The following is a 129,475-nucleotide window of genomic DNA, read 5'->3' on the forward strand; positions in this document are numbered from 1 at the left end:
GACAACCCAACATTCTGACAAAGTTTCCTTCTTTACAAAGAACACTGTGTTTCTCTGCAAAGTGCTAGGAACATACTAGACCGTCTTAGGTCCCAGGTTGTGTTAATTTTTCATGTTAATTAAATATATGTATCCGCTGTGAAGGAACACACATTTCGTTAAAAGGTTTTAAGCTCCTGTATAACTTATTATTAGCAGCTTTTAAAAAAATTTTTTTTAAAAAATGGATGCTGGCTTAGAAAAATAAAAGTACATTTGCAACTTTTTCTTTATTTTAATGGGGAAACAATGAACCATATTTATAATATCTTTCTTACAGCTACTGAAATAATTTTGTGGTTAGGAAGATGAATCTCTAAGCACGCGGGGCCTATCAAGAAAGGCTGAGCATGAGGCTTGAGGGGTCTGCGTGGGTCCCTTTTAAGATTTGTTGTAAATAACCTCTATACCCTTGTGGAGATGTTGACTGACTGTTAAACTATGTATTTATAACTTTTGCTCTGTTAACCCATTCACATGCCGTTGAGATAGTGCATGTATTTCTCTGTGGCTGGGAAACTGATAAGGAATGGCAATTAAAGGGACTCTAAAATCAGCCAGATTACTTAATTTTAATGAAAATGTTTGAGTGGAGTGGCCCTGTCCCTTTTCTTTCTTTCTTTCTTTCTTTCTTTTTTCTAAGAAACTGAAAAGCTTGCATGCAGGATTTAAGCCACCTCGTAGTAGCTGTCTTCCTGACACCCACTAGAAGCGCTTTTGCTGCACTGACAGAGTAAAACTTGGTCACATGATGCAGAAGTTCATTGTAAAGCATTACAAACAATGCTTCCCTATGGGGATGCTTTGATGCACATCAAGTCCTCAATACTACTCTATGAGGACGATTGGATTGGACCATTGCATGCCTCCCAACTGTCCAGAATTCAGCATGTCCGATTTTAGGGACACCAGCTGTCCCCAACATTTAAACCATAAATGCGTGATGATTGTCACTAGGACCCTGTAGGGTTTACTGAGCCTGCTCCCTGCTGCTTGGTACTCAGTGGGCCGGCCAAAATGATTGACAAGCACCCTGGCGTGCATTCATGCCAAGCTGACGTGTCATTAACTTGGGTGGACCCACTTCTTTTCCAGGTAAGTATGCCACTTTAGGGGTGGAGCTGGTGATCACATCACTGGCACACCCTCTTTACCTATCTCCCATTGGAGTCTTGATTCGCAGGACGCTGGAATTGGGTGTATGCCATTGTTGCATTTACCTGCTGCCTGCAGTCTGACCCCTCTTTGCAGATACTGCTAAAGCAGAAGTTTCCTTTCCTCATTAACATATCAATTTTGTCTTTGGACTTAATTCGTTGTCAGAGGCGGCTCTCAGATAATACTAAAGCAGGAAAGTTATGCTTTAGGAATATCTGTATAGAGAGGCCAGACCATGGGAGTGGTATCAGCTCAATTGAAAATAACCATTAGAGTGGGCTGTACTGGTTATGGCACTTTTTAAACTCTCAATTTTAAAATTAGCATATTGGCCCATTTAGAAGGGACCGCTGCTACAGTAACCAGTTTGTTGAATACATAATCCAACCATTGGGGACTCACAGAAATAGTACAAGAACCCAAATATGGACCCCCAACTCAGGAGTTAAGAAACTCTGCACAAGACAGTAGCAGGCATGATATCTAATTAAAATAATATTGCTTATAGATATGGCAGACAATCTGATTTCTCAGTTTTATGGGCTAAAGTTATAAACACATCAGTGTACATAATTATTATATGTTGTGGCTTCCCTAATGCTCCTTAAACCTGCTATTATGTTGCGAGCATGACTACCCTTACATCAAGTGCCAAATAAGTTGCGAGAGCATTTATGCTTTGAACTTTGTTTTAGTAACTTTAAGTGATAGTTCTAAACTGTGCCATGTGAACAACCTAAATTTTTGTGAAACTAACAATATAAGGGAAACTTGCCTCCAACACATTTTCGGCCTGTTTAGTTTTACATAAATAGCTTAGTTAATACAGAAAAAGCTCTATTTTATGCATTAAGTGCTGTAATCAATCAAGAAATAAAGCTTTGCTCATACACGCTCAAACAATAATTACTTAATGCCCATCTACAGAAAGCCTGTGTATTTGTAACAGACACAAAAATATCCAGAAAATACAAAAATTAGATCATCAAAAAATATAATTTAGAATGAGGCAAAGTCTGTTTAAACCCAAGAAACCGTAATAAAGAAAAAACAAAATTGTGATAAAAATACACTGCAGACACGTACATAAAGCCTCCTGCAATGAACATGCATTGTTACATAGATGATTGACAAAATATTGTTAGAATTATAAGGTCTTCCTCAGTTGCCGTTAGACTACGACTCATTCACAGTCACTCTGTGGTTGGATAGAGATGATGGGAGATGTGCTTTCAACTGGAGGGTGTCATCTTAAGAGGTTCTACCTTGTGTTACAGATGACCAAATGAAAGACAACCTCAGCACCATATTACTGCTACTATCTTCAATTATTTAAAGAATACCAACACTTGGTAAAATAAAAAAGAGAGAGATTTAAGGATAGAGGTTTCCATGTCTTCCAAGCTAGAGATGTTATGTGAAGAGTCCCTTTGCCTTTCTTTTCTTGGCTTTAGACACTTGAACAATCGATTTTTGAGACATCAGGGTCACCTGAGGGGTAAAAAGACAAACATTTACTTTTAGATGCAAACATACTGCACACTGACATTATAGGGACTCCCCAGGCAACTTAACCCCTTAAGGACACATGACATGTGTGACATGTCATGATTGCCTTTTATTCCAGAAGTTTGGTCCTTAAGGGGTTGAAGAGACACTCCACTGGCCAAATAGAAAAACCAAAACACAGCTCACTATTTAGAAGCTATATCCCCAATGAAAATGTGCATGCATTTAATTATGCATTTTTTTTCAAATATCATGTAAAAACTGTAGACTTCTTATCTGCAGCCTTTGCAAGCCCTCCCCTTCTTCCCAAGCCCAGACTTTCTGTGGCTGTCCAATCCCAGACTTGCCCATGCAGCTCAATAAGAAGTCTTTGCAAGGCAGGTGCTCTGGAGTCTGGTTGAGGGCCCTGGGGGTGTAACAAGGTTCTATTGAAATCTGTAATTTTTGTAAAATAAAAAAAGAGGACAACTTCTTCATACATAAAGCACTTAAGCAAGCTAAAGTTAGTGTAAGTTATGATGAATACATGGTGTGACTAATACACAATAAGAGAGCCCCTAATTTCAGTGCAGTGCTATGACATACATGTTCTGTTCTGCCCAATATTAGAGGGAGCTACTCGGCTGGGTAGTGCCTGCTACTGGCAGCTTCTGCTATTAGTTCACCCTCTGTCTTTATTTACGAGTTTTTGTTCCGAACAGAGTTAAGAGATATAAAGAACAGTGCAATTATAGAAGAGATCAGGATACAAGTGCTCTGTTTGCTAGGATTCAACAATAGGCAACTTAATCTTGGCCCATAGCAAATTAGGAGACTTCGATCTATTGTTCTAAGTTGACAGCGAACATTAGTGGGGTTGCGTAGATTGTGTCAATTGGTTGCCTGTTAGTCATCTGGACCGGTTATGTCTCTCATTCTCATCGATCTACCTTGAGTCGATTGATACTGGTGTCTGGTGAGCTTCCATGTTTCCAGCAAAGACAGGAGGAGTCATAATAGTAGCATGTGTAAGAAGATTGGAGGCAGTAGAGTATGTAAGAGGGAGGAGGGTAGAGGGGTAAAAAACAAAAGAGAGAACAAGAGAGGAAAATAAGAAGAAAAAAAGGAATGGGGGGAGGGTGGGCGTGAAGTGGTGTGGAGACGGGGGAGGAAGGGGAGGTGGCCGTCCCGGTATCTCCTGACCCACCACGGATGGAGGGAGTGTGCCTCACACAATGTCTCAGTTTTCTTCAAGACCACCAAATATGGAGATCAGAGCCCACATCTTCCTCAAATCTCCACCAGATCTCAGAGACCTCGGGAAGCACACAGTGTATTCTCTCTGGCGTTCTGTACCACCCAATTAATAATTTGTAGTTGAGTTCTTGTTGTTTGTAGCACATGGAGCTCTGGTGTGTCAATATGTAGATTTTCGTCCACTGAGGGTCGGAGAGCGTGACCCCGGTGGCTCTTTCCCAGCTCGCTGTATGTTTTGCGGGTTCGGATTGGTTGGAATGACTGGAGCAGCGTGTACAGAACCGAGATTCCCTTATATAGGTGTACCCGTGCTCTGCATAATTCTTCAAGTCTTCTATTCCTGTGGAATAGGTGTCGTCCATACTGGAAAGTGTAGTAAGATTTAACTTGGAAGTAGTGAAATCTAGTTCACCCTCTTTTAATAATGACATGCCAAAAATAGGCTTGGGGAGACAGAAACAGTTTAGTTTCATGTCCCAGGATCCTCTCCCAACAAACCAGGAGAGGTGCTGAATAAATTATAGCAGCTGCTGATCGGGAGTGTAACTATCAATCATGAGCAGTCTGATACCTGTATGTCTCAGGGCTGTGCTAAGAGTAAAACAACCTAACTTTAAAACAGTCATGCAATGTAAAAGATATGTAATCCTGAAACCTATTTTAAGGAAAATAATTCCATCTTCCATTATTACAAACATTCATAAATAACCTTCGGTCTTATGGTTTTAATGCAAGGTCTCCAGAACCCCTCAATGGCATTATTTTCTATAAATTCTGCACTGTTAAGCATCTGTGCCATGTTGTCACATAAAAATATTTTACATTGTGGCATAAATATGCTAAAGAAAATCATGTAGACGTTCACAAAACAGTGTTTATTAACAACCTACACCACGAAATCTTGCAATAAGCAATGCTTTTCCTCACTGTTTTTGGCTGGTCTGCAGCTGGTTTTACCTGTGTGTCTCTCATCTCTTCTCTCCTGAGCGCGGTGACCTGACGAGCCCAACAGAGTGAGCTAGTAGGTCATGGGACAGTAGCGGGCAACAGATCAAAGGACCGTTTGGGTCGGTGTGTTCCTGACGTGTTTTGCTGATGATCAGTAGTGCACAAAGCAGCAACAGCATGCATTAATACATTCAAACACTCACCCTCTTTTCCACATATGTGCAATATGTGTTCATAGGAAAAAACTTACCACATGTCATACTTATCACATTGCTACAGTATTAAAGTGATGTCATTAGCACTGGTGCAAAACTAAAGTATTTCTGACTAAGAGTATCAGTGCTCCAAAGACTTGTCTTCTCCTGCATTTATCATTTAAATGGCTGCACGTGGAATTACCCAACGATACTTCAATCATACAGATAAATGATATATTTTTGTGCTTTTAGCATCACTTACCAGCAGCTCTTTGTTCCAGCGCCACCATTTCTCGTAGGTCCGTTGGTGTTAAAGTACTGAAAAACCTGCACTCTGTTGCCTCCCCCAACCAGCTATGATTGGTCCTGCTTGGGGACACTTCATCAACCAGGTCCATTCTCTGTGCTAAACTCCAATAAGAAGCTGGCTTTATTGCCAGTACTTCAGCATCAGTGCAGCCCATACTCTCTCACCAATTGTGAGTGATACCTGCTGGAGGTGTATGGGTGTGATTGCACTCCGTACAAAGGGCTTAATGATGAAGATTTGATTTACAGGTGGGGAGAGACCCAATATTAAGTGTCATTAAATAGGAAATTATATGTTTGCTAACATTTCTGTTAAGACAATGTAGAGATAATATGTAATGCTCTTTAATTTAAGACCAATTTGTGTGTACCATAACAAGTACACTTTAAGGCATACAATGCTTCAAGTTTTATACTATCAAAAAATATTACTTTTAACATTGTGTTTACAGTTGCATGCTGTCAGGGAAAAGACCTGAATAATATACTGCAAGGTTTCCAGATTAGAGAATATTGAGCGCTCGATTAGACACTAAAGTAAAAACTAAAATAATGTTCAATCTATTTTAAAGGTATTCTGAGCTTAACAAATGGCACATCAGTAGCTTATGTAACAAAAAACAGAGCCGGCGTCACATCGACAAAATGTTGCATTCAATAGCAACAGTTCAAATGCTTTACCAAATAAAAATATTTTTATTCACAAATTTGTAGAAGTTCTGTATATACCACCTCCAAATAAACACATTTTGTGCTATGCTGCACGTACTCCATCGTGCAAACTAAATTATACATCATACTATTTTTTGGTTTACATTTATTCCAGCCTATATGTCATGTGACACAAACTATGGACAGTAACAGGTTTTGCATCCAAAGGCATAACTCTTCATTGTCTTTTGAGTTGTTTTTCACAACAACTGATTACAGATTAATTCAAGAACAACACAATTTCTCAAGTGAAAGATGATTTTAAACCAACTGTAACATATTTAATAAGATACTAACACTGCTCAAGGACAAAGAAAACTGCTACCAGCACAGGCCGGTGTAGAGTTTAAAGCATTAGGCAGAATTAATTTTGCAGAGGAAGTTGGTTAAACAGAATGTAACCTGTAAGGTTTTTCTCCAATAACCAAAAAAAGCATTGCTGTGTAATTCTATATATAGATCAGATAAACACACTCACAAATCTGTTCTAAAATTGATCATATTTTAGTGATAATATTGCATGCTGTAGCTGTACAGTGTCCAGATAATAATGAACTCCAAGCACCAATACAGCATACATGGATACTAATGCATTGCCAAGTAAAGCTGCTATTGGATGGTCCAAGTGACTCTCTTGAGTAGCTCGGAGTTTCCATAGATCCTAAAACATAAATAAATCAACCCATTCTTCCCTTACATGTATTACATGGCCTAACTATGTGTACCTGTGACAATTTTGGGCTGTCTCCACTTCCTATGTCTTTTTGTGTTGCTGTGGATGCTTTCTCAGACACTCCATTGCTACCTTCCACAGCCGACTCTTGAGCAGAAGAAAGACCAGCAGTGTGACTTAGATCTGAAAAACACAAAAAAGTCAGAAGACTAATCTTTTCAAACAAGGACTAAAAAGTCATCACATCTTACACCGCACTGCTGAGGTGTATCTACAGAACATGGAAAATCACTAACTATAACAGGATTGGCAAGCTCGAGTGGTCAACCTTGATTCTCAGAGTAAAACTTTGCATACTGCTTAGTGATACATCATGTGAATTTTTAGTGTAACCCTGAGGATCCTGATATTACACAGAGATAGAAAGAGTCCAGCAAAGAAAGGAGATAGAAAAGGCATTCTGAATTATGCTTGGATCTCAGAAAACCATATACTCTGCTGCTGGACTGTTTGTGATCAAGGGGTTGGAGCATATTGTGATGTGAAAAGGTTTGGCTCACTATTTGGTTAGTGTTTAAATAGCAACTGCTGATTTAGATAGTTTGATGTAATTTATGCTAACTTAGCAGCACAAATGAAATATGGGTGATACCTAATTATACATATTGTACTAGAATGTAATTACTTAAACCACCACTGTGACATGTTAAACGAGCTAAACTGGCTATTGGCTATTGCTGGAATCCTGACGCACTCTTCATCTTTCCAGCCTTGTGCATAAGAGCATTTCTGGGAAGCTCCCTACCTGTGTAGAATGCTCTCCTTAGCTGTTCCCACCTCCTATAACCTCCGATCCAGTACCAGCACTTTATTTAGCATACCACAATACAAAAATAAAGTTTCCTACCAATTCACCACAATCTCACCTCCATCCACAGGACATGGAGGTCCTTCCACTGAAGTCACAGCAGTATACAGTTGCTCCAGTTGGACACTGAATCCTAATGTCTTCCTTGGGCAGCTTTGCTTCTGAACCTAGGAGGAATAAAACAAACAAACAAACAGATTGGCATTAATGGTCCTGAGTGACAAGTCTTCTTTATTTTTGTTTTTAGGGACTAGCGGTAGCCTCTTTAAATATTTAATGGAACACTCTAGGCACCAGAACCACTACAGTCTACAGGGTTATTTACCAAAGTGAGAATTCAAAGTGAATTTGAAATTTAACGCCATAGTAGTCAAAATAAAAGCACATTTTGTTTAGAAAACTTTCCCAGTTTGGCTACTTTGACCTTAAATTTTAAATTTAGTTTGAATTTTCACTTCAGCGAATAACCCTAATGATACTGTCCCTGCAGGTTCAGCAGTGTAAACACTGCCTAACACCACCCGTAGTGGCTGTAATTTGGACAGCAACTAGAAAATCTTCCTAGTTGCGGTTCTGCAAAGACTGCAGGACTGAAGTTTGGTGCCTTCGCTTGGCATGGAGATGCATAGTTTCCCAAAAGAGACGCATTGAGTCAGTACATCTCTATGAGAAGATTCTGATTGGCACAGCACGATGATTGCCATGTATGAGCGTTGGCCCCCCAAAGGTTCCCTACATTGGCTGAGATCATCAGTATTGCTGATAACAGCCAGTTCAGGAGTGCCCATTCGCCAAGGGATACAAAGGTAAGTAAATTATTTTATTACTAGGAGCCTTATTTCAAATAAAATAGATCACTAACGGGAGGAATAAATGTTTATATTCCAATCTTTATCGTGTTCCTTTAATATAAGTTTCAAAGAAAACAGAACACCCCATATAAAAAGTTAACACAATTTATGGATGATTCTCAGTGTATATTACATAATGTTATTCCTAGAAATGGTTACGGTATATTTTAAGATTACAGAGGCTGTCAAAGCCCTTCATCATTAGTAACCCATGATTTGCTGGCATCTCTCTGACTGAGAAAATGTCACTGTCCTGAACAATAGGTTTATCGGATGCTGGTGCAAGTATATTACTTCTTTACTATGTAACTCAGAACTGGAGCCGATACATTGTAACCTTCACAGTATCAACAGAGATTCCTGAGGATATGACATCACTTAGGCTTCTAAATGAGGCGCAATAGACACAGCAAATGTGTGGATTAGAGTAATTTAAAGGGAAACTCTTACGCACCAAACCCATTTCATATTAATTAAGTGATTCAGCACATGGGTCCTGTCCCTCTTGGTTGGCAATGTAAAATACTAACATTTTGCCTAAACCATGCCTGCCAGACTAACAGCCACTAATATCTTCAATTTTCAAAGGGCTTCATGTTCATCATCTTCACACCCAGCATGATGCTGACAAACATTGTGAATGTTTAAAGAGGAGCAGGTGGGAGAAAAAACAACTATTTTTTAATAGTTCCCCCCAATCTTTACATTTGCTAGCAAAACTGCCTTTGACCGATTCCTTTTAAAATAACACCAGATCAGAAATTAGACTATGCAATATTCAAAGTGTACTAAAAATAAAGAGAATAAAATAGTTTCTTGTCTGAATCCCTTAAGCAAAACATCAATAATTTTTTGTACTCTCCCATTGTACATACTGTTTAAGTAAAAGAGACCCTTTAAGATGTTTAGGACCTGTTTGAGAGAAAGAGAACGTGCATTCCACTAACTCTGTGCTACAAACAACAATTCAAGGCTACGCCGGAGACGTAACAGCTGATAACCATGAAAAGTACTCTGTATGTTTCAATTAAGTAATTTATTCAAATATTCTGTAGTCCAGACCAGAATGCACTGTACAGGGACAGAGAACATGACACAGTTTTTTTTTTTAGTTTTTTTTTTTTATAAGCAAATTAATTGCTTGCAAATGTATATATCTGCAGATATCATAAGAATTAAAATACACAGTTACAGATAAGACATGTGCATAGTACTTCAATGCCCCAATCTGTACCTTAGCTGGAACTAAAACTTATATCTGCAGTTAAAGTATTTTAATTAAGATTTGTCAAATGTTCCCCCCTCTCACCCAGGGCTCAAACGTTCCATTCGTCACTTGGAAAGTTAAAAGATTGTCCTGGTAACTAAGTGTTAACCTCTGGTAAGTATGCTATGGTTGCAGTAAGTTTTAAGGCATGTCTAGTAACAAAGGACTTCAAGTCCTGTCTCACCCATATGCAGATTGTGAAAGGTTAAGAATTAGCAGGCGCTTGAACTTCTGCTTTGGGGGTTCCCACAAAGTTTTATGCGGATACCATATTATGCAGCTATCACACAGACATCATACTCAGGATGTCTATAAGAGCCACTCAGTAGCAGCTACCAAACTCGCAGGGCCACCTAAGTGCAGATGTCAGTGGAAGCCAGTGCTAAAGATGGCACATAATAATCCTGAGATCTGAAGCCTGTGCTATCTAGCTAGCTGTTAGAGAACATGAGGGAAAACTGTGGAGGTCAGAACACAGCTATCTTGCTTCATCAACACTTAGACATCAGTGACATCAGTAGGCTCTCCACTCTCCCCTCTCCCCAGACAGCATGTAAGCAACAGAAAAGGGAGTAATGTTAAAAAGACACTATTGGTACCAGTACCACTACAGCTTAATGTGGTTCTGGTGTCTAAAGTTAATCCCTGCAGGCTTTTCAATTAAAACATTTCCTTTTTAAAGAAATGACAGTATTTAGATTGATGCCTAGTAACACCTCTAGGTGCAGTCACTTAGACGGACACTAGAGGTGCTTCCTATCTCAGTGCTGCACAGTGTGCAGCTGTCCAGAAAGGCAGCATCAGGCATGTCCCAATGCAGTCTGTATATTCACCCCACCTCTGAAAAGGCATTGTTTACATTGAAAAGCCTGCATATTTGGGCATTGAGTACTTGGCATCAGTTAATATATATTAAGATATATAGCTTCCAGTACAAGATGCTCTGTTGTGCAGACAGTTAAATTATGCAGGAAGTTGCAGCTTATGCCATCAAAACAGGTGAATAATAATCTAAATCTAAACCCTACTCAAAGATCCATGATGTATTTGATCACTATATTTACCACATTAAATTCACCATCTCCTTATGATACGTTTGCTGGGCCACATGAGACGAATATTTTGGGCACTGTACTTCCCCTTACTTCCAGTTTGTCTCTACAACATTAAAATTCATCTCCGCTCTGTTCTATTTTAGCTACTGCAGGTGATACAATAACTACGCTTAAAGCTGGGACTAATCTGCAAACTCATCTTTCTTCTTATAGAAACAATAAAGCACTTTAAAAGTTGGGGAACTGTCATATTTCTTCTATAAATGACTAACACATAACTCTGGATTAAGTACAGGGAAACAGAACAAATGGAGGAAAACAACTCCATTGGTATCTGCTTCTCCATTGCTCATCTCTCACAAAGTAGTACAGATATCTCTACCTGTGTTCACTGTTTGTCACAGAAACTAAAGTTGATGCAATGTCACATAATATCTTGAGTCCATTGTTACTACTCATGTAGAGCCGTGCATGGGAAGAGACATGGGGAAGACACATATCTGTATGATGTCTGAATGCACATATCTGTATGATGTTCGGTACTAGACACTAGGGGGGGCTTATTGAAGCATTCTGAAAAGTCCATTATTTTTTGTATTTATTAAATTGTTCTAAAAATATTTAGTGTTCACTTTTTATACCTTATTAACTCATATTTTTTTTTTTTAAAAGAAGTCCCCAGCGATGAGGGGTGGACTTGTACAGTAAAGGGTTGTGTCAGTCTGTCGGACCAGACAGTGCTGTGGAAGTACTCAGAGCATAGGCTAAATACCCTCAGGGGGTGATGTGGAAGTGCTCAGAGCATAGGCTAAATACTCCCAGGCGATGCTTTGGAAGTGCTCAGAGCATAGGCTAAATACCCTCAGGGGGTGATGTGGAAGTGCTCAGAGCATAGGCTAAATACCCTCAGGCGGTGCTGTGGAAGTGCTCACAGCATAGGCTAAATACCCTCAGGCGGTGCTGTGGAAGTGCTCAGAGCATAGGCTAAATACTCTCAGGGGGTGATGTGGAAGTGCTCAGAGCATAGGCTAAATACCCTCAGGGGGTGATGTGGAAGTGCTCAGAGCATAGGCTAAATACCCTCAGCGGTGCTGTGGAAGTGCTCACAGCATAGGCTAAATACCCTCAGGCGGTGCTGTGGAAGTGCTCAGAGCATAGGCTAAATACCCTCAGGGGGTGATGTGGAAGTGCTCAGAGCATAGGCTAAATACCCTCAGCGGTGCTGTGGAAGTGCTCACAGCATAGGCTAAATACCCTCAGGCGGTGCTGTGGAAGTGCTCAGAGCATAGGCTAAATACCCTCAGGCGGTGCTGTGGAAGTGCTCAGAGCATAGGCTAAATACTCTCAGGCGATGCTGTGGAAGTGCTCAGAGCATAGGCTAAATACCCTCAGGGGGTGATGTGGAAGTGCTCAGAGCATAGGTTAAATACCCTCAGGCAGTGCTGTGGAAGTGCTCAAAGCATAGGCTAAATACTCTCAGGCGGTGCTGTGGAAGTGCTCAGAGCATAGGCTAAATACTCTGAGGTGGTGCTGTGGAAGTGCTCAGAGCATAGGCTAAATACCCTCAGGCGGTGCTGTGGAAGTGCTCAGAGCATAGGCTTAATACCCTCAGGCGGTGCTGTGGAAGTGCTCAGAGCATAGGCTAAATACTCTGAGGTGGTGCTGTGGAAGTGCTCAGAGCATAGGCTAAATACCCTCAGGCGGTGCTGTGGAAGTGCTCAGAGCATAGGTTAAATACCCTCAGGCAGTGCTGTGGAAGTGCTCAGAGCATAGGCTTAATACCCTCAGGCGGTCCTGTGGAAGTGCTCAGAGCGTAGGCTAAATACCCTGAGTTTACTCAGCACAAGCACATCTGATGATGCTCTCACAGTGTGCTTATGGGGGACATTTCTTGGGGTCCTTCATCCCTGGATAGAGTAACATGAGCCTGAATTTGAAACAGTTGGGTCGCATGCTGATCTACATTTTCCAAACCACTCTCTACAATGCTCTGTTCACCTGTCTTATGCATTTTTTTTATGACATCTTTATATGGAGCAGTATGTAAAGCTTACTGATATTAATAAATACTAAATCCAATTCCTGGCCTTTTATAAACTTTTTTCCCAGTCAAACCTCCCTCCCCCCTCCCCCCCCCCAAAAAAAACTAAAATTTGTTAAGCATGCTTTTTAAAGAATAAATAAATCCTTGCTTCCAAAAGTTTTGCATTTTAGTGTACTTGGATATTAATTCCCCTCCGCTGCAATACCTTCTTTAAAGTTGCCTGAAGTTCTATTTTTCAGAACGGAAAAAAGTGAAACAGGCTTGACATAAATGTACTGATTTCATAAAAAAAGGACCACATATGGGCAACATAATGACCGTCTCATTGAAATTGTTGTTGCCTGAAGGTCCTGGATGCCATTTCTCCTTAAGGGGCAGGTTGCACTGGGTATGGTGCTTGGAGTATTGCTTTAATATATTTCAAAGAAGAACTGTAATTTTTCAGAATTTGTATTATTATGTTTTATATAATTTACTGCCCAAAACTCCTTATCTTACAATTTTGGCTCTTTCTATATAGTTTTATAAATCTCCATTCATCCTTTGGAATAAATGCGTTTGCTTACTATAATCAATCTTTTTTTTTTTTTATTAACAATATTTGCATCTTCTTCATAACATGCTATTGTTTTACTCTTTTATTGTCTGTTGTTCCATATTTAACACAATTTCCACTTACAGTTAAGTTTGCGCTCCATTACTCACCGACCAAGCTGCTAAAGAATCACTCAATTATTTACCCATCAAAGGTCTCGTCTAACTTCTACCAGTTTTGCCATGCTTGCATTTAGTGTCTTTCAGTATAATAAATTACAGTGATTCATAATGACTGATTTTTGCAGTGAGGCCTAGATGGTGCTGGTGCTATATCAGCAAGCTGCTGTACATACTTGAAAACGTGCAAAAAGATTTAAATATGTCAACCTTGAAAATATAAATCCTTTAAAAGCCCCTCAAAGAATATATCAAACACAAATTCATATATTAAAGTAACTCGTTTGTAAAACAGTAAATGTGAAAATCTTAAAGGAAATTTTAAAAAAATAATTATTATTATTGAACACCTGATCTTGCGTGTAGCATAGCCTCTGTGCGCATTATATTGTTGTGAATTTATGGAACTCTTTCCTGATCTGCTGGCTTACCCTTTATTCAATGGACAGTCGATTTGAGGTACCATTTATTTGAAGCAGTGAGATTCCTCTCACAGCCGTATTACACCTGTGCATTATATCCCATTGTCCCTTCAGGGAAAAATCAAAACACTTGTTTATGGATCGGGTCAGCTTACATCCTCAGCCATTGTGTCCTCAAACAGGTGTGGGCCTACATGCCCCTCAAACTAACTGCATATTTCCAGGGGTTCAGGTGCCAATTGAAACCATGTTTTTGTCATAGTGCTCATACTGCTCTCGACATAATATGGAAACAGCACTAAAATACTCCTTGTACCAAAACGCTACAATAGGCTACAGTGGTTATGGTGCTTAGAGTGTCCCTTAAATGTACTGCTAACCTTACATTCCTTTCTCTTTTAATAATATGCGTAATATGTGTAACAATCCTGATTGTATTACTTTTGATAAACACAACGTACTTCATACATCGTACTGTTTACTTTATATGTTTTTGTGTGTTGATTTGTATTGCTTTTTGGGGGGTAATTTTCTTGTTATTTTTCTTTGTTTGTATTATCACAGTAGTATCCACAAGTAAGATTCCTTATTGCTTGAGAGACCCTTGCAATTCAAGTTTCTTTGATGAGAAAACAAATCTGCAGTTACTTCTAAGGCTCCTTCTGAAGGATTACATATTAATTCCTAAGAATACAATCTACTCAGACAAGGAAGAATGCAGGGTGTGAAGCACTAGAGTGGACTTTAGTCTGGCCTTGCTGTTTCTAGGTTAGCCAGCCTATAAAATATTGTGTGCTAGCTATCGCTAGGAAGACTGACTTCCTTCTAAATATTGGCTGCATGTTGTTGTGCAAACTATCAATATGGGAGGGGTAAATTGCTGTTTCGAAAGCACAAACATGTCAATGTATTGATTAACTCGTACAAGATGTTTGTGAGTGGAATGAGTCCTTTCTGAATAGCGAGGCAATAGTTGCATAGGGTATGACTTCCTGAGGCTAGCACGGGTAACATGGTCCTTATCTGATGGATAAACAAACCTTTGAGATAATAAATGACACATGGGGTTTGGATTAAGAAAATCGAAGTAAGGGGTTACCATTGCGCTCCAATGACAGAATAAGTACTGGAGAGAGCTAAAGCCAGATTCCGACAAGTAAAAGTTTTCCTGCTTCCTCCAGTGAAGGGACAAACCATGAATTGAGTTAGGTTTGTACAACTAGTTTATTACTAAGTCACATCCCCAATCTACTTCCCAATTATGTGGCTATCCATGTGGTCATGATTGTTAGAGTCTACAAAATAGGGCAAGTAACATATGAAATACAAACTGCATATATCCCATGTGTCCATGTGTATGAGGGACAATTGTAACAATGTTTCAGTGCGTGATGAAGTCACCCAATAGGTCCTGGAATAGCCGTGTGCCTGGCCAAATCTCCAGCTGCATCCCCTAAAATGAAAGATTCCCTTCTCCTCAGCCATTTAAAACAGGGGTAAGCAGAGCAAACAATCTGCATCTGTAATAATTCTATATTTTATGTACAGGCAAATGTGTAATAGCAACACGGCTATGTGGGTGCCTGTAAATTGGCCGCTAGGAGCACATGTACTCACCTTTTATACTAGCCACTAGGTGCTTATGCAGGTCCCTCTACTCATGGCACAAGGAGCCAGATGGCAAACATGAGAATAACATTTATCTATACATCTCAATATTGAGAAGTATTAAAGCAGGCCAGCAAGGGGATGGCACAGAACTGTGTGTCTTTAGTGCAGGGCTCATCACTCCCTGTAAAGGGGATGGCACAGAACTGTGTGTCTTTAGTGCAGGGCTCATCACTCCCTGTAAAGGGGATGTCAGCATGGTCACAAAATATACAAATATACAGTGTAGTGCACTTACACTGTACTTATTGGAAACTTTTCTCTGGTATCCCCAAAAGCAGAACCAACCAGAAAAGCATAAAACTGAAAAAAAGGATAGACCGACGTGGCGGACCATGTCAGCATGCTATAGACAAGTTTATGTTCCAACTCACAAAAGACGGACTTTACACCATTCAGGAGTTATCTTGCCTTTATCACCCTTGTTCGGCTCCCGAATGTGGCCTTGTTTCCCATTTTATATGTACCGAACACCGACCACCCCCTCGTTAACGTCAAAGGAACTAATTAATTCAAGTGCTTTCCCTGGGTGGCTGCCATTCGAATAACCTAACCCACATGCTCTGAATGGCGGCCATTTTGTCTCCCTAACGCAGGCAGTGCTACCTGGTCGTCGAGCGCCTGAAACTCGTTTCAGATACGCTAACTCGCAAACCAGGGGCAAATGGTACCACTCCCAGACAAATTAGGAAAGCGCTCTTCGGGAGAAAGGCACTACCGATTAGGGGGGGGGGGGGGGCATTCGCTCCCTAAGAGCCAGGGGGAGGATTCGTTGGTATTCGCATAGGAACCCCTAAAGGTTGACCGGCCACTGCCTCATTTCCTTGGAACTATTTTGGGCTGCCACCTCGTGGCCGGCTGGTCAGAACTTTACCCCGATGGCGATTCCATTCCACCGAACGGATTGAGCGATATTTGGACATCTTGGGCACTTAAATCCAGGCTATCCGGGGATATAATACATGTGGGGTTCCTGTATAATACAAGGGTGTTTTTTATGTTTTGTGTATGGTTTCCTGTAACTGAGAGATAATTGAGTTACCGGTCGTTGGCTCAATTATGTCCTAGACACAGGGATGCTAGGGAGGGGTGTGTGTGACTTTGGATGGAGACCCCATGCTGGGGGTCTGTGTATAAGTTGAGTGTGCCCTGCCTGAATAAAACAGATTACTCTCAGAACTATGTCTTGTCTGGTTACTGGGGGAAAGCGAGATATAATCATTCACGGTTTCAGTCTGGCTAAGAAGGGAGTTAGCGGAGGTAACTAGTCGAGTTACCCGAGGTCAACTGCAACAGGCAACTGTTAGACAACTATGAGGCAGCCCTTGCTATGTAAAAAGAAAAATCCTTCACCTGAGAATCAAAAAAAAAAAAATCCTTCACCTGAGAAGTAACTTAGAGGGGAAATAAAGTGATCACACAGTATAAAACATACTGTGACTACACATTTTTCAAACTAACAATACTTTTCACAGTTTTTCTGTAGCAGGCAGGGATTCTGTGTGGTGATAGGCAAATAAGCAATGTTAGTACATTACTTTTTTTTTTCTTTGTAAAGAATTTGTAATTAAAATTGTTTAAATACCTTTACCTGTCGTCAAAGCCTTAAATTATGTAATGGGCTGTTTGCAAAAAAACACCATGTGATTTCATACTGCTGTGCTCATGGAATTTCGGCTTACGACTCTTTACCCTCTGCATATCTAATGAAATCATAATCAACAGTACCTGATATCATTACTAAGAGTACCAGAGAATACTAGCATGACACCGGCCCTAATTAGTTAATAATTCTGGGGTAAGGTATGATAAGAGTTATTGTACCGTATTCCCACTGGCCTAGAAGAACAATTCAACACCTCTCAGTGTTCATTCAAACTCAGTAGATATCCCAGTTAGGTCAGTAATGCACCTGGTCGTAGAAAATGCAATTAATGCTAGAAAAGTGTTACCTGCGCAAGCTCTGCTCACGGTTCAGAGTTTATGGAAACTAATGCCTAGGCTAATGCTGCCACAAAGGTCTGCCATAATACTGCCAGAACAGGTCTCCCATAATTCCGCCAGCACAGGCCTGACATAATACGGCCAGCACAAGTCTGTCGTAATACCGTCAGCACAGGTCAGCCGTAATACCGTCAGCACAGGTCAGCCGTAATACCGCCAGCACAGGCCTGCCGTAATACCGCCAGCACAGGCCTGCCGTAATACGGGCAGCACAGGCCTGCCGTAATACCGCCAGCACAGGCCTGCCGTAATACCGCCAGCACAGGCCTGCCGTACTACCGCCAGCACAGGCCTGCCGTAATACCGCCAGCACAGGCCTGCCGTAATACGGCCAGCACAGGCCTGCCGTAATACAGCCAGCACAGGCCTGCCGTAATACCGCCAGCACAGGCCTGCCGTAATACCGCCAGCACAGGCCTGCCGTAATACCGCCAGCACAGGCCTGCCCTAATACCGCCAGCACAGGCCTGCCGTAATACCGCCAGCACAGGCCTGCCGTAATACAGCCAGCACAGGCCTGCCGTAATACAGCCAGCACAGGCCTGCCGTAATACCGCCAGCACAGGCCTGCCGTAATACGGCCAGCACAGGCCTGCCGTAATACAGCCAGCACAGGCCTGCCGTAATACCGCCAGCACAGGCCTGCCGTAATACCGCCAGCACAGGCCTGCCGTAATACCGCCAGCACAGGCCTGCCGTAATACCGCCAGCACAGGCCTGCCATAATACCGCCAGCACAGGCCTGCCGTAATACCGCCAGCACAGGCCTGCCGTAATACCGCCAGCACAGGCCTGCCGTAATACCGCCAGCACAGGCCTGCCGTAATACCGCCAGCACAGGTCAGCCTTAATACTGCCAGAACAAGGCAGCCATACAGTTTGAGCTTGGGGGTTGTTAATTTCCAAATGTGCCTTAAAATTCACAATATGTATCAAATTTGACCTAAATTTACAATTTGCTATAGACAATTCGAAGATATTAACATTAACTTCATCTCACTGCAGTGGTCTGGGTGCAGTGTCCCTGTTCCCTTAACCCAGCAATGTAAAACAATGCAGTTTTTAAGAAACTGTAAAAACCGCAACCAGACAGCCACTAGAGGCGCTTCCTGCTGTTTCATCGAGTTTGACTCTAGCATCTAGAAAATCCCAGCAGCAAAGCATCGAGGCAATCTTTGCCTATAGGGAAGGCCTAATGTGCGTGCCGCTCACTGTGCATGCTCATTGTGGGCTCCCCCTCCATCGACTGACGTTAGGGAAGGGACATTGGCACTGGAATTAGCTTTTATCTGCATTCAAATAATTTATATTTATCTCACATGTGATAAAGTTGTACTAACTTTGAACCATCTTCCCTGGAAATTACACTATTTAATATCTATATCCATTTGTAAGACATGCAGCCACCAGCGACCTTCACTTTTCTGACGATGAACACATCCAATGCTAGATCCAGTGCTTCTCTATGAGAAGTATCAGAGTGGCAGAGCACTGAACTAAGAACTAGAATTGGCTTGTCATTACAACACATGAATGAAAAGAGGAGGGAAGGCTGCAGAGAGGAGCCAGTCCCGGCACTGGAATGTTTTATGGTGGTTTTTACATTTTAATTAGAGGGCCCACTAGTCTAAACTCATTAAAGAACACTAATGAATAAAAAAATAATAGTGCCCTCAAGCCTTTATACTACTAAAAGTATATGTTTGAGTGCACCAATTTTTGTTCATTGGGCTGGTGATGTGAAGCACTAATGGTTGCAGCACATTTTTAATTGCATGCACCAGTTTTTCACTTTGCATTCATCTATCACATGTACATTAAGGGACACAGTTACTCTATAATAGTTATTTTTAACTTAACCGTGTTCTTTAATTTCTCCTCTTCTCTTATTCTGAGCGCCAGATGCAAAAGACATAGCTAATAACAATGACTTTTTTTTTACTTTTTACTCCTCACAAATGCACAATTCCTAAATATAGGGGATGAGTAAACATAATATTAGAAATCCTAGGAATTTGCAGTTCCCCTTTAAAGGGGGAACTGGCCCATCACCATCTCCTCATAGAGATGCACTGAATCAATGCATCTCTATTGGGAAATTACGCAGAGCGTGGAGACGCTAAACGTCAGTGCTGCACACTAGTAAGCACTGACCCTGGAAGCACCTCTAGTGGCCGTATGAGGAGTGGTCACTAGAGGTGTTCTGAGGTTGTAATGTAAACACTGCCTTTTCTCTGACAATGCAGCGTTTACATTAAGATGCCTGCAGGGACTGACTGTATTCAGAAGAACAACTACAATAATCTGTATTTGTTCTGGTAACAATCGTGTAGTAGAAAGTAGTAATAATACGAAATCATTAGCACAAATAAGTCTTTGCCATAAGACAAGAACAATAATGGCAACATCAATACAGTCATGCTTTACCATATATGTCTCTGACATCCTCCTTGCCATCCTAATCCAGGAAAAGTACACTAATGAACAAAATAACTTCAGTTATTACTAAACTGTTGAGTTTATTTAATATATATTTAAGAATAGGTTATGAAATTGATTGCGCCATGGGTTCAGAAATGCTTATAGAATTAAGAACCAGAATGACATATATACAATCCTACTTCATTTCTTTTTTTAGCAGCCACAGAAACAGCAAACTGAAAGAAATGTCTCCCCCCCCCCCCCCCCCCCCATTAACATAATTAGAGCTATGGCACGCTGGGTCTGAATATGCTTTCAGAATTTAATTCTGTTCAGTGGAGAAGTGTCAATCACCTATCTACCCATAACAACCATTTAGTAACAAACAACTGTCTTTTATAAATGATTTACAAAGTCCCCAAACAAACTCTTCAATGATTGCCAAATAAAGGCACAATATTTCAATCTTAGAAAAACACTACTTTCTACCCAGGTAACTACTTGTGGGCTGCTGTTAGGTGTGTGCGCCCTCTACTGGTTTATCTCCATAAAACCCAGCATCATCAACAGATGTACTCAATAGGAATGAGTTAAAGGTTCACTCCAATCCCATAACCCCCCTCCACCCATTGTAAGGAGTCTAATAGTTTTAGAACGGCTTGACTTCTTAACTGGGGTTCACTACACACAGCTACCTGCATGCACTACACTTCCCATGATAAGCTAGAAGCTAAGCTGCCATTAGGTCTCCTCAACTAATCCATGATATTTAGAGCAAGCTCACTGGCTGAGAGTTGAGTCCTGCACTGACAGGCTTAGCTCAGAAAGAAAGCTTGTGGCTCTCCATAGGAGGTGGTAGTGGAGAAAGGAAGATGCCCCTGGCAGACCCCAGGTAAGAAAATGGTTTAATTCCTTAACATGGGAGACACCCAGCGATCTCCTGGAACCATAACTACTACAGCTATAGTGGATATGGCACTTATAGTGTTCCTTTAAAGAAAAAAAAACACTGTCGGGTCTGTTCAAGTAGACAAACATTTATACCTGTAACAAATATTAGCAAGGCACTGGGATTCATACAAGCATGCTTGATTTTTGGACATGAGTGTCTGGGTTATAAAAGTGTGCCAAACGTATAGATATCTGTTTCTCATTTAACTTAATATGGTTCTGGAAAGGATGATACACAGCACCATGTCCCAGGTTGCTGATAACTGACAATAATGATAGACCATATGCCACAGACGGACCCTGAGAATGCTGAACCCTATCAACCAATTTCTCTAAATGTATGCATGCTGGTGAATGTGGATCAGAGGCCCACAAGGCTGTGATTAGTTTAAGTTACTCAATGTACATGTCTCAGTAGGTCTAAAATTAAAATGTATCCAAAATAAAATAAAAAAGGGTGTCGATTTATCAAGGTGTTATGATCTAAAAACTTGTGCAACATTCTGAAAGTATGGCAAGTGTCATGGAAACTAGTGGAACCAGTACACACATTATTTTTGTGATCACTCCACTTTGAAAAAATTGCAGTACTTTTCTGGACCCAACTCATTCACATATCTCCCACTCCAAAATCCAAACAGACTATATTTTGACCATTCTCCTGGCAGCCAGTCTGAAGTGGCCATAAGGGTTCCAATCTTCACCTTGAAGCTACAATCCCTACTAGTGGAACATGGCACATGATAAGGGAACTTATATACTTAAGGTACCAAAAGCTTAATTCTCTTTCAGATGTCATTACATTAATATAGTATTCTTTATTTTAGTTTCTCCAGGCTGGTGGACAGAATGTAAAACCCTCTGTACAATGACTTACCAACTTCCTTATGTGTTGACTATATCTTGGCTTACGGTTTTAGTCTCTATGGTAGGGATTGTTTCTCTTTCAGTCTGATTGTAGTCTTGTAGTCAAGTATTTGGAGGATAATTAATGTTGTGACATATACAAGCATGTTCGTCTCTGTGATGGCATTGGTTGGAATTGCAGCTAGTGCCTGATAATCACTGCTAGCATACTGTTTGGTGGCAATTTCCCAGTGATCTCTAGTAGTCTTGTCCAGTGATTATTGCAAAAGTCAGGACCATCAATCCCATCACGTTAAGGCAGCAAATAGATTCCCAGGCACTCAAGAGTGTTAAAGCCGCAGGCAGATTTATTGAAACAAAAAAGGCAGCAAATTTTCGACCTACTAAGAGGTCTTTTTCAAGCTTGAAAAAGACCTCTTAGTAGGTCGAACCGTTGCTGCCTTTTTTGTTTCAATAAATCTGCCTGCGGCTCTAACACTTTAAGTGCCTGGGAATCTCTTTACTGCCTTGTCCAGTGGTTTTAGCTGCAAGCTTTTCTATGGTCGTCTCTCGTCTGGTTAGGGCAGTGGTAATGTCACTGACGTCAAGTGGGCTTCTGGAACAAACCATTCTTGGACAAGAAGTGAGATGCTAAACCCACTTGACAGGTACTACAACAGTAGACAAAATGAGAAGGGCTTCAAGAAACCATCATATGTGTGTGTATATATATATATTATTAAACACTTGTGCAATTTGGAGGAAAGGGTGCATTTTGTTTGCAGTTTGGGTTTTGTTCCTATTTTGCTAGGTATGTGTATTTGGTATATGTTTCATGTAATCCATGCTTGTCCCTAAACTATTTTCACTGCAACATAAAACATATACTAGGGTCCACAAACATTTTGGAACAGTGTTAAAGGGGGCATAATGGGGCCTTCTGAGGTCATTTAAATCCCAATATTTTTCATAAGATTTGGTTTTATATTGCTTTCAAAGATTGATGTCTATCTAAGCTGTTTTCTGTGGTCTTTATGTATTGCATGTATATATAGCTGTACATTGACCTATAATTTGCCAGTAGGATTCACCACAGGGGGACTCAACACCACAAAAAGTGCTTTGGCATGCTTTCTGATCCAGCCTATAAGGATCCTAATGGAGTGGGAATTACATTGTATACCTTGTCTAGCAGCACTGCTAGAAACCTGGATTCAGACTACAATGAATAGCTCCTACAGCACACCTATGTAGGTATATTTTATCAACCAAACTTCAGGAGACCTGGTCAGCTAAACACAGAAAACAGACGTGTATACTTTGGGCCAAAACAGAAGCTGGAAACATTCCAGAGACTACAGTTCATTCAGCTGTGTGAGTAATTTATTATCACCCTCAGATTAAAAGCAGGTGCTATTTATATGTGTTTGCAGTGGTATTTGCGCTAATCAAGCCAAATCCTGATATCACCACTACAGAGAAACCATATTTATGCAAGGAGTGGCGATGTTCCTCTGATAGTTTGCAAATCAGACCAGCTGCAGTGCGTGCAAAATAAATGACTCATTAAAATGTACACAAGCAACCATTTCCATCAATTAACAAAATATGGAGACTCGCACTAGGGCTTAGACGTTGTCTAAAACCCAAATATAAGATATTCTCCGAGACATACCCAAAAATAGCATTTATCTCACAGAGTGCTTCCATTCTTTTCCCTCCTAAACAGCTGCAGCAACCAGATTTACCATCAAACTACAATTTGTGAAAAAGACTATTTTATACCTACCAGAAAAGAAGGCATTACTCTGTATTGGAAGTTGAAAAACTGTTACCAATTAGAACAAAATACAGTTTAAAGGAAAACATAGTACATGGGGCCCTCCCTCACTATCTGCAAATAACGAAGCCTGAAGGGGCAGTTACATTCTTTTTACATAGTTCTGTGAAACAAAATTAATTTATGCCCTTGGTATTTATGGTGCTCGATGCACTTTTAAAAACAGATCCATGTTGTGCCTGGTTCTGTGACCATTCCTATGTCATGGTACCTTGAGCTAAAAAGCTCTCAGGCAGCGCATGTGCTCGTCAGTCAAAAAAGCCAAGATTCAGGTACCCACTGAGGCTCTCTACCCATGTCAGCCATTTCATAGAGTAATTAGTGATCTTAGATCCCAAGAAGTGATCTAATGGATACTATTGCCTTTACTAACTCTTTATTATTACAGACATTATGCCGAGGTGTGAACAGTTGACCTTTATTATTCTTAAAGGTATCTTTATGAAATACTAATTTTGACTGTGTTGGAATTTTACTAAAATTCCAGCCACGTTGGACACAAACTAAGGACTTCTTTGTCTTTGTGTATTTTCGATGCATGACACTTCTAGACACTGGGCAAAGCTACTGCCATCTAAAAAAGTGCCAAGAGAAGATGATGGTGGTTATTCACCAGACTGAGAATTGCGAAGAATTAATAAGAAAATTGCAAAAATCTAAACAGGAAAAATTCTTCAACTCTGTGTTGTCTTTTCCAAAAAGAAATACCTTCTAAATGTCTTTTTTTTAGGTGGAATAGATGCAATCTGATAAAAGTAAAGCCATACCAATAGAAGCTGTACAAGTGATTGAATACTGTTAGAAAAGTTTCCAAGTCACCATTAAAGTCTATGGGAATTTGTGTAGATAAATCATTTGGAAAGGTTTCTAACATTATCATTAAAGTTTATTAAATCGAGGCCTAAGTGTGAAAATAGATATTCCTGTGTTTGGTCTTTCATTCCGCCAGCCGAGTATTTTACTTGTATTATGCTGAAGAGGAAATAAAGATTGGAATTTTAATAAAGATTCCATGGTCAACCTGGATTTTGAGTACAGAATCTGGTGTAATGTGTGCCTGTGAAAATGGATAATTGGGAGGCACAAAAACCCACCATTGTGTCTGTCATTTTCCCTCCACAGTTATAGAAAACCTAGGTGTTTCCGAAATTCCACATCATTGCGTTTTACGAAAGCCCGTGGGGATGCAAAACAGCCCCATAACCTGCATCACAAACTGGCCTTTCTTCCCGAAGGGTGTCGTTCCTGGCGAGCTGCAATAAAGTGAGCCGCGATGAAGGAATCTTTCAGAGCTTACATGTTTATCTTCCTCATGGCGTGCCCAGGTTAGGCAGTGACTGGCTGAGGCCCGTTTAATGCCATATATAATATACAGGCCTTGTGTGCCAGGGGGCACAGTCAGTGACACTCGTACACTAGGCCTCTTTCCAAACATACCACGTCATGTGATCCCTTCAGCAACACATTCATAAACACATTTACTCACGATGGGAAGTGGAATATATCTGTATTTGGTACTTCACTTCCCATTGTAATTTTAACTTATTTCATTATTTAACTTAATAACCCTTATTTGAAATTTCTCCAAGACTTGTATCTTTAAACACTGCTTAGGTTTCTGCCACCTTATGCACATAATAGCGTATCCAATTTAAATCACCTTCACACACACAATCACAGTTTTTGGATATCCGTTTGTATAATGTTACATTTTTAATTTTCTTCTCTTTCAGTTACTGATTTTTATTTTATTTAATTTTGTAGATTTCAGTAGAGATTTTTTGTAGAGTTTACGCATTAAAACTGATATAAGCCAGTAAAGAGATTAAGCAAGGAGAAAAAGATATTTAAAAACGGAATAATTAGACTGGTGACTAACGCCGGGAATGCATCTGTGAACTACATTTCCCATAATGCACAACCACCTTTGGGCTAGGTGTGCTTCATAGCAAATACAGTTGAAAATAGCTGCAGTGCTGAAGGTTAGCCACATATGTACTATACTCTTGTAAGGTTAACTCTTTGTGTTCCAAGGTCCGAGTAATGCCAGCATGCACAGCTTGATTTTATAGGTAGGTTAATAAACGTGCACAATACATTCATCAAAAGTTACATCCTTCTAGCTAGATGAAACGAGGGAGGTTTTTGTATTTTAACTGTACTACTACAGGATTACTGGAAAAGGCAATTTACTTGGTGGCATGTTAGTGCCACTGTGATAGAGCTAGGCACAAAATCCAGACATGCAAGGTGAAACTTGTCAGAACTGGTAAATAAACAAGGGGTAACGGGCGCCCTTGTTAGTAGAGAGGGCTGTATTACCGCTGCCAGCCATCACATCTCGCTAAGTAGGTCAGAGTCACAGTAGAAGAGAGAGCAGCTTCTAAAGTAGCTGGAGGGCATGAACCCCCATTACAAGGGGGGATTGAGAGTCTTCACCTTAAAATATGCCACATCCTGCATGCCAGAATATGTACATTTGTGATTTTTAGTCTCAGCTGACTGTGGCTTGGCAGAGCTTGGAGCGCTTCCCCAACGGTCAGGATTGACATGAAACATCTGGGTCTAGGCCTAATAAGACTGCGGGGTGCATGGCATTCAATCAGGCAGCGATACAGCAGTAATATACATTAGCAGGGATGCAAGTGAATCACTCATAATAACTGGCTTTAGGTGGTTATGGTGCACACAGGGTGCCACAGACAGAACCTCTCCTAAAATAACATTGGGTTTTATTCACTAAACAGTGACATAATGAACCAACAACCGTATTGCAAATGTTAAACTAGAAAGCTTTGAGAGCATTTTCTAAACTTTTTGTAAAGCAATTTTTGCGTGAATGAATACATTAATGAATAATAAATTAATTCATTAACCCCATGATTGAACTTTTTTTATTTATTTTTTTGTGTGTCAGTTGTCAGTGGAATTAAGTAAAGTCACCTTGCTAAAGTGCTCAAACCCAAACCCACACCCACTAGTATCAAAAGCACTAGAAGTTAGGTTTTGCTTGGTATAGCTGGTATGATAGTTCAGTTGGTTAATGCACTAATTGTAATAACTAATTGTAAGAAAGAGACGGAAACTTCATTTTAGGTATTGACTGCCGCTTGAAAGATACTTCACCTTACCTTTATTGTCAAATTACTATTATTAATATAACAAGGTTTCCATCTTTAACTGTAGTTTATCATTGTTGTTTTTTGTACTTACAGTTTTTGAATGGATTTTACCTGTATTTTATGTACATGCAGTTTATTAATATTTTAGGAGATAGAATTTGGTTGCAAACGTTCTAATTGTACACATTAAGCGTTTGCTTTACATGCCTCTTTCTATTGCTCTCCTTCCCATCCTGATCTCAGCTTACTTTATAGACTGCTTCTCCAACTGCTTGATATTCCACTGAAGTGCCTCCTCATTCCCTTTACATCTCAATAGTGACTGCAAATAATATTGTAATTTTCTGTGGCCATAATCTTCAAACTCCTCCTGCTACCTCTATTCTCACTGTAACAGATGCCCTGTTCCTGGAGTTTAGTTTTGCTTTGCCTGGATCCGTATACGAATCTAACCGAACAGATTTGCCCTAGCTAGTTCGTATACCGAATAATGTACCGAACACTTGGACCACCCAGAGCAGTCGTGTGCTGCTAATAGACCCACTTGACCTTACTAACACTTGCTCTAACCACAACATTTGAAAGTTCTAAGTGGTTCACTGGGTGGCTGTCGTTCGTATGTATGAACACGAGGCGGTGGTCATCTTGTTTTGTTGAACACATCCAGCGGTGTTTGGTCGTCGAGTGTATGGAACTATTTTCTCACACTCAACGGCCCGAACACCACTGAGACTTCCAGGATCACCTATGTTCGTTCCAAGTCATCCGAAGGAGGCTGCGTTTGGCGAGACCAAACTCCCAAACGAGGGGCACACGACCAGCTTTCTCACGAACAGTTATTTGTGATATTTCGTTGCATTTGAAGCTCCCGAAAGAGACCGGCCGCACAACCTGAAATCTATGGAACGATTCTGGGCGGGAGCCTCGTGTGTGGTCGGTCAGAAATAAGACTTCCATAAAAATCCCGAACCCCTGAACCAATCTGGGTGAATTTTGGACATGTTGCTCACCCAGATCGGGACTATCAGGGGATATACTTTTTGTGGGGTTTATGTGAGTTTTTGGGGTACTTTCGGGTTGTCTGTAAATTATGTTCTTTTTCACCTGGAGATAATTGAGTTGATACAGTAATTGATTCAATTATCTCCCAGGCAGAGGCGAGGGATTGTATGCTATGTGTGGGAGTGTCATACATTATAACACTGTTGTTATTGGTCTTTAATTTTATATTGTAGTTCCCCACCAGGTCCATGTGGGAGTGCCCCTTGCATGGGAAATTGCATAAAAGGCCAGTGTGGCTACCAATAAATCAGTCCACTTTACCCTCAACACGCAGCCTTATCTCGTGATTGTAGGGAACAGCTATAACCACTAGCTCTTCTAACAGCTGTACAGGGATACCGGATTCACGGTCCTTAGCAGCGCTACTCACACTAGGGGAGAAGGACGTCTCTGGCGTTGAACACCCCTCATCTCATGGGGTGACCGCCACACTCACCTCATAGATTTTAAGCTCACACGCTATCTGGCTAAGTACTTTGCATAAACACTTATTGCAGGGCTCTTTTTACATCTTCTGTTGGTTTCTGTATATTGTACTCTCTTTTTCCCCAGCTTTCCAGAGCTGTGGACTATTTTGGCATTTTATAAATAATAGTAATAAATATAGCAAACAAAATTATAAAACAGCAGTAAAAAAAAGTAGGATTATAAAAAGGTTAACAGTTAGTAAAAACATGGTTAGCTTACATGTTTGCAATACGGGAGCTGATCTAAAAAGCTGAAGAATTAACAATACTTTGTGGGATGTTCTACCCTCATTGGAAATGTGAATATTTTAACTCAGCAGTAAAATGATTCTACTTTACTATTATTATTTTAAATTGATTAGAAAGCATGCCTATCTCAAAATTAAAGTAAAACAAGTGTGACACTAGATCATTGATTGCCACGGGTCATAGGAAGTGATAAAAAAACCATATGCAGTACAAGAACTAACCAACTCTGAAGAAGATATGGAAGCTAATTCTTCTCTGTGGTAATCATCTCTAGTTCTGTAACGAGTATCAGTCAGTTTGTTATGCTGTACTTGCTATGCAGTGGGATCTGTAGTAGTTAAGCATCATAAGGAGACTTAAAGCTCTGTCCTGCGTGGGGTAATGCAGCAAGGATAAAATAACAGCTCCCCTTTACATGATATGCTGTAGCATTCAGTATCAAGAGAAGACTGGCAGATTTTTATTGCATGGAGCTTTACAAAATTCAAGCATAAAGGATTACTCCAAGCATCATTACCATGACACCTCACTGTAGTGGTAATGAAGTGAGGAGTACCATGGCACTGTATGACAGCTCACTGTAGTGGTAATGAAGTGAGGAGTACCATGGCACTGTATCACAGCTCACTGTAGCGGTAATGAAGTGAGGAGTACCATGGCACTGTATGACAGCTCACTGTAGCAGTAATGAAGTGAGGAGTACCAGGGCACTGTATGACAGCTCACTGTAGTGGTAATGAAGAGAGGAGTAACATGGCACTGTATGACAGCTCACTGTAGCGGTAATGAAGTGAGGAGTACCATGGCACTGTATCACAGCTCACTGTAGCGGTAATGAAGTGAGGAGTACCAGGGCACTGTATGACAGCTCACTGTAGCGGTAATGAAGTGAGGAGTACCATGGCACTGTATGACAGCTCACTGTAGCGGTAATGAAGTGAGGAGTACCATGGCACTGTATGACAGCTCACTGTAGCGGTAATGAAGTGAGGAGTACCATGGCACTGTATGACAGCTCACTGTAGCAGTAATGAAGTGAGGAGTACCATGGTACTGTATGGCAGCTCACTGTAGCGGTAATGAAGTGAGGAGTACCATGGCAATGTATGACAGCTCACTGTAGTGGTAATGAAGTGAGGAGTACCATGGCACTGTATGACAGCTCACTGTAGCGGTAATGAAGTGAGGAGTACCATGGCACTGTATCACAGCTCACTGTAGCGGTAATGAAGTGAGGAGTACCATGGCACTGTATGACAGCTCACTGTAGCGGTAATGAAGTGAGGAGTACCATGGCACTGTATGACAGCTCACTGTAGCGGTAATGAAGTGAGGAGTACCATGGCAATGTATGACAGCTCACTGTAGTGGTAATGAAGTGAGGAGTACCATGGCACTGTATGACAGCTCACTGTAGCGGTAATGAAGTGAGGAGTACCATGGCACTGTATCACAGCTCACTGTAGCGGTAATGAAGTGAGGAGTACCATGGCACTGTATGACAGCTCACTGTAGCGGTAATGAAGTGAGGAGTACCATGGCACTGTATGACAGCTCACTGTAGCGGTAATGAAGTGAGGAGTACCATGGCACTGTATGACAGCTCACTGTAGTGGTAATGAAGTGAGGAGTACCATGGCACTGTATGACAGCTCACTGTAGTGGTAATGAAGTGAGGAGTACCATGGCACTGTATGACAACTCACTGTAGTGGTAATAAAGTGAGGAGTACCATGGCACTGTATGACACCTCACTGTAGTGGTAATGAAGTGAGGAGTACCATGGCACTGTATGACACCTCACTGTAGTGGTAATGAAGTGAGGAGTACCATGGCACTGTATGACACCTCACTGTAGTGGTAATGAAGTGAGGAGTACCATGGCACTGTATGACACCTCACTGTAGTGGTAATGAAGTGAGGAGTACCATGGCCCTTACAAGTAAAATAAATACAATTTATTCACCTTTTATCCCTTGGCTGGCTCTCCATCCTTGCTGATATCACCAGTGATAATGATTACACCAATGCATCTCAATGGAGAGATTAATCAGTGTTTGGCATTATGCGAGGCACAAGGATGCTGACCGTAAGTCCCGCAAACACTGTAGAACTATAATGATAAAGTACCTATGATGGGGAAGCACTTTTTGTGGTTGTCTGAATAGCAGCCACTAGAGCCATTCTTACAGCTCACAGAAATGGCAGTATTTACAAATGATAGGGTGCTTGGACAAAAGGCATTACAATAAGAAGTAGTGTTTCTGATGCGTAGGGTATCCCTTTTAATCAAGAAGATCATTTATGTAATATGGGAAAATCGGTGGCTATGCCCATCGGAATGAACCCACGAGAGGTGGAAAGGCTGGGAGCAGAACACACATTTACATTAGTGAGAACTCACACCAAATACCTGGGCGTTAGGCTCACGGCAGAGCCAGACAAATTGTTCGCTGAAAATTACACACCCAGAATACAATCACTCTGCGGGGATATAGACAAGTGGCAGGAAAAACCACTCTCCTGGATAGGCAGACTCCATGCCATTAAAATGACACTGCTCCCACGACTGCTGTTCTTGTTTCAGGCCCTACCTGTCCAAGTCAATAAACAAGACTTAGTGCCCCTACAGAGGACTATCGATAATTTCATATGGGCGCAAAAACGTCACCGCATAGCCAGGCAGGTGCTTTACCGCCCTAAAACCAGGGGGGGACTGGGACTCCCAAATATCTACAACTACCTTGCTGCCCAGGTTGCCCAGGTGGTAGCCTGGCACTCCAGGGTGGGTTCCCACAGGTGGGTAGAATTAGAGACGCGACTGATGAGCACTGACCTGCCGCAGTTTATGATCTGGGTGCCCAAACAGGATAGACCACCCCTTCGGACCACGTGCCCAGCAATACTCAATTCAATAAGAATCTGGGACCTCACGGCGGACAAACACTCCCTAAAACACACACCATCACCAATGACCCCATACTTACACAACAGAGCTTTTGAGCCGGGGCTGAGCGCCCGGGACTTCCAGGGCATCGAGAACACAGGGGCGCAGAGATATGTCCATCTCTATGACAAAGGGACCTTTAAAACGTTCGAACACCTGAAAACACTAGCTCCACTAACTACAAAAGATGTATTTCGATACATACAGCTCAAAGACTTCGCCACAAACCCGGAAGTCAAGAGAGCAGCACAAACCCCTATGACATTCTATGAACATATGTGCAACGCAGAATCAGACCAGATGGGACTGATTACAAACATATATGCACACCTGAGTGCACCAGACAAAAATGCCAAAGACCCTAACTATATTGGCATATAGGAGAGGGACCTGGGAGGTGAGCTTGAGGGGGAGGACTGGGTGGACATATGGGAGGCGACGGCCAAGACATCGATCTGTGTGCTCCACCAGGAGCAATCATACAAAATGCTAATGAGGTGGTACACCACACCAGCCCAGCTATACAGGATGGGGAAAACCACGACGGACACATGTTGGAAGGGATGTGGGAGCAAGGGAACCTTTATACACATGTGGTGGGAATGCCCCGTGGTAGCCGGATACTGGAAACGTGTGCAGACTTTACTGACAAACGTGATGGGAGGTCCGATAGACATGGACCCATGGTCCATCCTGCTGTCTAGGCCTATAGACATTCTCTCCAGAAAAGAACAACAGCTCCTTAACAAAATTACACTAGCAGCCAGACAGGCACTAGCCCAGAAGTGGCTGACACCCACAGTTCCCACGGAAAATGACATTATAATGAAGATAAAAGATACCTATTTGATGGACAAACTCACAGCCCAAATCAGGAACACTGAGAAAACATTCCAAAAAGTATGGCAACCTTGGGAAGAGTACATGACTGACTGAGGCTCACAGGAGCACACGAACACAGGGCGCTGGAGTGGACAGGGACAGGACCCGCCGCGCGCCCCTTTCCAACAGCCCACTATTTACTTTATTTTCATTAAATTCCCTACTCCTCAAAAATTAAAAATTAATTTTTTTTTTGTTCCCTTTCTCTCTCCCTCCTCTCTCTCTCCACTCCCGCTCCCCCCTCCCCCCCCACTATTGAAGCGAACAAGGTAATTGCGATCGCACAATCTACTACACAGAGTGCGACCCCAACCCAGCCACACGGAATAGACTCCACTTCAAAACAGATAGAAGACAAGGCCCCGCCAGGCCGCAAGAGCAAGGTACACCTAGGTAAAAGAACCAGTCAATAACAAGCACTAGCGGGCCAAATGAGAAGGGAGGAGAGACGCAGGCCTACACCACGAAATAGGCAAACACCATGGTAACCGGCTAAAGAAACCTAGAAAAAATGGGGTACCGAATAGAACACATACCACTTGCACTCTCTTACACACCCACCTGGTGGGAAATAAGTACAGCCATATGCTCGTCCAACCTTCAGGCACCGACAGGAAACTGAGGGTTGTCTTAGACATTACTATTTCTGTTTAGGATATGTTAAAGTTATTTCTGTTATAAGAATGAAATGAAAATTGGCTATGAACAGCCTGACAACTGTTAAACGGTAAACAACAACACTGTCCTCCTATGGAAAGATGCACAATATACCTATGTTCCAAATTGATAAACTTACGTGCCAATGTAAACTGTAACGCTGTTTCATATGTCAAACTGAAAATAAAGAATAAAAAAAAAAAAAGAGAAGATCATTTATGCATAAAATAGATGTTAAAAATGAAAATAGAGGGGGCGAAGTTTGACTGTCATGGAGGAAAGTACCCTGTTAAGTGAGCTCCTCTACTAATTTGCCCTACAACATATGTACAAACGTAATCTATGACAAAAAAGACAAATTCTGCGATGAGGCAATCCGCTGACCTACTTGACACTTCCTTCCTCAACTCTGCTGATGCGGCCTGGTAACCGACGGTGGGAGAAGCAGCTGATATCCCAGCCCAGAGGGACCTAGAGGGAACTACTTGCCAGCGGACCCCAGTTTCCTCCCCCCTTGGACCAGTGGGGGTGATCCCAGTCCACTCCTGGGAGGCAGCCCAGTGCTTGCAGATAGGCAGATCAGAGTCATCCAAGCCGTCGAAACATCACTGCGACACAAACAAAATGGCGTAAACCGCATGTTTACCTACCATCAGCGAGGCACTCTCGGACATGGAAGCCAGGATAAACAGCCTCCAGATCCCCATAAGAGACAACAAAAGGTGATGACTGTGTAGGCTCCATTATGGTGGTAGCGCAAGCAGCGGAGCTATACAAAACTAAAAGCGGCACAGAGGCGAGAACCGACATGGAGCAAGCCACAACCCTGCATCAAGCATGATAAGCCATGGAGAGCCCCGGTCCTGGTCGCCACAACGCACTGCCTCTCACCTGGGCCTCAAAGCCTGGCACGCTCCAGTATGGGCAGGGACTGTGCTCTACCGATACAAGGCTGTAGCGTTACTTACCTTATCCGGGGGCCGGCCGCGGTCCTCTCTTCAAGCCGCGCGCGGTCCTGCGGCTGCACGAGCCGCGCGCGGCTCATCCGACTCTCCTAACAGGAAGACGGGCAGTGACCGCGAGATGCGGTCACGTGTCCCGCCTGAAGCTAAGAGCGCGCCGCGAGTCTCGGGCGCGCTCTTAAAGAGACAGTGGGAGCCTAAATTGCAAAAAGGCTCCCATTGGCTCCTGTCATGCCAATCACCCCATACACTTACCTGTTGGGGGTGTGGAAGTGACAGGAGCCAATCACATTAGTTTGAAGGCTACTTATACTTACCCTTTTCCCTTAGTTCCTTGCCCTATCGTGGTTTCTGCTACAGTTCCCTTTAGTGCTTGTTGTGTTCAGTTGTGTTTCTCCGTATTTGACCTTGGCTTTGTATTCTGACTTCGTTTTCGCTTTATCCTTGTCTGTTCTGTTTGCCGGCTCTCTGATTCCTGTGTACCAGACCCCGGCTAGTTCTCGTTTACGCTGTCTCTTTGTGCCCTTGACCTCGGATCGTTCCTGACTCTGTACTTCTCCTATTACGTTGAGTCCGGCCACTCTAAGGTCCGGTAGACGTATCTCTCCTCTGTGCTGTCTTCTGTTTGGCTGGATCCTGCGTGTAGGGGTATATTCTCGTTACATTACGATAGGGCCATGGACCCCGCAGATTTAGCTCAACAGATGGCGTCCCATGAGGCTAGATTTGTAGAGCAGGATCACCGTATGGATCAGATAGCTCAGGCGCTCCAGACGCTCTTAGCTAGAAACTTCGGCCCATTTAACACCTCCTCCTAGGTATGGAGGGGATTCCAAGACATGCAGAGGGTTCATTAACCAAATAGAGTTTCATTTTGAGATGTATCCACGTTCGTTTCCCACAGAGAGGTCTAAAGTTGGGTTCTTTATGCACCAACTTACCGACAAAGCACTAGAATGGGCGAATCCTATTTGGGAGGCTAATGGACCTATGGTGCATGACTTTCACAGTTTTCTTACAGCATTTCGCAGAACTTTTGACACTATGAAAAGGTCTAAAAATGCCGCAAGAGCATTAATGAGAGTTAAACAGGGTTCTAGGTCTGTGGCTGATTACGCTATTCAGTTTCGTACTCTTGCCTCACAGGTCGATTGGACCAACAATGGGTTAACTACTGCCTTCATGGAAGGCTTATCAGACTCTATATTGGATGAGGTAGCAGCTAAGGAACTTCCTGTTGCTTTAGAGGACCTTATTGACTACCTCATTGATATAGATAATAGGATTCGTGACAGGCTCTATACCAAGAACAGAAATAGACGTTTTGTTACACCTATTCACCCCAGAGTTGATACACCGGAGAGTGTAAAAGTATCTGAAGAGGAACCTATGCAATTAGGGGTTGCCAAACTCTCAGACACTGAAAAATTACATAGGAGAAGGGAGGGACTCTGCCTATATTGTGGTAGGAGAGACCATATGGTAAAGGAATGTCCTTTGCTCCCGGAAAACTCTTGCACCTAAGACCTTATAGGGGACTGGCCTTGGGTGTGATTTCTAAGTCTCCTACATTGCCTCCTAACCGACTGCTTCTCCCTGTTTCTTTACATATGGGAGAGAGTTGTATCGTTGAAAATATATATGCTCTGGTTGACTCTGGGGCAGCTGAGAATTTTATAGACTCTAGTTTTGTAAAGAAAAACAACATTCCCATCAGGGAGAAGGAGATACCCTTGGCCGTTGAGGCCATAGATGGTAGACCATTGATATCTCCAGTTGTTACTCATGAGACTGCACCGTTACACATGTACACAGGGGTTTTACACTATGAAACCATTCGGTTCCAGGTCATCACCTCTCCCTCTTCACAGTTCGTGTTAGGGTATCCATGGTTACGTGCCCACAATCCCATTTTTGACTGGGAGACAGGGCAAATAAAATCATGGAGTGAAGCCTGCCATGAGTCATTTACTATTGAAGTCACGCCTGTGAATTCTATTAATGTTCCTACCATTCCTCCTTTGTCTACGGCTATACCCTCTCAGTATTTATCTTTAACCCCTTAAGGACCAAACTTCTGGAATAAAATGGAATCATGACGTGTCAGACATGTCATGTGTCCTTAAGGGGTTAAAGACTGTCTTTGATAAAAGAGAGGCTGACAAATTACCGCCTCACAGACCCTACGATTGTGCTATTGACTTGTTGCCTGGCACTATACCTCCAAAGGGCAGGGTGTACCCTCTATCGGTTCAAGAAAACCGTGTCATGGAGGAATACATTAAAGAATCATTAGACAAGGGATTTATTAGGAGATCCTCTTCTCCGGCTGGAGCGGGGTTCTTCTTTGTATCAAAAAAAGAAGGTGATTTAAGACCTTGCATTGATTATAGAGGTCTTAATAAAATCACCATCAAAAATGCTTACCCTATACCATTAATAACAGAATTGTTTGACAGGCTCAAACATGCTACGGTATTCACCAAATTGGATCTTAGAGGAGCATACAATTCGATACGTATAAAAAAGGACCACGAATGGAAGACAGCCTTTAACACAAAGCCAAATCCAATTGACAGATACTTGCTTCACAAACAAAAGACGCAACGATAAATAAAGCAACAACAAGTCCGACTACCACCCCGACATCAACAAACCCACACTCCATCCAATCGTAAACAGGTGATTTGGGGACGGAAGTGTAAATTAGTTACAACTAATTGACAGGATAATAGCAACTACTATATTGTCTATTTCCTCGTCCCTCTTGCAGGCCATACAAGCGAAACAAAGCATGGCACCTAGCGAGAGGCCTAATGATAAATTGTTCGTTGACGTTCCCGAGAGACGGGATATTCTGTCACTGTATCATGATACTAAGACTGCTGGACATCCTGGTATTTCCAAAACGGTGTCAGCTGTTTCTCGGTATTTTTGGTGGGATACCTTACGTAAGGATGTCACTGACTATATAAGTGCTTGTACTACTTGTGCATGTATGAAATCCTCTCGTAGAGTTCCTTGTGGGCTGTTGCATCCGTTACCCGTTCCCGAGAGACCTTGGTCTAATCTATCAATGGATTTTATTGTTGAATTACCCCCTTCAAATGGTAACACAGTCATCCTAATGATAGTAGATCGGTTTTCCAAAATGGCTCACTTTGTGTCTCTTCGCAAGTTGCCCACTTCCAAGGAACTGGCTCTTATCTTCGCTAGAGAAGTGTTTCGATTACATGGTATTCCCTTATCTGTTGTATCCGATAGGGGTAGCCAATTTATTTCCAGGTTCTGGAAAGCCTTTTGTTCGGAGATGGGTATTTCTCTCTCATTTTCTTCCGCTTACCATCCCCAGTCTAATGGAGCTGCTGAACGTGCCAACCAGTCTCTGGAGCAGTACCTCTGTTGTTTTGTGTCTCACCATCAGGACAATTGGTCTGACCTGCTTCCTTGGGCTGAATTTGCTCGGAATAACGCCACTCATGATTCTTCCGGCAAAAGCCCTTTTTACGTTGTCTATGGCCAGCATCCCGTTGTTCTTCCGGCTGCATTCTCCTCACAGGGCATGCCAGTTCTGGATGAACATTTGGCTGGTTTGCGTAATACTTGGGAGCAGGTTCAGCGTTCTTTGGTGGACTCTGCTGCCTGCCAGAAGGCTCAGGCTGACAAGCATCGCAGAGCGGCTCCTTCCTATGTTGTGGGGGACAGGGTTTTGCTTTCCACACGGAATATTCGCCTCCGGGTGCCTTCTATGAAATTGGCTCCCCGCTTCATTGGTCCTTATCGCATTATACATAAGGTTAATCCCGTTTCTTATGCCTTGGGTCTGCCTAAGAATCTGCGTATACCTAATGTCTTTCACACCTCGTTATTGAAGCCTTACGTACGCAACCGCTATACCCGGCATACTCCCCCTCCTGTCTCTGTGGAGGGTCATGAGGAGTTCGAAGTGTCTGCTGTTCTTGACTCTCGTTTCCTTAGGGGTCGGCTTCAGTACTTGGTACATTGGAAGGGTTATGGGCCTGAGGAACGCAGTTGGATTTCTGCGGATGCTGTTCATGCTCCCCGCCTTGTACGTTCTTTCCATTCGCGTTTTCCTGCCAGGCCTGGTCCTGCCCGCCCGGAGGGCGTGTCCTCAGGGGGGGTACTGTAGCGTTACTTACCTTATCCGGGGGCCGGCCGCGGTCCTCTCTTCAAGCCGCGCGCGGTCCTGCGGCTGCACGAGCCGCGCGCGGCTCATCCGACTCTCCTAACAGGAAGACGGGCAGTGACCGCGAGATGCGGTCACGTGTCCCGCCTGCAGCTAAGAGCTTCGCCGCGAGTCTCGGGCGCGCTCTTAAAGAGACAGTGGGAGCCTAAATTGCAAAAAGGCTCCCATTGGCTCCTGTCATGCCAATCACCCCATACACTTACCTGTTGGGGGTGTGGAAGTGACAGGAGCCAATCACATTAGTTTGAAGGCTACTTATACTTACCCTTTTCCCTTAGTTCCTTGCCCTATCGTGGTTTCTGCTACAGTTCCCTTTAGTGCTTGTTGTGTTCAGTTGTGTTTCTCCCAGTATACAAATAAGATAAATTGGCGCAAGATTCAAACTGATAGACAAAAAAAAATATTATATAATAATAAAATAAAATAAGCAGCACCAGCAATGTACCCTGGTAAAATGGTACCACGTTATACAGAAAAGAGAAAAGTGCTAGTGCGCTGAAAAATATGTATAGAGACACCTCTAAAATATTCCAGTGACTCTCCAATTGTAAAATAGTGGTTTTAACAGAGACCCAAAGACAAGTATGTGCACCCAACACACTGACACAAATATACTTATAGCCTTATAGCCTGTCAATGTTGGTAGCTGGGTACTGTAATCAGGGAGACAAAAACAGGGAGAGGGGACAATAGGAGGTACTCCTAGTGCAATAAAGTTAAAAATATACACATCAAACACATATATATTGAAACCCCTATAGGTAAAAAACTCACAATTGTGGAGTGGTATAAGCCCCACTCACGGCTATCATGCCCAGAGAGGATCAGCCCCTTGGGTACGTGGGATCCACAGAACAGCTCTTAGTAACCACTGTATTAGACGCAAAAATTTATTGGTTTGAAACGAATTCCAAGCAGTAAAACATAAAAATGGGTCAGTCCGTATTTGACCTTGGCTTTGTATTCTGACTTCGTTTTCGCTTTATCCTTGTCTGTTCTGTTTGCCGGCTCTCTGATTCCTGTGTACCAGACCCCGGCTAGTTCTCGTTTACGCTGTCTCTTTGTGCCCTTGACCTCGGATCGTTCCTGACTCTGTACTTCTCCTATTACGTCGAGTCCGGCCACTCTAAGGTCCGGTAGACGTATCTCTCCTCTGTGCTGTCTTCTGTTTGGCTGGATCCTGCGTGTAGGGGTATATTCTCGTTACAAAGGCATAGAGTGAATGGGGATTGTAGCATGGTTACTGCAGGGGGAACTATTAGCCTTAATTAGCTATATGGGGAAATACTCTCCTGATGTTTCTTTTGTTTTGTTTTACCTCTTTCCTTATCTGCTCTCTGTGCCCAGCCAGGTCTGTTAGTCTTATACCATATGATGTCTTATATTATTTTCTTTATAATTGGCCTCCCAGGAAACCTTTTTCTCACTCAGCTATACAGCCTATTTTGTTTATCTATTATCTATTATATATATATTTTATTTTTGTTTAAATTTGTCAGACAAGTCAATTACCAAGCTTCGTTTCACCTTTCCCTGTATGCACTGACTCTCAAGTGTCACGTGCTCACTTTCAATATTTTATAAAATGTGCAAAGTATTTGCAATGTTTTTTGCATGCCAAGCTAATGTCCTTATATGTCTTTTAAAAAGCTAGCAATGGCTATTGTGGCGTTGCAGGCGTGTTTGTATCATCTATGCACCAAAAATAAAGAATGAAAAAAAAAATGAAAACAGAAAATCGGTTCAATGAGAGTACAATTACAGCTTAGTTCAAAAGCTGCTCTACGATGTTGTGCAAAAAAAGAACTAGGTTTTTTATGTCCAAAGTAGGAAAGATAACTCCTTCAGTGATTGAGGAAAACGCAAGAAGCTCTTCCCCAGCAATGAAACAGTTACATTTTACATAAATGCATCTCCCTGATGGTTATCAGCCGAAGTAAATAAGTAATTGTTTTTTGTAATTATCAAAAGCCACAGGCTTTGCTGCTTTACAAGGGGCGATGATGGTCCTCTAGGAGTCTGGCCCCAGCACTCTCCAAAATGTTGGTCTGGCTGCTGCCGTTTTTTATTGAGAAACTTGATGCTCGGCCTCGAAGTCCGCAGGGACTTACCGTCGAAATCCGACTGAGAGCAAGCCCTGTGTATGAAGCGGGACTTTTTTTTTTTTTTAAACTTTTTTCCGCCTTTTAAAACTAAAAATACACACGCACGCACAAACAGAAAAACAAACATAATAAAAGGTGGGACACTCCCCTGTATTCATACAAAAATAACTCTGGTTAGCAGCGAGGTGAAAAAGCGCCTGTCTGTCAGGCCATCCAGACCCCTTATTACCCTCAGCCCAGAAAGCAGAAACACCTCAAACTTCTGGAACGAGGAACGACTAAAGAGGCAGGGGAGGGCACCTTCGAAAAGTGAGACTTAATCTGCTCATAGAATAGCAACAGTCTCAGAAAAAAAAACTAAGCAGTGAAATACATTCATAAAAACTCAGCACATTCAAAGTAAACAGCATCCTGGAAAAGTCTAATTTCTGCAAGGGTCACAGGGTCAGCCAATAAATAGGCACAATAAATAGCAAGGGATTAGGGGTGCATGCAAGAGAGAGTGTCGTGCTTTGAAGTAGTCCTGCTTCATGTCACTTGATGTCCCAATAGCAGGGTGGGGATGTTTGGACTGGATCACAGCCAATCACAGATTAATCTTCAGCAGCAGAAATGAGTTTAGGGCGCCTTGCGTTACCCACAGTACAGGTAACACAAGAGACGGGGGCTAAGAGTAGTACAGAAAAAAAGACCCTGTCACAGAAGTGATAGGGTTAGCAAGACAGAAACAATGGTAGCAACTGTGTGTTTTAACGAGGTAAGCAGCACAGTTCAGGGAAAGGGGTGGAGACAGTGCACGGAGCTGTCTGCTGAAAGCCACCAAAAAGAGGTCATTGACAACCTTGGTGCCACAAAGACCAGTAAACAAAAGTGTCTGCAAACACAGAGCTTGTGTCCTCAGGGTGACACAGTCACAGGAGGGTCCTTCTGTGTCACCAGACTCACAAAACTAACTTATCTTATAGGGGGAAATGACCAAAGCCCATACTATTGAGGAATTAGATTAGGGTATTTTATCTCAGAAAGCCTCATTTTGTGATAACTCACCCACCTTAACTACCCCTAACCTACTATAATACACAGGTGATGTACCCCAGTGATCTCGATTACTCGCAGGTATTATGTAAACTTGCCATTCAGCTGGCTGAGTATCATGAGAAAAGTGATCCTCACAGTCTAGAGCGGAGAATGTGAAAGGTACATTGTAATAGTAAAAATCTTACAAACCTGTTAAATCTACAAGTAATTGAGCTCCAAGGCGGTCTACTCTCTGCAGCCCAGTCTGCCCACTTTGAGATCAGACGCATGCCCTGCAATTGCTTCTCATAACCAAGCTTTCAATCCAATGCTGCTCTATGGAAAGCATTAGCCGCATTTAACGTAATGTGATGACGCTGAACGTCAAGAACTTTGAAAAGGAACACTTTAAGCACCATAACTACCATAGCCCGCTGTAATGGTTATGATTCCAGGAGTAAAATTTCAGGTGCTCACAATACCTCTACTGCATCCATTCTTCTCCAGCAGTGGAGAAGTATATTGCTCTCTGGAGCAAAGAGTGCTGATGCAGGATGAGAGTACTCAGCTAATGCTGTTTGCAGTCCTGCTTTGTTCTAACTAGTGACCTTCAGCTTCTCCTGCTAGAAGTCCTTATGCAGCGCAGGCACCAAGCAGGACCCAACTAATTGTCAAACCGTGCTCAACTAACATTAAGTTATAGTTATTTTAAACCATATAAAGATGATCCAATCTTTTAATCAGAAATCTATCCGTGTGGTTTGTTTTTTATATCAATAAAATGAGAGGCTTCGAGATGTAACTTTTACAATATCTGCAGTACTGCCACACAACATATCTTAATGTTCTTCCTTCCAAAAGGTAAAATCATTGGCATTTATCTTTGACATGGCAGTTTCACTAGTTATTATAATTATTGATATTTATATAGCCAACTTATTCCGCAGCACTTTACAATATTATGAAAGGAGGCCATTTAACAATAAATGAGACATTTACAAAATGATAAAGTAACAATCGGTAGATGAGGACCCTGCCCAAACAAGTGTATAATCTAGAGGAGGTGGCATATAAAAACACAATAGGGCAGCAAGGGGACACACCAACCAAACAAGGTGGGAAAGTATCAGAACCAGAGGTGAGTGTGGAGTGTGGCTCTATAGAAGAGAGATATGTGGCATGGAAGTTACTCTGGGAGGCCATAAGCATTTCTGAACAGATGGGTTTAAAGGGACTTCTTAAAAGATTGAAGTTGGATTTATACAGATGAGAGGAGGCATCCAGTTTGCCTAGCATGTGGGTATCATTTACCTACTACATAAAACCTTAATAAGTTGGTGCTATAGAAATAAAAATAATAAAAAAAAGACCCAAATTCTCACATTGGTCTTTTACAATTGTTTTGGAAACACACTCCTATAATGTGTACATGATTATAATTCCTGCACATGGGACACATTGCCATTTATATTTATCCAGAGTGTGGAATCTCATAAGTTTAGAGATATTATGTTTTATCTCAGCTCGTGACATAAGTCGTCAATCTCATCCACCTTGATTGACTTTAAGTTTACTGCCCTGCTCTTGACAATAGCAAAAACTTCTAAAATATCACAACTTTGTAAAGAAAACCATTGGGTTAAACATTGAAAACCACATATAACTTATATTAACCCTGTTTTGAAGAGATGATTTGTTTTCTTTAAAATTTATACCATGAAAGCTTTAACAATTGACATTACAATTCAGTCCAGGCACAATCAGAGCACACACTGCTAAATAGTAGGACAAATAGAAATATTCTGGTTTACCTCCTCTATCGCTGCTTACTGACAGATAACAGCAGCAAAGGACATAATGAAAGGCTGTATGATCACATTAACAAGATATATTGTTTCTGTATCCTCTATTATACCCACCCACAGTATAGATACAGTACAGAAGTGACCTTCTACCAACACACTGTAATGTATGAAGGCTAAAACTTTAATAGCGACCAATAATAAGCATGTCCAGTGATATTGGACTAAATAGCCTTATGTGTTTCAATCAAGTGCAGGATAAAGTTAGGCCACAATTAAGCCAGATACAAATGGGTTCTATACATAACACCGACTCTACTGTGCATGTTGCTTTTTAACCCTTTAAGACAAAGGGATTAGTCAAATTCAGTTACATGATGACAACTGTGACTCAAGGGATTAAAAAGGTATTTATAACTCCTAACAGCCAGATTAGTTTCAAACTATGCATCAAACACTTTTTTAATTTCGATTTTTGTTTTTTAGGCATAGTTACTATCACATATAGCAACATTTGTGTGTATATGGAGTACAAATAATGCTGATAATATATTAGAAGATTATAAAAACACGAGTTATCTGCTCTTTTTTTTTTTTTTTTTTTAGTAAAAGACAAAATACTAAATAAATAGGTGATTAAAAGGCAGAATAAACCATTCACGAATAATAAGAATTAACTTACCAGCGCCATGTGCACTGGCATCAAGAACAAAAGTAAGTGTAAAGAAAAACACCTCCAAAATAAAAAAAACAAATAAGCTTTAGGCTCCTATGTAGTGTGACATATAACATTTTTAGCATATTGACCTCTTGTCTCTTTAAGAGGCTCATATTGCTGAATGAGAAACAACTAAAAACAGCTCTATTTCATGAAAATATGGTGCCTCAATAATTTAACCAACTCCTTGACATAGGGTAATCACAATTTGTAATAGAATATCATCGTACAGACTTGAGTCCCCCATCGGTAGAAAGTCCAGGTCCGAAAAAAAACTAAAGCAGTCACCAAACAGTCTCCAGGCTATTAGGCAGGCAATGACACTAAGCCTCCCAGTGGAGACACTCCAGGCATCAAAAGGTTGCAGAGAATGATAACATGGTATTGGGCGCAATCCCACACCCGTCGTGGAAGCTTGCCCTCTAGGATCCTCTTGGATCGAAGCCGTGTAAGGGGACTAAGCCCCAGGGTGCCAGCAGATAACAGAAAATTGGCAGATCCTGCGGACTTAATGTTAGACAGAAAATCATAGTCAGTAACGAGCCGAGGTCATGGTAACAGAGACAGCGAAAACGAGAACTAGCCAGAGTCAGGTACACGGTAATTAGTCAAACGGGGAAACAACACTGGAAAGGGTTAACGTAAACACAGAGTCAGTTACAAAGCCAAGGTCAATGCCAGAATATAATACAATAGATCAAGGGACGTACTAAAGGGTATTGGGACAGAAACAACAATAGAGCACAGTGTACAGGGCTAGGCAGGTTTAAATACCTTGAAGTAACATTTGATTGGTCCACGTCCCCAAAATGTGCGAGCATGGGGTTGCCGGAATGACGCGGACCAATGGGAGACTAAAATCACTTAGCACTCCCACTGCCCTTTGAAGAGTGTGCCCCTGAAGCAAGCAGCGCCTTTAAAACACTAGGAGGGCAGCGCGACTGTTCCTTATGGTCGGCGAACGTGGTCTGCTCAGGAGGAGTAGTGATGAAGCCGCATGTGACTCGTTTGGAGGCAGGTGTCCTGGAGCCGGGTGTGGCTTGCGCAGAAGATCCTGGCCGGTTTGATGACCAGGTGAGTAGCGTCACAGTGCTGTGAGTTTGATAGATTAGCTGAGGACATTCGCCAACATGCATCCAGTTAGTGGTCAAGCCACCATCCCGCATCAGACACTATGCCTCATACTTGTGGTTAACTTTCCACCATGTAACAATATCTCAGACAATGTCCTATTTACTTTTTGATATTTTTTGCTTTTAATTGTGGAAACTCCCACAGTTACATGTTTGCTGATATTGCTATATATATTATTGTATTCATGTGATATTTTGGGGATTTGAGAGCAACAGAAGAAATAAGGTAGGTTAGAAAAACAGACAGTGCTCCAGAAAGTAAACATTAGAATCAATCTGGAATTAAAGGAACACTGTAGCAATAGGAATACATATTTGTTTTCCTAAAACTACAGCCCTGATGCCCCTTATCAATTAGGTTAACAGCCTGTTTTACTTATTTGCTTCACAAGCACTATTACATCTTATCTCCTACTGGATCTGCCACATAAGTGAGCAACAGCGCGCATCCCTTTCACATATTGTTCCATGAAGATCACCTGAGATTCTGGTGTGTCCATACAAGTATGTTCTTGATGGAGCTGTGGATACTTTTTAAATAACCCCTAGGGGGACATCCGCATATGGGGCGGTAAGATATTGTTCCCAGTGCTGTTTAGCAGTTCATTGTGTCTGCATTAGCACTTCGTTTTTCATACCCTACAACTGTATACTGTACTTGATACAATGATGACCTTGAAAGTGTTATAATGTTTTAAGTACTTTGTTTGATAAATGTGCACGTAGTTATATACATTTCTACACTGAAATCCTACACCGTATTGTGTACTTACTTATTTTATTTACTATATACTTTATTATATACGTAATCTCCCCCCCCCCCCCCCCACCCCCCCTGTGGTATGTAATGTCTTCTTTTTATATATTCAATGCAATTAAACGCCAGCATTTGATTGGAGGAGGATGGCGTTTGGCCGTGCATGTGTATCTCAAATCCATTGCTTCTCTATGAGAAACATTGATTGGTCAAGATTGCAAAATACCTCAGCAGGCATAGTGATGTGTTCAAAGGTGGAGCGGACAGCTGCAGCAGAGAGATCCTGATGTTTGAGTAGTAATCATTAAATAAATGTTTCTAGCAAAACGGGGTTGCTAGAAGTGAACTTGTATATTATGATAAAATCTAAAAAGAACTACACTTGTTAAAATTAGCCAAAAATGGCTGCTACCAGGTTACCGGCTGGCAAAACCCCCAAACAGGAGACAAGCTGGACAAAGACCCATTTGGGTCGAAACATTGCTGGATACTGTGCTCCAAATAAATATGCCCTTTTTGAGCATTGAAGTGCCTGGAGCTTCCTTTCTCTACTAGAAGTGAACCTATAGTTCTGAAAAAAAATATTTGTATTTTTGGGATTATGGGTTCTTTTTAATGGAAACGCCCTAGTGACAGAACAATTTGGAGGTCTCAAGCGATGTTTCACTGTGTTACAATACTGTTCTGTGTGGCGTATAAATACGTATGTACAAGCCCCAGCACAATATTGCTGTATAATGCAGTGTCCATGCTGTTTGCTTTAAAGCGGATTATTAGCTATTATTTTACTAAGAGTGCTAAAAGAGTTAATGAGCCTGTCTGCCGCTGGGATTCTACAGTAGCAGTGGGGAAGGTGAAAGGTGTCAGAGCTGTCGCTGGCCGACAATAGAGAGTGCTATATACAGGACATGCACGTGTCACAGCTTCCTGTCAATACACAGCTGACAATACTCCTCCTTGTGGCGTTGTTAGTCTTTTCACTGCACACTTTCCTCTGGAGTGATAAAAACAGAACAGGGGCTCCTTGTTTATCCGTGCAGCATCTGATTTTAATTACGGTTGTTAAGTGTACTAAGGAATATTCTTTATTTACAAATTTGGCGATAACTCAATTACAGAATGCACAATAATGCAAAGATGTGCTTTGTGATACCTAAAGATTTATTATAACAAGCTTTTTCCCTATTGATCCGGGTAACGGTACGTCTCCAATTATATTATGGCAGACTGACTCCTTCCTACCATTTAGTGTGCAGTATATCCTTTATATTGTACTTTTCAGTGTATGGTATGTTTTTATTACTGTCAAAATAGTTTACTATTTGCAGTGGTCAAGGTACTTGGAGTTAGTATGTATGGCATTTCTCTTTGAACCGTTGCACATACGGACTTTAACAGAGGGATTGGGGCCCCTGCTCAATGAGCTTACATGCTAGAGGGAGTTGGGTAAAGTGACACAAAAGGTAAGGATAGTATTTGACTAGTGACAGTTGCAAGAGAGGAATCAGTCGGGAGCTATTAACAGCTTAATTGATACGCTTTTATGAAGAAGTGGGTTTTTAATGATTTTTTGAAGGAGTGGAGACTGGGTGAGCATCTAATGGAGGAGGGAATTGAGTTCCACAGGAACGGTGCAGCCCTCGAGAAGTCTTGAAGGCGAGCATCAGAGGTGGGAGTATAGACAGAAGATAGACGTAAGTCTTCAGCAAAGAGTAAGGGCCTAGATGGGACATACTTGTGTATTAGTGAGAATAGATAGGTTGGAGCAGCATTATGTAGAGATTTGAAAGCAAGAACCAGAATTTTAAATTGAGCTCTATAACTTACAGGAAGCCAATGTAGGGACTGACAGAAGGGTGAGGCGTGGGAGGTGTGGGTGGACAGGAAGATGAGCCTTGCCACCGTATTCATTATGGACTGTAACGGCGCAGGTTGTGAGCACGTAAGACCACTGAGAAGCGGATTACAGCAGTCAAGGCGAGAAAGGACAGTGGAATGGACCAGTATCTTAGTCGCATCTGGCGTTAAGTAGGGTCGGATGCATGCAATGTTTTTGAGATAGAAACGACAGGAGGTCGGAGTCAAAGAGAACATCTAGGCAGCGAGCCTGCATGGTGGAGCTGATGGTAGCACCGTTGACTTGGAGGGAGACAGACACAGGAGTAGCAACACTGGAGGCAGGAAAGACTAGAACTTCAGTTTTGGTCAAGTTGAGTTTAAGGAAGTGGGTAGCCATCCAGTTAGAAATAGCACAGAGGTAGTCAAAGACACTAGTCAAGAAGGACGGGGAGAGATCAAAAGAGGACAGGTATATGATCAACTTCCAGCTATGGATGGCCCTCAATGACCACGAGGCCCCATTACTGGGAACTAAAGCTATAGTGGTTATGATGCATGGTGTAACCCTTTAATTCAGTATTTTGGTTTTTATTATACCCAAACAAGTTGAACTTTAAATGAATCCTTCATGCAGTGAGCCAGGCTCTGAGATGACTGAAGAGACATTGTAATACCACATATTAATTGTAGACAGCATGAACCGTCCCATGTTTTGCTCAACTCCTTGTTAGAGCAAAAGGCAACCTCTGAGGCGCTGCCGCAAATGATATTGGATCACGTAGCTTTTTTCATGGAAGGGCCTTGCAGGAGTTCTGAATATTAACTGCTCTGGTGTTCTAATTCTAATTCATCTGCATATTCAATATGTTTTATAGATACTTGTAGAAGATTGTATCTGCTTGTAAAATAGAGTAAAATAAGGTATGTAGTATTCCTTTTGAGCTATAAAATGCAGAAATACAATAATGTTGGCTAAATTTTACACATAAAGAAGCGGAGCTCATAAAGTTATATATGGGTGGATTGACGAACAGAAAGATTCCTTATCTCACATTACCTATATGCACTCGTTTTGCAATGCAGATTTCAGCAAAGGGCGATTCTATTGTGCACGTCTCTCAAAAACATTTCTATGAAAAGTGAATTGGTGGTATTACTACCCTCAGTGCTCCAAAACGGCTGGACCTCAGTAACCAGGGAAAGCAGTTTGCATGGTGTCTATGTGCGCCCAATTGAAAGTACACAAATTGTGGAATAAACATCTCCACGTCCTAACCACCCAATATACAGAGGCACAAAGACACCCATTCTGCCATTTCTGGACTCAAAGCACCACCCACACCATAAGACCTTTCCAAGAAATCAAACTGGAAAACTAACAGTATTTAATCACCTCCAAAATAACCAAGACAAATGTTACAAAGACAGTGATGCTTGTCTTCCACCCTTGTGACCACATGTTACCGTCACACTCCAATCACTAATTATTTGTCCTATCTCAAGAATCGGTTAGAATCTCCTTCCCGTGATAGCTTGTTTATTCCTTGGGGTTAGCAGCCAGAGTCTGGCTACAGAGAGGGAAAAAAAAGAAAGAAAAACCCACAAGAGCATCTGGTGAGGTGGGAGCTGGAGCCAGCAGTGTGGACAAACCACGGAGAAAGCCACAGACGCATTGGTCATGGGAATAATTGCCGGAAAAAGGCAAAGAGTCTCCAATGACAGAATAGGTTGGAGATGTAGAGGGGTTGACCTGGAGCATTGCAGAAAATCCCAACTTTTATTTGTCATAAAATATACAGGAGGGGCAAAACAGAAATTGGGGGGTTGGGGAATTGGTTTTAGGAAAAGGTCAGTGGATGTGAGTCACAAATATATTTACAATCAGAGCATGTAAGGATATTCCTGATTAAACTTAGTTAAGGAAAGGGTTAAAGCATATCCCGGCCACATATGAAATACATTTTGACTCAAGCTCTGAGTGTGCCTTATTAGTGAATTGTGGCAGACAGAAAATAAGGGGTTAGGTTTAAAATATACAAAAACGTAAACATATTAAATATCAAATTTCTTTAAACACCAGCGGCTGCTTTTACGTTACACAAAGAATTCCATCCTGCATTAGTGATTACTTTTAAAACTTGGAGCAATCGTTATTTTATTGCACTGATTAAAGGGGAGAAGATAGTTTAGCTGGTGCTTAGTATACTGACGGTTGTTATATACATGACTTTTGTTCATCCACCTACCTCTTAATGAACATTTAGTACCATACAAAACAAGTGATATGTACAGACTTAAATATACATGCTAAGGCATACTATCTACAGGTAAAATTAAACACAGCACTGCATATATTTGTGAAATATATTTCCCATAATGCACAGATAGAAACGCAGGATATGTAGCCCACATACAGTGCATGCACAGAGTATTTCTTGTCGCTCCTGTAGCTGTCTAGTACCATTCATCCCCGATACAGTCTGCATTAAACAATTACACTTGTCCCCTCTCCTTACCATTATTTATAAAACATTCTGCTACATTATAAAACCATCATTTTCTCTTCGGTATTGAAGAGGATAATAGTTTGAGTGTGCTCAGAACGTGCCTTCATATGTGCAGACCAAATAACGTGTCAATGTATTTTTTTATAACTAGTCCTCTTTAGCAGTTCCATTGGTGGACTACTGTGTTCTGGGAGAACATTAGTTCTCGTGAATAGCGTATATCAGTTGTCATTTTCCAATCTGGATAGAGTATAGCAAACTATAGATAGATCTTGCAGCACAAGAATCTTTTAAAATATAAGAAAGTCTCATTCAACCTCAAACTATATAAAAAAAAACATAGTCAAATAGAATTCTCCTGAGGAGTAATGGGAGTTAGGGAACAAGGCCTGTAATTAAATAGAACTGCTACAGCAGCCTGTGCCCTCAAACCTGTAACAGCAATACCACTTGAAAGGACAGGCAACATTAAAGTGCGGGGAAAGCAAGGAATGCCATCGTTCACAGAGCATTGCATTTAAAAAAAAAAAAAAAGCCTGCAAAAAGAGAGAGAGAGACCGCAGCTTAATCGTTTTCCGCCACTAGAGGAAGAAGCAAGAAAGAGGGGAAAAAAGAGAGGGAGAGAGAAAAAGACAGCCAGGCTTTGAATGAGAGGTAATTAGAGAGAGACGCATTCCGGGATAAATCACAGTGCCAAGGGACAGTAAAAGAAAGTGGTTTTAGGTAGAACAGGGTTAAGGGGAGATGCTAGAGCCCCTTAACCCCTTCCTTCCACTTGGCAAACTTATTTCATGGTTGTCCTGCACTTAAAGAATTAATGTCATCTCTATTTCTAATTCATGTATTTTGAAATTCTTGGGTCAGACTGTCAGTGATCCCAACCATATGAGAGGCCTCACAGTGTCTACATTTGTAAATTATGGCCTAAATTAAAGGAGCACTCTAACGAACGTGTAATTTTAACACAGAGACCACTGCCTGTCTATTTAGATGTTCAGGCCCTGTGTAATAGTAAACGAAATAGGATTTACTTACCTTTAATCCCATCCTGCACACACTTCATGCATGGAGTGAAAAGCCAAATGTCAGGACAGTAATAGAAAGTGACTCTGGTAATTGCCAGAGTAGCAGCTACTAGTGATGTCCATAAGGAGCAAATAAACACTACCTTTCCATAGAAAAGACAGTTTACACTGCAACGATAGTCTCTCTGCAAAGTAGAGGGGATGTAAAAGCGCTACACAACAGATGAAAGGTATGGGAGGCAGCACTCCTGAAAATAAGGGTACCCCTCTAACCATTCAAAAACAGAGCAAAAAGGTACAGGCTGCACCAGAACGTGAAGGTATATATCTATATAACATTTTTAAAAAATAGACCACAAAAAGCTAATAAGACAGTAAAAAAGCACAATAAAATATCAAAGTTATAAAATAGTCCTAAAAAGACAATCGTGCTTTAAAAGTTCATGTGAAGTCCTTGATACAGCTCAATTCAGCAGCAGTGTATGGAATAAAGCAGAAGACAAAAATAACTAATAGTGCAATAGGGCAAATGTGATTGGCTACAGACAACACTTAGGTATAAAAAGTGCCAACTCACATATCATAGAGCTATACTCAGCTCTAGGTAAAACAGCATGCAGTGGTATAAAATCCCCACTTGCAGTATATCCCTCTGATGGTAGCCATAGCGTAGGTCATATGCAATAAAAGAAGAGAAGGCCAATAGTGCACTCTATACAGTTAAGTATAAATAGTAATGGGAAATATACTAATAATAAACAGGGCTCTATGTACCAGGCATGGATGGAACAATCCCCACCTTGGATTCTTTGCTGGTAGTTGGCTGGTGCTATAGATGATAAAAACGGTGCCAGGTATAAAGTAAAACATAAAAGTAATAAAAAGTATATAGGCTAACCACAATAGTAAAGTAACCAAAAATAATTTTATTAACAAAGAAATATAAAACCACAACGCGTTTCGCCCTCTTTTATCAAGTGGAATGAGGCTCTGATAGATAGTGTCTCTGCACCCAAACCATTACATTAAGATGTAGTGGTTATGGTGCTAAATGTGGCCCTTTCAATGTCTGAGATGATGACATGCCCAACAATGTGATATGGCCCAACATCAAGATATTGTGTTTGAAACAAATTAAAATGGATAACTCTCTAATTTGGCTCTATAATTTTTTTTAAAAATTGGCAAGGTATGGATAATTTTTTTACTCAAGAGATATAGTTAAGCACTATATAATGTTTTGTTTTGATTGCAGTAGCACACTTGAGTTTACATAGTACATAGCTATATCGCATCTATAATGTACATGTAAAAATGCCATTATGTTCGGGATAAGTGAAAAAAATAGCCCCACAGTACGGCGTAAATTATACCACATGTAATACCCTAGGGTAGGAGTGGGAAACCTTTGGCACTCCACATTTTGTGGACTACATGGATTGTCGAAGGTTGCCCTGCCCTAGGGTGTGTAATTTCGGAAATGGAATGCATTTATAATTTAAATATGTGAAGTACAATAATACCTCAAAGTGATACACAGGCCATAAATTCAACCGGTCAAATATCAATATCTGAAAACTGAAATGTGCATGTGTCTTTTAGCCCTTTAACATCATAAAACCCTAGTAAATGTATATTGCATATCTCTCTCACACAGTTTTGTAAATCCAGGGCTTCATCATTCATAAAAAGACAGCGCCTAGGACATCCAACGAGGATGTGGGTCAGAGGGAGACTGTGACTATCATAGTACAATGGAATCTTTTAGAAGCAAGTGAAAAAAAACTTGAGTTCACCTTGTTCAGAATTTTACAACCCCTGCTTCTTATGGTTTAAAGACAAGGCAATTGTTAATAATATCCACATTACCTTTTAATAGCCCTGAATGCTCTGCTTTGGAAAAGCACATCCCTAGACAGTAAATCCCTATCTGTATTGTTCTCACTGTTTGCCCCAGTTATAGGTGAAAGCTCTTTTTGTCAATTTTACATGAATTACATTTTGACTTTGGTACAGTACTGTTGATGAGCAGGTCACCAGATAGTTGTCAGCCCTGTACATATACTATATATATAACTCTTCTTAAATACTGATTTACCCATTGTAAATTATACATTTTTCTTTCTTCATAACATTTGTTGCTCCAATTGTCTGATTATATTTGCAACACACCACTCTCCACAATATCCTTTTTAAGAAAATGGTAACCTAAGACTGCACGGTTTCATAAAATGGATAAATATTCTTGCCTTTGGTCAATATCTCCTTTTTATATAAATGTGACAGTACTACAGAGGCTGTTGCAGCCACAGACTGACATTGTACACTGTTACCAAGTGTGCTGTCTGCAGTTATCCCCAAATCCTTCTCATTTAACAATTTCCCTCAGCTCAACACCATTTAAAGCAGAACTTGGACGTTTATTTTTGTTACCAAAAATGCATATCTCACATAATTGTAGATTTTAACACAAGGTCATGGCAATGTTTCTCTTGGCTTAGATGGAAAATTACATTGGTAAATGCAGATAGCTGTGAGATCATGCTTCACATGTGTACATCGCCGGTGACATATTATATATCTGTTTATTTTTATTGGATTATTCTCTGTAGTGGCTTTCCCTATTGGCATGCACATATAACATCTAGGGCTCGTTTGCAACGCCTTTAGCACATTATGAGTTAGAGGGGTGTGCTGAACTCTCTATATTCAAAGCATTAACCCTATGAGTTCCAAAAGTAAATGCAGTAAATTGCCGAGCTCGCTAGAAGATGTGGGTACATGCACAGACTTTTGTTTAATACAGAGGAAGCTATGCCAGCCAATCACTGCATGGGCTGGAACATACAAGTAACAGAAAACTTTAATTGGAAACTATCTAAGTGGGGACTACATAATGAAAGAGGTCCATCAACAGCTAAGCTACTGCTACAAGGAATCGTGCATTTCTGGGCTGTACATAGCACAACTTATAAAACCCTATAAAGGATACATATTCATACTGATTACTGAATCTTGTATCTGACAGATATACCTGTCCAGTCTGTTGCTCAAACCTCAAATTTCAAACCTCAATTTCAAACCTCAATTCAAATTTAAAAACATTGCCCGCATACGCCCCTTTCCTACGCAAGATGCTGCCAAGGAGCTTGTTCACGCTCTAGTAATCTCTCGAATCGATTACTGTAATTCTCTCCTAATTGGTCTCCCCAGAAGCTGTACTGCCCCCCTACAATCTGTGGTGAATGCTGCTGCCAGGCTGATCTTTCTCTCCTGTCGTTCCTCTCACACCTCACCCTTTTGTAGATCCTTACACTGGCTTCCTGTCCCCTACAGGCGTCAATTTAAAATACTAACCCTTACCTATAAAGCCCTAACCAACTCTAGCCCCTCTTACATTTCTTCCCTGATCCATAGGTATGTCCCCTTTCGGTCTCTCCACTCTACTGGCGACCTTCTCCTGTCTGCTTCTCGCACCCTTACTGTAAATTCACCCCTGCAAGACTTCTCACGGGCGGCTCCTTTCCTTTGCAACAGCCTGCCTACCCCCATCAGACTCTCCCCTAGTCTTCAATCTTTCAAGAAATCCCTCAAAATCCATCTTTTCAGGAATGCTTATGGCCTCCAAGAGTAACTTCTATCTCTCAAACCTTCCTCTCGCTCTCTCCTACAGGGCCACATTCCACTCTCACCTCCAGTTCTGCTACTTTCCCACCATGTCTATTTGCTGTCTCTCTGAATACCCTTCCTATTGTGTTTTTATACCCCACCTCCTCTAGACTATAAGCTCGTTTGAGGAGGGTTCTCAACTACCTGTTATTGTTCCTGATACACTTTGTTATTGTCTCATTTGGTAAATTCCCCTCCTATTGTAAAGCGCTGCGGAATAAGCTCGCGCTATATAAATACCAATAATAATAATTATATATTTCTTACCTGTTCTATGTGAAATGTTTACATATGTTATGTATTAATATTTTTAAAATGTTATTGTACCCTATTGTAACAATGCAATGTTTGTGGACCCAGGATATACTTTAAAACAAGAGAAATCTCAATGTATCTATCCTGGCAAAATATTTTATAAATACGTTACAAAATTACACACACTGACAGCAATAACCTATAACAAAAGACATGTAAAGAAAGAACCAGACTGACTTGTATATACCGAACAGAAGATCTTACCAGAATATTCACTGAACACTTCACTATTAAAGGTTTACTTAAAGCATCATAACCACTACAGTCTGTTGTGGTTATGGTGCCAAGAGTACCTTGCGCAGTTTCCCGTAAATAGAGCAAACGGTTTTGTAATGGTTGGTCCTGCTAGACAGCAAGGGTCCTCTATTACTGGCTGTGAAGCCAATCCTGCCAAACATTAAATGCAACTTTGTATACAGAAAGATGAACAGAATTGACATTAGCCAGCCTGGAACTGGCTAATGTTCTGGATTGGCTAATGATCCCCTAATGACGCAGCTGGAGGTCGAGTCACTCCTCCATCAGCAAAGGGGATAAATTTCATAGTGACACACTGCACGTACAGACTGCAGGCACCATGACCACTTCAAATCACTGAAGTGGTCATGGTGTTTAGAGTAGCGCAGTTTGCAAGAAAGCAATACTTTTCTTGCCTATGGTTCTCAAACAGTTCATATAAATAAAAAATAACAGCTAATATACAGACATAGTAACAATAAGGTAAAAAACAGCATATAAAATACACCACAGCGTTCCAAGAAATTCCTACCTGTGGAACTACATTGAATATACTTTTGGAATCGCATGTCATTTTATACAGTTTGACAGTGCTGGCGGAGCACTTTTAACTAGCTACACGCACAGTGCATTGTTATTCAGTTTGAAGTGTCTTTACACATTTACTTGTTTTTATTCTAATATACAGACATAAAATAGTTCAATACTGCACATCTAGATGACTGGCAAGGATCACATACATTCTGCAGTGTGGCTCTGTACAGTGCAGCTCAGTTATACAGATGTCCTGTGACATGGACACTGAGACTATTACAACTTCAAACTCTTTCCTGACCCCTTGTGACCCATGTTTCTGCTGCCCAAGTGATTTATTTGCTCTGCCACCGTCAGATTTATTCTGACTAAGCTGTGTATGAGTGTGTGTTGCCTCCTCTGCTCAACCCTAATTCTACAAGGCTTCCATCCTCACGGCCAACCCCAAATCCCACAGAGAACAGTAAACAGTGAGGCAAACACTGGGTCCCAATGTGGATGGGCAGACAGTGCAGCCACCAAGTCTTCCGGACTAAAGGGCCGAGAGTCGCAAGCTCTCATGAAAAGGCAGCTATGAATAGCCAGGTAAAGCCACACTACCGGCATTAATCCTAGCTGCCTAGAAATGACTTGGGCCTTTCATCTGCTGTGATGGTTTGAAGTCCTACGTTGAACTATGGCACCAAAAGCGAGGACTGCACAATGACAAGGGCAGTTATTGACATCACTGTTTACTTAAAGGCACAACTGGAGGTATGACAGGGTGCTAAAATATCAAATGGAGAATTTACCCTTTACGTGAAAAGGGGGCAATCTGACATAGATTACATACCCCATTCTTAGAGACATACCATATATACTCGAGTATAAGTCTAGTTTTTCCGCACATTTTTTGTGCTGAAAAACCCCCACTCGACTTATACTTGAGTCAATGTCTGTATTATGGCAACTTACATTGCCATAATACAGACCAGGGCCGCCGGGCTCATTACAAGCCCGGCGGTCCTGTTGGGGGCTGGCAGGAAGCGTTTACTTACCTTTTCTGCAGCTCCCTTCTCCTGCGTTCTGGTCAGCTCCCCTGTAAATCTCGCAAGAGCCGCGGCGTCAGAGCGTTGCCACTGGTTACCATGGCAACGCTCCGCGCGGCACGCAGACCGCGAGACTTACAGGGGAGCTGACCGGAACGCAGGAGAATGGAGCTGACAGGAGCTGCAGGAAAGATAAGTAAACGCTTCCTGCCAGCCCCCCTCCTGCACAGTACACACCACTGGACCACCAGGGACAAAAAAAAATGTAAATAATAAAAAAATAATAATAAATGTAATAAAAAAATATTAAAATAAAAAATAATTATAATATTAAAATAAAAAATTAGAATAAATAAAAAAATGTAAAATAATAAAAATGCCCTCCCCCCACACACACTCTGCATTATATACACACACACACACACTCATACAAACACACACTCTGCATTCACACAAACAGACAGAGTGTGTTTATATAATGCAGAGTGTGTGTGTGTGTGTGTATATAATGCAGAGTGTGTGATTGTATGAGTGTGTGTGTGTATATAATTATAAAAATCACAGAATTTCATAGCCCCAAGTTTTACCCTCGACTTATCCACGAGGTATAGCATATTTCACAATTGTTGGTCACAAAACTGCACTCGACTTATACATGAGATCGACTTATACACGAGTATATACGGTACTTGTTTTTAGTAGAAACATAAGGATAATATTCTATATATATTTTTTTTTTTTTTTAAAGAAGGAAACTATAAGGGATCACCCTAAAGGTACAATGCCTTAACGGTTTTGATGTTAACAATCATGCCTAATTTCACTGTTTGTGGAAACTCCTATAAAAGTGGTGGTAAGTTCACGCCTTGAGTGATGTGGATGACAGACAGTGCAGCAACCAAGTCTTCCGGACTAAAGGGCCGGGAGTTGCGAGCTCTCATGAAAGGGCAGCTATGAACAGCCAGGTAAAGCCACACTACCGGCATTAATCCCAGCTGCCTAGAAATGACTTGGGCCTTTTATCTGCTGTGAATGAATAAAGAATGATAAGAGCAATAAAGATATGCTGTTAGATTCACTACCTTCATGAACAGCAGGGATTCTGGAGATCACATGAGTTAGAATTATTGTATATAGAGCCAACATATTCCGCAGTGTTTTACAATTATAAAAAGGGGATATTTAGAGACGAAGAAGGCCCTGCTCAAACCAGTTTACAATCTATACAAATTATATATATGTGTCATTAGGTTATACAATGGCAAAATTACATTCAAATCAGAAAGTGTGCAGCAGTTGTTTCTCAACATCTATAACTCAACAAATTGCATTCATCACAAGTTTTTATGCAAAACTGGATTGGTTACTCTGGTCAACGAAGTCTGATAAAGTTGTTGAGGATTGCAAACAGATACAAAGTAGCCTGCAAACCTTAGGTCATATTAACTTAGGCCTTAAAATGGATCCAATAGTCACAAAATTAATAATACTAACCGTTTTTTCGGGACTATAGGTTCCTATCTGTCCACGTCTTCTTGCTAGTGAAAAAAACAGAACATTACTTATCTTATTTCTAACGCTGAGACTCCTCCTTTGAAGCAGCCCGTTCCACCTTTAAAGACATCAGCATGTCTGCTGACTTCTTCCGTGACCTCATTCAATCCAATCTCATGAAGAAACATTGGATTAAAGATACGCTTGCATGGCCAAATTCTGCCCTTCTCCAATTAAATGCTGCTATGAGCTATGAGCAGTATTTCATTGCAGGACCAAGTTTCACTTAATTCTGGGGGAATTCTGGTCTTCTCAGGTGAGAACTTGGATAACCCCCACGATCAAGAGGGAGGGAGTTGGGGTCTTGTTTTAAGTCACGAAAAATGCGGAGGACACGAGATTGGGCATCTCTCCAATCTAAAAATGTTGAGTAGGCCGCCTGGTTGGCTGCAGCAACTCCAGATCCACAGAGAATGTGCTAAGAATATTAAAATGTTCCTAAAGGGTTTTTAGCATGGAAACTATAAGTTAAGTAAGGATTCAGTTGCTTAGAGAGGCAATATTCTGAAAATACAGCACAAAACAGACAGAGCTGCAAAATCCTGTGTCCACTGAACATGGCAGCCAAGCATCGCCCCTGTATTTTTTAGAATAACTTTGCAAGTTTCACTGGTCACCTTTGCATAAATACAGTCTCAAAAGCATTGGTAGTATATGAGGAAGGGCCATTATACCTGGCTGTAATAGTGACTTTATAGTCAGGGTATTAATAGATATGGCACATATAGACTTTGATCTAATGAACTACATAGGTCTGATTGTAATACTAACTGACTTTTAGCTTAGAGACTTCTGACACCTACAGTCTGTAACAAGCACAGTGCGTACTGACGGTGAAAACTTTGATCAGTGCGGAGGTGAGGTCTGTAAGGAATAATCCCTGACTGGTATGGTGCATCTTCCACTCCTTACTAATGGACTCCGCACTTCTGTTTCATTGTAACATTATCCCTTGTTTGCATTAGTAGTTTCTTGAACTTACATAATATGCTTTGAGATCTTTTCCCCCCACTTCCTCATTACACGCACCCTAGCTAGCAGCAGGACTAGTGATGCTAGGGATCGATCAGTGCTTTGGATCTTACAAACAATATAGGCAAGGGGTCAGAAGCTAATTGAAGCCAGTCATGGGAAGGAGAAGGGTTCTGCGCTTCTGATGGCACAGATCATGCAGCGATTGGATATGCTAGAAAATTAATAACAGAAGATTTCTCTTGCTTAAACAAGTAGATAGTAAGAGACTGAATAGGTGAGAGCTGTGCCAACTAGAGGTGCAGATCTCTTCTCCATGCTCACAGAAATGTTTTATCAAAGTCATCACAATGTTCTAACTCACTGCATTTTAAGAACATTAACTACTGTCAAAAAGGGGGGGGGGGAATGATAATACCTAGACCATTACAAACATATGCCCGTACTACGTCTGTGCCGTATACTGGCAGCACCCAACCACAGGGCTTACATACCAGCTCTCTGCCTGTTCTATTTTTATGGAATGACCATCCCTGTCTTCCCCTTTGTGATGTTTTAAAACAACATTCCTTGCATTTTGCACTCACGCCCATTGTGTTCTTAGCTGGGCCTAGTCCAAGATAAGCCGTGGTCAGCGGCTGGAGCTCTCTTACTCCACCAAAACACAACACAATGACGCAAGGCATGGAAAAATAACCCTTTCATTGCCAGAGTCAATCACAAAACTACTAAGACAGTCTTTTCATTATCTACCCATCTACACATGTGATTTACGGATTAAAAAGTAAATTTTCCTCTGCAGCATATAATACGTGATTTATAAACAAAGATTATACTACGTGCAAACTTTCCCTAATTGTGTACAATACACAGTGTGTATATAAATATATATTATTATTATTGGTATTTATATAGTGCCAACTTATTCCGCAGCGCTTTACAATATTATAAAACGGGGAAATTCAACAATAAATGTGACTATTACAAGGTGTTACAGGAACAATAGGTAGATGAGGACCCTGCTAAGATGATAGATAGACAGACACACACACACTATATTTTATACTATATATACTCATACCTCCTGTTGGCAAATGTTTTAAATTCAGTAGAAGGGTCACAAATTTAGGTATTTATCCTACCATACCAGGTGTTTTCCCTGACTAGTCCACCCATTGTACAACACTGCAGAGTTTGTTGATTGTTGATTACCCAGGACATACATGAAAACGAGAGAAATCTCAATGTATCTTTCCTGGTAAAATATTTTATAAATAAATAATGCGTCATAAATATTAATAATAATAATTTCTTCCATCTGGGGACAGAAGACAAAGTACAACATATAGTGCAGCTTTTCGGGGATTTTCTGTGCATAAGAGACAATTGGCGTCAATGACAAATACAGACACCAGCCTAGCCCCACATGTCTCCTTCCTGTTCTATGTCGATGCCTGCTACTGCTGGGAAGTATGATACACGCCAATTCCTGGTCACATAGATCTAGGTAAAAAAGTAAAATCGTAAAAAGCTATATGTAGATTAATCACTACATACCTATTATATGTTGCTATTATTTTCTATAAACCGTTCCCAGCATACAACACACTTTCCATCTCATATAAAAAGGCTCAATGTGATCCTTATTATGAATATTGGGAGTCTGAATCCAATGACGTCATGCTACAGTTGAAAGCATGACATCCTCCACATCATTGACTGCAGTTAGACAAAATCAGTACAGGCCAGTAAGACACAGGCCCTGCTTTAGGGACAATCCCAGTTGAAATGTGATAGATGGTATCCGTGTTTAACCAACCATCACAGTATTAACACGGCAATTTAACAAAATAATTAACTGTATGCAAATTTTATGTTACAAACAGAACCAGAAGACAGAATCTAAAATCAGCCTGCAGTGGATATCGGCACAACTTAAGTTTGCTCACCATAATATGAATTGTGATGGAAGTGAATAAATGTATTGAAATAATATAGGGGGAGGAAGGGAGACATTGTGGTACCTTGTATTTTGCAAGCTGGGTTTCAATTGGTTCTTTCGTGAATTATCCCCTCAGTCTATTTTGATGCACATATCAATGATACAAACCCATGACACACACGTGAATTTGAAATATATACACGTCTGGATGTAGAAGTATTCTTTGGAGAAGCATCTGCATTCACTTCATTCTTGGCAGAGTCTGGTACCAGAATATGCAGATTTTTTTTTTATCTGTTTACCTTTTGTCTCCCCTCAAAATGCTTAACAGATCTAACCAGAAATCTCAAATACTTAAGTCGTCCTCTCTTGTTATTATAGAGAAGGATGTGAGCGGTACAAATATAGGGAGTGTTTATTACAAGGCAGGCAAACAGCACAGGCAGCGTGATTATAGGGCTGCATTAGGGTCACATCAGAGCGCACAGCTCTCATCTGCTTCAGTGACAGTAAAACTCAGCACAATCCAAACCGCTACTCATTTACCCTATCTCACTGTCCTGAGTCTGTGCCATGCCACATGGATCGGGGTGGAGGGGGGCTGGAGAGAAGTGAGTGTTGAGAGCCAGTTAAATGTTCAGTAATAACCCTATGGTCACTGAGTGACACATGGAGGAAACAGGAGCCTGATGTGTAATTATTGTAATGAGGAGACAGCACAGGCTTAGACTGTATAGTTCATGAACATTCTAAACTGGAAAGTGTCATTGTGCATAGTAAAGAAATATACAAAGGTTTGTGGGTGCTGTGTAAGCCACAGGTTCTGAATATACAGAAAAAAAAGCCAAGAGCTTGCTTTAGTGTACAGAAATGGCTCTAACAGTCATTCTTGATCTTGGTGACTTGCAATGTGCCTGCTAATCTTCCATAGACTTGCAACTGAATGAGAGAGAAGAACAATTGTAAACTCCTTAAGCAGAACAATGCCAACATCAGAGGAGCCTGTGAGCGCACAGATATGCAAGGTCCACCAACCAGTGATGGCTGCTCTGGGCTTTCCACACAAGATATAGACCAGTGAGCGATGGTCTCTGAGTAGAAAAGGTGTGTTGGAAGAGGATTTGCAGCAGATAAAGGCAGGGTGGATCTTTTACAAAACCAATGAAGTAGAAACAATTCAAAAAAGTATGGTCTGCACGCATTAGAAGTGGTGACATGAGGGGGTTCACATATTTAAAGGGGTGACATGTGAGATGCATACATAAAAAGTGGTGACATTAGGGGTGTACACATTAGAAGGGATCACATATGGAGTGCACACATGAAGAATATTATATTACAGTATTATTTTTTTTAATATTTTTGATGTGCATAATGATAACATACAAGCTTGTGATGCCCCAATTGCAGTCCACAAGCATATAGTCATGCATAACATTAGGAGCATTAGAGAAGTGAGCCAAATTTTTAAGTATAAGAGAAGATTACCATTAGCAGGTACAGACGTTAAAAAGAGTGTTAACCCCTTAAGGGCCAAACTTCTGGAATAAAAGAGAATCATGACATGTCATACATGTCATGTGTCCTTAAGGGGTTAAAGGCTAGAGATTGCAAGTAAAGGGAAAGCTCAGGTAGAAGCGCAAATTGAATACCTAGAGTGCCCCATCCACATAACATAATGCGCTGCATCCATAGCAGGTGCCACTGCGGCAGTGGTGGAGTTTGGGCAGGCCAATGACGGGGGCCCCTCGAGCGCCTAGGCGAGATCCGGTCCGAGGTTTTGATTACACAAGCCCCCTGTCTGTTTGCACGCAGATCTTGATCTTGGAGACCCGTGAAATGATTACGGAGCATGTGTTGGCAGGAGACCTCTGATGAGTTGGGGTGGTGAGTATGGGGGAGGCCCGTATTGATCTGTGGACTCGTAAGGGAGCAGCTCCAGGCTGGGTCGTGCCAGGGGGCATGGGGTCTTCAGCCTTGATGATGTCTCCCTGGTGGGGCAGTGAGCTCCCAGAGGAGAGAAGGGTGCTGAGGGGGTAGCCCTGGGGTGAGTCTCTGTTGAGACTTTGGGTGACTCACCGCTGGTTGGAGATTGAAGTGCTGGAGCTTCTGTCAGATAGTCCGCCTCCTTCTCCCGCTATCCAGATCACTCCTGAGGCCTGTCCCGGAGCGGAGGGCTGCTGCACGGAGTCCCGTGGGGTTATTGTCGGTGGAACCTCTTTCAGAGTGCCCTGTGGTTAAAGAGCTTGGCCCAGAAGTCGGCGAGTAGGAAGTCTAGCCGCTCCGAAAGTGAGGGCAGAGGGGATCTGGGTGCTGTGTGACACGTGGCGTCCACCATGGTATGCGTCGCTGGTCCAGCGGTGCAGGTAAGCCAATTTTGGTGCCTTAGTCCTGAGCTGCAGGCTGTGGTTGCCGGGATATCCTTCACTGGCAGGGGGGAGAGTGTGTGCCGGGGAGACCTCCAGTGAAGTAGGCTGCAGCCGGCGGAGGGATCGGCTGCCTCCCTCGTGCCATCTGAGTAGGCCGCATGTAGGCCTCAGGTCTATCCCCTGGATGTAATCGTCGTTTTTAGTTGAGGACTCGATTGTGCATTGCCACAATAGTAGACTCCTGTCGCTGGGGCTTAAAAGCAGGAAATTTGGCTGATTTTAGGCTGTTTAGCCCAGAGCTCATCTTGTGTGCGACCGCTCAGCTTGGCTGCCAAGCTCCGCCCCCCAGAATATATTTTATGTTGCTACTCATACAAGGTATTGATGTCTAATGGGTTCAAAATAACAGATGGTAATTTGCTATTCTGTACCATGAGAGTCAGGAATGTGGGGGATTCAGTGTTGTAAGACGAGTGGGGGTCTTCATATGTGTCCTTATAAGGCCAGAGTTTTAGCTAAAAGTTCTGTTGTCATTGTAATAATGCCTATAAAAGAACTGTAGACATAGGACCACGTTCTGTTCCTCAGATTTTCTGGACAAAAGTGCATACTCTCCATTGAAAATCTCTCTCTCTGGAACATCGTTAAGCTGTACCATATTTTTACATATGTGTTGCGGTTTAAATTGTGAGTAGAATACATGTATATTTTTAATAAAGAACGTCAGATTGTGTATTTTAAGGGTGATATAGAAGGCTATTACGGCGAGCCATTTATACTAGAAGATATATACATAGAAAGACTTATTCCAATCACCCTTTACATATATATATTCAGTACAACACATTAGAAGGGGTGACAGACATGTTAGGTGCACACAAGTTTGGTTTAGAGGTGGTATATGGGGTGCATACATTAGAATGAGCTGCACATTTTAAAACATATTGTTAATGGTGAATGTCAGTCATTCTCCATAGAACCACCAACACCAACAAAGTGTTTAGTGTCTTTTCCAAATTGCCAACAGACTTGGTTACATTCTCTTATTGGCTGCCAATGCCTACAACAACAACTGAAAAAAGCTGGCATCCTTTTAAAACTCTGAGGATGTCATCAGGAGCTTCGAAGTGAAGCTCTGGCCTTTTGTAACAAAATATATCAGAGCCATTTGTTACTGGTGAAGGCAGCAGGAAGGCAGAAGAACACAATCTATTTCTGAGCATTCAGTCACAAAGAACAGAAGATTCCGTTTGTCCCAGGAAGTTCCAGTAACACAGTTCAGATGAGGGCACGATGGATAGCACCACAGATACAGCCAGTGAGTAAAATGGCAAAGAAAGGGAGACTGGAGACAATCTGACAAAAGAAGGAAACATGCTCACAGCCAGCCTTTGTGATTCAGGCACAAGTCACCTCTCTCGCTTTACAGGTAGCCGCAGACCTATTTCAGAACAGAACAGCCTTTCCCATGTTTATTTTCCCTGCAATGAGCTGGAACTATGTATCATGGCAGCAGTCACAAATTAACCCATTCTTATGAAGTGAGACAAGTCGTATAGTGATTATACCTTGGCCTCTGTGGAGAGAAATTGGTTAAGATACCGCACCCACCTAACCATAATTGCATCACATCCAAGGTCCAACGTTCCACACGCTGTTAGTCCTTACAGGAGACGGAGGGGTAACCTTTAAAAGGGGATGTGGGTAGTGGGCACGAGAACACTCCCTTGTTTACAAGGCTATTTGGTTCCAAAAAGCCTCTGATGTGCATGCTATAATTTACATGACATCATGGCAGAAGCTGGTCCATTCTGGACCACATGAGGCCTTGTAATGCAATTAGTGCTCTGAAACAAATGTCAGGGAATTTTCATGTCTACAAGATGTGATGAAGTAGGGCACAGATGCTCACATAAGCCATGCAAATGACATGTTGAAAATGCTTCTACAAATGAAGAGTTTTACACGTCAAATCACATTTTCAACAGCCAGTTTTGCTTTTTAGTTATTTTTCTATTAATGTTCACGGTCTAGGAACGGTCCATTCATAAAATTATTAAAAATAAATAAATGTATATATATGGAGAGAGAGATACACACATATAGATAGAGATACACTATACACAAAGAGATACGTTAATTTCACTTTTTCTGCGGAACTGAATTAATGCAGGGTCTATGTTTTCTTTCATTTTTTTTCAAGACATTATTTGGGGATTTAATTTGCAAATTACATCAATACAGAAGCACCATATTAAGTGCAATGTCTGTCATCAAACTGAGAAAACAAAAAAACAAAGATGCATAGGAGTAACATACGCCTGCCACAAAAACAGCACAATTACATCCAAGGCCACCATTACGGGGGTACAGGCGATACAGCTGCATGGTGCACTAGCCCTACATTTCTCAATGTGCACATATATATAGCGATAACCGCCCCACATTCTCAATGTGCACATATATATAGCGATAACCGCCCCACATTGACAATGTGCACATATATATAGCGATAACCGCCCCACATTCTCAATGTGCACATATATATAGCGATAACCGCCCCACATTGTCAATGTGCACATATATATAGCGATAACCGCCCCACATTGTCAATGTGCACCTATATATAGCGATAACCGCCCCACATTGTCAATGTGCACATATATATAGCGATAACCGCCCCACATTGTCAATGTGCACATATATATAGCGATAACCGCCCCACATTGTCAATGTGCACATATATATAGCGATAACCGCCCCATATTGTCAATGTGCACATATATATAGCGATAACCACCCCACATTGTCAATGTGCACCTATATATAGCGATAACCACCCCACATTGTCAATGTGCACATATATATAGCGATAACCGCCCCACGTTGTCAATGTGCACATATATATAGCGATAACCACCCCACATTGTCAATGTACACATATATATAGCGATAACCGCCCCACATTGTCAATGTGCACATATATATAGCGATAACCACCCCACATTGCTATGGCATTCCCTGGTGGTCCAGTGGCATTGGCTGAGCAGTGGGGGGGCTGGCAGCAAGAGTTTAATTACCTTCCCAGCAGCTCCTCCAGCTCACCTGCGTAAATCTCGCGGCCAGTGTGCCGCGCGGAGCGTTGCCATGGTAACCCGTGGCAACGCTCTGATGGCCGCGGGTCTCGCAAGATTTACACAGGGAAGCTGGAGGAGCTGCTGGGAAGGTAAGTAAACGCTTGCTGCCAGCCCCCCCAGGACCGCTGGGCTTGTAATGGTCCGGCGGTCCTGGTATGTATTATCGGCAATATCGGTATCTGAATTTACCGATAATGCAGAAAATACAGAATATCGGCCAATAATATCGGCCAGATCGATAATCGATCGATCCCTACAATAAATCTAAAGCTTTGGTCAACTTCCCAAGAGTATCAGATACATAAGAACTAATCTTTTCAGTTACAGATAAGAAATAAGGGAGCTCAGGACTTTCCCACCAAATAAGCATATAAGTACCATATCCCCGCCACAGTGCTAACACACACTAGGCAACAGAAATAAATAAGATGCAAAAAAATGGAGTTCGGTACAATCTTTTTAAAAAAAAAAACCGGTTTAGAAACACATTCTTGAAACATAGAAGAGAATGATCACTTATAAAGTAAAATACAAATATTTTGCCACAGAGCAGCTAATAAAGTTACCTGAAGTTAAAATAGCTAAATAGAGTGGACTCCGAAAGAGTAATAAACAAAACAGAAATGAAATGGGTGGGATGGTCCTGAGCTGTGCACAGCATCAATTGAAGTTATTAAAATACAGCATCAATTGAATCAATCCGACACCAAAGTAAATAATACATATAAACAGAGGCAATAAAATATTGCAGTTGAAAACAACTCCATATGTCAGGTTATGCCAGGTGTGATGTTCTAATGGCATACATACCACAGTCACAGGGCCCATCGCGTGGCCCATGCTGTTAGGGCCACCCGATGGTTATGGATTTCCAGGGGTCCCATTCAGCGCTGCAGCGCTTTAACAGCGCGATCTAGTCTCCCAGCTATCAGCGAGAGCCCGTGCGGGAGGAAGGATAGGAAGTCAGAGTGGGAACTCTGACAACCCACCAACCTGAGCCACCACTGGGAAAGTCACCCTCCTGCACCTAAAGGGTAGGAAACAGGAGGGTGACTTAAAATTTTGCATATGTGTGTTTTTGTTTGTATGTATGTGTGTATGTATGTGTGTATGTATGTGTGTCTGTGTATGTATGTGTGTATGTGTCTGTCTGTATGTATGTATGTATGTATGTGTGCCTGTCTGTATGTATGTGTGTGTCTGTCTGTAGGTATGTGTGTGTCGGTCAGTAGGTATATATCTTTGTATGTATGTGTATGTGTGTATGTATATATATATATGTGTGTCTGTCTGTGTGTATGTATGTGTCTCTATGTATGTATGTGTCTTTGTGTATGTATATGTCTCTGTGTGTATGTATGTATGTGTGTCTGTATGTATGTGTCTTTTTATTGCCTACCAGAAATACACAAGTAATACTCACACCTCACGGGAAGACCGATTGTGTCAGGGTTCGGCAATTTGACCCAAAATGGTAGCTTGTATGTAGATAGATTTCTGAGAGATTTTGTTGTTACTTTGCCATCCTATTTGAAGGACCCAAAGAAACCCTGAATTATTTGAAACACATACAAATACCATCAGGGGCACACCTGTGCAGTTTGGATGTGGAGTCCCTCTACTCCTCCATACCTCACTCTGTCGGTTTACAACATACAAAGAACTTTCTAAAACAAAGAGGTGAAAACCATAAGGCACATACTGATTTTGTGATTATCCTATTAAAGTTTGTCCTTAACCATAATTTATTTCCTTTTTAACAATTCATTCTACTTACAGGTGCAGGGGAATGCGATGGGGACCTCTTGTGCCCCATCGTATGCCAACCTGCACCTAGGATAGTGGGGAAAAACTGCGGTCTTTACAGAGGACCTCGCCCATCGAACCAAGTACATACACACATGGAAACGTTACACTGACAACGTGCTGCTGATATGGACGGGCTCCTTGGAAACCTTTGACGAGTTTGTGGATATCCTCAATTGCAATGAGATCAATTTAAAGCTTACTAAAGAAGTGGGGCAACCATCCCTCAACTTCCGGGACCTTACAATTTCAGTTGACCAAACTAACCATCTCCAAACAACACCATTTAGGAAACCTACAGCTACGAATAGTGTATTGGAATGGGAAAGCTACCATCATAAACCGCTCAAAAAGGGCATCCTAATAGGACAATACCTAAGAGTAAGAAGAAACTGCTCAACATTGGAGGATTTTAAGATAAAAGCTAGAGAATTACACGCACAATTTAAGAAAAGAGGATATCCAAACAGGTGCCTAAAACTAGCATATAAGAGGGCCCTTGATATGGATAGAGACGTCATTCTACAAAATACCCAACAAAAAATAGAGGAACAGCAGATACGATGCATTGTGGACTTTGACCAGGGGTGGGAACTGTCCAGAATGATATTTAACCAATTCTGGCCCATACTTAAACAAGATCCACACCTAGAAAATGTACTAACTCCCTATGCATCCTTGACTGACAGAAGAGGTGAGAACCTCATGGACCTATTAGTATCAAGCCATCTTTAACCAAAAAAATCTACTGAGACTTGGCTCAAGAATATGCCAATGTGGCATGTAAGTTTGTCTTACGAGAGTCTAAAACCATCGAGGATAGTTCAGGTGACAATAAGATACAAGTAAAAGATTTCTTCAATTGCAATACCACAGGAGTAGTTTATCTTTTGACATGCTCCTGTGGTAAACAAAATATACCAGAAAGACTTTTAGGCGGTTCAAATTGCATATTTTAGAACATATCCGTTCAGTTAAATACAAAAATGAAACACCAATAGCAAGACATATATGGGAATGGGATTCTTTGGAGTATAAGAAAAAATAAAATAAAGTAAAAAGGCCAGGTAGTTGTAGAAAATAAAGTAGAATAAAAAATGTAAATAAAAGATGATGGTACAAAAGAATAAAAGGACCAAAATCTATTAACAATTAAAATCAGTACAATATCCAAATGTGTTTCACCATATAGGCTTTATCAATGGATTAAAACAACTACCTGGATTTTTTACTTTATTTTATTTTTTCTTATACTCCAAAGAATCCCAGGTGGGGATCATACCACCTATGCCCGTGTCATAGAGCAGTTAGCCTGCCCTATATACTGTGAGTATATTTTATTATATTTTATATACCAGAAATATTTTACTGAGAGCACTATTGCTGTTTTATTATCTCCTCTCTGAGCTCCTGTTACCATCTCTAAGAACAATCATCATATATCCCAGAGGCAGGGATCATACCGCTGTATGCCTACTACACTAGAGCTAGTATAAGCTCTATCAAATGTGAGTGTATCTACTATATTTTAACAATTCTTATCCAATTTTGGAACATACTGCACCATTACTGTTTCAATTTTTAAGTAAGACCTCTTCTATTTATATTTGATACCTCTTGGTTCACCCTGCGCCATCATCCTTTTCATCATTCATCGCCCTCTCCTATATATCTGAATACTGCGAGGAGCAGAACCCTACAATTCCAGAGACCAACCTTGGACCCAAGTTCCACTCTATTGGACTCCGTTTTAGTATTACTACCCTAACTAGGACTTTAATAAAAGTACATACTAGTCCACTAAACTAATCCAGCCAAAATGTGTTTTGCTTCATTAGCTTGATCAAAACACCATAAAACCTGTACATGGAGGGTACTGTTGTACTCGGGAGACTTGGCGAAATGCAAATATGAGTGGTTCAAAACAGTAAAACATATCATGACAATGATATCATATGTGAAAAAAGCAAAAAAATAAAATAAAACACTAACTTTGGCTTAGGTTTGTGAGTGAGTGGCTACTAAAAAATACTAGACATACCCTATTATCAATACCATAGGTTGTCTTCTTTTGTAAATGGGATGCCATGATAGGGGTAATTTACATTCTTGGGCTGATATATGGCCAACGTAGATCCAGCACAATTGCCTCCAACCTTCAGGAGTTATTAAGAATATTTATTGAAAAAATGTCTTAGATACTGCTGTAAAATGTGTGTGCTGTGGTCTCCCTGGCTGTATGAGGTAGCATAGTTTGCTGCCTCATGTGGGGCAAGATAAAGTAAAAATTCACTTTATGACTAAAATACAAATCTTTAGGAAATACTTGTCTGGACTGTGTTGGAGTTTCACCAACATTCCAATTCAATTCTCTGAAACTACTGTCAGCCCAAGAATGACACAAAGTGACAAAAGGTGGAGCTTCCACTGTTAACTTTTGTCAGTTCCCACAGCCATCTCTAGAAGCATCTTCATGCTCATCACAAATACAATTATATACCTATAAACAGGAGCCTGCGTGGGACCCTGTATATTAAAACGTTTGGATTCATAACTACTATTTCTGAATGCAACTGGGAAATGGTATCAAATATCTATAGTGGCTGCCAACATCAGAGTTGGTGAAAAGTCTGACCGTTTTCTATAAGAATGCAATAATCATTCTTCATTTATAAAGCTCCAACGTATTCCGCAGCATTGCTTATTAATGCTACTGACAATTCAAAGGTTTGGGAAGACAGGAAGAGGTTACTGCATGTTTGCGAGCTTAGCAGTAAGCTGGTTATAAACACTAAGAGTTGGTGCTTTTAGTTTCACGTAAAAGAGCTAAGCAGCCTTCGGTTTTATTTTATCCTTACTCTCTGTTACTTAAACATTTTCCCTAGAGTCCAATCACAAAGTAATAAAGCACGTTTCCTCTACTAGTCTAGGAGTAAAATATTATATTAGCATCCTTCCCAGCCAAGTTTGCTTGAACCACTTCCATCACTCCCTCCGCCTTTAATGATTCACTACCAACTTGGCCAGCAGTGACACAAGGTCTCTCTGCTTATCGGATGCACTAAGAGGGACAGTTTCCTGCCTCTCCGAAAATACACATAGCTATTTTTTGCCTAGAACACAATAGTTTGTGTTAGACCTCCTTCTCAAAGTTCAACCGACCTCACTCCGAGCACATTAAACAAACAATGACTGTAGATTGCCGATAAATCTAAACTCATCACACACAAAGCTTCCCGAGGACCCCCACCTAAGAGGAAAAGCAATATCGTATAAACGGTTAAACCCCGGAAGTGCTCCAAGCCCCATCATTCAAATTTTTGAAGTTGAGGTAGAGGACACTAGTAGGGTGACGAGGTTATCTCCTGCAAACAAGGCTGAGCAGACTGTGCACCTCACTTCCAGCAATGCAAGGCGGTTTCCTCTGCAAAATGAAAACATGGGTCATTATTTGACGGCAATATTCATGTGTCCACTGCTTGAATTAACATTTTGATAACATTAAAGATTTAAATGCATGTAAGATATTTATTTTAAGTACTACTTTTAATTATTTTTGTTATGAAGCGCCAATAAATTCTGCAGAACTGTACAATAGGTAACTAACAAAAAGTAATTGCAACAAGACAAGTTAGACGTACAGAAAGTGCACAACGCTCTGCTCAAACAAGCTTACACTATAAAGGGAAGTGGAGTGAAAATACACATATCTCTTGACTTTACAGAAAATGTTACCTGCAACATTTGTTCCACAAAACTGGATAACATAAGTCTCATTAATGTGCCCATGTCATGCCTAACACCACTTACTGTCACTTGAAAAAACTGCAATTAAATCTAAAAATTGTGCTAGCAATATTCCTAGCAAATGTATAAGTGAAACGTTAGTGTTTTATTATTTAGCCCTTTTTGGCCTTTACTGTATTGTTGTCGGGATAGCGGTAAACACAGCGCCCTGCTGTTAAACGATACAGTGGTCTTCCACAACTGCTAGCATGTATCTGCTTGGTAAAAGAAATGTAAGATGTGGTTTATATTATTTGGGGCCAGGGCTTCTTTAAAATAGCACTGTTGCTTTGCAGGTTCTGCTATTAACTTAAACTTGTTTGTCCCTCAATTTCCTTTCACTTATTGTTTCTTTTAAATTGACCTAATTTTTTAAAGTTGTATATAATACAAACTAGGGGCTATTTTTCTTACAGGGAGCAATTTTGACAACTGGCGGAACTTAAGCAAAGTTCCATTCCAGTTGCTAATCTAATTTACCCACAATCCACAGAAGGTCATATTGTGGACAGAAAAGAACAAAATGGTAGCATTCAGATATTGTGATCCAGCACAAGGAGGAAAAGGTAATGCATATAAATTAAGACGCGTGGCAAAGGAAGGAGGCTCCATCCATATGCAATGTGTGGGGAAAGCCTGCAGGAAGTAATATTATTTTACTCGGTACAACTGCTGACTGTTTCGCAAGATTGAAGCTGTGCATATGCAACATTTGTGGACAAGTTCATTTTAGTATTACTTTACAAAAACAATAAGTTAGTCAGGAGCCTTGTGATGTCTGATAGCAGCATATGGCTGGGATAACCCCCATCACACTATCCAAAAATGCTTGGAATATCAATATACGCATGCGTTGGTAAACAGACTGCAGAATGGCCAGTCCACTTAGTTTGTAACTATTGTCGAGATCTTAGTTTGACTTGGTAGTTTACCAATTTATAATTATTGTATATAGCGCCAACATATTCAACAAGACAAACAATTAATTCGAACAAAACATGTTTGACATACAGGAACAGTAGGTGAACATGGCCATGCCCAAACCAGCTTACAATCTAAAGGCACGAGAGACCCAGAGGTAATCAAACTATCTGTATGTACCTGAAGGATGGCATAGGTGTTTAGGAGGAGGGAGCACAGTAAATAGAAGACAGTGGAGGAAGTTATAAGGGATGAGAAATTTAGGGAAGAGCTGGTAGGCATCCCCATAGATGTGTGTTTAACACGCTGCTAATAAAGTGATCCGTAGTTCTGAAGTGTAAGATGGAACCAGCAAGCATATACCCTGATAAATTAATAGATTGCACTAATAAAATAAACAAATGCCTTTTAGATTATTATGGTTTTGATGCCAAAGAAGAAATCCTTAGTCCAGACCAACTAAATATAGACAACCTATCTTCATAAGAAAACCGCCAGCTTTGCTAGAAGACGTCAATCTATATATTTACAAGCCTCTGGCCACCATACAGTTACCCCCATTTAAAACTAAAACAGAACTAGGGGTTTATCAGTCCTGTGGTTCTAAGTGAATAACTTCCCACCACAATGACTTTAAACATGTTGCAACCTTTCAGAATCTACCAAATATAGCAAGAAACAAAATCCTTATCAAACCTCCCATCCCTAATTATGCATTCTAAAAGGATTCAGGTCTTCCATAACTTTTCAAAAAATAAAACTGCACCAATATAACCTTCTGAACAGGGAAATACATACACAAAAAGCAAAATATCAAGAAACCATAAAAAGGCATTGATAACAACGATGAGCATTGCAAGATTAACATTTTACAGGACTTTTTGAAAGTTGTGGAAATCCCCCTCTACCCATACATAATTTGTGGTAGGTTCCCTGCGCTCTAGAGCGCTATTCCCCAACCCAGTCCTCATGGACCACCAACAGTCCAGGTTTTGTCAGTATCTCCATTGGAATAAAACAGGGACAAACATAAATCCTGGACTGTTGGTGGCCCATGAGGACTGGGTTGGGGAACACTGCTCTAGAGTATATAAAGGGACTGAGCATCCCGTGGATGCTTTAACAGAAGGCATATCACAAGTGGCGTTCATCCACCACTATCAAGTTTTTAAAATACTTGACCTCACAAAACAGTTTTTTAGACCACTTATTAAAAATGCTTCCTGAAACTTTGCAGTACATATAAAGCCAGCAGAATGTGAGATACAGTTCTCTAATCTCATATATATATATTTGTTTGGTACCTCACCAGCATATATTTTACTAATGTCAGCAACATGTGCATTCAAGAGTTAAATATTCTCAATAAACCAACTGACTGAATATATAAATGTTCTGTTGAGTAAATTTGGTGTTAGCGGATTTTTGACACCAGATATGAAGATCACGTCATTGTGTAAAAGCGTTACACAAGACACATATCCTTAACGATGGGAACGCCCAATTGCCACAATGGGTTGGACACTGTTTCATTGTGTTGTCACTCTAACCACTACCCTGTTACTCTAACCACAACCCTGTCATTGTATCCATTTCATTATCACAGGCAAACGGCAGCCAAATAAACAAGAATACAAGGACGTGTATAGAAAATAAATACTCTGCTCAGACAGAACTACTCAATATGAACACATGATTCAGCCACAAACAGGGTCAATGGGTTTGAGAAGGTTATTACAATAATTCTTGCAGCAGAAGGCTCCAGTCAGGACACAGCACTCTGCCTACTCATTTTTAGACAGGGTTCTGTGGTCAGTTCCTAACACTCTAACATTATCAGCCTCATTAACATTTTGATTGGTTTAATTAGTAAACAGAAAGCAGTTTTCAGCTGGATATATTCTCTAAATATCCGGTACAAAAAAAAGAAGAGGGAGGGTAGGTGACAATGTGGAAGAAAGATGTGAATGGAGTTTGGCAGGATTGATGAGAGAGCCAGGCTTGTTCTGATTGTGAACTATAAAAATCCCTAGCTAAATAGATAAATGGAAAAAAACAGGAATGAGGGGAAACCTGGAAGATTTATTACAAAAAACAAAAAAAACAGTATGGATAAAGTCGAACAGGCAAGGCTAGAAAATTAGAGAAACAAAAGCACATAAAAGGAGTAGGATGTGCATGCAAAGGAGAGAAGTGGTAGTTGGATTACAGTCTGAGATTAGTTCTGGTGGACTGTCAGAGAAGAAGTAGGAAGTAGGAGTCTAAGAAAAAAATTGGATGGGTAACATAGTCTGGAACATGTTGTAAGATAGATAACAGAGTCAAACTTTGCATAATTTGCCAAGATCCCCGACGGTGACATCGCCACTGTGGGTCTGATGGCCTGGAGCAGGCAAAAGATACGTTTAAATTACCTTTCTCACTTGCACCACCAGGACCTCTTCTCCCCTAGATAGAGCCAAGATTGACACTTCTTGACGGCGGTGACTCCGCTCAGTGTCAAGACGTGCCAGGCGTAGGATAAAAAGGCAAAGTCCCTACTTTGTCTCAGTATATCTTTTGACTGGGCTGGAATTCCAGCACAGTCAGTCTAATTATTTCATAAAGATTTTATCTTAATCATTTTGCGGAGTGAGTCTGATTGCTCACTCACCTATGCTAAATAGTTTGCTCCATTTTTATCAGAGCGCTTAGCACATAGATGTATCTATATTGCTCCTTCAATTACTTAAATGACTGTGTTACAGGATTTATATTTGCATTTCACAAATGATCAAATACTGTACAAGGGTAATTTTCATCCCAATGCTCTCACACAGTTTTTGTACTTCATCCTTAAAGCGGCACTGTCATGCTGAACTTACCTTTCTTTAATTGATTCCTCTTCTCTCCCTCTGTCAGGATCTGTTCTTTATTTCTTCCTAGTTTTCTTTAAAACATAAGACAAAGTCTTATGGAGGTTTCCTACGTCTGACCAGCTATGACCAGCGGAGGAGCAAAGTGTACTTCATTTCCGGTGGTCAGAGCAATTTTCCCACAATTCTCACCTTTGATACGTGATCTCGCTATGCTTCATGTCAGTATTCCCTCACGGTATTAGGGAGCTATCTACCAAAAAGCTGAAAGACCTAAATTGGTCTTTCAGGCAAATTTACTAATACTAAGTAAATATTACTTAGTATTAGTAAATTCTGCCCCTACTCGCTATGCCCCCCTACTCGCTATGCTCCCTGATACCGTGAGAAAGAGGAAGCTATTTACTAAGCGAATGCAAGATGCAGCCGCGGCACGAATAGGATCAGAGTTTCATCCATTCTAATGAAATTGCGATCCGAACAAAATCCCGAATTACGTCCTAACATGAATGGAGAAACTAGTAAAATGTATAAGAAGTGGAGCGATATAAAGTGAATAAGCCCCTATCACCAAACAAAGATAAATTTTAATTTATACTTAGACTTTGCTGGATAGGATTCAAATTTCAAATGCAACATGCAAAAAAAGATCAACAAGAGATCATAGCACAGATCTGTATGGACTGATATAAATTCATATACGTATGTATAATATAAAAATTAACAATTTATTGTATACAATTCATAAAACAGCTAAAATGTAGCTAAATAGCAGTAAAAAACAAATTCCTGCTTACTGGAAATGATGGTGAGCATAACGGTATATGTTCCCGTTTGCTCACAGCAAGACTGTCCCACACTGGGTGATGTCTCCTGAATCACACGAGTTTGAATGGAGCTCCTGTTATTGAAGTCGGGTCGGCAGGCGAGTGTAAGCTCGTTCTCTACTTCCGTGTTCCCGGCTCGTATTTTGGCTCCGCCTCCTCTTTTGCGTGATTGCGTGTTTGTCACGTGTCTGTCTACGCGTTTCGCCGTTCTCGGACGGCTTCGTCAGGACGTGATGCGCTGGAGTCGGTCTTCACTAATGTGCATTTTTATACGAGTGATCCAATGCCTAATTGGCTTAATTTCTTTCCAGTCCGCATTTGCCTATGTATGGTGTCCCAGATAGATCAATTGGATTAGCAAGCACATCCTATTGTAAACGGAAGGCTGCTTTTCCTTCATTTATTGTGGGATCTTCATTTCTTATGTACTACACATATACATTACATGTTTAAAATAAAATATTTATACACAATCAAAAAAATTTAATTAAGTATTTATACATAATCATAAAAATCCAATGTAATTGTATTTACAAATTTACACACTTTATATGAATTTCTTTTTTACTGTAACGTGTTTTTCCTTTTGTTACATATCTTATAGAAAGAAAGAAAGAAAAAAAATGTGCATGTTAATGCAATTGGATTTGTTATATATTTTGACAGATATTTTTCTCAAATATTTTTCTTTCTTATTCTTATATAATTTCCTATGTGGAAAGCGGAGGGGAAGCAGAAAATTATAATGCTGCGCTTCCAATACTGACATTTCACCATTGTGTTTTCTTTTAACTTATCGTGATCAAGTTAATATATCGTGATTTAACCCCATTTACATACATACATTTGCAAAGTAATATAGTAAAGTCCTATCAATGTGCATGTAGATAGCTACTCCCTATATTGCATATGAAGGTTAGGTATACTTCAATCTACAGTTCTCAGGAATCTAGAAAGTGGCAAATCTCAAAGTCATTGTTTAGTCCGTTGGGGATGAGGGTGTTGAGTTCAAATATCCACCTCATCTCCATTCGGCCCAAATTTTGAATAGGATTGCCTCCTCTCCAGTTTTTCTTTATCTGTTGGATTCCCATAAATTCCAAAAGGGAAGGGTCAGAATTGTGGAACTCTTCAAAATGTAGAGAAACTTGATGTTGTGGAAATTTTCTCCTGATGTTATATGCATGTTCACAGATTCTAGTTTTCAATTGCCTAGTGGTTCTGCCTATATATCTTAGGCCACAGGGACATTTTAACATGTATATTACATTTTGGGTTTGGCAGGAAATGAGTTCTCTTATCTTATGTGTCTTACTGTTTACTGTAAATTCCTTAATGCCCTGTTTGTCACTTTTTGTGTTACGGCAGGCATTACAGTTACCACATCTAAAGAAACCTTTTAATTGGTTCAAAAAATTGGGTTTGACTGTGTTTCTATCTTGGATGTTATCTGTCAAAATTCTTTTCATATTCTTGACACCTCTATGGACAATTCTAGGAGTGGAGGGTAGGAATTTTGCTAGAGTTGGGTCTTTAAGTAACCAGTGCCAATGTTCAGAAATTATTTTTCTGACTTGCTTGTTCTGGTATCCCGAGAATTGGCAGATGAATGGAACACACACTTCTTTCTTAGAGTCTTCTCTCTCTTTTTGAACCCTATAGGTTAACAGGCTATCTCTATCAACATTATCGATGTCCTCTACAGCTTTAGCCAAAATGCGGTCATCATATCCTCTTTCTCTGAAGTCAGAGATGATCCGCTGGCTTTGATCTAAAAACACTATCTGATCGGTGCAGTTTCTCTTTATTCTAGTTAGTTGGCTTTTCGGAATATTCATAAGCCACGGACTGTAGTGGCAGCTGCCTACATCTATATAGCTGTTCACATCAATAGATTTAAAGAAAGATTTCGTTTTAACTTGTCCTTCCTCTATGTATACCGTAAGGTCTAGGAAATTGACTTCCTTTGTGCTGTAGTCAAAAGATAGACTTATTCCCCATTTGTTCAGATTGATGTACTGGATGAAAGATTTCAAATGATCTTCCCCTCCTTTCCAAATGAAGAATAGGTCATCGATATATCTTTTGTAAAGCACCAAGTTCGCCTACCCAGCCACTGCCCTCTCCTAAATGGAGGGACTCCCAGCGTGTCATAAAAAGATTTGCGTAGCTGGGGGCGAACTTGGTGCCCATAGCCGTGCCGCATATCTGGAGGTAGAAGTCCTGATTGAACCAAAAGAAATTATTATGTAAAATAAAATCAATGGCGTCTACAATAAATCTAATTTGACTACTCGGGTAGGAAGACTTTTCTTCCAGAGTGCTCTTTATCGTCTGGATTCCAAGTTTATGATCAATATTAGTGTATAATGCGGCTACATCTGCTGTTACTAATAGCCAATGGTCTTCCCACTTAATATTCTGCAGTTCTTGTAAAATATTAGTAGTATCCTTTAGATATGATGGAGAGGTCTTTACCAAAGGCTGTAGCAGGTGATCTACGTATTCTGAAAGTCTACAAGATATAGAATTAATTCCCGAGATTATAGGTCTTCCTGGAGGCTTGTCTTTGTCCTTGTGTAATTTCGGGAGAAAGTAAAACACTGGTATCTTTTCAAATTTAATTTCTATATACTCTTTTTCCTTCTGATTTAGTACCTCTTCATCATATCCTCTCTCAACCAACTCCAAGAATTTCTTCTTGATTTCTTGTGTTGGATTGTGGGATAATTTTTTATATGTGGTATCATCTCCAAGTAATCTATTAGATTCCTGTAAGTAATATTCGTGATTCATAATTACCACCCCTCCCCCCTTGTCGGCAGGTTTGATTACTATATCGGTATCCTGTCTTAAGTCTCTGAGTGCTGCATGTTCTTGGGGAGTTAAATTTGATTGGAATCTTTTTTTTGAGGGTTTTAGTTTTTGTATATCTAAATTGACCATATTTTGAAAAGTGGTCATTGTTTCTGACATTTGCCATTTAGGATGGAATAAGGATCTTTCTTTTAATGAAGTGTGTGTTACTTCTTCATCCATCAACTCTCGTTGTGTATCCAAAACTATAGGTGTTTCCATATTTCTGGTATCAAAATGCTTTTTTAAACAAAGGTTTCTCGTGAATTTATTTAAATCCACAAAGAATTGGAATTTATCTAGATCTCTTGTGGGGGCGAACTTTAGGCCCTTATTTAATAGTGAAATGTGGGCTTGGTTTAATTGTTTGTTTGATAGATTAAAGATGCCCACTGGTTCTATTTGAGCTGTATTGTCTTTTATGCCTCTCTTAGTTCTTTTTCCCCCTCTACATTTTCTCCTTCTCTCCTTCTCATTCTTTTGTTGTACATAGAGGGAGGACTCGGTTCCCAATTCCTCCTGCGTTTCTCTAAAAAAGGAGTAGTGGGATTCTCATTTGTTTTTCCTAGAGGTTCAAAACGATTTCTAGTGGGCAAATTAAAGCTCTCATGTCTCTGTCCTTTATACTGACTATAGGGTTTTCTTTTCTGGGTTTCCCATTTTTGGAATCCATAGGAATCTCCCTGTTTTCTTCTAAAGTCATTTTCTCTAAAACCCCTAGAGGCATTCATTGGAGGGTTCTGGGGACTGTTGTAATTTCTATATTCTTTCTTATATGGGGATCTTAGGTTTTTGTTGAAATGGAATTTGTTATTTCCATTTCTTGTAGAGTTATTGTGTTCATTACCATTTTCATATTTTTTGGTGTAGGCTGTTTTGGTCATATAGTCTTTTTGGTCACGATAGTATTTCTTCTGTTTAACTAGTATCACATCATGTTCTAATTTGTCAATTCTTTCTCCAATTACATATGTTTTATCTATGAATTCTTTCTCGTTTTTGAGTTTTTCGCATTCTTTCTTAAGTTCTAAAATATCTCTGTCTAATTTGCGCAGGGTCAGCTGCCTGCGTTTGATGATGAAGGTCATTGTCTGGAAAGAGAGATTGTCCATTAGAGCATACCACTCATCCATAAATTCCCCATCTTCTCTATCAAACGCAGGAAGCTTCCCATATCTTAAGCCTCTTGGGACTATTTTTTCTGTGATATATTTTTCTAAAGTTGCTATTTCTAATTTAATTTTGAGTTCCTTTGTTAACAATGTTTCCAATTTGCGGCATATTAATTTTAGCCCTAATGTATCCTCTTTTATTGGTTGATTAGAAAAACTGGAGGACATATTTTTGAATTTGTCATCCATGTCTATACATCGGGCTGTTCGTTTGCTAAATACATCCATATTGGGATGTTTCTTTTATATATATTTGCTCAACAGTAAATAAGGGAGTTAATGGTTATACAGAAATAAAATTATTTTTACTGGAGCAATTTGGTGTATTCAAGCTCTATTATGGGTGAGAATTTAGAGCTATTTAGGCATATATTTATATACAATTTCAATTGAGCAGCTTCCACACTTCTACAGGTGTTCCCTTCACCAGATATAAAGTATTGTAGTAAAATGTATAAGAAGTGGAGCGATATAAAGTGAATAAGCCCCTATCACCAAACAAAGATAAATTTTAATTTATACTTAGACTTTGCTGGATAGGATTCAAATTTCAAATGCAACATGCAAAAAAAGATCAACAAGAGATCATAGCACAGATCTGTATGGACTGATATAAATTCATATACGTATGTATAATATAAAAATTAACAATTTATTGTATACAATTCATAAAACAGCTAAAATGTAGCTAAATAGCAGTAAAAAACAAATTCCTGCTTACTGGAAATGATGGTGAGCATAACGGTATATGTTCCCGTTTGCTCACAGCAAGACTGTCCCACACTGGGTGATGTCTCCTGAATCACACGAGTTTGAATGGAGCTCCTGTTATTGAAGTCGGGTCGGCAGGCGAGTGTAAGCTCGTTCTCTACTTCCGTGTTCCCGGCTCGTATTTTGGCTCCGCCTCCTCTTTTGCGTGATTGCGTGTTTGTCACGTGTCTGTCTACGCGTTTCGCCGTTCTCGGACGGCTTCGTCAGGACGTGATGCGCTGGAGTCGGTCTTCACTAATGTGCATTTTTATACGAGTGATCCAATGCCTAATTGGCTTAATTTCTTTCCAGTCCGCATTTGCCTATGTATGGTGTCCCAGATAGATCAATTGGATTAGCAAGCACATCCTATTGTAAACGGAAGGCTGCTTTTCCTTCATTTATTGTGGGATCTTCATTTCTTATGTACTACACATATACATTACATGTTTAAAATAAAATATTTATACACAATCAAAAAAATTTAATTAAGTATTTATACATAATCATAAAAATCCAATGTAATTGTATTTACAAATTTACACACTTTATATGAATTTCTTTTTTACTGTAACGTGTTTTTCCTTTTGTTACATATCTTATAGAAAGAAAGAAAGAAAAAAAATGTGCATGTTAATGCAATTGGATTTGTTATATATTTTGACAGATATTTTTCTCAAATATTTTTCTTTCTTATTCTTATATAATTTCCTATGTGGAAAGCGGAGGGGAAGCAGAAAATTATAATGCTGCGCTTCCAATACTGACATTTCACCATTGTGTTTTCTTTTAACTTATCGTGATCAAGTTAATATATCGTGATTTAACCCCATTTACATACATACATTTGCAAAGTAATATAGTAAAGTCCTATCAATGTGCATGTAGATAGCTACTCCCTATATTGCATATGAAGGTTAGGTATACTTCAATCTACAGTTCTCAGGAATCTAGAAAGTGGCAAATCTCAAAGTCATTGTTTAGTCCGTTGGGGATGAGGGTGTTGAGTTCAAATATCCACCTCATCTCCATTCGGCCCAAATTTTGAATAGGATTGCCTCCTCTCCAGTTTTTCTTTATCTGTTGGATTCCCATAAATTCCAAAAGGGAAGGGTCAGAATTGTGGAACTCTTCAAAATGTAGAGAAACTTGATGTTGTGGAAATTTTCTCCTGATGTTATATGCATGTTCACAGATTCTAGTTTTCAATTGCCTAGTGGTTCTGCCTATATATCTTAGGCCACAGGGACATTTTAACATGTATATTACATTTTGGGTTTGGCAGGAAATGAGTTCTCTTATCTTATGTGTCTTACTGTTTACTGTAAATTCCTTAATGCCCTGTTTGTCACTTTTTGTGTTACGGCAGGCATTACAGTTACCACATCTAAAGAAACCTTTTAATTGGTTCAAAAAATTGGGTTTGACTGTGTTTCTATCTTGGATGTTATCTGTCAAAATTCTTTTCATATTCTTGACACCTCTATGGACAATTCTAGGAGTGGAGGGTAGGAATTTTGCTAGAGTTGGGTCTTTAAGTAACCAGTGCCAATGTTCAGAAATTATTTTTCTGACTTGCTTGTTCTGGTATCCCGAGAATTGGCAGATGAATGGAACACACACTTCTTTCTTAGAGTCTTCTCTCTCTTTTTGAACCCTATAGGTTAACAGGCTATCTCTATCAACATTATCGATGTCCTCTACAGCTTTAGCCAAAATGCGGTCATCATATCCTCTTTCTCTGAAGTCAGAGATGATCCGCTGGCTTTGATCTAAAAACACTATCTGATCGGTGCAGTTTCTCTTTATTCTAGTTAGTTGGCTTTTCGGAATATTCATAAGCCACGGACTGTAGTGGCAGCTGCCTACATCTATATAGCTGTTCACATCAATAGATTTAAAGAAAGATTTCGTTTTAACTTGTCCTTCCTCTATGTATACCGTAAGGTCTAGGAAATTGACTTCCTTTGTGCTGTAGTCAAAAGATAGACTTATTCCCCATTTGTTCAGATTGATGTACTGGATGAAAGATTTCAAATGATCTTCCCCTCCTTTCCAAATGAAGAATAGGTCATCGATATATCTTTTGTAAAGCACCAAGTTCATTAAAAGAAAGATCCTTATTCCATCCTAAATGGCAAATGTCAGAAACAATGACCACTTTTCAAAATATGGTCAATTTAGATATACAAAAACTAAAACCCTCAAAAAAAAGATTCCAATCAAATTTAACTCCCCAAGAACATGCAGCACTCAGAGACTTAAGACAGGATACCGATATAGTAATCAAACCTGCCGACAAGGGGGGAGGGGTGGTAATTATGAATCACGAATATTACTTACAGGAATCTAATAGATTACTTGGAGATGATACCACATATAAAAAATTATCCCACAATCCAACACAAGAAATCAAGAAGAAATTCTTGGAGTTGGTTGAGAGAGGATATGATGAAGAGGTACTAAATCAGAAGGAAAAAGAGTATATAGAAATTAAATTTGAAAAGATACCAGTGTTTTACTTTCTCCCGAAATTACACAAGGACAAAGACAAGCCTCCAGGAAGACCTATAATCTCGGGAATTAATTCTATATCTTGTAGACTTTCAGAATACGTAGATCACCTGCTACAGCCTTTGGTAAAGACCTCTCCATCATATCTAAAGGATACTACTAATATTTTACAAGAACTGCAGAATATTAAGTGGGAAGACCATTGGCTATTAGTAACAGCAGATGTAGCCGCATTATACACTAATATTGATCATAAACTTGGAATCCAGACGATAAAGAGCACTCTGGAAGAAAAGTCTTCCTACCCGAGTAGTCAAATTAGATTTATTGTAGACGCCATTGATTTTATTTTACATAATAATTTCTTTTGGTTCAATCAGGACTTCTACCTCCAGATATGCGGCACGGCTATGGGCACCAAGTTCGCCCCCAGCTACGCAAATCTTTTTATGACACGCTGGGAGTCCCTCCATTTAGGAGAGGGCAGTGGCTGGGAGGCGAACTTGGTGCTTTACAAAAGATATATCGATGACCTATTCTTCATTTGGAAAGGAGGGGAAGATCATTTGAAATCTTTCATCCAGTACATCAATCTGAACAAATGGGGAATAAGTCTATCTTTTGACTACAGCACAAAGGAAGTCAATTTCCTAGACCTTACGGTATACATAGAGGAAGGACAAGTTAAAACGAAATCTTTCTTTAAATCTATTGATGTGAACAGCTATATAGATGTAGGCAGCTGCCACTACAGTCCGTGGCTTATGAATATTCCGAAAAGCCAACTAACTAGAATAAAGAGAAACTGCACCGATCAGATAGTGTTTTTAGATCAAAGCCAGCGGATCATCTCTGACTTCAGAGAAAGAGGATATGATGACCGCATTTTGGCTAAAGCTGTAGAGGACATCGATAATGTTGATAGAGATAGCCTGTTAACCTATAGGGTTCAAAAAGAGAGAGAAGACTCTAAGAAAGAAGTGTGTGTTCCATTCATCTGCCAATTCTCGGGATACCAGAACAAGCAAGTCAGAAAAATAATTTCTGAACATTGGCACTGGTTACTTAAAGACCCAACTCTAGCAAAATTCCTACCCTCCACTCCTAGAATTGTCCATAGAGGTGTCAAGAATATGAAAAGAATTTTGACAGATAACATCCAAGATAGAAACACAGTCAAACCCAATTTTTTGAACCAATTAAAAGGTTTCTTTAGATGTGGTAACTGTAATGCCTGCCGTAACACAAAAAGTGACAAACAGGGCATTAAGGAATTTACAGTAAACAGTAAGACACATAAGATAAGAGAACTCATTTCCTGCCAAACCCAAAATGTAATATACATGTTAAAATGTCCCTGTGGCCTAAGATATATAGGCAGAACCACTAGGCAATTGAAAACTAGAATCTGTGAACATGCATATAACATCAGGAGAAAATTTCCACAACATCAAGTTTCTCTACATTTTGAAGAGTTCCACAATTCTGACCCTTCCCTTTTGGAATTTATGGGAATCCAACAGATAAAGAAAAACTGGAGAGGAGGCAATCCTATTCAAAATTTGGGCCGAATGGAGATGAGGTGGATATTTGAACTCAACACCCTCATCCCCAACGGACTAAACAATGACTTTGAGATTTGCCACTTTCTAGATTCCTGAGAACTGTAGATTGAAGTATACCTAACCTTCATATGCAATATAGGGAGTAGCTATCTACATGCACATTGATAGGACTTTACTATATTACTTTGCAAATGTATGTATGTAAATGGGGTTAAATCACGATATATTAACTTGATCACGATAAGTTAAAAGAAAACACAATGGTGAAATGTCAGTATTGGAAGCGCAGCATTATAATTTTCTGCTTCCCCTCCGCTTTCCACATAGGAAATTATATAAGAATAAGAAAGAAAAATATTTGAGAAAAATATCTGTCAAAATATATAACAAATCCAATTGCATTAACATGCACATTTTTTTTCTTTCTTTCTTTCTATAAGATATGTAACAAAAGGAAAAACACGTTACAGTAAAAAAGAAATTCATATAAAGTGTGTAAATTTGTAAATACAATTACATTGGATTTTTATGATTATGTATAAATACTTAATTAAATTTTTTTGATTGTGTATAAATATTTTATTTTAAACATGTAATGTATATGTGTAGTACATAAGAAATGAAGATCCCACAATAAATGAAGGAAAAGCAGCCTTCCGTTTACAATAGGATGTGCTTGCTAATCCAATTGATCTATCTGGGACACCATACATAGGCAAATGCGGACTGGAAAGAAATTAAGCCAATTAGGCATTGGATCACTCGTATAAAAATGCACATTAGTGAAGACCGACTCCAGCGCATCACGTCCTGACGAAGCCGTCCGAGAACGGCGAAACGCGTAGACAGACACGTGACAAACACGCAATCACGCAAAAGAGGAGGCGGAGCCAAAATACGAGCCGGGAACACGGAAGTAGAGAACGAGCTTACACTCGCCTGCCGACCCGACTTCAATAACAGGAGCTCCATTCAAACTCGTGTGATTCAGGAGACATCACCCAGTGTGGGACAGTCTTGCTGTGAGCAAACGGGAACATATACCGTTATGCTCACCATCATTTCCAGTAAGCAGGAATTTGTTTTTTACTGCTATTTAGCTACATTTTAGCTGTTTTATGAATTGTATACAATAAATTGTTAATTTTTATATTATACATACGTATATGAATTTATATCAGTCCATACAGATCTGTGCTATGATCTCTTGTTGATCTTTTTTTGCATGTTGCATTTGAAATTTGAATCCTATCCAGCAAAGTCTAAGTATAAATTAAAATTTATCTTTGTTTGGTGATAGGGGCTTATTCACTTTATATCGCTCCACTTCTTATACATTTTACTACAATACTTTATATCTGGTGAAGGGAACACCTGTAGAAGTGTGGAAGCTGCTCAATTGAAATTGTATATAAATATATGCCTAAATAGCTCTAAATTCTCACCCATAATAGAGCTTGAATACACCAAATTGCTCCAGTAAAAATAATTTTATTTATGAATGGAGAAACTGTTCTCATTTTGTTAGGATGAAATTTGGTAGTTTCGCCGGCGTTCTGTCTTACAGGACATTTTGGGAATACCGACAGGATGCATTGCGAGATCACGTATCAAAGGTGAGAATTGTGGGAAAATTGCTCTGACCACCAGAAATGAAGCACACTTTGCTCCTCCGCAGGTCAAAGCTGGTCAGGCGTTTGAAACCTCCATAAGACAAATGAAGAACAGATCCTGAGAGAGGGAGAGAAGAGGAATCGATTAAAGAAAGGTAAGTTTGGCATGACAGTGCCGCTTTAATTAAATTTGCTAAATCCATATTGTCTTTTACTGCCATCGCATATCACATATATTGGATACTGTGTACATGAGGCCTACTTTGCTAATGGATATCTACAGCTCCACAGAGTTGTCTGCCCAGGACCCAGCCCTACATTAGTCATGGTTCCAGAAGATGCCATAAATCTACTGTATCACAAAGACAATGGGAGTGCACATGATGGGACCTATAGTTACCTTAAAAAAACTTCAGGTGTCTATTGTTCAGTTACTGGGTTCCCCAGAATCTGCAAGTAAACATTGCAACCTAATTCCTGTTTTTATCACTACAGGGTTTCACCCGCCTCCCCGTTCCAAAGTCTATAACCTTAGACCCAATGTGTTGCTGCTCGCTTGAGATCTACACCAAAATAATCTTTTGGATACAGTTTTAGCATCTTACTTCTAGCCTGTGTGTCAGGGGACATGTTTCATTCTCCAACTTTCTGTTTGTGGAAGGTTCACAATGGTGTGCACTCTCTTACCAGTTCAGCAGGGTGTGTGATTACCTTATACTGTATTTTTCGCTCCATAAGACGCACCACACCATAAGATGCACCTAGTTTTTAGAGGAGGAAACCCAGAAAAAAAAATATGTAAAACAACTATCCCATAGTGTTTCTTACTATGGGAAAGTTTGTTCAGAATATATTTTTTTCTCCCCTGTCCCATAGTGTTCCTTACCACCCACTCCCCTCTCCTGTCCCATAATGATCTTTAACCCCCCCCCCTCCCCTGTCCCATAGTGTTCCTTACCACCCCTCCCCTGTCCCATAGAGATCTTTTAAGCCCCCTCCCCTGTCCCATAGTGATTTTTAACCCCTCCTCCCCTGTCCCATAGTGTTCCTTACCACCCCTCCCCTGTCCCATAGAGATCTTTTAAGCCCCCTCCCCTGTCCCATAGTGATTTTTAACCCCTCCTCCCCTGTCCCATAGTGTTCTTTAACCCCCATCTCCTTGTCCAAGTGTTCTTTAACCCCCTCCTCCCCTTGTCAAATAGTGTTCTCCCCCCCTCCCCTTGTCCAATAGTGTTCTCATCCCATAGTGTTCCCCCCTCCCCTCATGCCATAGTGTTCCCCCCTCCCCTCCTCCCATAGTTTTTCCCCCTCCCCTCCTCCCATAGTGTTCCCCCCTTCCCTCCTCCCATAGTGTTCTCCCCTCCCCTCCTCCCATAGTGTTCCCCCCTCCCCTCCTCCCATAGTGTTCTCCCCTCCCCTCCTCCCATAGTGTTCCCCCTCCCCTCCTCCCATAGGGTTCTCCCCTCCCCTCCTCCGATAGTGTTCCCCCCTCCCGTCCCCTCCTCCCATAGTGTTCCCCCCTCCCCTCCCATAGTGTTCCCCCCTCCCCTCCTCCCATAGTGTTCCCCCTTCCCCTCACCTCCTCCCATAGTGTTCTCCCCTTCCCCTCACCTCCTCCCATAGTGTTCTCCCCCCTCCACCTCCCATAGTGTTCTCCCCCCTTCCCCTCCCATAGTGTTCTCCCCCTCCTCCTCCCATAGTGTTCTCCCCCCTTCCCCTTGTCCCATAGTACACTTTCCCTCCCATAGCCCCCCCCCCCCTGTCCCATAATTACTTACCTGTCTTGTAGCGTGGGCCGGCAGCACAGGGCGCACCGCGGTACAGGAACTTCAATTTCAGGTTCCGGTTTCCAGCAGGACTGAAAGGAAGTGTGCACACGGAGTGCGCACTTCCTCTCAGTCCCGCCGGAAACCGGAACCTGAAATTGAAGTTCCTGTACCGCGGTGCGCGCTGTGCTGCCCCCACGCTACAAGACAGGTAAGTAAACCTTCACATTCGCTCCATAAGACGCACAGACATTTCCCCTCACTTTTGAGGGGAAAAAAGTGCTTCTTATGGAGCGAAAAATACGGTATTTATTTATTTATAAAATATTTTACCAGGAAAGATACATTGAGATTTCTCTCATTTTCAAGTATATCCTGTATATGCAAGTCATAACCAGAGTTTATAATAATGAAACAAGCTGACCCATTTCACATTAATATTATGAATAGTTAATTATTATAATTTTTAAGTACAGAGTATGTGCAGAAGTGCAGAAGTGCACTAAGTATAATCTGTTATTGTGGTTTCATTTTTATGTATTTTTATAATAAAATATGAGGGAATACCAAGAAATGTTTATCTCAAACAGCAATTTAAGGCAATATTTCCCCCAAAACATACTCTGTATCACAAATTCTATTTCCCCACCAAGAACACTGTACACTGATTTGGACATTCATTCACCACAAATCCCTTGACCACCTAATTCATCGTTCCCCTATTTCTTGGCTCTGTTCCCTGTCATCAGCCCCATCTCAGTGCCCTAATTATATAGTATATATGTCAGTGTGTGTTTGTTTATACATCTATTCATAAACACTGGCATAAAAGTCATAAAAATGACCTGTCATCAAAAATAACTTTACATTAATCAATACAATTCTAAAAACGGTTTGTATGTTAAATTAATTTTAAACATAGGTAAAACTAATGTATAGGGAAGCAATCTCTCATTAGCCCCGAGACTCAATTTGCAAATAATTAAGACTGAAAATAGAGTAAGCAGCCAACCAGGAAGAGACGATAAGGTGCATGCTGGGAAACGTGACTACATACAGTCCATTGATGGTTAACCTTGGTTGCTCAGATATTTGTGAACTAAATTTCCAGTGATGCTTAGCCTTCAAAGCTGGCTGAGCGTCTTCGGTGAGGTAGCCCACAAACGTCTGCAGTGCCGAGCCTGACACTAACTTTATGTTTCATGTCCCACTGATTAATGTCAAGTTCTTAAATTTGGCAGGCCACTTTTATTTATTGTACTGATCATTAATATTCTAGCACTCATTTGGTACCCAACAAAAACTACCAATTACTGTTCTGATCTCCTCCTGTGAGAGTTCACCTGATCACAAAAAGATACTTATAAGTCTGTCGGTCTGTGAGAGACAGAAGAGCATAGTGCAGCCCTGGATAAGCCTTCTGAAAGTGGTTAGAGAAGCCATAAAATAAAGATCCTGTCTGTTGACTGTGATGCTGTTTTTAACTTACCGAGGTTTCTTTAATTTTCCAGGAGGGCTCACACTGGATCTCTTAATAACCTGTCTTACACAGAGCTTCATGGGCAGGATGGCACAGTTAACCTGCATATACCAATAACTCTCCCAAAAATTGAGACTTTTACAATCTCTGCTAATCAATGGGTTATTTTCATTCACAGTTAAAGGAACACTGCATTAGGAATACAAACCTATACTACTAATAGTTGCAGTGTATTTTAGGTTAGCTTTTTGCCTGTGCACAGACTCCCTCAGCGCTGGCGGACGCTCTGCCTCCTATGATGTCATCCGGCTCATAAAGGAGCATTGGAAATTGATATGCATGCCCAGAGAGCACCTCACATTTATTTATTTTATTTATTATTGCCATTTATATAGCGCCAACAGATTCCGTAGCGCTTTACAATATTATGAGAGGGGGATTTAACTATAAATAGGACAATTACAAATAAACTTACAGGAACAATAGGTTGAAGAGGACCCTGCTCAAACGAGCTTACATTCTATATGAGGTGGGGTGTAAAACACATTAGGACAGGAATTTACAATCAAATAAGGTGGGCTGCCCTTTAGGAGAGGGCAAGAGACAGGTATGTGAGGTAAGGGTTAGTCTTGGAGGCCATAAGCTTTCCTAAAGAGATGGGTTTTAAGGCACTTCTTAAAAGATGCAAGACTAGGGGAGAGTCTGATGGCGGTAGGCAGGCTATTCCATAGGAAGGGAGCCGCCCGTGAGAAGTCCTGCAAGCGCGAGTTGGCCGTACAAGTGCGGACAACGGACAGGAGGTGGTCACGGGTAGAACGGAGAGACCGAGAAGGGACATACCTATGGATCTGTGAGGAGATATAAGAGGGGCTAGAGTTGTTCAGTGCTTTATAGGTGTGAGTTAGTACCTTGAATTGACTCCTATAGCATACAGGAAGCCAATGTAAGGACTGGCAGAGGGGTGAGGTATGAGAGAAACGACTAGAGAGGAAAATCAATCTAGCAGCAGCATTCATTACGGACTGTAAAGGTGCAGTACGGCTATTGGGAAGACCAATCAGGAGAGGGTTACAATAATCCATGCGGGAAATTACTAGAGCATGGACAAGCTCCTTGGTAGTATCTGGTGCAAGAAAGGGGCGGATGCGGGCTATGTTTTTAAGATGGAATCTACAGGATTTGGCAACATGCTGGATGTGAGGCTCAAAGGTGAGACCAGAGTCAAGTATGACGCCAAGACAGCGCGCTTGCAAGGATGGACTGATGTTGGTACCACAAACTTGGAGGGAGAGCGAAAGAGGAGGATCAGTATTAGGAGGAGGAAAGACAAGGAGCTCAGTTTTTGAGAGATTGAGTTTCAGAAAGCGGGATGACATCCAGTCAGAGATGGAAGAAAGGCAAGCAGTGACACGTTGCAGGACGGCAGGGGAGAGGTCCGGGGAGGAGAGATATAGCTGGGTGTCATCAGCGTACAGGTGGTAGTGAAATCCAAAAGAGGTGATAAGTTTGCCAAGAGAGGCAGTATAAAGAGAAAATAAAAGGGGACCAAGGACGGAGCCTTGGGGAACTCCAACCGAGACAGGGCAAGGGGAGGAGGTATCATTAGAAAAGGAGACACTGAATGAGCGTTGGGAGAGATAAGAGGAAAACCATGAGAGGACAGAGTCACAGAGACCAAGCGATTGAAGAGTTTGAAGAAGGAGAGCATGATCAACGGTGTCAAAGGCCGCTGAGAGGTCAAGAAGAATTAGTATGGAGTAGTGGCCTTTGTATTTAGCTGTGATTAGGTCGTTAGTAACTTTGATAAGGGCAGTCTCTGTAGAGTGGAGAGGGCGGAAGCCAGATTGAAGGGGGTCAAGGAGAGAGTTGGAATTGAGGAAATGAGACACACGGGTAAAGACAAGTCTTTCCAGAAGCTTTGAGGAAAAAGGGAGCAGGGATATGGGACGGTAGTTAGAGGGGGTGGATGGGTCGAGGGATGGTTTTTTTAGTATAGGTACTACAGTGGCATGTTTAAGGTCAGCAGGGACGATGCCAGAAGAGAGCGAACAGTTGAAGATGTGTGTTAGAGAAGGCACGAGACAAGTGGAGAGAGATCTAATAAGGTGAGATGGGACAGGATCGAGCGGGCAAGTGGTGGGGCGAGAGGAGCAAAGAAGAGCAGCCACCTCTTGGTCAGTAGCTGGGGAGAATGTCTGAAGGGTAGGAAAGGCATGATCTATGTGTGATTGAGAAACAGAAAGGCAAGGAGGGGAGAATTCTTTCCTTAGCTGTTCAATCTTGTCAGTGAAGTAACATGCAAAGTTATCAGCAGTAAGGTTAGTTTTGGGGGTGGCCACAGCAGGGCGAAGAAGAGAATTAAAGGTGTGAAAGAGACGCCTGGGGTTGCGGGAACATGAACTAATGAGAGCGGAAAAATAGGACTGTTTGGCAAGGGCAAGGGCTGCACTGTATGAACACAATATGAATCTATAATGGAGAAAGTCTGATTGTGTACGAGACTTCCTCCAGGAGCGTTCAGCACAACGGGAGCATCTTTGCAGGTAGTGCGTTGATTTAGTATGCCATGGTTGGGGGCGGGTCCTCCTCGAGGTGCTTGTTTGGAGTGGCGCTGCAGTGTTCAAGGCAGATGTAAGAGTAGAGTTATATATGGAGATGGCCTGTGAAGGACAGGAGAGGGAAGGGATGGACAGCAGTTGTGAATCAATGTCAGCTGACAACTGTTGGAGATCAAGAGAATTAAGGTCCCTCCTGAGTTGAGGGGGGTTAGGCTGAGGTTTTTGGGTGAGGGGGTATGTGAGAGCAAATGATAAGAGGTGGTGATCAGAGAGTGGATATGGAGTGTTGCAGATATTAGATACTGTACATGCATAAGTGAAGATTAGGTCAAGGGTATTGCCAGCTACATGGGTGGGAGAATTTGCCCACTGCGATAGCCCGAGGGAGGAAGTAATTGAAAGTAGTTTAGTGGCTGCAGAGGTCAAAGGTGGGTTTATAGGAATATTGAAGTCCCCGAGAATTAGGGATGGAATGTTAGAAGAGAGGAAATAGGGTAGCCAGGCAGCAAAGTGGTCAAGGAAGAGAAGAGGGGAACCAGGGGGACGGTAAATAACAGCAATGTTAGCAGAGAAGGGTTTGAAAAGGCGAATTGAGTGTATTTCAAATGATGGGAAAGAGAGAGAAGGGGGGGTGGGAAGAGGTTTAAAAGAGCAGTGAGGGGAGAGGAGAAACCCAACACCACCACCTTTACATTCAGAGTTTCTTGGGTTGTGGGTAAGTTGGAGACCACCGAAGGACAAAGATGCAGGGGTGGCAGTGTCAGAGGGGGAGAGCCAGGTTTCTGTTATGGCTAGTAAATCTATAGAACGAGAGATGAAGAAGTCATGGACAGCAGTGGATTTAGTTATATTGCAAACAGAGCGTGCGCTCCAGAGGGCAGTATTGAAGGAGGATTTAGTGGAACATGAGATGGGTATGAGATTAGTGTGGATCCTTGGGTTAGTATGTGCTGAGTTTGTTGCGAGGGGGCCGGGGTTAGGAGAGACATCACCAGCAGCTAGGAGCAGAAGGATAGAAAGGAAGTGAAGGTGGGAGTAGGATTTGAAAGTTTTGTAGGAGGGTATGTATGTAGAGGATTTGGGAGGAGTTGGTGGAGATAGGCTGGAAAGGTATGTGTAGAGTGCATGGGATGAATAGAGAGGGGAGGGAAGTAAGGTGGAAGTAATAATTATGGTGTTGCTAGGGACAGGTGAGTGAAAGGATAGGGATATTTTAGTGATGAGAGAAGTTAGTGTTAAAGTGAAAAATAGAAGGGAGAACATTAGAAAAAATGTGTATTATGTAGATATGTAGATCATATATACAAACACACAAATATCAATGAGTGATTAAACCAATGTAAGGATGCAGTGTGTTAAATTAATTCAGGTGAGGAGAGGTTTAGTGATTTGATTGGTGTGTTAAGGAAACCAGCTGATGTGCACTATCTATAAGTAAGTTGTCGACCATGGGGTGGAATGGTGTGGGGAGGGTAGGGTGGGCAATCTTCCAGAGATGATACCTCTGCTCTGAAGATTCAGCAGGACTTGGTTGCTTGGGAGTGCTGGGTGTTAATGCTGTTTTAAGGGGCCCAGTCTGAAATATAAGGTCTGAGGTTAGAAAAAAAAAGAAACAAAACACACTATTATGGGTGGGGAGACATGGGGCTATTGAGGTAATTAATTAGAGATGAAAAACTAAAAGGAGATAACATTTGGGATAAAAAGATAGGAAGGATCAGATAGGTGAAAGTCATAAACCATGAACATAAATTTACAAGATTATCAGTGAGTAGTAACACTAGGTAAACAAACAATTAACAAAAAGTCTTAAAGAATGAACATAAAATGACATGATCACACCAGCTTTAAGCAAAACAAAAACAGAAGATCGGGATGGGAGATATAGGTATCAATTAAGTAGTGATAGTATAGGGAGGGAGATGGAATAGAACACAATTTTAAAATAAGAGTTTAAAGGAAACAGTAATACAGGTATTCTTGAGTAGATCTTCCAGAGATGATACCTCTGCTCTGAAGATTCAGCAGGACTTGGTTGCTTGGGAGTGCTGGGTGTTAATGCTGTTTTAAGGGGCCCAGTCTCTGCTCTGAAGATTCAGCAGGACTTGGTTGCTTGGGAGTGCTGGGTGTTAATGCTGTTTTAAGGGGCCCAGTCTCTGCTCTGAAGATTCAGCAGGACTTGGTTGCTTGGGAGTGCTGGGTGTTAATGCTGTTTTAAGGGGCCAGTCTCTGCTCTGAAGATTCAGCAGGACTTGGTTGCTTGGGAGTGCTGGGTGTTAATGCTGTTTTAAGGGGCCCAGTCTCTGCTCTGAAGATTCAGCAGGACTTGGTTGCTTGGGAGTGCTGGGTGTTAATGCTGTTTTAAGGGGCCCAGTCTCTGCTCTGAAGATTCAGCATCCAAATTAAGATGCAGTGATTTTGGTGTTATGGTGTTCGTTTAAGTAACTATGGATTTGACGCAAGCTTTAGCAATTAAAAACAAAAACTCTAATTTAGATAATAGTTTTTCCTTAAAAATTTTTAGTGATATTAACAGATCTAAATGTAAAAGTTTCCATATCTTGTTTAAGATTTTTCAGATGTTAGCTAGACAGTGACAGGGAACCTCCTTACACCATAACCTTATAGCTGCAGTTATAATACACTGTGTGCGGGGAGACAGGGAACCTCCTTACACCATAACCTTATAGCTGCAGTTATAATACACCATGCCCATGACGTTCTTTTGCAAAAACCTAAAAAATCAAGCATTGGTTATCGTCCGCTAACCTGGTTTCAATCATATGCTTCAGACCGATTGCAATATGTGGCCATTTCTGATAGCGCTTCCATCCCTCTTCCAGTCACGTGTGGTGTTCCCCAAGACCCCATACGTGGCCCCCTGCTATTCACATTATTTATAAATGATCTGCCTAACGTCTGCAAATCTTCAACTGTACACATGTATGCAGACAACACTGTAATCTACGCTAGTAAACCCAAGCTACAGCATCTTGAGGCTGTGCTCCAAAACCAATTCACAGAGGTAGAAAAGTGGATAGCAGATAACAAACTCTTCATAAACACAGACAAAACTGTTACAATGATCTTTGGAACTGTACCTAAATTACATAATCTACAAAATCAACAACTGTGTATCAGAACAAATTATAATAGCACACTGACAGCAGTCTGATCTTTTAAATATCTAGGTTTGTTGCTAGACCCCAATCTATCCTTTGGCCTTCACATTGAAAATATATCTTCAAAACTTTACCCAAAACTAGGTGACCTGTACAGAAACAAATCCTGCCTAAGCCCTACAGTAAGGAAACAGTGCAGCAAATGCTAATGCCAGTCATTGATTGTGGGGATTTAGTGTATGCACCCGCACCACAAACCCACCTTAATAAACGTAATACGTTATATAATTCGTTCTGCTGCTTTGTACTAGAACTTTACCCACCACTGTGACATGTCAAAAGAGCTAAACTGGCTGTCGCTGGAATCCCGACGCACTCTTTATCTTTCCAGCCTTGCATAAGAGCATTTATGGGAAGCTCCCACCCTACCTGAGTAGAATGCTCTCCCCAGCTGTTCCCACCTCCTATAACCTCCGATCCAGTACTAGCACGATATTTAGCATACCGCAATACAAAAATAAAGTGGATCAATCCTCCTTTTCCTACAGACCACCGCAATTATGGAATAACCACAGGGACACAGTCAAATCTTCATTGAATCTAAAATCTTTTAAGAGATCTATGGCAACACACCTCAGCACAGAATGCACTGTCATGGTTGAATAGATTTATTACCTGTTATGTATTAAATTTAAATATGTGTGTATGTGTGTGTGTGTATATATATATATATATATATATATATATATATATATATGTATAGTTTGTATATTGTATTTTTGTGATATTGTATCCTAGTGTAACAATGCAGTGTTTTGTGGACCCAGGACATACTTGAAAACAAGAGAATTTTTTTTTATCTATTCTGGTAAAATATTTTGTAAATAAATAAATAAGTGTGCAGGGGAGACAGGGGACCTCCTTACACCATAACCTATTAGCTGCAGTTATAATACACTGCGTGCAGGGAGATAGGGGACCTCCTTACACCATAACCTTATAGCTGCAGTTATAATACACTGTGTGCGGGGAGACAGGGGACCTCCTTACACCATAACCTTATAGCTGCAGTTATAATACACTGTGTGCGGGGAGACAGGGGACCTCCTTACACCATAACCTTATAGCTGCAGTTATAATACACTGTGTGCGGGGAGACAGGGGACCTCCTTACACCATAAGTGTATAGCTGCAGTTATAATACACTGTGTGCAGGGAGACAGGGGACCTCGTTACACCATAACCTATTAGCTGCAGTTATAATACACTGTGTGCGGGGAGACAGGGGACCTCCTTACACCATAACCTTATAACTGCAGTTATAATACACTGTGTGCAGGGAGACAGGGGACCTCCTTACACCATAACCTTATAACTGCAGTTATAATACACTGTGTGCAGGGAGACAGGGGACCTCCTTACACCATAACCTTATAGCTGCAGTTATAATACACTGTGTGCGGGGAGACAGGGGACCTCCTTACACCATAACCTTATAGCTGCAGTTATAATACATTGTGTGCAGGGAGACAGGGAACCTCCTTACACCATAACCTTATCGGTGCAGTTATAATACTAATAATAGTATTATAATAATAATAGTGCATGGAAATAGAGGACTTCCTTACAAAATCACCTGCACAAGAAGTATATAGTGTTTCAGTGCATGGAGTGTCACTTTAATGAGTTCTAGCAATATATACTGGTGATATGGAAAGGGGTCTCTTGTGCCAAGGACAGTGGATATAACAGGAGATGTTTACAGAGAAACTGACTCGTGCCCATCTTATACCAATTCATAGGAAACAGAAGTGACTCAAAGCCTTGTATCTCTCAGGAAAATGTGGGCCTCTGTAAGAAGGTTTATAGAAAGAATGAAACCACTCAATGCTTGTACAGTAAACAGCAGGTGAGACGGGATGTGTATTGTATACATGTACAGTCCCTCTATGATACACAAGGAAAAACTGAATTAGAGGAATATTCCTTTCCATCCACAGTAAGTATGCTGTCTCCATTGACCAAGGATAGAACCACAGCGACTTAGTACACACGTAATAAGTGTTTTCAGAAACGTCGCTGTTTATCTGTGTGTCTACACCATCACATATATCTGTGCCTATCTGCGGTGATCCTGCTCACCTCAGAGAAGTAAATCTGGGCTTGGCACTCCATGTGCTGGCTGATGCTGATAGGTGTTTTAGAGAACTCTGCTTGTGTGAGTACCAGTGGAATACAGATGCCATATTTATGACAATAAACTAGTTGGTTACAGGGATAACCAAGGGAGACGTACGTAGATTGGGTTCTCAGTATTACAGCAAGCAAATGTGTGAAACTCTCACTACAAGCTCGTTAATGAGGTATGCTTGTTGAATATGTTGTGGATTCCCCTGACACTACACTTAATTTGTTATAATTGTAGAGATCAGAAAAATTATCTGTGGCTATAAACAAACCATCCTCAAATATGTCACAGTAAAACATATTCTTACCTCTGACCTTACAAATGCCTGAAAGGCTTGTGCCCCTGATTTGTAAAAGGTCAATGTATATGACACAAAAAAATTACACTAAGTGCGTTAAACATATAAAAAATAAAATTGTTTAAGTGCCTTCACCTAAGCCAAAATGGCCTGAAACAGATTCATGCAGTCACAAACACGTTCAATGAAACGCTCACATTACACTCGATGGGGACAGGGGTCCAAAACCAGGACTGTCCCAAAAAGATTCAATCAATGATTGAGCGTTAGATGCCTCCTACTTGTGCCAGTCATCCCCGCAGCAATGAAAGAGTTGCTCACTGGGTTAAGCCACTTTTAACACCCATCCCCCTGGGCTGTTTTGCGGAAGAAGTTTGCATGCTATAACTAGTAACAGTACTAGTAAAAAAATGGTTTAACCTTCTGTTTAAAACCCATTGTGTGAATGTGATTTTTGATTGCTAATCCCCGTCTTTCCCATGCCTTGTGTGTCAAATATACTTAAATGAAATCCTTGGATGCATGCTAACTGCCAACTTTTGTCACCTTCTTCTCCAGGGAGCACAAGCTACAACTGCAATATTCACTCTTTGTTTTTTTTTACTCTAATTTGTTTATTTTTCAACATGTCTCCTACTCGCGACTAATTGAGTGGCACTGGGCAGCCAGTTATTCCTCTGATGTGCTTGAGATGTGAAAGCTTCCTTAGCCAGCCGTGCATATTTTAACAGGCTCCTTTAACTAATAAAATGTATATACGTTTATATACATACAGACATATACACACTAACTTTTATTAACAGTTCGTACAGTAGCTCGGGCAGACAGCCAATTTTTTTCACTTTTTTTTTCGCTCCCAGAGAACAAATTTAAAAGCCGGTTCAAAGCCAAAAACATCACTTAAGCATCTATTAGCTTTACCTCTCAGCCTCAACGCTCGCTAAATATGGAAAGGGAGCTATTTTAATAGTTTATGGCTAACACGGATGGCTGAGCTTCTGTACACAGACAAATAAAAACACAGACGCGCTTATATTTAAAGGAAAAAGATACATTGATTCGAATTTTGTTGTTTTTGGGTTTCTTTGTAAATGATAAAAATAAATGAAAATGATTGAAGGCCAAATGGGAGATAGCATTTTATGTACTAATGAGATTCCAGGTTTAAGTTTGTCATTTAGAACTTTTAAGATTTTGTATGATGAATGTCAGCTAAACAAACAGACACATGACATTTTTAATAAAGTGCCAAGAATTTGGAATGGTAAATTTACAACTAATTTTACAGGTTCCCCTGAATTGATGGTTTTAATTTGCCCTCTCTAGTCCATGAGTGTACTAATGGTTTGTTGCGTAAACACATTTGAGTGAATTAAGGTCTGATTTAATATTTTTTCGTAGGTTTTTGAAATAATTTCATATATTTGGATAAACTTGAAAAAAAAATGTTTTTTAAATATTAAAATATAAAGCAATGTATCATATATTGAAATATTACAACATTGTACAATTTGCAAGACATGTAAGTACCCCATGTAAGCTTCCAGCCCTGAATGTTCTGGCACACTGAGTAAAAGAACTCCTTAAATATAGTGCAATATTTTTTTTTTCTTATAGTGTTTTCATCCCCCTTCTACACGCACCATCTCTTATTTGAATTCTGTCCTACAGTTTGCTTATATTCTATCTTCTTTTGGTGGGGGGGGGGGGGGGGTAAGGGGGGGGAATAGCTCAATACTAAATGACAATGACAATACTAAATGACAGTTCAGCCATTTAAACATGCAGAGATAGCAAAGGATGGACTCCCATGAAAAGCAAGACAAACAAGAACTACATAGACTTAATGTCATGCCTTAACTATGGTATCCTCTTACTTCCTGGTTCCACGGAGCTTAGCCACACCCCTTTATGACACGGTCTCCTTATTTAATCCGACCGCACCAGCTGATCGACGCTGGATTATTGAACTACGTTCCGTACTCACGAACCGGCTACAACATCGTTGTGAAAGCCTTCTGTTACCGGACCGGACTGGAAGACTTCAAGTTCCCTTCACCTCTCCTCATCCACGACTAAAGCTGAACTCTCTCCATTCAGGATAACCGCCTCTGAGGAGATCTCGGGAACCAGTGTTCTATGTGCCGGAAGCTAAGTAAAACCTCTGTGATAAGCGTTGTATCTCAAAGCTGTTATTTCCTGTCTCCAAAGTCCTTCGATAAAACAAACCCGTTACAGCTAACTTCAACTCATACTTTATATCAGTTAGCTGCATCTGTCTTGCTTCAGTTAAAGCCTATGGAACAGCTATTGTAACTTCTTATCACCTAAACACTACTAAGAGACTCTTTCTGATTCAGTGTCTGCTAATTACTACCTTTTACTACTTAAAGCTACAGTGCCTGTAATTGTGGACTTCAGTTATCGTTTACTACTTAAAGCTACAGTGCCTGTAATTGTGGACTTCAGTTATCGTTTACTACTTAAAGCTACAGTGCCTATAATTGTGGACTTCAGTTATCGTTTACTACTTAAAGCTACATTGCCTATAATTGTGGACTTCAGTTATCGTTTACTACTTAAAGCTACAGTGCCTATAATTGTGGACTTTAGTTATCGTTTATTACTTAAAGCTACAGTACTTGTAAATTGGAATCAAAGTCAATACCTTTTACTTTTTTTAATAAATATTCAAACTATAAGAAATCTGCAGTTGTGTTCCTTCATAACAAATGTTTAGACGTGACAGAATAATCCAGCCATTGTAATGGATCCAGCAGATTTCGATTCTACGATAACTACGCTGAATCAAAGAGTTGATACACTAGCCCAAGGTGTGCAAGACCTGCAAGTTACTAACGAAAGAATTCTCACTTTTGTCAGAGATTTACAAACTCATACTCCTCATACCATTCTGCACTCGGCTAGCGATCCTGCTGTATGTAACCCTGAAAAGTTCTCTGGAGATCGTTCTAAATACAGGGAGTTCCTCAACTCTTGCAAACTATTAATTGCTTTGAAACCTAGATCTTATCCTACAGAAAGAACTAAGGTTTGTTCGGTTATTTCCTTTCTAAGAGGTGAACCTATGTCATGGGCCCATTCCTTTCTGGAAAACGATGACCCCATCTTAGACTCACTGGATGAATTTTTTGAAGCCATGTCTCTTCTCTATGAAGATCCTAACAAACAAGCAACAGCTGATTTAACAATCAGAACTCTACAGCAAAGACATAGACCCGTTGAAGATTACATTGCTGAATTTAAAAGATGGGCAGTAGAAACGCAATGGAATGACATCACATTGCGCAACCAATTTCGAATTGGTTTATCTGAAGCTGTAAAAGATGAACTATCTAGAACAGAACTCCCTACTACTTTGAACGCTCTAATTCACTTATCAATCAGCATTGACAGAAGATTAAGAGAAAGAAAGGCCGAAAAAGCCCTCTTACATTCTAAAGACCGCAAACCTTTCACTCCCTCAAAAGCTCCTGAAAAGACTTCCTTACCAAGTGAACCTATGGAAATAGGGGTAATAAGAAGTCCTCTCACTCCTGAAGAGAAGAACCGAAGACGTCAATTAAACCTATGCATGTATTGTGCTTCTCAAGATCATTTGGTTCCAGATTGTCCCTTATTGAAACGGACAAAGGCTGGTAGGCAAGCCTATACCTCTGCGATCTTCAGTGCACTCCCTTCTACACCAACCACTCAGTTCACTCCTATATCTCTTATACTACAGTGGGATAAGGTGAGAATTATGACTGAAGCTATCATCGATTCTGGTGCAAATGGAGTATTCATCGATTCAACCTTTGTAACAAAGAATAAAATTCCTTGTGTTCGAAAAACCATTTCTGTTCCTATTAAAGTGATTGACGGCTCCCTTATCTCCTCGGGACCGATTCTTCATGAAACCATCCCTCTAAAGGTAACCACCAATCATATTCATACTGAATTTCTAGTATTTGATGTTATTCCATCACCTCTCTATCCCGTTATAATAGGGATCAACTGGTTAAGGAACCACAACCCTCAAATTTCTTGGTCCCCTTTCTCTCTCACCTTTAACTCACATTATTGTAAAGAAACATGTCTACAGCAAATTCCTATTCTTCAGATCTCAAAAGAACCAACTATACCTTCTTGTTATTCAGACTTTTCAGACGTATTCAATAAAAAAGAAGCTGAAACGCTCCCACCTCATCGTTCCTACGATTGTCCTATAGACCTCATACCTGGTGCCCCAGTACCTTTTGGGCACATCTACCCTCTCTCTGAGGCTGAATTGCAAATTCTCAAAGAATATCTGGATGAAAACCTATGGAAAGGGTTCATTAGACCCTCTAGTTCACCTGCTGCCTCAAGTATGTTTTTTGTGAGAAACAAAGACCAGACTATACGTCCTATCATTGATTACAGAGCCTTAAACAAAATAACAGTTAAAAATCGTTATCCTCTTCCCCTCATCAATGAACTTGTTGAACGATTGAAAACTGCTACCATCTACACTAAGCTTGACCTTCGCGGGGCATATAATCTCATCAGGATAAAGGCTAATGATGAATGGAAAACTGCTTTCCGAACAAGATATGGCCTCTTTGAATATCTGGTGATGCCTTTTGGCCTCTGCAACGCCCCTGCAACTTTTCAACATTTCATAAATGATATCTTTAGAGACCTATTGGACGTCTGTGTCATCATTAATTTAGATGATATTCTCATATACTCCAACACTCCTGATGAACATAGAAAACATGTCAGATGGGTGTTATCCAGACTCAGAACTCACAAACTATTCGCTAAACCCGAAAAATGTATTTTTCACGTCAAAGAAATAACCTTCTTAGGTTATGTTATTTCCCCTCATTCAATAAGTATGGATAATTCAAAAGTCGATTGTATCATCAACTGGCCTGTTCCCTCTACAGTAAAAGAATTACAGCGATTTCTAGGGTTCGCCAACTTCTACAGGAAATTTATTAAAAATTACTCTGAGATAGCTCACCCACTCAATCAACTTAACAGTAAAAAACATCCCTTCAATTGGAACGAGAAGGCTCAAACTGCCTTCAATGAATTAAAGAGAAAGTTTACAACAGCTCCTGTTCTTCAACTTCCAAATCCTTCGATCTTTATGTCCTTGAAACGGATGCTTCGGAAATTGCAATTGGAGCTGTCCTTTCGCAACACAAAACTCCTCACGAACCTCTTCATCCTGTCGCCTTCTTCTCACGATCATTATCTCCTGCCGAAAAGAATTATCCTACAGGGGAAAAATAATTATTAAGTATCAAAGTGGCTTTAGAAACCTGGAGACACCTTCTTGAAGGTGCTCAGAACTCTTTAATTGTATATACTGACCATAAAAATCTCGAATATCTTCACTCCAATAAAACACTGTCTGCTCGACAAGTAAGATGGAATCTCTTTTTTTCCCGGTTCAACTTCCAAATCGTCTTTAGACCTGGGTCTAGAAACAAAAAGGCTGATGCCCTTTCCAGGATCCACAAAGACACTATAATTGAACCTCCTCCACCTACAGTCATTGGAATTTTATCTTCTCTTATTGACGACATTAAAGATCTCAGTGAAGATGCTCTTGAACTTCCTAAATCAATTAAATTATCCAAGAAAAACGGTCTCTACTATTTCAAAGACCGGATTTACGTACCTCCCTCTTTCAGAATTAAAGTACTCGAATTTATTCATGATTCTCCTCTGGCAGGTCATCCAGGTATAAAAAAGACCCTTGAATTGTCTAAAAGATACTATTGGTGGCCTCGTCAAGACCAAACTATTGAATCTTATGCCAAATCTTGTTCTGTATGCCAAAGATCCAAACATGTCCATCATCAACCATTCGGTCAATTATTGAATTTACCGATTCCTGAACGACCTTGGCAATCCATTTCTATGGACTTCTTGGTGGAACTACCTCCTTCTCATCATCATACCACCATTTTAGTGGCAGTAGACCGCTTCACGAAAATGTCTCATTTCATTCTTTGAAAGAAGTTACCCTCATCCTCTGAACTTTCAAAAATATTCCTTGACAACATAGTTAAACTTCATGGACTGCCAGACGAAATCATTTCAGACCGAGGAACTCAATTTACCTCCAAATTCTGGAATGCATTATGTGCTACTCTTCATATCCAACGTAAACTATCATCTGCATATCATCCTCAAACAGATGGACAAACAAAGAGTCAACCAATGCTTAGAGCAATATCTACGATGTTATTGTTCTCACTTACAAGACGATTGGATAACATGGTTACCCATGGCAGAATTCGCATACAATAACTCTTTTCATACCAGCAGCAAAATGACTCCATTTTTATCCAATTATGGATTTCATCCCTCCTCATTTCCTGCTCAGACAGTTTCTTCATCTAACCTCTCCGATTCGAATCAAATCTCTCATATGTCCTCTTTATTCAAGAAATTGCATGAAAATCTAGAATTGGCCTCCTCCAATCAAAAGAAGTTTTTTGATACAAAAAGACACTCTTCACCTTCTTATGAAATCGGTGATCTTGTCTGGCTTTCCTCAAAGAACATCTCTACAAACCGTCCATCAAAGAAGTTAAGTTCCCTTTATCTTGGTCCTTTTCCAATAATATCGGTTATCAACCGTAATGTTGTTAAATTGAAACTTCCACATACTTTGAAGCTACATCCTGTTTTTCATGTGTCCTTGCTGAAGCCTCATCATCCTGACCCTTTCCAAAGAAATGTCACAACTTCTCCTGATCCCATATTGGTCCAGGGTGAAGAAGAATACGAAATTCAAAGTATACTGGATTCAAGGATCCATCGTGGCTCCTTACAATACCTCATCAGATGGAAAGGATATGGAATTGATGAAGATACATGGGAAAACTCCTCTGTCGTTCATGCTGACAAATTAATTTCCAAATTTCACAAGCGTTACCCTTCTAAACCAAGTCAATAGCACCCAGAGGTTGCTCATTAAGGAGGGGGTACTGTCATGCCTTAACTATGGTATCCTCTTACTTCCTGGTTCCACGGAGCTTAGCCACACCCCTTTATGACACGGTCTCCTTATTTAATCCGACCGCACCAGCTGATCGACGCTGGATTATTGAACTACGTTCCGTACTCACGAACCAGCTACAACATCGTTGTGAAAGCCCTCTGTTACCGGACCGGACTGGAAGACTTCAAGTTCCCTTCACCTCTCCTCATCCACGACTAAAGCTGAACTCTCTCCATTCAGGATAACCGCCTCTGAGGAGATCTCGGGAACCAGTGTTCTATGTGCCGGAAGCTAAGTAAAACCTCTGTGATAAGCGTTGCATCTCAAAGCTGTTATTTCCTGTCTCCAAAGTCCTTCGATAAAACAAACCCGTTACAGCTAACTTCAACTCATACTTTATATCAGTTAGCTGCATCTGTCTTGCTTCAGTTAAAGCCTATGGAACAGCTATTGTAACTTCTTATCACCTAAACACTACTAAGAGACTCTTTCTGATTCGGTGTCTGCTAATTACTACCTTTTACTACTTAAAGCTACAGTGCCTGTAATTGTGGACTTCAGTTATCGTTTACTACTTAAAGCTACAGTGCCTGTAATTGTGGACTTCAGTTATCGTTTACTACTTAAAGCTACAGTGCCTATAATTGTGGACTTCAGTTATCGTTTACTACTTAAAGCTACAGTGCCTATAATTGTGGACTTTAGTTATCGTTTATTACTTAAAGCTACAGTACCTGTAAATTGGAATCAAAGTCAATACCTTTTACTTTTTATAATAAATATTCAAACTATAAGAAATCTGCAGTTGTGTTCCTTCATAACAAATGTTTAGACGTGACACTTAAAGAGGAAATGTGAGTTTTGTTTAAATGGAGTTATTCTTTTTATGTGATGTTGTTTTTTTTTAGAAATGGAAATTAGAATCAATTTATATTGGGTCAACTTTATTTTGGATCAACAGAAGAAACAAAAATGTGTAAAAGGCTGAACTTGATTTACTTTAGCCATTGTGAGCTTATGTTGATATATTGCCTTTATTATTTATTTTAATTGTTTTTATTATTAGTTTACCTTTATTATTTATTGTAATTGTTTTTATCTGTAAATAAAGTTTTTAAATCCTCAAGATATGTCATCAATTTCCTGGTACGCTAAAGAAAGAGTAACGGTCTTAAATCATACGAAACCTATATATTGAGCCAACCTAAGCTCCTATTTCGTGTGTCCAATTCTTTGTGTAAATGTGTGGAACATTTTTTAAAATAGTATTACACTATTTGGATATTTGTTTTCTCTTGATTTTTTTTCTCACCATTTGGGAAGAACTACCACTGAATACTGCAACTATAAAGAAGGGGGTGTTCCTACTACCAGAGGTAGGGTATTTGCTCTGGGAAATGTGAGTGTGCCAAAAATTACTACTTACTAATTGGATTGTAAAGGGTTTTACACTATTTTGGTTTATTCTGGTTTTTAAAAGGGAAACACATATTGGACCACTGTTTGCCCTATTTGTGTTAAACAAGCACTTTACTGGTTTTATATATTTGTTTATATTGCTGTTATATTGCCACATCCGTTTTCTAAATCTATTGTACATGGTAGGCATTTAAAAGGGAATGCATTGTATTAAATACAACACTGCAAATGACCAATAACACGTATTAACCTTTCATTGTATTTGTTTTGTTTTCGTGTGATAGGCTGCGAGAGTCAGCTGACATGCTCAATCTATCAACGCCATCCAAACATGGATAAAGTGGTATTGCTAATTTAGAAGTGGAACTAACCGGTTAGCAATCGGTGAGCAGGGGATTGGGCCATGGAGACCCGGTGGACCTCTGCAGGCAGATTTAGGCAGCCCCTTCACCTGTGAGTTTTACAGTTTTTCACAGACTTGCTTTAGTGATCTGGTTACGCTCGTTTGCTGCAGCCTAACTAACTTTAGTAAATAGTTGGGCTGACAATTATCAAGTTTTTATCTCTCTTCCCAGTATGAATGAAGGCTTCTTTTCATGCATTTTTGTGGCAAAATCTATAGGGGCCTATGAGATTTTACACTACAAAAAAATATGAATTCTACCCCTGTGAGACTCTTTAATAGTCTTGGTAAGTCTGCATTTCAGAGCCAGGTATTCTTGATAAAGAAGAAACGCAGAATAAAAAAGCCACAGAAAGATTACATCGTAATGCAACAGTCGCCCAAGTAATAGTATGCACTGTGAGACTGCCAGCTCCCCCGCAGTTACCAAACCTGTGAGATCCTAATGATGTATCCACAAAACAAACAATTAGCAGGAGCATAAAAAAACACAACTACAAAACATGTCAAAATAAAATATAACAATATTAATAAAAGGGTGCGTATGGAAAACCCAAGCACATAATTACCATTCACATCCAATTGACAGATACTTGCTTCACAAACAAAAGACGCAACGATAAATAAAGCAACAACAAGTCCGACTCCCACCCCGACATCAACAAACCCACACTCCATCCAATCGTAAACAGGTGATTTGGGGACGGAAGTGTAAATTAGTTACAACTAATTGAAACATTTTTGGCTGTCAATTCTGGCTCTGCCTGCAAGAAATTTTTTATTTGTTTACTCTCAAAACAAGGTTTTCAATTTCTCCCAGGCCCACACACACAAGAGTCCGACGCTACAGAGCGGAGTATTTCTTCCCTATGCATGGCTCATTGAATATACATTTTCTCATCAACAATTAGTTTCAACAAGTCACTTGTCAATTGTATTTAGTATCTATTCAAAGAGATCGCAAGCTCTTTAGAGCAAAGTTTATTTTTTTTTCTCTCATTCTTGTATTTAAAGTGCATTCAGTAATTTTTACATATAATATAAAAGCATAAAACACAACAGCCCACAAATAAAAGGTTCATAATAAGTGTTACAAATACTTCTATTATTCATTCATTCATTCATCATACTCATGGTCTCAACTGCGACATTTTAGCATGAAAGAGAATCTACAAAGCAGCATTAGTTATTAAAACCTTATATTCAATGTATGCTGCTTGTGGACATGCATACTGTATCATTTATATATGTGCAAACTATATATATATATGTATAGTGTAGTATATACTAGACATGTCCATTCATTCATTGTATTAGTTTTCAAGTGAATTGTTTTGTTTGAAATGATTTGATTTGTCTGAAAAACCTTTTCAATACGTTTTTATTGGATAAATAGCTTTTTTAGGCTTCGTGTTTCGGAGTTAGGTTTTACAACTATTTGCCTGTGAGAAAAATCTTTTTCCCAATAAATCGATTTGTTTAACCCCTTAATGACACAACTTCTGGAATAAAAGGGAATCATGACGGAATATATCCGTCGTCTGTCCTTAAGGGGTTAAAGACTAAAGGTTTTTTCCTAAGTGGAAAACTTTATTTAAAAATGGATGCACATCTATGCATAGATTGCATTTGATACCAATATGCTAGAAATTATAATTAGCAAATGTAATCTATTATTTCACTTTATTGTGCAGGTTATATTTACAGCAAATATATAGATTAAACTTTATAGCTGATCTCTTGCAGCTTAGGGCTTCAGACCAGGTACTGTTAGACACTGATAAACATACGCCCTCTGCATCATGCACACTATTTTATACCTTTGTTGCAATGTCTCAAATGTTCACATATGTGTATTTGCTGTGAATTTATATAAAATGAGTAGATAAACTTCAGTTACCACATCTGTGCATGACAGGTGCACTAAAATTAAAATATTCCCTCCTGGATTGCAAAAAAGTATGTGTATTTTTACAGCATTTATAAATGGTTTCTCTTTGCACGTAATCTAATAATAATCTAACACCTTCCGTTATGATCAGCTCAGGCAGACACCTTAACAAACTTATTAGTATTTTGCATAGAAGTGGTCCTTTGGCTTATGAGCGATTTTGGGTGGATAAGTGTTTGTTTAGGTTTTCTCACGGCCACAATAAGCCTACAGCTGGGCCCAATGGAGTGGTTTAACCTTCACACCCAGTTACACCAAAACAAGCAACAACTATAACAGGCACTCTAAGCAACAAATGAAAGAATAAAGATGTGAAGTGTCGCTTATCCTTTTTTATTTATGAGCATGTCTGACCTATCCATGTCCTGTCTGGTGGGATTCTCCTAGCTACAGTATGCAATATACATCTCAAACAATATACAAAAGAACAGATGTGTGTCAATGCACTAAAAATTGCAACAGAAAGTTAGATTTACGTACTCGCTAAAATTAGAACCCTTAAGTTAATTAAGAGTGTCACACGCAATTTCAATATATTTTTAAAATGTTTACCCTTGAAGGGAAAGTCCAACGTGGATTTACCAACTGTTGCATGCATTAAATAGATACCTACGGATGTTTCTTTTTCCGACAAATCTGATTTCCTCTAATTCTGTCTCACACCAGGAACTGCTTTATAGAGTTGTATTTGTGTGTAAGTGATCTGTGTTATATTGGGCATATATGTGCAAGCAGGTTGTGGTATTGTGAGCTGTGTATGTATGTGGGCTGTGTATCATGTGTTGTTTGTGAATATTGGCTGTGCGTAGGGGGCTACTTGAAGGAATTGAATGTGTGGGGTTGTGTATGGTGTTTGTGGGGGCCTCATACAAAGCTGTATGTGTTTGCGCATGGGCTGTTTAAAGTGTTTGTGTTTCTAGGGAGTAGCTTCTTTTGTAGCTTCCCTGGAGTCCACTTGGCTGGTATAGGTCAAGGGCATGGAGGCTGCTGTGGACTGCTCTCCTCCAGAACATATTCCCCTTCACAGGCTGCAATCATTGCTAGTACAGTCCCACTGTGATCCCTGCTAGGCCAACTCCCGAATAGATCATCACATCTCCCCAGCCTGTTTGGGTCTGGCAGCCTTGTGTGCCGTGACCCCTACCTGATGATTATGGGGACAACAGGAGAAACCAGAACATATAGTTAGGTTGTAATTTGGATTATATGAGAACACAGGGGCACAGAATGTATGTATATTGTTAGGTAATTAACAGTGAGTTGGAATGTCAAGTCAGCAAGTAGAGATGATTCCACCTAGCAGCTGTCTTTCCATTAAAGAATCAGTATGTTTGAGGGGTTCTTAAGCAAAAAAAAAAAAAAAAAAAGGGTAACTTTGCATGTATTACAACTGAGAAAAAACACAGGTCATATGCATGGTCCACGTGGCAGTTACTGAGAGTGAGGTCTTCAATTGGCAAACTGTAACAGCCATCAGCACAGTCTGCCTGTATATTTCGATCCCAGCAACTTGGTTGTGCCTGTCAGTGTATGCTGTCCCTGCTAATATTTTGCACTCGGCTACTATTTGCTGGATTGTCTCAAATGCCTCTTTGCTCAGCCTTGGGTCCTCTCTGGTGTGATGTTTCATGTAAGACTTTTCTTACAAACATCAAACACTGAAAAGGGTACCTAACCCAAAACACTGTCAGCCAACATGTGAGAACATACAGGCAGGGGCACATCTCAGCTTCACAATTTGTTTGTACACACTCCTACCTACAGGTGTGTGCCAATTCTGTGCTGTGACAAGCCCTGCTCATGTCAACATGTGAAATTTTACTAATGGCAACATTCTGCACGTAAATGTTTAAAAGAAGATGACCTCCCCCTCTCCCTCCCAGTACTTGGACTAAATGGAGAGGATAGCACAATACACAGATACATGGCTGGAGAGGGAAATCCTTTTAAAGAGACAAAGAAGAAAATATCACGGATTTTAATGGCCATATAAAAAAAAGTATGCATTATCTGGGAAATCTAGTATATTATCATTCACAAAATCCAGATCAGCAATAATATTTATAAAGAAATGTTTTTTTTTGTTTTTTGTATTTTTTAAAAAAGGATATTTTTAGTTTACAATCCCGTAGAGAGATGCAACAGAGCAATATATGGGTTTTTGTTTGGATGGGGTTAAAACAAACAGTTATGGCCCATGATCCTGAGCTGGTGAACAAATGGATTTAGGCAATCAGTGCAGCAAGCCTTTATGTTATGCTTTGCCGAACAAGATAAACTTTCACATGGATGCAGAAATAGTGAGCAATTTATAGCGATGAAACGGATAGAAAGAAAGAATAATATCTAAACTGATATGATTTGCTGCAGCCTCTGTTAGCAGAGGTAGGAGTCACAATGGAGTGGACTGCGTGACATTATGGCTGTTTGTGTTCTACGTTTATTGTAAGTGTCTCACAGTCCTGCAATACCTTAACTACCTACCATACAGTGAGAACACCAAGCAAGTTACTTACCCTTGTGATCAAAAGAACCTACCTGTGTAAGGAAAGACTCATTAAATGATATCTCATCAAAACTCTCTGTTTTCAAACGACCTACAAATCAAACAGATGTGAATAGTTATATGTAAGGCAAACCTCAACAATCTGGCTCATATACTTTGCATATTCCATACAATCCTTAAAGGGACATCCTACACTCTTTTTTTTTAACAATGTAGTACATATACCCACCAAAGAAAAAATGCATGTATTGTTTCTGCATGTATTGTTTGGGGATATATGGAAAAACTATAAATTGCAAAGACATGTTACTGGCCTACAAGACACTGTCTAGACGTTGCATCTGCTTACAGGGCTCTGCGTGGTGTTCACCCTAGTAAATGGGGGAGTTACATGGGTTACTGGTGACAGTTAATAACTTACCTAGGGTTAGCACTGCTCCGCTTTCCTGATAATCCTGGATCTCGGCATCCTTTCTCCCCAGCAGGTCTCGCAGCTCCTGGCACTGCTGATCAAGTGCCTCAGTCATCGACATCAGGGGACGCAGCAAGTGGCGGCAAACCTAGAGGGAAAAAAAGCCAGGGAAATGAGGCTCTCTTTCAATGTTTCATATTGAAGGTAACAAAGTTACTAAATAAATAAAACACCCACACACTTTATAAAACATAAAACATGCCCTTTTTGTTTTAGTCATAGTTTTTTTTGTTTTTTTTTTATTGTTTTCCTTTGGTGATAATTTTAAACATAGACAAAGATCCAGTTGACACAGCGATATCTACAGTGCTGTCTTTGATATAGCTGTAATCGATCAGTAGCTTTGCTCACTGTGAAACGTAATAAATGATGAGTAAACTGCACTCCAACCTAATTAGGGTACAGAACCATGCACTGGTTGGATATATGTTTAGCAGACACACAGTGCCCTCTAGTGCACATATTACAACATGAAGCAATGTTAAAAGTTTAAAGGCTGCTCTATTTATGTGCAACATAAATCCACAGATAGATCGTAAATTCTAGCTTATACGACTAAATCGGCAATATAATAAACTACGAGGGGGGGGGCGGAGCCTGGCACTGAACCGGACCGGACGCCATTTCTCCCAGCTCCGTTAATGAAAAACGAAATCTAAGTCTAATCTCGGCAACTATCTACCATTCGACCCTGCAAACACCAGATATTGCCGGGGGACATCCTGCAGAATCCCCTGATGCCCTTCCAATACTCCCCGAAACACCTTAAGGCGAAACGCAAGACCGGGGCCTACTGCAGGCCCACAGACCGCGGCCTCGAGTACCTCTGGAGCGGGGATCTTGCTGGAGACGCAGTGGAGTGGTGGTTGCCACATACAGCACATGCCTATTCACCCATGGGGCGCAGGAACCAGAAACCTACACCAGGTAATGCCCCAGAACAGAGGGATATTGGAGCTATGCTCCAGCGGCACACTCCAGCCAAGATGGCGTCCGCCGAAAATCATACTCCACTAGAGGCTCCCCACACAGCTGCACCTATCACACCCCAGACCCAGAGCCCAACAGAGGACATGCAGCAACAGCCCACAACTTCAGCAGGTGCTACTGAGCCTGCAACCAAACAGGACCTCCAAATCCTATACACAATGCTGCAGGATATTCAAAGCCTCCTCACTACTGACCTGCCCATTCTAAAAACGTCTATACAACAAATGACAGGCAGAATAGAGACAACTGAAACAGGTATTAAAGAGCTCCGACAAGACACCTCTACCATGCAAACAACTATACTCCACCTACAAGCAACCCAACAGGCGCTCTCACTACAAGTGGCGGCGCAGGAAGACAGATACCGCCGCAACCACATAAAGATAAGGGGCATACCGACCACCGTCTCCCAGGAGGAACTACCACATTATGTGAGAAGGCTGCTGGCCTCGGTGTTGCCACCCGCTACCGCGAAAAAAATCACCGTTGCTGGGCTATACCGCATACCGACGCCCACCACAACCACTCCTATAATGCCCAGCGACGTCATACTCCGCTGCGCACTGCCACAAGATAAGGGGCAAATAATGGCAGCGGTGAGAAATAAGACCCCACTTGCATTCGAAGAAGCGCAATTGTCCTTCTACCAGGACTTATCCAAAGCCACACTTCAACGGCGAAAATCCATGAACCCGGTCACCACCCGACTGCGGGCAGCAGGAGTACCCTACAGGTGGGGAACGCCACGAACCCTCCTCGTCTCCCACAAAGGGACCGTACAAAAACTGAGCGCTGGGACTGATATTCCTGCGTTCCTCGCAACACTGGACATACCGAATGCAACGACAGCCCCAGCGGGATTAAACCGCGCCCACGGATGGGACCCATCCAGCGTGGTACCATTTGTACCACGGACTGCAGCAGACCATCCGCCCGACACCTGACTGACAGGGAAGCCACCAGCTCCAACCCAAACCCATTGGAGAGACTCACCGATCCAGCAGCCTTAGGCTGCAAAGTTGTTAAGTTTAAATTTTGATTCACAGTTATTGCCTTATTTTTTCGTTTGTTAATGTAGACTCACTTATACGGGGACACAAACACTGACCTGGGTCTCCAGGCTCACTATATCATGACCATGCACCCGCGAAGCAGTACCACATAAGGCCCTAGTCCGGTTCCATAAAGCCACGTACAACTCGCTACTGCACCGCAAACACCCCCCCCCCGCTACCCCCTTGGTTAGGGGCAACACCTCCACCGCACGGCTAAGCCATGCACGAAGGTAGCCAAAGGTAGTCATCTCCACCATTATGGAGGGCAGCACACACTATATCGGCACCCAAGTGCAGGAAACCACATGATTTAACCCTAGACCCGCGCATGTTTCCAAACTTGCTCACACATGAGCGAAAACGACCGACTTGTAAACCCCTATATTGCCTTAGGAACATGCACCTCATGCACCACCCTCCCGGGGCTTGAACAAGACAACACCAATATACCATGTACCATACACGCTAATAGCCCACTAGGGACCCACCCATGATAAACAAAACAAAAATGTGCATAATCAAGATCAATATATATGTGTAACACGTACAGTTTCACACTGTTTACTCTGCTGAAAATGTCAAATATACGTCTCTATAATGCAATGCACAAAAAAAATAAAGAATTAAAAAAAAAAAAAACTACGAGGACAGTATTTGCAGTGGTTGTTTGTGTTCTCACTTGCGCTTACAATACTAACAATAGTAAAGACAAAAAGGAATTGAGGGCAGTGGGCACATCCGAAACATGCATTTAACAGGAACACTGCTGCCATAGTGACCAGCATTCATACATAATACAGATTAAGGAGCAGCGCACACATAAAAAATGTTTTTAAACATTTTATAAGGCTACTTAAACTTACCTATCTCAGCAAACAAATAGGGGAATTCAGTTCCACCATATGGCCATATTGTTTTAAGCCTACCACTACTTCAGAGTAGGGATGCACCAAAATAAAAATTCTGGGCCGAAACCGAAAATTCAGGATGCCCTTGGCCAAAAACCAAAACCAAAAATGACTTTTTTCCCCAAATGATTTTAAAAACATTTTTTCCCTATAATTTTATTAATATTAGATTTTTAAATTAATTTAATTAATCTAATATGAAAAACTTCCCTTCTCTTTTAGTGTCCCCCCCCCCCCCACTTAATGTTCCTCTCTCCCCCCTCTAGTGTTCCTATCCCCTCCTCCCCAGTTCCATAGTGTTCTTTTCTCCCCTCCCCGTCCCAGTGTTTCCCCCCTCCCTCCCCTGGCCCATAGTGTTCTTCGCTCCCCTCTCCTCCCCCAGTGTTCTTTCCCCCTGTCCCCTGGTGTTCTCCCCCCTCCCCTGTCCCCTGGTGTTCTCCCCCCTCCCCTGTCCCATAGTGTTCTCCCCCCGCTCCCATGTCTCATAGTGTTCTTCCCCCCCTCCCCTGTCTCATAGTGTTCATCCCCCCCACTCCCCTGTCCCATAGTGTTCTCAGTCCCCCCACTCCCCTGTCCCGTAGTGTTCTCCCTCCCCGTCCCATAATGTTCTCCCCTGTCCCGTAGTGTTCTCCCCCCTCCCATAGTGTTCTTCCCCCTCCCCTGTCCCAGTGTTCTTTCCCCCCCTCCCCTGTCCCATAGTGTTCTTCCCCCCCTCCCCTGTCCCATAGTGTTCTTCCCCTCTCCCCTGTCCCATAGTGTTATTCCGCCCCCATAGTGTTCTTCCCCGTCCCATAGTGTTCCCCCCCGACCCATAGTGTTCTTCCCCCCCTCCCCTGTCCGATATTGTTCTTCCCTCCCCTCCCCTGTCCGATATTGTTCTTCCCTCCCCTCCCCTGTCCGATATTGTTCTTTCCACCCCTCCTATTGTTCTTTCCCCTATCCCATATTCTTTCCCCACCCCTGTCCCATAGTGTTCCTTCCCCCCCCCGTCCCCCGTTCCCCGTCCCTAAAAAAATGTAAAAAAGAAATTCAGCAAATTTGACCCGTAAGGATAGGCCCATTTTCGGACGAAAATTTCGGTGCATCCCTACTTCAGAGTACCTCAATATCAGTGGGTCCTACACTAATTCCAATGTGGGAGATAAATTAAATAGTGCTAAATAAGCTAAAGCAAATTTTAATAATCTGCTGTAACAGCATTGTGAATATATATACATATATATATATATATTGCAACATTCATGTGATTAAAAAAAACTTAAAAAATGCAGTGTCACAACTAAACAATTAAAGTTATAGTGCTTAGATGTATATAGTCACAATGCAGTTCATATATCTGCCGTATGAAAATTATAATTAAAGTGACATTACTATGCAAAACCTCCTCAAATATATACACCTGTGGTTACCTCCTTAGAGGCCCCTTTGGAGGTGATCACAGGTATATATCTGAGAAGGTTTTGGATTATCCAGAATTCACTGGCGGAGACCACCAGTTCTACTCTCATCCAATGAATTTAGTCCAAATAGCAAATAAACTGATCCATTATAAAGAAGACAGAGTGTCCAAGCGCAGGTGGGATTGTCACGAGGCTAGCAGAATCCAGAGTTCTCTCACCGTGTTCACACTGGCCTCCTTGCAATGGAAATCCCAAACAAATGGAAGCCCAGAAAGCTGACTTTTCACTTTCAGTGTTAATGTTCCGTCACTCCAGCAACAGGAAAAGCCATTGGCGGCTTTATCCTCCGAGTTCAACAGTGGGAGCATAAGCTGAGACAGATGTCCAAGGAAAGCCGAAATTGGGGCTTTCAGACGTTTATTGAGCTCCTGTAGAGACAGTGAAATGAACATCCCATTACCAAAAAGGAGCCAGTCTCAGAGGCCAAGATCTGCTCAGAGTTTTTATCTCTTTTCTACTAATCAATTAACATAACGTATACACTATCCTGAAATCATGTGATCATCAATTCAGGGCGAGGGGACGTGTTACTGAACCCACATTGCCCTCCAAAAGAAAGCATGAACGTTTACAAACACACGGTAGAGATCGAATGTCCAGCTTTTTATGGTGGGCCTATGTTAACGGGACCCTCTAAGCATCATCATCAATGTAACTTAATGCAATGGCTACAATGCAAGGAGTCTAGAAAGGTAATGAGTGTCTGAGAGTGTTGGGGACAGCGTTTCGTTTGACAGAATACAGCGGGATGGCTCCCAAACACTACCGGCCCCATAACCTCCACAATGTATTAATTATTAGGCTTAGAAGGTCCATCTATCAGGGTCATTCACTTAAGTGAGAATTCAAAGTGAATTTCAAATGAAAGCATGGTAACTGGAGAATATTTCCAGTTTGGCTTTTTTGACCTTACATTTGAAATTCCCTTTGAATTCTCACTTTTGTAAATGACCCTGTAGGTCTCCATGACAGGAGCATTTCAAGCTATCACTTCACTCATTTAATGAACAAAGGATTAAGTATTTTCTTTTTTGTAATTCTTTATTTTTGTGGGAATGCATAGAAATTGCATTACATTTAGTGCTGAATAGATATTAAACAATAAAAAAATATTCGGTGTGGATTATAACAACACAGGTAATATGTTAATATCATGCTAAAGTCCATGTTTGGTGAAACTTTGGGCTGGAGGTAGCTTGCCAGGAGCAGGATGCGCCCGATCCATTAACAGTATAGGGTATGTCAGAATTAATTACTTAAGGCACAGATAATGAAGAACTAATGCTCAGGCGGGAGAGCTGTCAACGACCTAGGACCCTCTTATTGGTTAGCTGGTATGTATGTAGGCCTGGTAGGTCAGCTTTGGAACGTGCCACTGTTTGCTTGTGCAAATTAGAGGGAGCCGTGCACGCCCCTCTAAAAATTGTGTGGGGGGGATATTATCTATGCAGGGTGTCTGGCTGTTAGCTTACAGAGCCAATTGAGAGGTGCGAGTAATTGTAAACTAAGATACATTGAAAATAAACTTAGCGGTCATCCTGTAAATGAGTCATAAGAAACATGAGGTTGAAACAAAACATAGGTATATAAAACATGTAGTTGCAGCATATCGACAGCCGTTGACTTCAGGCAGGTGGGTCAGAGGTGCTCGGCCCCAGTCCCCTTGGTACGAAGGGCTTGAAGGGCTTCGGTCAGCACCCCAAGAGACTTAAAGAAAGTGGGAGCCTCGGATAGGTGTAAGATAGGGTGCGTCTTGCCATCCTTTTCCACCAGCAATCGGTGTGGGCCCCATTTATAGGGGCTGGAATTCTCTTAGAGCTGTTGCGTGACTTGCCTAAAAGACCTCCTCCACCTCAGGGTGTGCCTGGAGTAGTCCCTGAAGAATGCTAGGTGTGCCCCCTCAAAGGGTACCATGGGAGAACCTTTTGCGGCTCCCATGAGGACCCTCTGGTCAGAGTCTCGAACAAACTTTATGAGCACATCACAAGGGGCTTCCTTGGGTGCTTTGTTAGCCCTTGGGAGGCGAAAGCAGGAATCAACTCCCAGCTGCTTCACTTGTTTAGGCAGAAGGAGAGTGGCTATGAGCCGTCAGCAATAATGGGGTAGCTCAGCATTAGTGATTCGGGTATCCCTCGGATCATCATTTTGCATGCATTGCCCTGTCCTCCATATTGGCTAATTGTGCTGTCAGGGAGCTGCATTGCTTCTGCATCGAACCCAGGGCTGCATCTGTGGCCGTTTGAGCCACACTAACACCTTGGACAGTTTCTTTGACTGTAGCCACCCTGCTGATGAGCGTGGAGACTTCCTCCCGTACCTGCTCCATGTCGGCGTGGAACATAGCTTGAATGTCCTTCATCAGAGCATTTATGTCGGCTTTCATGGAAGGAGCAGCATCCTCTATCTCCAAGGGTGCCATAGGCTTCACCCATACCTGTGATTTTGCAGGTAAGTCGGTCAGTAGGCTGTCGTCATCCTATGAGCCTCAGCCCGCGCCATCTTTGAGGGCAGGCCGCATGGCCATGCGCATAAAAGACCTGATATCTTGGGAACCCGGCTGGGTTCCGCTCAATACTTTTTCGTCTTCTTCCCCATGTCATAGGGTACACGTGGAGCTGTTTAAGGCTTGGTAAGTGTGCCTCTTTTTGTCTGATATCAGCGGCTATCAGATTAAGCAGAGGGAGCTGCAGTAAGATGTGTCTTGCTCTCCCAGGCGCTGGCTCCACCCCCCAAGATTAAAGGAACACTATAGTCACCTAAATTACTTTAGCTAAATAAAGCAGTTTTAGTGTATAGATCATTCCCCTGCAATTTCACTGCTCAATTCACTGTCATTTAGGAGTTAAATAACTTTCTGTTTATGCAGCCCTAGCCACACCTCCCCTGGCTATGATTGACAGAGCCTGCATGAAAAAAAAACTGGTTTCACTTTCAAACAGATGTAATTTACCTTAAATAATTGTATCTCAATCTCTAAATTGAACTTTAATCACATACAGGCTATTAACATAGCAGGGGATAAAATCTTAATTAAACAGAACTTGCAATAAAGAAAGCCTAAATAGGGCTCTCTCTTTACAGGAAGTGTTTATGGAAGGCTGTGCAAGTCACATGCAGGGAGGTGTGACTAGGGTTCATAAACAAAGGGATTTAACTCCTAAATGGCAGAGGATTGAGCAGTGAGGCTGCAGGGGCATGTTCTATACACCAAAACTGCTTCATTAAGCTAAAGTTGTTCAGGTGACTAAAGTGTCCCTTTAAGTATTTTCTTGTGATAAAGTACCAGTATTTAATCTGCTCTGAGAACAGGAAGGGTTAATACTATTTTAATATGTAGTATAATAGCTTTCCCCTCTCCCCCCCCAAACCAAAACGATGTCTGCTAAATAATGCATTCCATAGGCTAACAGTGGGTTTCATGCAGTCACGTGATCAATGATTAATTAAAGAATAATCCACACCTACCTTTGCCCTTTCTTCTATGGTCTTCACATCTGCCTCTTCACACCAGACACTGCTGAGGTCGGACAGGAGCAGGGCATAGGAGGAGTCTGTAAAATGAACTTTCCCCAGGAAGCTGTGCTCCCCAATGTGCATTGATTTCCAAGGCTGTTTTAAAAGGTGGGCATCCATCTCGTGTGAAAGCGTCATATCCCTCTATTCACCTGCTGCAGAAGGGAACGCGATAGGCTTACAAGGCAGATTATTTTGTGATATTTTGTCCCACTCTGTTATCATCTGTCATAAAAGCAGTGATCAAACAGAATTTAAACTTGTACATGACAATCTGTTTTAAAATGAGCAGAGTACAGATGGCTAGCTCAGTTGACAGAGTATGATGTTTGTACAATGACTAGTATATTGCTGTACGTGGAGAAAATATAATGCATTGATTAGCAAAGTCGTGTCTGTTTGAAACAGACAGAAAAAGACAAAATGCGCTCACCTTAAAATCACTGATTAAATAGAGCATCTTGAATGAATGAATTTAGAAATATCAAGTTAAAATGATGTATTAAAGAGTAATACTATTTTATTGTTACACTGTAAATTTTACTTTAAGATCTGACAGTGTTTTGGTGTGGAGGTGACTATTTTGGAATTAGGGATATAACAGTGCACCATCCTTAGTCAATCAGAGTCTACGATTTTCCCATCTTTCCATTGTGCAGGGAGCAAGAAATAGTTCCTTAAAAGACCACTATAGTCACCCAGACTACTTCACCTCAATGAGTGATCTTGGTGCAGTATCCCTGTCCACTTAACCCTGCAATGTAAAACACTGCAGTATTAACAAATGGCAAAGTTTACATTGCATGGTTAGATCCACCTCTAGTGGCTGTCAGTATGATAGCCACTAGAGGTGCTTCCACTGCAATGACTGAGTAAAAGTTGGTCACGTGATGTGGAAGCCCGATAGGAAAGCATTGATTCAATGCTTTCCAATGGGGAAAATGGAACACGCAAGTTGAGCTCACCGCTCATGCGCATTGGGTGCCCGATGCTTCTCTAAGAGGAGCATTGGATTGGACTTCGGCAGAGGAGGCCATGCCTCTGCCATGATGTCACAGGACACGGAGAGGTGTTTTAACACTGGAAAAAGCTAAATCTTTATTTTATTTATTTTTTCTGCAAACTAGAGGGAGGAGGCTGAATACAGCTCGGGACAGAGACACTATTGAGTTAGGAATACATATTTGTAGTTCTAACGCTATTGTGTTCCTTTAAATGATGCCTGTCTCATCTGTACAGTTAAAGTAAAAAATAAATTGTAATTTGTAAATGTGGTCAGAAGATATTTAAAAAAAAGAAAAACTCAAACTCATGTCTTTACTTTAATACAAATCTGAAAAAGTACATATACTACAACAGGGTCCTCGAACTCCGGCCCCCCAGATGTTGCTGAACTACAACTCCCACGATTCTCTGGCTATCTATGTAATTCAAAGAATCATGGGAGTTGTAGTTCAGCAACATCTGGGGGGGCCGGAGTTTGAGGACCTCTGCACAACGTATTTCCTAAAGAAAATCTTATCTAATTTTTATTTAAGAATTATTCTAAATAACACTTTCTAATCCATATATTTGCTATAAATGTCCTTAATGTTAGTGCTCACTGCAGTATGTGGCATTCATGTGCTGCAAGGTTAATTGATTAAATAACTCTTCCTGTGCTGCCCATAATCAATATGTTTAAACTCTGGATTTCCAGGAAGTTTGCTAGTTGGGGTAAACCAGTCTGCAGTAATCTCTATCATTAATTATTACTCACTCATTATGCCACATGCAGAGTATTATATCTACAGCACTGACTGTGTCCTGAACTAATTCTATTAACTATCAGACCCCCAGCACTGACAACCCTCTGTCCTCTGCTCACACAACACTTCCCCTACCTGCTGCCAACCAGTCCGCTTACTAAAATCTTCCCCTTGGAAACACGTGGAAACATTAGTTCCGGAGAGGTTAATAGCACCATCTAGTGGTAGATTTAGAAAGCTGTATATTCCTCTTATTTCCCCTCATTCATTCAAGTCATTAAAGCTGAATGAGTCCTATGTGGCCCTTTCTCTTATTTCCTGCCTCCCTTTCCCAGTGTCTCTGTGGTAATTTGAATTCCCTGCAAATTATTGTTCTATGCAATATTTTATTTTCTCGCAACCTAGAAAAGGGTAAGAACACAACAGGAAGGGCAGAAAGTGGGGACAGCAACCAAACCACAAGGTGGGAAAGTAGCAGAACAGGAAGTGAGAGTGGAGTGTGGCCCTTTAAGAGATTGCAAGAGACATGTTTGTGAAATAGAAGTTACTCCGGGAAGCCATATGATTTACTGACAAGATGTGTTTTGAGGGACTTCTTAAATGACTGACGACTAGGGGATAGTCTGGTGGGGGTAGGCAGGAACGGAGCCGCTAAAGGAACGGAGCTGCTCATGAGAAGTCCTGCAAGCGGGAGTTAGAAGTAAGCCTACAAGCAATGCATTGGAGAAGGTAACCAGCAGAGCGGAGAGATTGAGAAGGGGCATACCTACGAATATATATACATAATCTAACAGGGGATAAAGTTGTTTATAGTTTTATAGGTATATCTGTTAAGGGGATCTGCCATGCGTTGGGGTCAAAATGGGCACTGTAAGAGCCCTGTAATATTACTTGGACACACAATGGGGAATCCAGTGATGGCACGGATCCAGTGATGGCCATACCTGGAGGTAGTGATGTTGGATCTTTTCCTTCCAGTGCTTAGAGGATGTCACATGGGAAGACAAAAACTGCCCATTACAGCCCCCTGAGTACAGCTCGCAGTTGGTGCCGGATCCCCTCAGGACCACAGGGAAGTCACCGTTACTAAACATCTTAAATTTCAATATTTGCATTTGTGTGTGTCTCTGTCAGTGCTTGTATATGTGTGCGTTTCAGTCTGTGTGTCTATTAGTGTGTTTGTATGTGTGAGTCTGTTGTGCCTGGAAGTGGGTGTGCGTATGTTTGCCTGTGCATCGCTGTGAGACCTTTATGTGTATGTTTTTCAGTTTGTCTGGCATTGAGAATCACGGTATAAGTGTATGTATGTCTGGCCGTTTGTTATGTGTGTGTGCAGGTGTGTCTGCGTGCTACCTCTACCCTCTTTCATACATATATATGTGTGATTTTTTTGAATTTTTTTTTATTGCTAACTGTGATGAGTGAGGGTTGGCTGTGCATTACTGTGTTTGGTTGAATGTTATTGTGTACGTGTTGTGTGTTAATTGTAATGTCATTAAAGGACCACTATAGTGCCAGGAAAACATACTTGTTTTCCTGGCACTATAGTGCCCTGAGGGTGCCCCCACCCTCAGGGACCCCCTCCCGCCGGGCTGGATGGAGAGAAAAAGGGTTAAAACTTACCTTTATTGCAGCGCCGGGCAGGGAGCTCTCCTCCTCTCCTCCTCCTCTCCTCCTCCTCTCCTCCCATTCGGCTGAATGCGCACGCGCGGCAAGAACGGCGCGCGCATTCAGCCGGTCTCATAGGAAAGCATTATCAATGCTTTCCTATGGACGCTTGTGTGCTCTCACTGTGATTTTCACAGTGAGAATCACGCAAGCGCCTCTAGCGGCTGTCAGTGAGACAGCCACTAGAGGATTTGGAGGCTGGATTAACCCATTTATAAACATAGCAGTTTCTCTTAAACTGCTATGTTTATAAAAAAAATGGGTTAACCCTAGCTGGACCTGGCACCCAGACCACTTCATTACGCTGAAGTGGTCTGGGTGCCTATAGTGGTCCTTTAAAAAATAAAATTACAAAAATGTTAATACAGTAGTTATCCGGTTCTGTTCTGTATCTCAAGTATCAAATCTGTTGCTTCTTTTGCACCTTGGCTATAATTTTTGTATATTTGCCACTTTTTCAGAGAGGCAACATATTTACCAATCCATTACTTTTCAGAATATTTAAATATCCCCACCCAGAGTCATATAGGCACACACACAGCCATAAATACAGTCATACAAACACATATACACGCAGTCATACAGAAACACAGGGGGGCGTGGCCTGACTGTAGGAGCGAGCGGTCGCACTAAACGAGAGCTCCGGGCTACAAACAAAGAAATCTGGGGGATACAACTAAAGAAAGATCCCCAACTATTCACAGAAACCCTCTGAATGCTCCCAACACTATGGGGCGGAAAACAAAGAAAACGATCATGGCAAAACCTACTCCAGGACTCACAATCGGAGACATGTGGAGACAAGCTCGAGGCCCAAGTGCGTCCAATATGGCGGCGCTCCATGGAGGCTGTTCGGATTTCTCCGACGACCCCTCTGAAGACGACTTTCCACTAACTCCCACGGTGGCACAACCCCCGCAACAACACAGACCGGACCCGGACTCGGCTCCGGTAACTACAGCGGTCCTAAAGCAATTACTCACCGACCTCCAAACGACCTTACAGAAGGACATAACAGCGGTACGGGGAGATCTGAAAGGCCTGACGACCCGCATGAGCACCCTCGAAAGAGCCTCCTCGACCCAAAACAAAGAGATTGGCGAGCTTCAGCGGGCGGTGAGTGACTTACAAACACAACAACGTTACTACGAACACCGCCTCGCAGAACACGAAGACGCCAGGCGGAGAACCAACCTGAAGATTCGAGGGGTTACGGACACAATACCTGATGTGGAGCTCCCACAGGTAGTTGACCGACTGCTAGCAACCATTATGACAACCTCACACGCTAACGGCATTCGCCCTGACCGCATCTTCAGAATCCCTAAGCCGTCAAACGCACCAGCAATGGCAACCAGGGACTTAATAGTCACTTTCCGCACCTTTCAAGACAAAATTTCAGTCCTCAAAGCTTTAAGGGGTAAACCGCCTCTCCGATTCGAGGACATGACGCTCAGCTTCTTCACTGACCTTTCGCACATGACCCTGGCATGGCGGCGCTCTTTCCGACCGCTTACCGCACTGCTCCGACAGCATAACTTTCAATACCGCTGGCGGCCCTCACACACGCTCACGGTCCGCCAAGGAATGGACTACCACAGAATACAGGACCCTACCGACGCGGCGCAATTATTGCAGGCTCTGGGCCTACCCCCGGACTCCCTCACCCAGATGGGTCAGCACGGTGCTGCCTCGCCAACACATGCCTGGGATCCAACGAGAACTATCCCATTTGTGCCGCAGGGACTAACACCCGACCCCTATGTCGCGGTCACTACTTGAACACACAATCGGCCACATACCGTTAATATTGTTCAGGGGACAGTTTCAAAGCCTGAGGTATCCAGGATACCCCAGCCCAGTTGGAAACCCCATCAAACTCTCGTTAAGCTATATAATTTTTTTTTTTTTTATTGTGTTAATGTTATTTGTCATATGTTTTTTCCCGAATAAGTGCCTCTCCTATCTCTGGCATAGAAACTGGGCTCACCGGACTATTTACAGATTACTATTAATGTTACGTTTACCAGTAATTTACCACAACCTGTATTGTAAAAATATGATACCCCAGATATGAGCACCAAATCCTAAGTTAGAGGCACATGTGAAACAGATTCATGTAAACTTGTACACCTCAACTGACGTCTCATACAATGTGGACAGTATATTAGTAACTGACTTACTGTGCTCAGGCGAGAAAACCCCATCCCATAAACAGCTGACATGCCTATAACCCGGTGACATGAGCCTCACATAGCGCTCAACAGACATACCCAAGAGATAGCATGGCTTGCATGTCGCTATAACTGTCTTTTTTTTTTTTTTTAAAGTTAAAAACGGAGCACAGAACTCAATAATATAAATTTGTTCATTAGTCTGAACCTTAGCACTCAGGCTATCCCCTAGGCGTACCTTAACAGCGACACAGCCATCATGGGACCCCACAACTGTTTAATTGAACACGGGGAGAGAGACAAGGGAAGGTGACAACAAACAAACCACCACCACCACCGCACAAGAAACACAGATATCGTTTTTTCATTCTGTTAACCCTTCAAATACCCATATTATTATCGTACACACATACATATCTCCCTGCGCATACCTCCATATGACATAGCACCCCTAACTTAGGGACCTTAGAATCCCACTATGCACGTAACCACCCTCACTCAATCTGTAACCACCATCGGAGAATAGTTGATGCAGTCATCGCTACTATGGTAACATTGATTCCCCCTATTGTTCCTGAAAGCTTGCTGACATACCCTTTCTATCGAGTTACGCCTCGGCGTAGACAAATGCATGTTAATTGTTAATTTTTACTTGCTATAAAATGTTACTCTAGCCTACCACGAGCGTAGCCAAAATGTAAATTTAGTTTACTTACTTAATCGTACTGCTACACACCTAAGCGAATGTTCTTAACTTGTATACTGTTAAAACCTTAAAATGTGCCTGCTCTTTTTGTGCCCCGCACTCTGAATGTAAGAAAAGCTGGAGGATTGCTCTTGGGGCACCTCGGCTCTGCCTGTGATCTATACATGCACAACAAAAATAAAGAATTCAAAAAAAAAGAAACACAGCCAGATACACAGTCATACAGACACACAGCCATATATACAGTCATACAAACACACATACACACAGTAATACAGAAACTCAACCAGATACACAGCCATGCAGACACACAGTCATACAGAAACACAGCCAGATAAACAGTCACAGACACACATCCATATATAGTCACACAGGCACACAGCATATAGGCACACACACAGTCATATGTACAGTGAAACATACACACACTCATACAGAAACACAACCAGATACACAGCCATACAGACACACATACACACAGTCATACAGAAACACAGCCAGATACACAGTCATGCAGACACACAGACATATATATACCTCATACAAACACACAGCCATATACAGTCATACAGACACATACACACAGTCATGCAGACACACATCCATATATAGTCATACGCACACAGCCATATACACAGTCATGCAGACACACATATACACACACACAGTCATACAGACACACAGCCATATACAGCTGCATACACATAAATAAAAGGAATGCAACACTTTAACCCAGAGAAAACAGGAGGACTAACGTGTTTCTCCGAAAATAAGACCGGGTCTTATATTAATTTTAGTCACAAAAAACACACTAGGGCTTATTTTCAGGGTAGGGCTTATTTATTTACGGTACCGGTATGTACATTGAACCCCCCTTTAATTAATCCACCCCCCCTTTAATTAATCCACCCCCCCTTTAATTAATCCACCCCCCTCTAATTAATCCACCCCCTCTAATTAATCCACCCCCCTCTAATTAATCCACCCCCTTTAATAAATCCACCCCCTTTAATAAATCCACCCCCTTTAATAAATCCACCCCCTCTAATTAATCCACCCCCTTTAATTAATCCACCCCTCTAATTAATCCATCCCCTCTAAGTAATCCACCCCCTCTAATTAATCTACCCCCCTTTAATTAATCCACCCCCTCTAATTAATCAACCCCCTCTAATTAATCCACCCCCCTCTAATTAATCCACCCCCCTTTAATAAATCCATCCCCTCTAATTAATTCACCCCCTCTAATTAATCCACCCCCCTTTAATTAATCCACCCCTTTAATTAATCCACCCCCCTTAAATAAATCCCCCCCTTTAATTAATCCAGCCCCCCCTCTAATTAATTCACATCCCCTTTAATTAATTCACCCCCCCCTTTAATTAATTCACCACCCCCTTTAATTAATTCAGTCCCAGACATAAAATATCTACTCACATTTCAAAGATGCCTTCCTTGCCCGCCGAGTCCGACCACTGGGTGCCTCACCGCCCGGAAATGGATCCTTCCGCTGAAGATCCGTGAAGGCAGACTGACGGCGCTGCGCGCGTCGTCATCACTTTGCGCGAAGCCGCGGCCCGCAACGCTCCTCCCCCTCCTCCTCATAGAAGAAGGAAGTCCTGCCGGGCCGCAAAGGTGCAATGCCTAGGTCTTATTTTCGGGGTAGGGCTTATATTGCAGCCCACCCCGAAAATTCAGCTAGGGCTTATTTTCGGGGTAGGGTGTATTTTCGGGGAAACACGGTATTATTTTACCTCCTCCAAGTCAGCAACATCCTCCACCGCACAAGTGGAAATGAGGAAAGCACAACAGCCCAATGCAACCTCAAATGTAGGTTGCATTGCAAGCGTATCAGTCTGCTAGTGTATCAGTCAGTGCTGCCCTTGTCCAGGCTGTCTCCCCAAAGTCATGGTCTTCCTTGCCTTATGGCTAATACGAGCCGGAACACACGCTGGTACTTTCCCATACTCTCTCACAGGGACTCTTTTTTTACACTCCCATACTTTCTTGGATTATGAGGTACTCTCCAATACTCTTTGGTACTCTCCTATACTCACTGGTACTCTCCCATACTCACTGGTACTCTCCCATATGCTGTGGGACTCTTCCATACTCTCTTGTACTTTTCCATACTCATTAGCAAAAAATACACCCAGGATTTACCTTATTACCATTACCATTGAATAAGACTCACAGGCAAATCCCGGACATACTAATTCGTTCGTGGTTAAACAGAATTTTTTACTTGGACCAACCAGCCAGAATTTCTTTATGTATTTTATGTATTTTATGAAAACTAGAGCGTTCAGGGAAAATAAAAATAGATTCAGACACAGAGAGCTATATAGAAGCAAATCAGATAAAGTTTATTTGTGGTGTCAGAGCCGCTTTAACAGATCTGTCCATTTTTAGAAAAAATACACACGACAACTGCGATCTGCATGCAAGAGTGTGAAGGGACTGAGTGTGC

General features: G+C 41.1%; 1 protein-coding gene across 1 annotated transcript; it reads right to left on the bottom strand.

The window, feature by feature from the left end:
- Positions 1–2,098: 2,098 nt before the first annotated feature.
- On the bottom strand, positions 2,099–120,926 carry NHEJ1 (non-homologous end joining factor 1). The gene is made up of 7 exons (XM_063428557.1): positions 120,662–120,926; positions 117,355–117,564; positions 112,733–112,871; positions 112,344–112,402; positions 7,707–7,815; positions 6,833–6,963; positions 2,099–2,688 (listed from the first exon to the last, which is right to left on the bottom strand). Exons 1-7 carry the CDS (start codon positions 120,845–120,847, stop codon positions 2,611–2,613), a joined length of 912 nt encoding a protein of 303 aa, XP_063284627.1. The 5' UTR covers positions 120,848–120,926; the 3' UTR covers positions 2,099–2,610.
- Positions 120,927–129,475: the final 8,549 nt, after the last annotated feature.

Source organism: Pelobates fuscus, chromosome 8, assembly GCF_036172605.1.
Source record: "Pelobates fuscus isolate aPelFus1 chromosome 8, aPelFus1.pri, whole genome shotgun sequence".
NCBI classification, from domain to species: Eukaryota; Metazoa; Chordata; class Amphibia; order Anura; family Pelobatidae; genus Pelobates; species Pelobates fuscus.

What these genes read in the sequence shown, in the direction of transcription:
- NHEJ1 (XM_063428557.1), bottom strand. Translation starts at nt 120,847, where the DNA reads ATGACGCTTTCACACGAGATGGATGCCCACCTTTTAAAACAGCCTTGG. An exon ending in AGGAGGCCAGTGTGAACACG is followed by an intron (nt 112,872 to 117,354) that starts GTGAGAGAACTC and finishes TTTTCCCTCTAG; the next exon opens with GTTTGCCGCCACTTGCTGCG. An exon ending in ACAGCCCAAAATTGTCACAG is followed by an intron (nt 2,689 to 6,832) that starts GTACACATAGTT and finishes TTTACCCCTCAG; the next exon opens with GTGACCCTGATGTCTCAAAA.